General features: G+C 37.6%; 3 protein-coding genes, 1 long non-coding RNA gene and 1 pseudogene across 8 annotated transcripts; 2 read left to right on the top strand and 3 right to left on the bottom strand.

Moving 5' to 3' along the window:
• The first annotated feature begins 23,332 nt into the window (after window positions 1-23,332).
• HYCC1 (hyccin PI4KA lipid kinase complex subunit 1) lies at window positions 23,333-64,043 on the top strand. Of its 4 annotated transcripts, XM_087712782.1 has the most exons (12): window positions 23,333-23,529; window positions 37,679-37,755; window positions 38,061-38,162; window positions 38,696-38,875; window positions 40,604-40,684; window positions 43,575-43,690; window positions 43,902-43,997; window positions 47,052-47,168; window positions 49,185-49,276; window positions 53,415-53,570; window positions 59,428-59,722; window positions 60,511-60,647. In XM_087712782.1, exons 2-11 carry the CDS (start codon window positions 37,705-37,707, stop codon window positions 59,691-59,693), a joined length of 1,257 nt encoding a protein of 418 aa, XP_087568908.1. In that variant the 5' UTR covers window positions 23,333-23,529; window positions 37,679-37,704; the 3' UTR covers window positions 59,694-59,722; window positions 60,511-60,647. The 4 variants fall into 4 exon arrangements, with proteins under 4 accessions (XP_087568908.1, XP_013910528.1, XP_087568905.1 ...); XM_014055053.2 differs by lacking the exon at window positions 59,428-59,722 and having other exon boundaries at window positions 49,185-49,272; window positions 53,411-53,570; window positions 60,511-64,043; XM_087712779.1 differs by lacking the exon at window positions 59,428-59,722 and having other exon boundaries at window positions 60,511-64,043.
• Window positions 64,044-75,713: 11,670 nt separating this feature from the next.
• Window positions 75,714-78,489, bottom strand: LOC148045814 (uncharacterized; annotated as a pseudogene).
• Window positions 78,490-83,821: 5,332 nt separating this feature from the next.
• Window positions 83,822-93,405, bottom strand: LOC148045813 (uncharacterized). Its single transcript, XR_015696342.1, has 3 exons — window positions 93,275-93,405; window positions 86,343-86,395; window positions 83,822-84,036 (listed from the first exon to the last, which is right to left on the bottom strand). It is a non-coding gene; the product is annotated as an uncharacterized LOC148045813 (long non-coding RNA).
• A 43-nt stretch (window positions 93,406-93,448) lies between these two features.
• On the top strand, window positions 93,449-106,078 carry TOMM7 (translocase of outer mitochondrial membrane 7). 2 transcript variants are annotated; one of them, XR_001312850.2, is made up of 4 exons: window positions 93,449-93,634; window positions 96,389-96,437; window positions 98,299-98,422; window positions 102,867-106,078. XR_001312850.2 is itself a non-coding variant. In XM_014055091.2 (3 exons), the coding sequence occupies exons 1-3, from the start codon at window positions 93,532-93,534 to the stop codon at window positions 98,312-98,314; spliced, it is 168 nt and encodes a 55-aa protein (XP_013910566.1). In that variant the 5' UTR covers window positions 93,449-93,531; the 3' UTR covers window positions 98,315-98,504. The 2 variants fall into 2 exon arrangements, 1 of the variants encoding a protein (XP_013910566.1); XM_014055091.2 differs by lacking the exon at window positions 102,867-106,078 and having other exon boundaries at window positions 98,299-98,504.
• On the bottom strand, window positions 100,424-104,714 carry IL6 (interleukin 6; the record flags this gene model as incomplete). The annotated part of the gene is made up of 4 exons (XM_087714373.1): window positions 100,424-100,837; window positions 101,789-101,923; window positions 102,324-102,437; window positions 104,466-104,714. Coding segments are annotated over 4 exons (666 nt in total), but the record flags the coding sequence as incomplete, so codon positions are not given.
• Window positions 106,079-114,566: the final 8,488 nt, after the last annotated feature.

Here is a 114,566-nt window from a genome sequence, read left to right as displayed (position 1 = left end):
GCCTCAAAGTAACACCAGTAATTTAAAGTCAACTAGATATGGGCTTAAAAACTGCTGTGAAAGCTCTTAAAACCAACAGCAGCAACAAAGTTTAATCCTTGGTTTAAAGTTGTATAATCAACATATCAGCATATAATAGTGACAAAGATTTATATCCAGTTTCCTAAAGTGAAATAATGTTTTATAAAACAGATATAGCAATGTGGTTCTTTCTCTTCTCTTATCAAGTTATTTCAGTAATGTATCAAGAGGTGATGCATGAGTTATTTTCCACAAAAAACCAATTGCAACACATCTCTTGGAAAAAAAACCTGTATACAGAACAGCAAAAATAGAATTGAAAACAAAATTATGCTTATAATAACATTGCCCAAGGTACCTCAGATATTATTTTTCATGCTGTTGTGAACAAGATAAGTTAGTGTATATTAATTTTTTTAATTAAAGTATTTTTAATTTTGTCCTGTATTTCAGAAATAGAGACAAATATAGACTTTAGAATTATCCCCAAAATGATTAGTCATTAGGGAATAAAAAATGGTTTATTGTTTTAAAAGATGCAGACCTGAATTTCTTTCACGATTATACTAATCTTTGATTATAGAAATTATTCCCACAGTAAACTATCTTGAACTTTGATTTAGATTCTATTAATATTTAGACAAGTAGACATTGTTTTAATGGATTTCATGAATAATTTATTGAATTTTGTTTCCACTTAAATCAATAGAACAAAGTAATTGTGATCTTGGTTTAATTGAAATCAATGAAAATTAAGATAGAGCTTCAATATTATGCAAGATAATAAGCTGTTCCAATATTTTAATTGTGTAAGAATGCATAGAATTTGATTGTTAGTTCAATTAATGATCCCTCCAACTAATTGAATCTGGAGTTTTAACAAAGAGAAACCTGTTAAAATGAACATAGCGTTTTGCTTCTTACTGGTTCTGTGTTTGCTATAGCTAATATTCTATTTTGATGAGATACATGATAAGTATCATTCTGATCATACAACTTCGTGATTTTGGTAACTGGTGACCTATATACATGCCACCTGTTGCTCATTTTTTTCCCCCTGGAATATTTTCTGTATCTCATTGGTTCCCAAAATGTGATTTGGGGATCCCTAGTGATCTTTGACACCTTTTCAGGACATCTGCAAAGTCAAATAAATATCTTAAAATTGCCCACTTTTAATATATAATGCAGTAAATATTATTTTACCAAAGCTCTCTGAGATCTTCAAATTATTTTTTTAAATGCAAGGGAGTCTAAGACCAAATATTTGAGAATTTATTTTCTAATTTAGAAAAGAATTATACATACATAACTTTATATAAGAAATATTTATTTGGAGATGTGAAGAAATAACCAAGATTTTTATGACTACAAAGACTTTATGCTTTGTTATACTTTAATATAGCAAGATTAAAAATTGCAGAAGTAAATAGATAATACAAAATGTCTTAGGGTACATGCCTTCCTCGAAGCCTTCCCATTTATTACTGTAGGAAGCTATCACCCAGCCCTCTCCCAGAAAAAAAATAAATATTCTAGGAAATATTGAAAAGGCAGAATATTACATTTCCCTGGATGTGAAAAGGAAGAAATATGTTTTAAAGAGAGAATAGCTTCCTGCAGCTTCCTGCCCCAACCCACTTTGTCAATGGGCCATTAGGAAGGCCAACCCAATCCCTTTACATAATAAAGAGTTCTCCCCTTCGGCTCCAGGAGATGGGATTAAGGCATGATAATATTTGCCCTTTACCCAACTCACTACATGGCATCTGAGAACTCAACCAAACCTGGATTCAAAACGCAGCCTAGAGAGTTGCCCCTGCATGGCCCCATGGGAGTCTGACAACCAATCAGAATACAAGCTCACGATCAAAGGCCAGAGAGGGCATAAAACCAGGGCCTCAGCATCTCAGCCCTTCCTTCTCTTCTTCACCAACATTGAAGCATGTGATCAGCTTTTCTGTTCAGGACTCAAGCCATGTGGTTCTGTCCACCATTAAACCATCTTTCCAAGCAGCCTCCATGTCTCCAGTGTCTTTTTCCCCACTTGGAGCCGAACCCAGAAGGACATTTCTTTCATCATTACTTATTCGAGTCATAAAGGGCACTTAACAGTTGACTCTTATTGCTTTAAAGCTATCACAAATGTTTTCCAAGAGAGACTCCAAATGAATCCTTATTGTAACTAATTCTCTGGACTTTATATAACTATATGTCATCCTTCTCAGGTAGATTAGACAAAAATCAATACCCAATGCATTTATTCTATTTTATTGTAAGGCTACATTAAACCAATCATGTAGATATGTAATAGGGCAACTTCCTTCTTTGTTCATTAAGTAACTGCAGTGATGCCCATTTATCTGATCATTCTCTGCACAGCATTTCTCCCATTCACCTGTCTCATTCCCACATAGCATTACATCAGCCTAATTTTTTTTTTTGCTTCTACTCAGTCAAAATTAGAAAATCTTCTTCAGGTGGTTGATACCAAAGTTCACTTCGGTAAAATATGACTTAGCGTACACTCTTACACTGATCCAATCTTCCATGTTGCAATAGCATCTGTAACTATTGCAGCTCCTTCTCTGCTAACAGAGGTGCTAGTTTATGAAAATGGATTGGGTGAGTGGTAGTAAAACTCAATTCATACTATAGTCTAATAAGCAATATGATTTGATTCATTTTGGCCTACTGTGTTACATAAACGCAGTCACTATAGTTTGAAATCACTGTCCATGTCCTATTGTGTAGATTCAACTGTGTTTTATTCAATATACTATGGTTAACCAGGGAGAAGCAGACCAGAGGTATATCCCAATGTCAAAAAGTTTGGCTTATGTATCTTTGGTGTCATCAGAAAGATATAGAAATAATAGGATTAAAGGAGTATCAGTCCTGAAGGACTGTATAATTCTACTGATAAAAGGTTTTTTTTCTTAAACATTCAGGAACTGCTTTTACCAGTAGATGTCATTACAGCAATGGTAATATACAGATAACAGATTAAGCAGATACAGATATAAAGTAAGTCTAGCAAAATCACAAGCCAAGTATATTTTATACGTACTTTCTTTAAAATGCACTTTATACTACTTAGCAACTTTTTAGTAAAGCTTTTAATAACATATTGGACTCCATTGTGTTTCTATTAAAAAGGACTTCTGAAGCAACACTTTGTGAGATGTAATAAGGATAGTGCTTGTTTAAAACATGTTTTTAAAATGTCCCATACTTACTAAGTTTGGAGAGAAAGGTGGGACCATATAAATGTGATCTTGTGACAAAAACTAAAATTCCCAGAGAATAATATTCCCTTGAATTACATATCTTATAACATGGATTTTAAGAACTGGACAACACAAATAGATTCTGCATGCCCTGTACTGTACTGTACTGAAAAAAAACTAAAAAGATACTGCAGTATTGGAAAGGTAAGCAAGTTCAAAACTGTGTTTTCCTTCATCCATTTTATGGAGTCACACAAGATTAAGTATGTATAATATACCTTAATTTAGAGAGGGAGCTTCTTTGGCTGCAGTCGAATGCATATTTCATATGTAGATATAAATCCCACTGAATGGTGTGATTTACTTCTGAATAAATGTAAGATTTCATTGCATGTCATTTTCCCTGCTCCTTCTCACTTGTTTTGTAGTTTTGTGTTGTTTCCCAAGATGTCCTATTTTCATTTATCCTAACAAAGCTTTTTACTACTTTTTACTACTTTTTTTTACAAGCCACCTGCTTCACTTCCTATTTGAATATTTATTATTACAGGATATGTTTCACTATGATTATTAAATGTTAGAGGTATCTTTGGCATTGTACATACATTTAGTCATAATTTCAAGGTGAAAATTGAAAATATTCGAATGGGTGGAGCTACAACATGTTGAACCACTTTCTGAAGCTTAAGCCATCATGGTTACTTGGAGGCACCCTAGAAACACTGCTTCAGCAATACTTGGGTTGCCATACAGTACGCTCCTCAAGCAGGTCAGAAGAGATGCTGGTTAATTTTACTTTTGTGTACATATATAAGAATGGCCACTTAACAAAATTACTGCCAAATAAACTATTGCTATCTGACTGTTAGACAGAAAAGGAATGGATAGCTTCAGTTCCAAATACAGATTAGCACTGGAAATGACATAATTTACTGTTTATGCTGAATTTCCTCAGAAGGTCCTGATCCAGATACTTCTATGTTTTAATATCTATGGTTTTGTTTAATGTTATTCTGATAAATCTTAGAAAACCCTTTCAATAAATTTTGGTTAATCTTAGAAATAAGATTAGAAATTTTTGCCAATTTATTTTAAAGGTACAAATATACTTGCCCATATTAGTATCCTAGTGTAAAGGTATGCAATTTCACTATATTCCAAGGAACTTACTTCTAAATTAGTATTCACATGAGTGTAACTTCAACTACAGGTTACACCTGTTCTTCACAATATACATTAACATATATCTATTGTGTATTTTAGAATTAAAATATTCTAAAAACAAATGCTCCAAAATGAATCTTTATTGAAATATAGATAATAATACACACGGGCACATAACCAACAATGGATAATTAGATTAATTTCATATTTTCTGCAGAGACAATCAAATGATCTTATTAGTTGGCAGCTCTGTATTTCCAAAAGTCTCTTGGCTTGGTTTGGTTTAAAACTGGTTGCGTAGGTCTTCACACATTTTCAAACTCTTAAGAAGCAAATATTTTTCAAGCTAAAAATAGCAAAGGAGAAAAAGGTTGGGCAAGGTCCTCTCCCTGAGTAAATGTGCAGTAATACTGTGGAAGGGAGAAAGCAATAGTTATATCAAAGCAATCAGAGTTTAGAAGGATTGAGAAAACAGCTAAATATGAATGTTTTATATTTCACAATATAAAATTGTGTTTATTCTGCAAACATATATGGAGTCTATCATAAGATAAACAGTTGAAAAGACTATAAATATAATGTAAAGTACCAAAAATAACCACAACCAATAAAATGAAAAACTTTGTCGGAGCACTTCAGGGGTGGGTTCCTGCAAGTTCTAACCTCTTCTATAGAAGAGGTTCCACAAATCTACCGTTCCATTTAGAATTGGTTCCAGCTCCCTCCCCTGTTTTTTTTCCTAAAGGGTTAGGGGTGGAAGGGTCTTGTAACTTGACAGCTTTAAGACTTGCATGCTTCAAATGCCAGTTTTTGAGCCAACATTTTGGTTGCTAAGCAAGAGCGTTGTTAAGTTTCACCACATTTTACAAGTTGGCCAGGCCCACCCAGTCACATGTCTGTCAAGCCACTCCCACTCAGTCACATGGCTGGCAAGCCACTCCCACAAAGCAGGCCTCACCTACAGAAGAAGTTCTAAAAAAATTTGAAACCCACCACTGGAGCACTTGTATAATAACAATAAAAACAAAATAAGATAAAGGTTCCCCTCGCACAAATGTGCTAGTCATTCTTGACTCTAGGGGGCGGTGCTCATCTCCATTTCAAAGCTGAAGAGCCAGCACTGTCCAAAGATGTCTCCATGGTCATGTGGCCGGCATTACTATACATGAAGGTGCACGGTATGCTGTTATCTTCCCACTAAAGATGGTTCCTATTTTTCTACTTGCAATTTTACATACTTTCGAACTGCGATAGCTGTGGTGTAGCTAGCTGCCCCTCTCCCACTATCCCACTTGCCTTCCTACTCCTTTCCACATAATGTGCAGCCCATCATGCTTCCCTGCCTTCCTCGAAGCCTTCCCAGCTGCCGCTGTGGCCTGGCCCACGTGTGAAGGCCTCCCCTACTCCCTTCCCTGCTGCCCATGGTCCCACCATGCTTACCTATCTTTCACATGGCCTCTTCAGCGGTCCCTATGGCTAGGTCTGCTTTCCTTCTCCTCCACCTCAGGTCCCACATCCAGCTCATGATGGGCACGCTCACATTTGCAAACCGGTAGCAAAGGTAAGTGAATCCAACCACTGATATACTTGCAATCTTAACACATTCTGGAAAGACAATTTATAAGACTAGAGGTTAAATAAGAAAGCATATATAAGATATATCTGCAGACTTGGATGAACTCAGAGATACCGTAACATCATGTGTCAGTTTTTGTGAAGACCTATGTGTGCCAACCAAAAACCAAAAACAGTAACAATAAACCTTGGTTCACAGCTAAACTTAATCAGCTACCTCCTACCAAAGAGGAAGCCTATAGAAAAGGCAATAGAATGTTGCACAATCCGGCCAGAAATGCATTAACAAAGGAGATCAGAGCAGCAAAAAGAAGCTACTCTGAAAAGCTATAGAATCAGTTCTCAACAAATAAATCAGCAAACATGTAGAAAACTCTTTAAAATATCACAGGTTACAGCAAACACCTTCCAATGCTGAAGGAAATCAACAACTGGCAGACAGGGGTGAGTTCTGGCAGGCACTACTGCTGGTTCACTTGTGTGTGCGCGCATTTGATGCTGCGTGTGCATGCGCTGTGCAATAAAAATTGTTCTGCACATGCACAGATGCAAAAAATAAATTGGCAGTGCCTACGGTGCTGCACGGAGAACTGGTTCTGGGCATGGCAGGCCCAGTTCCAGCAACCCAGGCTGACCTAGATATTAAATAGAAGAAACTAAACACATGCTTATTTTGGAGTGAAATTATATTTTTAATGAAAATGGACATCAAGCCCGACAAATGCAATCCATGTTTTAAAGCTTTTCAATGCATTGACATCACAGCCTTATGCATTTTCGCCCTTATCTACCACCGCTGAGTGAGAAAATATAAAATGATTTGGAGAGAGAATAGGAGAGAGATGTGAATACCTGAGAGATAGGGGAAAGAATAAAAACACTGATTCCTTAGAAGATGAAATATTCCTAAAATAAAGGGTTAACTTGGAACTTTAAATCATGATTTGGAATTAGTCTATTCTGGCTCATTACAATGAACCCATTTCAAAAGGAAGTAATTGTTAGGGAGCAAATCTTTCCTTCCTCTCCAAGCCAAAATTGGTTCCCTTATTATCTGATTGGGGGAGCACCATAGATCTTAAGGAAGGTATGCTAATAGATGTATGTAGTTCACTTTGGTTGTGTAATCATGTGCTAGAAGTTCTGAATTTTTTTGTACTTCCAGTTCAAAAAGAATTGCCTAATAACTGATTAGTATCATCGGTCAAACCTTTTTATTTAAATCAGAGTTAACCAAATGATAGCTTGCAAATTCCATTTCACTGCATATTCACTCTCCAACAAATTGAATGTGAAATGCTACTTTTCATTTTTATAAACCAGTAATTTTAAATTTCCTTGCAAATATAAAAAGCCACGATTGATGAGCCTTACAAAACATTTCCCATTCGAGGATAATTTATAGTTCTTCCTTCAATAAGTGAGAGGGGATAATGAACAGACTAGGATGTTGTTTTAGCTCTTATATGTAGAATTTAGTTTTCTGAGAACAAGCTTTGGCTTAATCAAGTAGTAGGTGTTATATGAATGGTATATTCATATATGCATTAAGCTGTACATTTAAAACATCTCATTTCAACAAACCTCAACTTAAAAAAGTAATGAGGACTGTCCTTCAAGTTTGTAAGCCATGATGGTTATAAAATTGGATAGTCATGTAACTCAGTGTTTTTCAACCTTTTTTGTGCAAAGGCACACTTTTTTTCATGAAAAAAATCACGAGGCACACCACCATTAGAAAATGTTAAAAAAATTTAACTCTGTGCCTATATTGACTATATATAAAGTAATTTTCCCACGGCACACCTTATACTATGTCACGGCACACTAGTGTGCCGCGGCACAGTGGTTGAAAAACACTGATGTAACTAACCTGATTATGTGACCTTTTTTGAAGCAATTGTTAATCAAACATGATAGTCATTAAGTGAACACTTTGATTGTTCATCAAATCCATTGTTCGTTATGGGTGCAGTTTTGCTGAAAACAAGAAGGGATGGGTTTTTGGAAAACTGTCATAAAATGTGGTAAAAAGTCCCTGGGACACTCCAAACAGCACCTGAAGTTCAGTTATATAGCTTCAAATCCAGGTTATAATTAGTCTCAAAGTAAGTCCATTTTGAACTTACATTGTAAGTAATATTGAATGGTTGTTAAATGATCAGTCATAATTTGAAAATTACCTGTGGATGTTTGGTTAGCATTTGTTTTAGATATATGCTGTAGTTTTGGATGGGTGACTGTTAATGTTTTTTAATGTTGCTGTTTATTATTGATAGCGTTGGCATGAAAGACCAGATTTACTTTTCAACTAACTGTTAGTATCTTGTTGGTGATCTTGAGCTTTCTCCCAGCCTTCGGAAGAAGGCAATATAACAAACCACTTCTGAAAAAAACAAACCCTAACTTTGCCAAGAAAACTGCAGGAACCTTTCCAAAGAAGTTTTTCTCCAAGAATCGAAGATAGTTCAACAGAAAAAGAATTATTAAGAATTGCAGAATTATACTTTTACTAATCATTACCATGGGTTTTAATTTTTAAAAGGACTAGGATCAGTTTTTGGAGTTCGTATTTTCATTAGCAACAAAAGAAATTAGGTCATCCCTGACTACTCAGCATCAATGCTGTTGATTTCAACTGTTGCCCAACTTATCTTCAAATATCTCTCCATGCTATGACAGAACTAGTTAGACAACTTTTTCTTTCATGGAGTATTAACTCAATTTCTCCCTCTCCCTCTATCTATCTATCTATCTATCTATCTATCTATCTATATCTATCTATCTATCTATCTATCTATCTATCTATCTATCTATCTATCTATCTATCTATCTATCTATCTATCTATCTCTATCTATCTATCTATCATCTATCTATCTATCTATCTATCTATCTATCTATCTATCTATCTATCTATCTATCTATCTATCTATCTATCTATCTATCTATCTATCTATCTATCTATCTATGGTCTTGTTGTATTCAGGTCTTTTCCCTTGTAAGATTGAGATTGTCTTGGCAATGTTTTGGAGAGATCTAACTCGCCATTTTCAGGCTTGTGTTTTCAGCTTAAAGCATGGTCGAGCTGCTGTCTTTCTATAAATCTTTTGGGGGTGTGTGGAGTGCTGGCTTTGTTTCAGTAAGTGGATTGGTTGGCTGTGTGGTTGTATCATGATTGGTAGATTGGTGCCGGTTGGTGCTGGCTGTGGGTCTGTTGTTGTTTTGTGTTGTAACGGCCTGGGTGGTGGGTGGGGCTCGTTTGTTGACTAGGGCTGGTTTCCAGATGTCTGGTAGGTGGGAGATATCATCACGTTTATTCATGTTGTGGGGGTGTTTCTCTATTTCGATAGCTTCCATAATTATTCTCTTGTTGAAGTGTTCAGTTTTGGAGATTAATTTGGTTCCTTCAAAGTTAATTTCATGTCCTGTAGCTTTAAGGTGCTGAAAAGGGAGGAAGTTTTTTCTTTTTTTCTTATTGCGTTCTTGTGTTCTGCAACACGTGCAGGACAATGGCATCACCCTCCTCCATTACATCAAAGACACCAGAGATAAAATCAGCAAAATTATCCACAAACACAATATCAAGACAGCCTTCAACACTGAACAAAAAATAGCCAACATCTTAAGAAACCCCAAAGACAAAATCTAGCTAGAAAACCAAGGAGTCTACAAAATACCATGCAAAATCTGCCCTGCAACATACATAGGACAAACGAACAGGAGAATAAATGCACGCATTGGAGAAAACAAGAATGCAGTAAGAAAAAAAGAAAAACCGTCCTCCCTTTTGTAGCACCTTAAAGCTACAGGACATGAAATTAATTTTGAAGGAACCAAATTAATCTCCAAACTGAACACTTCAACAAGAGAATAATTATAGAAGCTATCGAAATAGAGAAACAATTGGATCATGTGGGAATACTCAAGTTTATTGTCTGTTTTCTGTGCTTCGAGCAAGTGTTCATAATAATTACAAGAAACTGTTCTCAGACGCTATAGGTAAAAATCTTCTATAAATCCAAGTACAGAATATTTCTACTGGATTGCGCTATCCACTTATTGACATTGGGTTGAATTCTGAAGAGGCTAAGGCTCCATCTTTATCTCTAGTGGTTCATTAAATGCATTTCATCCTCAGCTATTAAGGAAAGATAACCAGTATTTCTTGTTTGTTGTAACATAATTTATTATGTTACTCTTTGGACATATTATATCTCTTCTAATATGAACAAAATACTGATGAAGGCAAGCACACTGCAAGGGCAAGTGGATATTTCCTTCTAGTGCAAATGCTTCATCTCACAGAACACACATAAATAGAACCTTTCAGAAAAAAGCATTCAGGAGAATGCGGAGATGAGGAGATGAAGATGGGATTTTCCACAGTATGATAGTTTACAAATAATTGTCCAATTTTATTTAGCAATATGTTTTATGTACTTGATAAATCTATTTGGTATGCTTCCACCAATGTAGTGGAGACAGATAATAAAATCAACTAGACCAGCGTTTTCAAACTTGTATGAACTCTCAGATTTCCCCAGCTGGCATGGTGAACCAGACTATAATTTCATTATTGTACTAATAGCCCACCCCAATTCAAAAATCTCTAGAAATAGTCCTCAATTTTTCCAGGGGTGGGCTGCTGGGGATTTGCATGGGTTCGGGTGATCCTCTAGCTAGGATTCTGGCAAGTTTGGCAAACCCCCAAATGCCACCCCTGGCTGGCTACGCCCACACCTCTCCTCCCAGGAGTCTCCACATGGCCCGTTCATCATGCCAGGTAAGTGCAGGGCCCGCACGGAAGCTCGAGGAGGAGGAGGGAGACAGGCCTTTCAGAGGTTCCAGAGGTTCAGAAACAGGCCTGTTTCTGTCCTCTGGAGGACCTCCGGAGCCCAGGGAAGAAGTTTTTGCCCTCCCAGAGGTTTGAGAAAAGCCTCCGGAGCCTGGGGAGGTTGAAAAATGCGGCCCCCTCTATGATGCAGGAGGTAGACTAGGCCATGCCCATCATGGCCACGCCCACCCAGCAAAGGCAACGAACCCATTGCTGAATTTTTTGTAGCCCATCCCTGCTTACACCATTTACTTAGTGATCATTCAAACATTTAGCAGCACTGAAAAAAGTGTCTTATAGCCATTTTTCAAGCTTGTAACCATTGCAGACCCCCGGGGTCATGTGATTAAAATTCAGATGTTTGGCAACTGGCATGTATTTATGATGGTTGCAATGCTCCAGGATCATGTGATCACCCTTAGAGACTTCTAACAAGCAAAATCAATAGAAAAGCCAAATTCACTTAACTAACTTAACAACTGCAACTTCATAAGTGTGGCAAGAAATATTGTAAAATAGGAGCAAAACTGACTTAACAATTATCTTGCTTAGCAACAGAAATCTTGTACTCCATTTTCATTGTATTGGATTTCAGACTTCTAGTATGGTGGCTGATTAAAGATATAAATTTAAAGGAACAGAAAACTAAGAACAATGCTGGTCGCAGTTTCAAGAGGATGTGGTCTTAGCAACTAAGGTCACAGTTGCAAGAAGATGTGGTCTTGGAACAAAGGAACAATAGCAAGTATTAAAGCTCAAAATATCCAAAACATCAGCAGGTATTATGTTCTGCAAGATTTGGGGAAACGCCTCAAGACCCCCTCCCCTGACCTAGAAAATCAGTCCCGTGATCTAGAAAATCTCATTAGCATCCTAAAATACACTCCCTCATATGAGGTAATTCCATCCCTTAAGGTGGGGAATTGAAACAGTAGGGAAATCACCTCAGACATTGTGGGATGGAATTAATTAAGTATACCTGTGCATTAAGGAGAAACCAATGGCCACACTTTGCTTGTTTGCTGTGATAAACTACCAAAAGCCATGTATGACTTGAATGGGGTTCCTCATTGATCTGGAGGCATCCCTTTACTGTTGTGCATTGATAAAGTGTTTTAGCATAGAATTTCACATATTTGATAAACTTAATTAGGCGTCGTCTCAGGGCAATGGACCATGGTCCAATCACCTGGGTTTACAGATATGACAAGTTACATATTGTTTTGGGAGAAATTTAATATTTGACATTTAAATATCCATTCAGTGAATATTATTTAGGTTCTGGTAACTTGTCCATTTTAATTAGTAAACATCTAGCATTTATTTAGCAGATAATAGTATGTTAACATTCAGTTCTTTGTTCCAGAAAGGTCAGCAGACATTGTGGAAATATAAATAGCAGCCTGGCAAAAGATGGTCCCAAATAGACAACAGTAGTGGCATACCCAGTCAGTGTCACTGGGGGTTGAACAGCATACAGATTTGATAAATAAAGAGCAGATGACCTGAAAGTGGCTAGAGAATGCTGTATTTTCCTTTCACATCAGAATCTAAGACCAATTTATTCCTGGACACAATAATGGAAAGGAGAAAAAAAATTAAAATTATTGTGGTTGTTTGGATATACATATTCATACTTATAGAATGTATAAATGATCCTTCCTAGCTTAATTATATTAAATATAACACTGCACTCCTTGGTCTTGACTGTTTCTAAAATTACTCTCTTTATCTTTATTTAGAGGGGCTCTGAAATTGGAATTTTGAATCAAGGATTAAAAGGACTCATCTTTCAAAGCTGGAAGAGCTTAAATAAGTGATTTATAATTATATGATGATGCATACCCCCCAAAAAAGGAACAACAGCTAAGATGAAGATTATGGGAGTGGCAGTCGAAATGCTCAGAAGAGACTAAATTATCTAGCCTGAATTTATATACTGATTTGTATTTTAAAAAATATATTGCCACATGAAATCCTCAGTTACAAAAATATTATGTGAGCAATATTTTATTAGCGCCACCAACTTGTTTTAAAATAATGAGATTTTGAATTCTCAAAATGTATGAATATGTTATATTTCTTTACAGATTAAAAATCCATGAAAGACATTTTAAAATTATAACTTTCAGAATAGGAAAATCTTTAAAAGGTACAAACATAATTAATCTGTAATAATTAATTGAGATTAAATGTAGCTGCTTGACATTTTTGAGCAGTTGATTAAACAGTATGTTCCTGATCTGCTGGATAGACATGCTACACATCAAGAGTGTTTGTGAATGGTTTCATTTCTGATTGGAGGGAAGTATTAGGTTTATTGCCAACCTTCTGGAACCCTTCAACACTTTTTAAAATCAAAGTCGGTTGATGGAAGTGAGGGACAGTTATAAAGCTTGTAGGTAACACAAACCAGGAGGGGTGGCTATAATTGAAAAAAAGATTTTTAAATATGTTAGATAAGTCTAAGCACTGGGCTCAATGAAATGGGATGAAAATGGGGAAAAATATAAATTTCCCCATTTCTGCAGCCAGGTAGGAAAGTCGAAACACAAATATAGGTTGAGGGCAACCTGTCTTGACAATGGAACATGTGAATAGTTATGGGTGTCATCATTGATCACATCTTTAACATGACCCAATAGGGCAAATGGTACTAAATGGAGCAAAAACCTAAAGAAAATTATCAAAATGGTGAATGGTCTGGTGTATATTCTACCAAAAGGAGTGTAAATGAACTAGCCCCCATTTTAATGAGTGAAAAAGAGAGAGAAGAATGAACTCCAGTTCAGATCAATCCTAATCAAGTTTCAGAATACTAGCTATGGACATTTATTTCTTCATTTATTTATTATTAAATTTACAGATCTCACTGTTGAAGTGACTCTGAGTGGACAAGCTGAATTGTTCCACTTTTGTACTGTGTATTAAAATGCACAAATGATTCATCCTATCATTATAATCCTCAAAACTCAGTGAGAGAATAATGAAAAAAATTAATGCACAAGCTTTTAAAACTCTGTAATATTTATTGTAAAAGTAATGTGTGTAACAATAACAATGTACATTCATGAAAATATTATATTTTAGAAATATAAGTGAAAATAAGAATCTCAATCTCTTTTTATGCAAAACTACCTACTACTACTACTGCTACTGCTACTACTGTATATTAGAGAAATCAAGTAAACCCATAGTGGGAGACACAGATGTTTTCTCTTAGTAAATTTAAAATTCTTTTTAAAGAAGAAATTGTATATTGCCAATTGTAAGTACTTGTGATATAGATTTTTTTTGTAGAAACGAAGTTCTGTATTCAAAATTCTAGAAGGAAATATAATAATATAATTGACCTATTGACCTTGATAGAAAAAAATATCTGTCAAAATTAAGACTATTAACAATTCGATAAAATTGTTTCACGTAGTGATTACATAACAATATTTTGTCTTTCATGGATTTTGATTAATTTTAAGTTTTTTACTTTAAATTTTGACTTAATTACTAAGCAGATACTATGGTTGTAATTCTCAAAATGAAAGAATAGCTTTTATAAGAAATGTACCAGTTAGTGATTCCTTTCAGATTTCTACCAGATTTCTACATATTATATATGTATTTATATGTACTAAGTACAAGTGAAGCTTTACATAGAAGATACGCCGTTACTTATTTTAATTGATGCTTTGGTACCATGGGAAACAACCTTGTGTTCTGATATGATCATTTTTCAAGGTCTTATTAGGAAGACTAGTAATCCTTCTATTTATTTCCTGTCTGTTTCCAAAGCTGGAAGGAGAATTTCATCTCTCTCCTCATCTTCCCAACAAGCTGTGTATTCAGAGGTCGATGGAGATGTCACCTGTTAAACTAAAAGCTGGATTAAAAAAAATACTAATTTATATTTTTTCTTGCCATGTACATTTATACATCTGAACTAGATTGTGTTGTTTCTCTGTGTCTTATAATACATGTATACGTGGACATATGCATAAATATTTATTTATATTTTTGTCATGTTTATATAGTATATATTGGTGATGGTGAGATATTTGAGAGCTGTATGCAATGAAATTTCATTTTAATATATGCCAATTAGTGTATATTTAGTAACAATAAAGTTATTCTATTTTAAGTCTAAGACAGGGGTGTCAAACTGGATTTCACTGAGGCCTGCATCAGGGTTGTGAGTGACCTTGGAGGGCCAGGATGGGTATGGCCAGCTCATCACTTGTGTCAGGGGTGCTTATGGTGGCCCGAACGCTCTGCCAGCAAAAATGGGCTCTTAAGCTTCTTTGTTGGCTGCAACCGTTTGACAGCTCGGGTGGCCCTTTTGAGCTCCGTTTTAGCTGGCTGTGGCACTGCGGACTGGTTTTTGCTGTTTCCAGCGCAGCCCTGAGGGCCAGATCTAAATAGCCCACCAGCCACATCTGGCCTGCGGGCCTTGGGTTTGACACCCATGGTTTAAGTCATTTTGCTAATATGATAGTCTACCCAATTAACTCACTTCATATGTTGAATAAATTATTTAACTATGGTTTAACCAGAGCCAGTTTGATGTAATAGTTAAGGCATCAGGCTAGTAGCTGAGACTTCTAGTTGGCCCTGGGTACAAATGGAGTTTAGTAATCTTGGGCCAGTCATTTTCTTTCAGTTCCAGGAAGGAGGCAATGGGAAACCATTCTGAAAATAATCTTGCCAAGAGAATTGCAGAGATTGTCCAGGCAGTCTCCAAGAATTGGACACAACTGAATGAAAGGAAAAAAAGATTGACTAAGAAGGAATTATGTTTACTTGTACAACATATAAGCTGTGAGGCACAATAAATAAGCTATAATGTCTGGATTTAGGTGTATGCTAAGTCAAATCAAAGAAACCTCATAGTGAGGCATGATGTAAGAACTTAATCCCAAACTCATGTGTCAGACTACATTATAGATGTATTTATGTTAGACATTCCAACATAAATAGTTCAGAAATAGCAATTTACCAAGCTAGACAAGGCTTAGTAAAAAGGCCTGAGTAATTTTCTATACATTTAGGATACTTATAAACACAATATGTTGTGTGAGTCTAACAAACACAAAGAAGTCAACCAAGCCAGAGCGTACTGTGACTTAGTATTATATATGAATGTAGACACTTATGATTTATTCACCAAACAGTGTAATATGTGAGCCTGGACAATTTCCTTAGGGAGGAGAAATAGTGAAGGATATTGTATTAGTTAAAAATTAGGGGAGAACCTCACTGATGATCCAGCAATATATAAGACAAGGCTAATTAGCATAAAAGATGCATGTGAATTATAAGCAGGGGTAGTTTTCACTTACTAGTTCGCAAATGTGTGCTCTATCTTTCTCACTTTGTTTGCATGCTTCATTTGCATGAGCCCCTTGCATGCATGCACTTTGCTCAAAAAACATCCCTAAATAGGACAAAATAGAGCCAAGGCAGGTAGGCGGGTCCACCTGTGATTTGAGCTACCAATTTGGGCGAATTGGTCTGATGATCCCATGGAATACTACTTCTGATTATAAGTATTATTGCATTGAATCACAATGCTGAGGCATAACAATAAAGAAATCTACTTGGAAAAATCAGTGTCATTCTTGGGGGGCGGGGGTTGTGTGTGTGGGCCCTTCAAAATTATAACCACTGCACTATAACTGCTGTCATGATTTGCAATTTGTGCACTTGGCAATGAGCTCACATTTATGACCCACTGCAGTGTCCTGCAGTTATGTGATTATGATTTGCGAACTTCCCAGCTGGTTTATAACAAGCAAACTTAATTAGGAAAATCAGACTTGCTTAACAACTATATGATTCACCTAACATCCACATGATTCACTTTACAATAGCAATAAAATTAGGTTTGGAACAATTGCATCACTTAGCGACCGAAACTCAGATTCTCACTGTGGTTATAATTTGAGGACTGCTTGCATAACAAGTCTACATAGAAAGGGCTCCATTGATAAAATAAAAATCCTTGCATATTCTTATTGTATATAAAGTATAAAGTACTATATAATTAATTTTATATTAAATATAGAACAGCATACAAAAAATCAGTTACCATTCCAGAGGAAGAGTACAGTGCAAATTGTATAGTACAGTACAAATATTTGGAAATCCATTTCAGATAGTTCAACAAAACTTTCTAGGTCAAACAATTTTAATCCTGTACTTTATTTCACTGATATTGGCAGCAATAAATATTATGTTTCTGTTATATGCTGATCTTCTCTAAGATGATCTATTTCCACTAAGCCCTTTAAATATTCCAATGGTGGACTCATTGCCACTGTAATTTAGTCTTTCCATATTTCTGCTAGTTTCCTCTTCTTTTTGTCTACCTTTCCCAGTTTTACAACATCCCATAATATGTCCCAAATATGGGGAGAGTTCTGGATTGATTTGTTCTATGATTCATTTTATTCTTGCCTATCCATAGTATTGTCAAGTGGCTTCTCCAACAACAAATTTTATATAAATTATGCACACCTACACCTAAAGACATATGTATACGCACTGGTCCAGTATATATGTATATACCTCAATGTACTAGCTACCTAATTAGGTAATACATACCCAATTCCCCTGCTTTCTTTCCCCCCCAACAACAATTATGTGATGGGATAGTTGGGTTAAGGGAGAATGATTGGCTGAAAGTCGCCTAGCCAGCTTTCATGCCTAAGGGTGATGATGGTGTGTAGAAATCACACTCTCCTAATATCTAGGCCAGTACCTTAACCAAACTGTCTCTTTTTTCTCTTTGAAATCTTGCCTAAATGCTCTTAATTTTTTTTATCTTACTTTTGCTTTTAGTCTTTCATGTTTTACTTTATCTTGACTGAAGACAACAGGGCAAGCTGCATGGATTGATTTTTAATAGTGAATGCTTTTAAACATTTTGTGTAGAGTGGAAGAAAAGAAGTGAAGTAGATGAACTCAAGAATGACTTTTCCTGACAGCCTCCTAAACAACTGAAAACTACCAATTATTTAGAATGCAAGTATAACCTACTAGTAAATAAATAATAATAGTAATAGAATTTGTTTTGCATGAAGTGACATTGGAATAGGATTTGAAAACTGTTCTTTGATCTCAAAAGATTGCCAAAATAGTTTTACAACATAGTCCTCTTCTGAAGCTGTTGCTGCCTCTCCAGCAACTTTTGCTTTCCCCAGAAGTTACAAGAATCTCAGAACAAGAGTGACTTGGACTTTTTATCTAAGCAATACCAATAGTAATCTCTATTTCTGACCACTTTCCAAGGCATTGTGGATTCTGTAAAAAGTCTCTTGAGGCTTTTACACAACTTTTAGACAACTGTACCTATAGAAGCACAAACTAATGTTTAGAGAGAGCAACCTGCACTTTAAACACTAGCTCAAACACCTATTACAATGCAATGAAAAGAGAAGGGGATTAACTATAACTGGATTCTTCCAACAAACCAGATTGTCCTACATATTTACTATAATAGAGTTAATAAAGGTTTCTTTGTCTTATAAAGAGCTGTTGCTTTGTCTTTAAGCCAGGTTTTCTATTGTCAACTCCATCTGATACACTTACAAGCAGCCAAATGACTATGCAGTGAAAGAGGATGTAAAGAGTTTTGCTGACATTCAAATACGCTCAATCCCTGGCATGCTGCTCAAAACAAGACCTTATCCGGCTGTTTCAAATATTCAAATATTTCCATTATGTGTGGGTGATAAAATACATTCACTTTTCACTCCTCCACACCAGCCAACGGTCTCTCTGTAAGCACTAAGAATAATGAGCTGCCAACTATAAACAACTTTGAAAATTTAGCCTTGACCAAGAGCAGTTCAAATAAACTAGAGATAACTAATAACAAAGATTACAGATAAAGCTCTAGAAGTACAAATGATTCATTCTTTTGGGGCACTGCCAAATCATTATACAGATAAAATATTGAGAAAATTAAGGAAGCAACAGCAGACACTGTTAACAACATGTATAGCAGCAGAACCTCTGATTTACTTAATGGCAATTTCTCCTAATATGCTCCTCTGATTGTATTTTGACCTGAGGTTTCTCAATAGTAAATTAAGAAAGAAAATGATATCTAGCTCTAATAGATGAATTACAGAATACTATTTTCAATATTTTGGATGAACCAACCACTATGAATAGATCAGCAACTTCTTTGTTCTGGCCAAATATTGGGGCTTCTATATTCTCAAGTACACAGAGCTAAGATGGATGATCCAAGTCTGTGGAATGAACTGTCAGGTGAAAATTTATATGGATGCTAACGACAGAATATTAAACAAGAGGAAGTCAACTTAGTGGTATGTTGCATAACCCTAGAAAGCTGTCAGAACCTATAGTGACATCAAGAAAAATCCGGGTGGCTGATCAGTGTGTGTACTTGAATACCTCAGGTTCTTCTTACCTTACAGGGGTGTCAAACTGGCAGCCCATAGGCCAGATGTGTCACATGCAGGCCAGGCCCACTGTAGCTTCATGAATTGAGAAAAATGTCATGAAACATCACATAATGGCAATGTGATGCTGTGAGTTTGACACCTGTGCCTTACAGCTATAAATGAATGACACAATAAGATACTTTAGAAGTTATATCTCTTGTTCCACGCCTTCTGGTCTACAGGTTTGCTAAATAATACAACCATTAAACTATTAACTTGAAAATCTAGGAAGTAAAGATGAATTATATGTCTTATAGGATTTCTATCCAATTTTATTCTAAAGGCAGTACAAAAAACCAACTGTTGAAGATGGACAGAGTTAAAATATTGGATTTAAGTGCTGGCATGGCAAATAGAAGAGAAAGTTTAGGTGAAAGGAGATTGGTCCTGCTGATCAGTGAAATTACCCAGAAAGAGTACAATTTTTTTTTTTTTTAGAATTTTTTTTAGAATTTTATTAGTATTTGTAGGCCGCCCTTTTCCCTGAGGGGACTCAGGGCGGCTCACACAAAACCGGGAAGGGGGAATACAGACATTAAGACAGAAACATATAATAAAATAGTAAGCAACATACATTCATCATTCGGGGGGGGGGTAACTATCCTTATCCCCAGGCCTGACGGGCGAGCCAGTTCTTCAAGGCTATGCGGAAGGCTTGGACGGTGGAGAGGGTACGAATCTCCACGGGGAGCTCGTTCCAAAGGGTCGGGGCTACTGCTGAGAAGGCCCTCCTCCTCGTAGTTGCCAGCCGACACTGGCTGGCCGATGGGATACGGAGGAGGCCTAATCTATGGGATCTTATCGGTCGCAGGGATGTAATTGGCAGAAGGCGGTCTCTCAAGTATCCAGATCCACCGCCATGTAGGGCTTTATGGGTGATTAATAGCACCTTGAAGCGCATCCGGAGATCGACAGGTAGCCAGTGCAGCTCGCGGAGGATAGGTGTTATGCGGGTGAATCGGGGTGCACCCGCAATCACTCGCGCGGCTGCGTTCTGCACTAGCTGAAGTCGCCGGATGCTCCTCAAGGGCAGCCCCATGTAGAGCACATTGCAGTATTCCAGCCTAGAGGTCACAAGGGCCCGAGTGACTGTTGTGAGCGCCTCCCGATTCAGGTAGGGTCACAACTGGCGCACCAGGCGAACCTGGGCGAATGCCCCCCTGGTCACAGCCGTTAAGTGGTGGTCAAATGACAGCTGTGGATCCAGGAGGACTCCCAAGTTGCGTACCCTCTCTGAGGGGTATAAAATTTGACCCCCCAGCCTGAGTGGTGGAATATTAGCCAAATCTTTGGGAGGAAAACACAACAGCCACTCGGTCTTTTCTGGGTTGAGCACAAGCTTGTTAACCCTCATCCAGTCCATAACGGCCTCAAGGCCCCGGCTCATCACGTCTACCGCTTCATTGAGTTGGCACGGGGCGGACAGATACAATTGAGTATCGTCCGCATATTGATGGTATCTAATCCCGTGCCTGCGGATGATCTCTCCCAGCGGTTTCATGTAGATGTTGAATAGTAGGGGGGATAAGACCGAGCCCTGAGGCACCCCATAATTTAGGGGCCTAGGGGACGATCTCTGCCCCCCCACTAACACCGACTGCGACCTGTCCGAGAGGTAGGAGGAGAACCACCGTAGCACGGTGCCTCCCACTCCCACCTCCCGCAGTCGTCGCAGAAGGATACCATGGTCGATGGTATCGAAAGCCGCTGAGAGGTCAAGGAGGACCAGGATGGAGGAATGTCCTTCATCTCTGGCTCTCCAGAGATCATCCATCAATGCGACCAAAGCGGTTTCTGTGCTGTAACCGGGCCTGAAGCCTGACTGGAAGGGGTCTAGATACAAAATTGATGCTGGAGGTTATCACAAAATAACAGACTTGGAAAGGACTTTGGAGGTCTTCTAGTTCAACACCCTGGTCAAAAAGAAAATGCAATACTATCTAATTAGTCTTCTAATCTAATATATGGATAAACACAGAACAAATCTTGATAATCACAAAAATTCAATGGGAGGCTGGGGCCATTTACATAAGATCATATAAATAACAGCAATATTACTGAAGAATTCCATTCCATACAATCTTCATGGTCATTTAGGGACCATAAAATAAATGCTGCTGGTACAGAGTTGTTAAACCAGGTATGCAAAGTGTAATGTGCAAATTGTAAGGGGCCCTAAAAAGTCCCTTTTTCTTTCTGTTTAGGACAGTGTTTCTCAACCTTGGCAACTTGAAGATGTCCGGACTTCAACTCACAGAATTCCCCAGCCAGCATTCGCTGGCTGGGGAATTCTGGGAGTTGAAGTCCGGACATCTTCAAGTTGCCAAGGTTGAGAAACACTGGTTTAGGACACAGTGCTCTAAGGTTCTAATTTATACTAAGGATATTCCACAGTTTATCTCAAAGCCCAGACTGCTGAAAAGGAAAACAAAAAGCAAAACAAATGTATTGAAGAGAACTGTAGCTCTGAAACTTTAAAAGCATGTAAGCCAGACTTCCTTAACCTAATATTGTTCAGATGTGCTGGATTACAGTTTACCCAACTCCTGAGTAGTACTTTTAATAGCAATACTGAATGGAATTACTGTATATACTCAAGTATAAGCCTAGTTTTTCAGCCCACTTTTTGAGCTGAAAAAAGCCGCCTCGGCTTATACTCGAGTCAGTGAAAAATTTGTCCGAAATGGAGGAGAAAAAGGGGCGGGGCCATGCCGCTGGGTGACGCTCGTGAATGGCCCAGCGCCCCTGAGTTTCCCCTCCCTCTGTGTCAGTTTGCCGCGCAGCGTGCACCGCACCATCCCCCTCCTCACGTTCTAATGTAATGCAGGGCTGTCTTACGATTCCCCTTCCTCCCCCTCCTGCCGCTCTGCAACGATGTCCCACCTCCTCCTTGTTATGGCAAGCAGCCACATAGCGATGTCCCACCTCCTCTGGTACAGTGATCCAATGATAGGAATCACTGTGCCGTGTGTCATAGGAGGCGGGACATCATCATCACAGCGGGACATCAGCATCATGAGGTGAGTGAAGTATTTCATTGAATACACCGGTATTGTGTGATAATAATTTGTTATGCAGAGCAAATTTTTACAATGGCTACTGTATATTTAATGGGCACAGGCAGGCTGTATATGTTATTCAATGGGCAATGGCATTATTGGTATCTATTTTTATTTTTGAAATTTATCGGTAGCTGCTGCATTTCCCACCCTAGGCTTATACTCGAGTCAATAACTTTTCCAGTTTTTTGTGGTAAAATTAGGTGCCTCGGCTTATATTCGGGTCGGCCTATACTCGAGTATATACGGTAGTCCATTGGGCAATGATTTTCTAACAGAAATTTAAATCCACCTGGACAAGTAGAAGTTATCAGTTCCTGCCTTAAAAACAGTATCTTTGGAAGATTAAAACTCATTTCTAATAGCTCTAATTATTGTTTTAGTTTTACACATATTTAAGAATCTGAAATACTTATCTTGGAATATTTCCCATTAAATACAAAGTAGCATTTATTTCGAAGTGCACGCTGCACTTTCAAACCTTTCGGTATACAATTGTTATTTTTGTTTTCAAGATGCCAAAACGACTTTGGAATTAAACCTATAGTAATTAGCGGAATGTAATACAGTAATAGGGAACCAGGCTAATCGCAAAACTTGAGGCCACGGAGAGGTAACGATGGGTTTCGCCCCAGCATGCCCTGATTCGCAGAGGCAGGACGAGGGTAATGGAACTTTCATCTATTTTAACCTCCGAACCCAATTGTCAATCAGACGCTGACAGAACAAATAAAATCCCTCCCCTCGAGCACTATCTCCAACGACGCGTCACAATGCAACTCTCTTCACGAAGCGGCGGGATCTACCCACTTTGGGAAACCACACAAAAAAAAGAGAGAGAAAGAAAAAAAGGCGGGCCTCCCTGGAGTTCCCACCTCTCTAACTAATTTCTATTGGTGTCGTAACGGGTTGCGGTATTGCTATTGGCTCTCTTTAATGGCCACTCAAATAGCGGCTCTGCTGGGCGGGGCAGGCATCTGTCGTGCCCCGAGTCTCTCCGTCCATCAGCTCTTCTGTCCTTCTCACACTTTTGTCGGGAGCTGTAAAAGCAAGTCGCGCCGAGATCGGCGACGCCAAAGGGGAGAAGCAGCGGGCCTGGAGAGGCGCCGTCTTGACCCAGAGTGAGACAGAGGAACAGGCGTGCGCTCTGAAGGAACTTTTTTTTCCTGATAAAAGGGTAAAAAAAAGGGGGGGGGACGTCTTTCTTTGTGTGAGCGCTCGTGTGTGTGTGTGTGTGTTGGGTTTTGGGATGGTTGGCTGGAACAGGCTCTGGAATAGCGGTTTTGTCAGCGGCGGGAGTGGGGAGGAACGTCAGCGTGTTTCTTTTCTCCTCACGGCGAGGTCGCAGCTTTGAACCCTCGTCCCCACTCGGAGAATTAGCTCTTTTCGCCGCGTCCCCTCTCCTCTCCCCGCCTTTGTGCTTCCTTCCCCCTCTGAGGAGAGAGGCGGGAGGCGGCGAGGAGCCAAGAAGCGGGGTTCAGGGCGTGCCGGTTACTGTCCTCCAGCCCCGATCTGGAGAGGTGACAAGTTGTGGTGACGACGGAAGGCGGCCAAGCGAGTGACTGGCGTGGCTCGAGCCCCACGCGCCAAAGTGGGACTCGGTTGTGGGCTGTGAGGGAAGGCGGCGAGGGAAGCGAATTGCTAACAGGCGGAGGGGAAAAAAAGGTCCCTGGTGCGAGGCTCGACTCTCGGCTCGTCCACGTCTAAAGGGTCAGGTCGGGATACTTGAAGCTTTTTAGATCCTCCCGCTCAGGCCTCCGAATCTGGGGCGGTCCCATTCCGTTGGTGAGGGAACTCCGGGAACTTAAGTTGGGCCGAGTTCTGAGTCAAACCGGGCGGCGTCGGGAGGTATCAGGTCCCTGTGCAAGTCTATGGTCGCTGCTGCTTTTGCCTGTGCCCGGCGAGTTTCTCTCCGGCTTAGCCAATTGCAGCAAGAATTAAAAGGGGGAGAGAGGGAAGGAGATGATTCTCTGATCCTTCATTATGGAGCGTTTTAAAACTTCCACCATAACTCAAACAACACCTCTCCCCTTGCTAATTTTTAAGAGTGGGTTGACAAAATGATCAAAGGAGCATGAAATCAAAACAGAGCTTTCTAGATTTCGTTTTTTATGTGTGGGCATAATGCACTGTATGATTTGCAGTCCCTCTCCAGGCATTTAACCCTAGTTACTGTTTTAATTTTATATATCCTTTGCTATATATAAACAATTAACAAGCAGTCTTAACATTTCTATAATTTTTATATGGGACCTACATTGAACGCTCACAGAAATCACAGACTACATGCATGCTCCATCAGTCTGCAATGAACTATTTCAAATGATTGAAAGATTTTTGTGCAAGTGGATTGGATATATAGATAGTCCTTGACTTATGGTCACAATTGAGCCCAAGATTTCTGTTAAGTGAGACATTTGTTAAGTGAGTTTTGTCCTATTTTATGACCTTTGTTGCCACAGATGTTAAGTGAATCATTGCAGTTGATAATTTAGTACCATAGTTGTTAAATGAATCTGTCTTCCCATTTTGCTTGTAAAAGGTTGCAAAAGGCGATCACATGACCTTGGAACACTATAACAGTCATAAGTATGAAATGATTGCCAAGCATCTGAATTTTGATCTCTTGATCATAAGGATGCTACAAAGATTGTAAGTGTGAAAAGTAGTTATAAGTCACTTTTTTTAGAGCTACGATACTTTTGAACAGCCACTAAAACTGTTGTAAATTGAGGACTAATTGTACCAAATCTCATTAACTGACATGATTTTTGCAGGGGATCAGGGCTTATAGAGCAATGAGACTAATTATACACCACATCACTACTGATATGTTGCACTGTGATTTTCCAGACCAGTCAACCATTCTAGTATCATTCCAATATTAAACAGATCTGCATGTTTCTACTTCTCACTTGAGCCAAAATTAAAGAGGCGCTGCCTCCTGCTGAAAGATATAAACAGCCCATAGAGTTTTAAACATCAAAACACTCAATGGAAATAGACTTATGTTAGCTGTGGAGATACAATTTTATGTTTAAGATAAGTTCCATCTTTTTAAAGATGTTGTTTTAAAAAAGTAACTATTATGTCATCATGCAAGACCTAATGAATAAGAATAAGAGTACTTCTAACTATTATTGTGCTGACAGATTGCATTGGAAGCAGTTAAGGGAAAACTGGGAAGAATGAACACAACAGCGAGATGGTATGGGAGAAAAAATGATTGTGTTATGTAACTATATGTTGTTGATAACCTTGAGTTACACCCTTGCTTGCTCCTTTTTACTATTGCTCTGATATTGGTTCCATGTGGAAATATGAGGTTCTGAGGTGTAAGTTACTTTTTGATTTCACATGATGTTAGAAAGAAGCCATATAAAATTAAATCATGTATCACACCCATCTGCACAAAACTATCATGATTTTGGCTTTTTTGATGCTGCTAAAATTGGTTTGTTTATGATTGTAATGATTTATTTCTTCCAGATAGATATGTTCTGTGATTTAATGTTGGTTCCATTTGGGATCTAAGGAAAAATAATCTGACTCCATAAATTCTGTAGATCCAAATTTTTGAGCAATACCCAAAAATAGTCCAATTAGTAATTGTGGTTGTTTCATTGAATGCAGATAGGCATGAGAGTGATTTTATATGCAACCTATGTAAAATTTGTGTAGACTCTTGTTTTAGATTTCAATCTGGGTCAATCATTGGGACCAGAGGTTTAGTCTTCCAAGCTTTCGGAGTTGTGCTGGAGCCCATCTTCAGGGATGTTCTCGCTAATGGAACGTTAGATTGGAAGCTTGGAAGACTAAACTTTTCGTCCTAGTGACTGACCCAGATTGGATCCTGCAACATTATCCTGGGATGTGTAGAATTGTGCTCTCGCTTTAGATCACAATTTTATACCATGATGAAAATCTGTAGAAATAGATGGTTGGTGAATTAATTATTTTCTCATAATTATGGATCCTAAGTTATGTAAAAATTGAATTTTAGCCTGATCTTGCAACTGGTTCTAGACAGAAGAAAAGTAGTTACAGCCCAAAGAATTTACTTCATAAAATGCTTGAAGAAGGAAAAATATGGATTTGGATAGCTAGTTGGTTTCAACGTCCTATCCATCATTGAATCAGCGCATTCAGAATATGATGTTTGATGAGGGTTTTGTCAAAGGCACTTAGATTCCTATAGATATATTTTTATAGGCAAAGAAAATTAATTTTCTTCAAGGGAATCTGTGTTCACAAATTAATTTATATGCAACTAGATCTTCTGTCAGAAGAAATATGACTGGAAATGCCAACAAAGGGTTTATCTTTCAGATTATTCATTATTAATAAAGTGAGTAATTGTAAACGTTTGTTATGAAAATAGTTTCTACAGTGATAATGCTAGCATTTAGTTTCTGAAAGATACAAATTAGTCAGTTTATTCTTATTCTTGTCATTAAAAAGTATTTTGGCATGACTGTTCTTGCTGCTTTTACTTGATCATAATGCAATTATGAGTTTTGATCTTTTTGATCTATTTTTCTATGAATCACTACCACAAATTTGAAAAATCTATATCAAGAAGATATTTCTAAAATCATTTTTCCATTATTAAATGCAAAATACAAATTGCCTTTGCTACTTTTCTGTTTATTTCTTTATATGTGTAGTAAAGGTTGTCATTTCAAATTTTTAGATTTGATAGGTAAGCTACATTATATTCCACACATGTAGTTTTATGATTTAAAGATAGCAAATTTCTTAAAGGAATTTACACTATGCATAATAGTTAAACATATATTCTGAATTATAGTCTTTAATTGTTAACTCTTTTGTGCTACAAGGTTTTTTCCCCCTAAATCAAAAGGGTGTGGAGTAAAATTAATATGAATCAACCGGATAGAAACTCATATTTTATGACTCATTAAAAACCTTTGTGACAAATAACACAGTTTAATAGATGCTTATCTTGGCATCAGAGTATGTTTTCATTTGACGTGTGTGTGTGTGTGTGTGTGTGTGTGTATTTAGATAACGCCCGGTATGCCCAAATATGGGAGGAAGATCACTACTTCCATTCTCTGTCCTTCGGCTCGTCACAAGTGACCATCCAGACAGAAACCCAATATTTTTACTGTTGCCTTTTTGTTACATTTGTTGTATTTGTGCTGATAAATAAATAAAGGGAGACTAGTATAGATCTATTTCAAGCTATTTAGTTCTCATCAGCTAGCCATACTCTTACTGGGAATCGAACCTGTGCTGTATTGCATCTTAGGCAGATGTGTTAACCACTAAGCCACAGAGTTCGACTCCTTATCAGCCAAGCCAGGGGGGGTTGTAACTCTAAATAGATACCTTTCACCCATATATATATGGAAATAGAATTTATAATAGCATTTAGAGTTCACTATAATGCTGATTTTCTGCTGAGTAACTGTGTGCCATGGTGATTTCTTTTGCACAAGGATTCTGACAATATTTTAAAGTCAGTAACAAAGTTATAATATTGTATTATTTTCAACTGATAACTAATCAAGCTGTTTTGGAGAAATTCTGCAAAAATTCCAGAATATGCACTTTCTATTCTACTTTTTAAAAATGTTTGAAAATTTATCCAAAATGCAAAATTAGAAATTTGATAATGCAGGTAGTTGGAATTGTATTACACTGACCCAACCATGTGACTTTGCTATTTGTTTATTTCTATGGCCAGTATATTATAATTAATTATGTTTATATACCAACTTCTTCCACCAGTTACTGGCGATATACACATTCTTTCTTTCACATCCTCCCCCCTCTTCCCCAGTTTTGAGCTGGTTATTCCAAATGTATTCCATTAACTTTGTAACGAAATCCGGATTTGAATGCTTTCCTTCTAAATACTAATCTTGTACTTCAGTGGTTGATGTTTTATCATCAAGCTGTTTTTTCTATACTAGGGGCAGAATCAATCAATAATACTTGAGAATCTATGAGGTGGATCATATGAATCATCATAGGAAATAGCAGTTTCCAAATTGACTTAATTTCTGTGTTAAATATAGAAATGGAATCATAGGGCTGGAAGGGACCTCCAGAAATGGAGCACCCACAACTTTGGGAGGCAAGCTGTTGTATTGACTAATTGTTCTCACTATTAAGAAATTTCTCCTTAGTTCCAGGTTGGATCTCTCTCTGATGAGCTTCCACCCATTGCTTCTTATCCTGACCTCAGATGCTTTAGAGAACAATCAACTTCTTCTCTGTGACATCCTTTCAGTTATTGGGAAACGACTATCATGTCACTCTAAGCTTTCTTTTCTTTAGGCTAATCGTGACTAGTTCCCTTAGCTGTTTCTCATATGAAAACTTTTTAATTTTTAGGAGGTGAGGAACTAATATATCAATTAATTCTGTGATTCTTTCTGTCATCAGCTAGCACAACAGATATGCCAGCATAAAATTACTATCAGAAAATTCAAAGCATAGAAATAACTAAAGAAACATGAGACAATCGAGCAACAGTTACAGATGTACCCACAACATCCTTAGAAAGATTTCTGCCACCCACCAATCACATAACTGTGTGACATAGGTGTGAAACATCTCACAATGCTACTAATCCAATCAGTGTATCTTATTTTGGTTTTCTATTAGCCTCAAGTTTAGGATGTAACACAATACAATTGAATTTTAGGAAGACCTTCATAATAATAAGAGCAGTAAATACCAGTACTGTTTGCCAAGAATATGTATTCTCATCAGGGTCATCCATGGTGTGAAACTTAATCCTAGTTGTTCAGTAAAGCAAGTAGTATATCAGGCAACAGTGATACAGAAGGATGTGGAAAAGGATTATCACTGTAGAGACAAAAGCAAAGGCATGTTCTCATACTACGTGAGAAAAAGCAGTGGTAAACCATTCTTGAATTTACTAAGAAAATCATAGGGAAAGATAAGATGAAGTGATTGATAATACTGTGAATAACACTCACCAAGCTATTGTAAAAGAACTGAAGATCTTTTGGAGTATTAACTGGTATTTTCCACAAGGAAAGAACTCAAGAAGACCTCTAATGATAAATATCTCAATGAATCACACCGAGCAGGATTTTACAGTTTCCACATGGAATCAGGAATAGAAGAAAATGAAAAATAGCACAGTTTACAATTGTTTTTCCAATGAAAAATTTATAGCAACTCAAGAAGAGTCAACAAATCAAGAATTGGTAACAACTGAAGTATGTAAATCTAGTAAAATAAATAAACACATAATCCAATCAGTAACTATGGAAGAAAGTTTAAACATCATCTCAGGTCTACTTGAGGTCTAAGGTCTAACTTTCCAGATTCAACTCTTTCTTCTGGGTTGTGGCAGAGTGACAACATTTTAGAATAGCCATTCCAAATAGCCTTGGATTCCAGGCTGCTCTTGGAATACAGATGCGCTTCATTAATTTGTACAGAACACAAGCAGAAAAGAAGTAAGCAGGCACAAATTCTTGGTTGTTGTATCACAGATTTTTATCTATTGTTTTTCAGTCCTTTAGGAAATGATAGTATCCCAGCCATCTTTGTTGGGAGAAATTGTGTAAGATTAGTTTTATCTGACTTATGAACTACCAAAACACAAAAATAGTTGTTTGCCCCAGAAAAGCAAATGTTTTGATCATATTTATTGGACAAATAGCATATAATTGCTGCCATTCTGTACTTTTCTTTCATACTAAGTTTGTAGATCAAAACTTGAATTAGAAAGAGTTTAGTTAACTTTTCTCAGAGCATGCACCAGAGATGAAGAGTGCACTTTCTTTAGAACTGATCAATTTAGCAAATCATCTGATAATGTTAATCCCTGTCTGTTATTTTCTTGGTTATGCTGGTCTTATTTGCGTGGAAGCGCCAGAAGCTTAAAGCACAGGTAAAGAGGGTGGGCGGGTGCCCCCCCCCCCCAGAGCACCGTACCAGGACGTACTGCCTGGAACCCACCACTGGGCTGGGGAATTCAGAGAATTAAATTTGTTTTTAACATATGGCATTATCTGGAGGAAAATAGAAACAATAGATTCAAGGCTGAAAAAACCCTGGACTAATTGAATTCTGTAACCATGTAGTGATCAGGAGTAATCCAGACTTGATGGCTTTTCTGTAAATCCTTGTAATGCTGTTTCCTTCTCTGAGGGAGAAAATGATTGGCTCTTTCTGGATTTAAAATATTTTTTTTTGAATTGGTTTGGTGATATCCATAATAAAACAGGGCAGCAAAGAAAAACAATCCATCTGTCTTATGAAGGAGAATATACATCACACCAAAAACCAAGACATCATTACTCAACATTGAAAAATAACAGTGGCAAAAGACATAGATATCAGCAAAAGAGACTGCATTTTTTTTCTGCTATATATTCTAAAATACATAAAGTGACACAAAATTGACCATACAATTTTTTCTTACTAAATCAGTTATTTAAGAAAGTTTCATAAAAAATACTTTGTCCTCTTCTGAAATGTATGTTAGAATTTGTGAGATTAGTTTATTTTATGAAATAATTGATTTATTTATCATGCCCAGGTATAGAATAGTATGTAGCATGAAATAATGTCCACTGGTATGAAATATGAAATTGCATAGTTTGGAATTGGAACAGATTTTCTGAATTATTCTGCAGGGTTGCTAAATTAAAGAAATATGTAAAAAAAAAACAAATTGACATCCTAGGATCATTGTCCTATGTGAAAGCATTGTCAATCAATCAATCAATCAGAATAAAGCTAGAAGGGACCTTGGAGGTCTTCTAGTCCAATCCCCTACTTAAGCAGAAGATCCTACACCAGCGATGGCAAACCTTTTTTAGCTTGTGTGCCATAAGGGGGGAAGCACAGGGGGGTCGTCCACAGGCGTGCCGCACCCATAATGCAACTTGCAACCCCCCCAGTGTGCATGCGTGCATGAGAGGCGCTCCCCCCATTTTTTGCATGCTTTTTTTGCCCTCCCCAGGCTCCAGAGGTTTTATAGGAGCCTGGGGAGGGCGAAAACAGCCTCTCCCACCCTATTGGAGGCCCTCCAGAGGCTTCAGGGACCTTCAGGAGGCTTCCCTGAAGCCTCCGGAGGGCAAAAAATGACCCTACAAGCAAACCAGAAGTGACTTATGGTTTGCTCATAGGATTGATTTAAGCCCTCCGGAGACTTCAGGGATCTTCAGGAGGCTTCCCTGAAGCCTCTGGAGGGCAAAAAATGACCTTTGAGCAAACCGGAAGTGACTTCTGGTTTGTTTGTAGGCCCGTTTTTAGTTTTCTGGAGGCTTCAGGGATTTTCAGGAGGCTTCCCTGAAGCCTCTGGAGGGCTTAAACCGATCTTACGAGCAAACCAGAAGTCCATTCCCAAACTTCCGGTTTGCCCATAGGGCTGTTTTTTTGCTCTCCGGAGGCTTTAGGGAAGGTTGCTTTTCTCCATATTAAATTTCTTGTTGTAGGATAGGGCCTGTTATTCAGATATGTGAAGAGCCTGGGCTTGTCTTCGGGGATGTTGGCTATACCTGCCAGCTAACTGTCATCTGCAAATTTGAGGAGTACCCCTTCTGTTCCCTCATCTGTCATTTATGAAGATATTGAAGAAGTACTGGGCTTAAGATAGAACATGGGGTACCTCACTGCTTACTTCTCTCCATGTAGCTGTAGTACCATTAAGGATTATTCATTAAATATGGTTTGTCAGGCAATTACAAATCCATCTAGTGGTGATTTTTCTAGTTGACCAAGAAGTAGGTTGTGGTTTACTTTGTTGAATGCCTTGCTGCAGTCTAAGTGTACTATGTCGCTGGTCTTCTAATTTAATCACTTAGATTGGTTTGGCATAACTGGCTACTATAAAGTTATAACTATTTGTTTCTAGATGTTCATAGATCTGTTGTTGTTGTTGTTATTATCATCACAACAACAGAATTGTATCACAGCAACCAGTTGTTTCGCCAGATTTGGCATTGATTACTAGTCGGGCCCCACCCAGGGGCCTAGGACGTCGTAACGTATGCGTGCAGATCCAAGCAGTGCGGCTTTTTGCATTTGACTGATGGTGATTTTGTCAATTTTTAACTGTTTTAAATGTAATTCCAGTGCTTTTGGAATAGCACCCAGTGTGCCAATTACCACTGGAATTACCACTGCTGGTTTGTGCCATAATCGTTGAATTTCGATTTTTAAGTCCTGGTATTTCACGATTTTTTTCATATTCCTTCTCGTTGACCCTGGTATCACCTGGTATTGCGATGTCTATGATTGTAACCTTATTTTTCTCAACTGTATTATGCGCCAATATTTTGTCCGTTTCTATGCGAAAATCCCACAAGATCTTGACTATCTGATTTTCGGTGACTTTTTCAGGCTGATGTTCCCACCAGTTTGTTGCTGTTTTAATATTATAATTTTTTTGTATTCTCCCCTGACAATAGTTTTTACATCTCAATGCTTGATGTTATCCAACTGCAGAATGCCTAAGTATTTGTAGGCTTCATTTTTGTTGCATTTAATTAGTTGGCCATTGGGCATTTCAATTTCCTCACATGTAGTGATTTTGCCCCTTTTTATGGATACAGTGGCGCATTTTTCCATGCCAAACTGCATTGAAATATCAGTAATAAATACTTGGACTATGTTTTTCGGTGATTGGATTTCTATTTCTGACTTTCCATAGAATTTCAAATCATCCATATATAATAAATGCGATTTTTTTTCAGCTTCTTTGGCTGTTTGATATCCTAATTTCATTTTTTTAAAGATTACTGATAGTGGGATCATCGCAATGATGAAGAGAAGAGGTGAAAGTGAATCACCCTAGTAAATTCCTCACTTGATATTAACCATTCCGTAGTTCTCATTCCCTACTGCCAACTCAGTTCTCCATTGTTTCATCGCCTTTTCAGTAAAGGATGTAATATTTTTGCTAATGCCAGTTGTTTTTAAGCATTTTATGATCCAACTATGTGGTAATGAGTCAAATGACTTTTTGTAAATAATCCAGACCATATTCACGTTCGTTTTTTTGTTCTTACAATTTTCTAATATCATTTTATCAATTAGCTGATCTTTTGTGCCCCTGCTTCTTCTTTTGTTGCCTTTTTGTTCTACTGGCAAGATGTTTGTTTCCAAATAATCCATCATGTTATCTGCAATAATGCCTGTGAGTAATTTGAAGGTTGTTGGCAAGCATGTTATTGGTCTGTAGTTTTCAGGTGTTGTTCCTTTAGTTGCATCTTTCTGAATCAAGTATGTTTTTCCAGTTGTCAACCATTCATCAATTTGGCCCTTTTGTAAAATTTCATTCAGTTGCCTGGCCAATATTGCATGTAAACTGGTTAAATATTTGAGCCAGAAACCATGTAATTGGTCCTTTCCAGGTGATGTCCAATTCTTTACATTTTTTACTCGATTTTTGACCATCTCAGTTGTTATTTCTAATACTTTCATTTGTTTGTTGCCAATGCTTTTCTCAAAGTCATGTATCCACTTTGCTTCCTTATTGTAGTCCTTTGCATTTTCCCATAATTCTTTCCAGAATTCAACTGTGGCCGGCTTTTTTAGTTTTTCACTTTTGGTGTCACCATTCACATTAAGACTTTGATAAAAACGCCTTTGGTCTGATCAAAATTGCTGATTTTGTTTATATTGGATGATTCGTGCCTCATATCTTTCAGTTTTTCTAGCTGTTGCTGTTATACAATCTCTACAGCTTCATTGATGTTTCTTGTATCCAGTCTATATCTTCTGATTTTGCTGTTTTTAATCCATTTCTCATGCATTCTTTAAGTTACTAGCATCTGCCCTTAATTTTTTGACTTTTTGTTCTAATCGGATTTTCCACTTTGGTTTTGATGCTTTTTCTGTTGTGTGACTAGGTACTTTGATTTTAATGCCTAGTTCATTAGTGACTATTACAGCTGCACTGTACATTAATTGGTTCGTTTCCAAGATGGATCCCGATTCACTGCATTAACCATTTTCATGATATGGGCCAAAATTTTCTTAGGCACAGTTTTTAGTGATGGTAAATGTTGCCTTTCCTCATTAAGGAGAAAATGCTCCATGATCTTATCCTTCAATTCTTTTTGTTTTTGAGTTAGTTCATCAGTTGGTTCAGTGATAACTGGTTCTAGTGGTAGTGTTGTTATTTCCTTCCCAACAGCTTCTTCTGGGAGTTCTACTGCAATGTCTTTAGTTGTGTCTTGAGTATCAGTTATTTCCGCTTGTGATGTTGTTTTTTTGGTTTTGCAATTTGCCTGAATTTCCTCAAGTTCAACTTCATTAAACACTTTATTCCATATAATAAATCGCCTTTGATCTGCTAGTCATTGTTCACTAACATTTGAATCTGGATATTGTTGTTTCCATAATTCACACATTCGCTTTAAATAACCTCTTTTTTCTGGCTCTGAGTTGTAGTAACAGGCCATTATGGCACGGTTTTCATCTGCACTATATTTTTGTTGTTTTGTTGGCTAGTCCACTTGTAGCCCATTTGTCGACGGATGTCCATGGACCTCAACATCCGCCGCGGCCCTTGTTAACCTGTGCGACGACCGATGCGGTATAGAATTTTTATTCGTTTCTTTCACCATATTATATGGGTTGGCGGGTTTTCTTTATGGGGCCAGGTTGCCAACCTGACCCCAACCCTCCTCCTTTCTCATCCGGGCTTGGGACCGGCAACGGCGGAGTTAATATTGATAATGATAATGAGTCGTTGTCATCATCATCATCATCATCATCATCATCATCATCATCATCATCATCCATGTTCCCAGGTATTGATGTTAGGCTGATTGGTCTGTTTTTCTCCTTTTTTGAAGATGAGAACCACATCAGGTTTTTTCCAATCCTCTGGTAGTTCTCCAGTGCTCCAAGATTTTTTTAAAAAAATATGATACAATGGTTCTGAGATAACGTCTGTCAGCTCCTTCTGAAAACTGGGATATAATCTATCAGGTCCCAGAGATTTATATTTATCAAGATCAGATGGATGTTCTCTTACACTTAACTTAAAATTTAAACCTTAAACCTTAAGCTTTGCTTTTAGTTCTTATTTGGGTAATTCATAAAATAAACTGTATATAGTCTTATGATAATATTTTTTTCTTGCTTGTTAACTTGTGCCTTTGCTTCAAGAAAGAGACTAGTGAATACTCAATAATATTCTAAAGAAATACTCAGGAAGTTTAAATTGTTTCAATTTCCATCAAATAGTTACTTAATAGAAAAGACATTCTAAAGACTACACTATTAAATGTTCTTAAATGAGTCACTTGTTCTTTGTAGTTATAAATACACTCCAGGGGGAAAAAACTCTTCGTTTCTGTACGGTCTTGTCAGCTCAAGATAATGTACCCTGGATTTGTGGAAATAACATGTTATTCTTCCTCGTGATTAGCTGGCGTCCTATTGATAGAAATAGAGAAAAGAAACCTACAAACCTGTTAAGCTCTATGCCTACATCTATCAACATACAGCAGATGCATTTTAGCGTTCATAAAACTTGACCTTCATTTATGAACTTATTAAAAATATTATTTTTAAATTTCTGAAACCTAACTGCAGAAATCTCCCACGATTTGGTAATTTTGATGACGTTTAATGACATTTTGGTATTTTAATGTTATTTAGAAGTGAATTTTTCAGTAATTTATTTTATGTATGGACTATTGCACAAGACTTGTTTTCTCTTTAAAGCATTCTCTGCAAACATGGATTACAGTAATTATGTATGATGACCTGATTACTTCAAATTCAGTGTTTGAGTGTAGTGATAAGCTAATATGTTTTCGTCAAACAACATCATGTTCTCTCTAACCAAAAACTTGTATATATATTTGAACAATGCTTATCTCTCCTGCATTCTGAAAATAATTCTATCAGTTGTATGAATTGTGTAACAGCAGACAATTGCGGAAAATTATAACAGGTGGGCCTTGACTTAGCCCATTTGTTTCCACTATTGTCTGAAACTGTGATGGTCCTAAAAAAAGGATTCACATTCTGTACCCAGGGTTATGGCCACTCTAGTGCCCCCATAGTTACCTGAACAAAATTTGGATGCTTAGCAATCTACCTGCTCTTACAACTGACCACAGGGATGCTGCAGCTGTTTTTACTTGCCTATCTTCCCCACATCCTGTCCTTTTGGGTCCCTTGGGCTACTTCACACCAGGCTGTACCCTACACCCTTGAGCCTCTCCTGCCCCATCATATCTTGCTACACTTACTTCTTCTAAACATTGTGTTTTCCAAGGAGAAGTAGCTGATATACTACACAACCTTCCTATTTAAAAGCCACATAACTGTTAGAAAATTATCTCAGACTTAGGAAACACTGGTCATTAGTTGTGTGTCCTACTTGGCTGTATGATACTGTAGCATCTAAGCTGAGAAAGAAGTTGCATTCACAAACACATATATAGTATGGGATCAGAATGAATGCTTTTATTGCAATACTGTATAGCTACAGTTCAGTTCCTTTGGCTACAATGTTTAAATCTTGAAGGTGGCCTTTAGTGCCCCTTTCTTATTTGCTATTGAGTTGAAAGAGAAAATTACCAGTTCAGTTTCTGTTCTGGTTCTGCTTTCTTTTCTGCATCAATGCAGAGGGCAAGCGTAGTTGAAATCTTGCAGGGGTGGTCCCAGTTTGTAGGAAAAACATATTAGAAAATTGACATTTACTTCTTATGCTTATAATGTAAGGTTGAAGATTAAGAATACATTGAAATATATTGAATGCAAATGGAGATAAGATATATGAATGATAAGTGATTTCTACTACCGTGTTTCCCTGAAAATAAGGCAATTTTGACGCCTGAAATAAGCACTTGGCCTTATTTTTGGGGAGGTCTTATTATTTTTGAGGTTGCAGAAGGCTGCGAATGTGGTCACCTCATGGCTGCTGCTGTGTCGCAATATTTTTGGGGAGGGCTTATTTTGGGGGGAGGCTTACTTTTAGCACCTACACTCAAAAGCCCAATTGGGCTTATTATCCAGGGAGGTCTTATTTTCAGGGAAACAGGGTAATAGATACGAATGAGGAAGAATAGATTCATAACATTGTATCTTCTGACATTTTCATTTGTAGTAGTGTATGGTATAAATTCAGTAGATTTCATTTTCAAAGTGGTAGGAGACAGAGCCTCTTTGCTGGTAATTAATTTTATCTCTGTACTTTGTCAGAAAGTTTGTGTTAAATGAAAAATAATTATACCACTACTAATATTGTATAAAAATGTGAAATCTTGCTGGGGTAATCCCAGTTTGTAGGAAAAACATATTAGAAAATTAACACTTACTTCTTATTCCCTCAATTTAAGGTTGAAGATTAAGAATACATTGAAATATGTTGGATGCGGGATCAGGGATCGTAGAAGAATGGTTATCAGAATTCAAGGTAATCCATGATTCTTGAGTTATAAGAAAATTTGAAACTAAAGATTTATAAAATATTATTTTTTATTAGAGATTACAATATAAAATTTTAGAATTAATACTAATCTACTGTCCAAGAGAGTTAATAGAACATGGCCATTGCCCTCTTGCCAATGGTTGCAAGATTTTTTAATGTACCTGCTTGATTAGTGTTTGATATAGAGGTATATTTAATTGAACAGATTTTTTTAAAAAAATAGAATGGTATATATTAGATGATCTCTTAAATTTATCTTATATCTGTATATCTTAACTGGTTTTTGTTAGACTGTACCAGAAACATCTATAGCAAGTTATGCTAAAAATTTGAAAAACAAGGTTTGCTTGGTTTCATCTATATATAAAGTTATTCAAGATCTACAAAATGAGGTATGTAGATATTAATTAATTTATTAATTAATCGGGGCTAACATTGAATACATTGCATAGTGATATGATGACAAGAAGTAAAAAATAGAATATAAAATTCTGTTTCGTTCCTTAAAATACTCTTTTTAGATTTAAATGTTTTGTTGGTCTTGTTCTATATAGACATGAAAATTAGAAACAATTTCTAAATGATGTTCTTTTTTCTTGAGCTATTGTGAAGTAGAATATAACTATAATGTGCATTGTTTCAAAAAAAGTGAAATCTTCAGGAAGGATTATACTTATTACAATTTTAAGCAATGAGGATTCAGTTTCGTCTCTTGCTGTGTGAAAGACATACAGTAAAAAGGGTTCCTGTTATCTTCTATGCAAAGTTTACATCTGTTAAATAAGCTGAACAAATGAGGCTTACTAAATACTGGGAACCAATATAATACTTAACAAATGGAATCTTTTAAAAATCGTGAGAAAATGCATCTTACAGTAACATATTTAAACATTGCCAAATGTTTAATGCTTGTTTTTCATTTCAGTTGCTGGAACCAGTCTGTCACCAGTTATTTGAATTTTATCGCAGTGGTGAGGAACTTCTTCTGCAGTTCACACTTCAATTTCTTCCACAATTGATATGGTGCTATCTTGCTGTTTCTGCTAGTAAAGACCTACAAAGCAGTGGCTGTATAGAAGCACTTTTACTAGGAGTTTACAATTTGGTTTGTATCTAGACTTAGAATTCATTCATTCAATAATTTATATGTTACTAAATTCCCCCAAAAGGCTTTAATTGTCATTACATTTCATTGCTTGATACATTAGGTTCCTTTAACCACAGCGACTTTCATTCATGTTGACATTGGTATAAGTGACCACTTTTTATGATGAATATTAAACATCTGGAAGAGGAACATATTTTGAATGGTGTTCTCTATGGTGGTAATTGCTTGTAGTTGGATGAAGGAACTAGCTTGAAATAGATGGTAGCAAAAATGTGATTATTAACCATTCTTTTTTTACACAATTATCCGTAAGATTTTTTCGTGATGGTGAGATGGTTCACATGTGAAGTTGTTGAATATGCTTATGAGATGTAAAGTTAGTCCAAGGTCCATGTGAATGTTTGCATAAGAAAATGTGCTACATTCTGGAATTAATGAATTTGAACATAGGTTTGTCTTTTTAAAATTTTTGCAGGCTTTCTTCCCAATCATCAATATTTTGGTCGTGTGAAAAAAAGAGATAAAAGGAAAATTGGATATTTATGGGCACTATAATAGGATGCATGTACATTTTTTTGCTTGCTTTAGAAATAGAGGAGAACTCTCAAGTATATAGAATATGTCTTTTTCTTTCATGTGAGAAACTGAGTATGAATGCATATGGGCATATAAAAATGATAAATGATTTCTATTAATAGATATGAACGAGGAAGAATGGATTCATACCATTGTATCTTCTGATAGTTTCATTTGCTGCAGTATATAGTATAAATTCATTTCATTTTCAAAGTAGTAGGAGACAGCCTCTTTGCTGGTAATTGCTGGCATATATAAAGTTTAATGTGTTATATTTTGATTCTGTAAAAATAAGGAAATTTAAGTGCTGTTTCAAAAGTTTTAGTTGCACTTAGAACAGCATCCTTAGTATTAATGTAAAAGCTATCTTGAAACTTTCTTTGAGCTATATGCTTTCTTAAGCCAGAAGCTATTTTATCAAATTATTATTCTCTCTGTAGTAAATATGTATCTCAAAAAGAAAACAATTTCTCATAAAGTGTAAAGTTTCAAGAGACAATTGCATTAAATGCTAGGCAGTGAGTTTAATTAATAAGTACTGAATAGGCAGAGCAAAATCAATAATGCCATTAAAAAAACCTAAAGAGCATTTTATTAGAATATACTAATAATCTAAACCATTTAAATACTCTTTTAAATGTGTGAATGGTCTCTGCAAAGAACTTACAAAACTAGATGTACTGCTTTCAAAAACATTTTAAAGTAATAATTCCTAATTTTAAGTGATATACCTTATGGCATTTTAATAGTCTTCTCACAAATAAAGAAGTAAAAACATATATTGCAGCTACTCTCACTTTCATATTATTTCATGCAAGATTACCATGTTATGATTTTAACAATCTCTTTCAAAGTGATAAAACACTATGACTCAAAGGGTGCGTGGTAGTTAAATACCCTGAGAGTGAAGAATTAAAATTTCACAATTACTCTGTGAACAAGATGGGAGTTACATAAATGTGATTAAATAAATGTTTAGATTTTGCTACATATAAATTATATATATAATTATAGTCATAATGTATAAATTTCTATCTTTATTTATAATAATAAATATGGCATGATTTGGGAGTTTATGTTCTGCTTTATGTTTGTTGATGTGCATTTTTTATGAAATGCATATGAATAACTTGATTATTTTTCTCACAGGAAATAGTTGACAAACAGGGGAATAGTAGGATCCTAAGCTTTACAATTCCATCTTTATCTAAACCTTCAGTATATCATGAAGTAAGTTTTAAAAGTACTCTTGTTTATAACTTTGTTCTAGTCTCCCTTAAAAGAATATAATCTGACCTTTTGACGTCTAAATTAGTAGGAGGCATTCTTTGGTTGCATTTACATTTTCAGGGAAGAACCAAAACTAAGTTGGCCACATCACATAGGTCATTTTAAAATGTGGCGACTTACACTATAATTTCCATTTCTAGTTGGGTAGGGAGACAAATTCTTTCTGGGGCTAGGTTCTGGAACTTCTGCTGCTAAACAATTCAGTTGTTCAGTGAGTCATCGTGTGACTGCACCTGATTTTATGACCTCTTGTTTTCGTTCCTAAGTGAATCCAACTCCCCCCCAGTGACTTTCTTATTTGAAGCCCCTCGAGGAAGTCAGAAATGGCAATCATGTGATCTCAGGATGCTACAACCATTGTAAATACATGCCAGTTGCCAAGCATCTGAACGATCATCATGTGACCATGGGGATACTGCAAGGTGTAGGTTTTTTGTTATTTTCTCCTGTAAAGATTTATTTGCTTTTCAATCGAATTCTATTGCTTGTATGTTACAGTGCATTCAGAAAGTATTCAGACCCCCTTCACTTTGGTTAATTTTCTTATTCTGCAGCCTGATCTACAGTTGTTGAAATGCATTTTTTCTCATTAATCTACACTCAGTAGCCCATAATGACAAAGTGAAAACAGAATTTTAGAAATGTCTGTAAATTTATATATATAAATGGCTGTGTGTGCTTGTGTATGTTCCAGCATAACTCTGGAACACCTTGAGCAATTTCAACCAAACTTGGTACACAGATGACTTACTCTCTGGAAAGAAATACTATGGAGGTAAGACACCCCTAACACCCCTCGGTGTGTGTGTTCTATTAAGATACAGCCTGTTGTGCTTTAAAATGGCTTCGGCTGTACGGCTGTAAAATGGCTTCTACTGTACAGTGTAGTGGAGTTGCCATGGTAATGGCTTCATAGTACTCCACTAGAGGACTCCCTTTAAGAAAGTGGAAATCCAATCTTAGAAATTGTATTTGGTCTGGACATTTTCCCCCTATCAATAAATACCTCGAAAATGCTGGGTTATCAGCTAGTTACAAATAAACTGAAATATTACATTGGTATTAGACTCTTTAGGGCAGAGATGTCAAACTCAACGCCTGGGGGCCGGATTCAGCCCGCGGGGTGCTTAGATCTGGCCCGCAAGGCCACCTTGGAAACAGCCCATTTTTGCTGGCAGAGCTCTTGGGCCACCACTGGCACCCCTGACACAAGTGGTTTATAGCTGGCCACCCCCACCACACCTCCTGAGGTCAAACATAATGCTGATGCGGCGTTCACTCACTACTTTTTTTAAGCACCTTTGACAGCAATTATATCTACAAATCTTTTTGAGTATGATGCAACAAGCTTTACACACCTAGATTGGGGGATTTTCTGTCATTCTTCCTTGCAAATCCTCTCAAACTCAATGAGGTTGGATGGTGACCGTTGGTGGACAGCCACTTTCAGATCCCTCCGCAGATGTTCAATAGGATTCAAGTCAGGGTTCTGGCTGGGCCACTCTAAGACATTCACAGAATTGTCCCTAAGTCATTCCTCTGTTCTCTTGGCTGTGTGCTTAGGATGGTGGTTATGTTGGAAAGTGAATCTTTGGTCCAGTCTGAGGTGCTGATCTCTGTGGAGCAGATTTCATTGAGGATATTCCTGCACTTTGCTCCATTCAGCTTTCCCTCAACCCTGACCAATCTCTCAGGTCCTGCTGCTGAAAAACACCCCCACAGTCACCACAATTAAATTTCTTGAAGTAAAGAAATGAACTGAATTAAATTTCAAGTTTTGTTGCAAAGAGTCTGAATAATGCCAATGTGATATTTCAGTTTTTTTAAAATAAATTTATAGACATTTCTAAAATTCTGTTTTTACTTTGTCATTATAGAGTACTGAGTATACATAAATAATGAGGAAAAATGAATTTCAACTACTAGAATTTCAGGCTGCAGCATAACAAAATTGACAAAAGTGAAGGGGATCTGAATATTTTCTGAATGCACTATATATTAAAGACAGAAAAAATCCTGAATGATTTATCTTGATCTGATTTTTTTACATCTCAAAAAACCAGGCATTTTAACAGTGATGTATGGACTTTTTATATTCACTGTATTCACTGAAATTAAATATACATTGATAAATTATTATTTACCAAAATTTAAACATTTATATCCACCTTACTTCCCAGGAAAATATTTATACTGTATGGGCAAATATATTCAATTGGGGAATATATAATATAGTTAAAAAGCCAAGGTAAATTTGAATAAAATATTTTTAGAGAACAATTTTGTAGGTATTTGAAAGCTGTTGTTATATTTTCATCACTGATATTTTCACACTTTGAAATATGATCAATTAAAATTAAGATATGCAGTAGTTTTTTTGGAAATCTGTAAACATTGATATAATAAAAATGTACTTTCTTGGGAAAGTAAACAAAGATATAAAAAAAATTACTTGAAAAATTTCCATAAAAATGAATAATTGAATGGGCATTATCCAAAATAGCAATATACACTAATTTAGTTGCAAAAAATGCTAAGAAGTTTCAGTTAATGCAATTTTAGTAGGCTGTATACTATCTATGTGATTATTTATTTATTTATTTATTTATTTTATTTTTCCCTGCCTTTATTTTTTTTATAAATACCTCAGTGTAGCAACATAATACTCCTTCCTCTTTCTATTTTCCCCACAACAACTCTGAAGCAAATTGGGGTGACTGTCTTAAAGTCATTGATAATAAACTGCTTTCTGCTTTCTTTTTCTTTTTGATTTTTTTAAATTACTAATGCCATGTTAAGTGATATATTGAAAAAAAACTATTTTGTTTAGCCTTCCAGTATTGGTTCAATGGCTCTTACTGAGGGTGCTTTATCTCAACATGGCTTATCCAGGGTTGTATATAGTGGACCTCATATGCAAAGAGAAATGTTGACAGCACAAAACAGGTAAAATGTACTATGTTGCTTTCAATTATAGATATTAAAGAAGTAATCTGGGCATATGCAAATTATCCTTTTCTCATAAATTAATATTTAACAAATACAGTATTTTTAAAAAAAGGCTTATATGTATTGTTGATATGACCAACGAAGAGGAAATGTTTTATTTGCATGATTAATGATACTCTTAAAATTAACTATAATTCTTATTTTATAGATTTGAAGTATTGACATTCCTTTTGCTACGGTACAATGCTGCCTTAAGCTATATGCCTGCGGTTTCTCTTCAGTCTTTATGTCAAATCTGTTCAAGGTAATTTTTTCTGAAGATATTGATAATGATAAACTATGGCTGTAATTATATAAGAATACATTTTACTAAAAAACAAAAGCTTATATAGGAGAGGGGAAAAAGGTAATTTTCATGTTCAAAAGTTTTATTTTCTTTTAAAACAAACATTTCATCATTCCTCAATCAGTAAGACATTGGAGTACAATTTTTTTGTGTCAAAATAGTTCTAGTTTACCACCAAATTCTTGTCTAGCCTAATGTATACCTCTCCCTCCCTCCCCCCTCCCCCCAACCCTCCTCCTCCTCCCCCCCCGACTTCCCAGAATTCGTACACGGTATGGATTTTTAACAAACACAGTCTAAAATCTATTGAGAAAAAAGAAATAAAGAAATTAATGACATCTCTACATTGATCTTAGCTTCTTCTTGCTGAGCTAACTTTAAACAATTTAAATCATTTCTGATCTTAAGCATAGGCTAACTGGAATATTTCTTGGTCCCGTATTTATTTTGTATATAGTCAATCCATTTTTTCCAGTCTCGTTTATATCTCTCATTTTGACATAACTGCAGTTTACCAAATCCCTGTTAAATAGAACGTGTCAGAATTCAGATCTTCCCCGAGGCATAAACTCTTTATATCCATATTGTGATTCAATTTAATTTACTATTCTATTCTATACTAGTGTATTAATAAAATGTATTAATTACATTTTATTGCTTCATTAAAATGATTAATACTCAGTGATCTAGGAGTTTGTAATAATTTCTGTAACTCATTGGGAGAGTTGCTTTGGCTTTAGTACTGTTGTTTTTGACAAGTGAAATAGGGCACTGTTTCTCGTCCTCTCTCCCTCCCTCTCTCTCATGTTGGTTTGGATCAAAAGGTCCATATACATGGAGAAACTTATAAATGTGTCACTTTTTTCACAAAATAGCTCATTGAATAAGTAAAGTACAACACAGAATGAGTAAACTTTACCCAACTATATAACAATTATGCAAAATATAATATAAGAAGTGAAGAATTTTTATATATTTTGAAAGCCAATAGATGTTAATTACACTCAGACCTGAAAGCAAAAAAGCATGAAATGTATTTACTGAATTTCCTAAATACACTAATGATATTAATTAACACAACACAACAGAAGTATAGTTGATTGCTGGGTTCATAAATCAATGTCCATGTCAATGTGTAGAGGCTGCATTGTATATTATTCTTAGTAGTTCATAGCTAGGACTTCTATGCAGTAATCTCCCCTAAAAAAAGAAGAAGAATAAACCATAGAGAGTCTTTGATAATTGATGCCTCCATGTTTCTACTTGAGGTGCATGATTAATTAAAGCCGCAATATAATTGTGATGGGACCATATTCCAAGATATAATCTCTCTCCCTCTCTCTCTCTCTCTCTCTCTCTCCCTCTTGAAGGTTCCAACCTAGTTGAAATATGCTTCAAGGCCTTTTGGAAAGCCAAAAGGATGACAGTGAATTTGACCTTTATTATACTTTTACTGTTTTTCCTCCCAGCTTTCCACCATATACACTGTTATTGTGGTTGCTCTATGCTTCTCAGAGCAATTATAGTGTTGGGTGCCTTACAAATTTCTAAAACAAACAAATAAATAAAATATATAGGTCTTTTAAACTTCACTGTGTGACACCCCTATGGAAGACATAGCTGAAATTAGATGTGATACAATAGAGCGATTTACTTATTGTAGAGCGAAAAGTTGAAGATATTTTATTATTGCAATATAAGTCTTTGAAAAGAAAGCTTTCTGGAAAAAAATCAACTATAATTTGTATGTATTTGCTGAAATAATTTATTCAGAATAGAAGCTTATGAGGTTATAATAATTGGTGTACAAAGTTTGATGTCATGTAACTTAGCAAGAGCAATACTGCAGTTCCAGTTACCATTTTAACTCCAGGACTGTGCAGATCATTTAGTAGAAAGATGTGGAAATCCCAGGCAAGCAGGGATGACTGGTAGAGCTATGAGTAAGAGTTAAATCTAAAAATTAAAATTGTAGTTGAAATTGTATTAATATTTAGTCAGTCAGTCAGTGCTATCTATCTTTGGTATAAAATAATTTATACTAATTTATACTATTAATATGAAATTATACTAGTTATCAGTATAAAAACAATTAATACTATACTTATACTGTTTACAAAGGAACCAATTAATAATAATTTTTAAATGTAAATGCTGCCTGGCTCCCACCAATTCTGAGCAGTTTACAAATTGTTAAAACATTAAAAAAAGAAAAAGAAAACTATGGATAGGAACACAGAAAAAGAAGAAAAAGGAATTTCAGTCATGCTCACCAAAGGCCCGGAGAAAGAGACAGTTCTTTGGAAAAGAAATAGGATAGGGTCCATTTGAATCCAGAATCCAACTTCCAGAGAACAAGTGATGCTACAGAGAAGACATGCTTCCGGCATCCTGGCATTGTTTAATTAAAGGAACTCTGAGTTTATAAACACTGACAGATCAGCTAGATTAGGTAAATAGTAATGGGAGACAATACTATTACAGTCCCTCAAGTATGCTGGCATTATATCATGTAGGGCTCTATGGGTAGTGACAAGCACCTTAAATTATACTTGGAAACAAACAGGCAAACAGTTTGCAAAGTAGAATCATTGGATCATTTTGAAGGATAATGAGATAATCAGAGATTACCTACTCGAGAGAATCTAATATTTTGGAAGTGCAGTATTGGGCAATCTACTAATTTTATTTTGGGGTGCAGGATATACTACTATATGTAAAGCATTTTTTCATTTTGGAATATTTTTTTCCCCAACTGTCACGATAGTGATATAAAATATATTTCTAAACTTCATCACTAATCTGTAAAAGATCCTACGTTACACTCCTAAATAGTATGTGCACTTTGCTGACCCACCTATTTGGCCTACAGAAGAATTACTTGTTTCTTGATTGTTTTGGGGGTAGTTCTTTTTCACTTTGAAATCCATAATATTTTAAAGTTGTGTTGGATGGTGCAATATAGCAATTTTAAAATAGTAATGGTAATTTTAATATTGGTATTTCTTTTAGAATCTGTGTTTGTGGGTACCCTCGGCAACAAGTAAGAAAATACAGAGGCATAAACAGCAGAATTCCAGTCTCCTCTGAATTCATGGTGCAAATGTTAACAGGGATTTATTATGCTTTGTAAGTTCAGTAAATCTATGTCTTGTATATACATGTAATAGTGAATTTTAGAGCACGTTATATATAAAATACAAAATGGAATGCTTATTTATATGATAGCAGAGGCAGAATTCAGAACTCTCACAGTTGACATTGTAAAGGTAAGAATTTTTCAACTTTCTTCCTATTGTTTTTATAAACTGTCCAAAGTAACTTCCTGAATGACAATCAGTAGTTGATTCTGGCCCTACAAAATGAAAAAAAAAAATCTGCTTATCACTTCTTTTAAGTAAAACCAAAACAGACATGTAGTTTCATGAGGGAAAAACTGCAAAATCTATAGTAATTGAGATTAGGATCAATCAGATGCTTAAAAAAATATTTTTTAGAATCTGAAAGACTACCCTTTCTCTCCCTAAAATGCTGGTTTCACATGGGGCAGTGGTGGTAATGGAGCTGGCAGAGCCAATTGTTAAACTTTTATCAGCAAACCACATTATATGACAATGATTATCTTATGCCCATAGGCTGGTGATTCTGAAATTACTACAGATAATTCTTATTTAACAACCATTGACCATTTGAAGTTATGGTGGTACTGAGAGGATGGTTCTTTTGTCTGGTCCCTGAAGTAATGGCCCCCATGGTCACATGAACAAAATTTGACTGATTGGCAGCTTGCTCATACTTAGGACCACAACAGTCCTCAACTCCACCCATCCGCCCACAATTCTTAGTCATCATAACTCGACTATTGAAATCAACACTGGGTAAAAGGAAACATGTACATGTTAAATGATAGAAACATATATGTTAAATATGCAAAATCTTGAATTTGTAATCCTATGGAATTTGTGTTGTTTTTAAATGTTCAGATTTCTTTTATAGATAGCATTCTGTTTGAAAATTATCTAATCTAAATTTTTAAGTAGCAATTTTAGCAAATTCCTGATAGTTAACTGATAGTTAAAATGTTGCTATTTTTTTGGTTAGGAAACCATGTTGAGAAAGCAAATTTGCATTCTGGTACAATAATAGTTATGACAGAAACATTGTGATTGAGATACAGCATGTGTTTGTATTTTAAAAGTCACAGACCTTTATTACTGCTTTGAAGTAGTGATGTAGAAGGGATATTAATTTTTTCCTGTGCATAAATTTTATCAATGTATTCTGATCACTAATGCTTCCATGGAAAATATCTGTCTGTCTGATCTATCCCCAATATGTATGCGCATGTGCATGAATATTCATATACAATTAGTCATTTAATTTCATGTCTGCGTGTGTGGGTGCTTTATCACATCTCATTTGATACTTGGTACTACGTGTTTATAAGAAGGATTAATATTTCTTATAGGTGTTAGGATTTACACTGTTTGGCATGTTGTTTGAAAAAGAGTAACTTATAAATCCATTCAATGAATTGAATTCATTGCTACCTTGAAATACAGACTGGAGTGGATGTTAAATGGGTGGAATTTCATCATGCATGTTGCAAGAAATTTTCAAGCTTTCTTCTGGTTTCAACAGTTGCAACATTTTTTCTTTTTTTCTTTTCCTATATTATTATACTTAAGATATGCACTACTTCTCTTTACCGATAATCGCAGGAAACAAAGCTACTGAATTGTAATAGTATGATTACAGAGGTTCTTGGGCATAAAAAATGGTATGGAGCAACAAATCATTGAGATCTGATTTATTTATAAAAAGCTGCCTTTAAGTATAATGAAACATCATATCCTTGTTCTATTATAATGACTGATCCATTTTGAATTCATTGTGGAGATATATATTTCTTACCTAACATTACAGAAGGAAACAAAATAAGATGACATAGACATATTCTATAATCATTGAAATATTTCCCAAATTACTAATTTTTCTTGGATGTATAATTTTTGTATTTATAATATTAGAAACCATTTACTAAATATCTGTTCATGACTAATATGCATGGCTATGATAATGAAAGAATAATCATATTATATTATAGCATGCGGTCAGTTTTCATTTTTTGGCTTAACATTCTAGTTATAATGGAGAATGGGATCTGGCTCGTAAAGCAATGGATGATGTTTTATACAGAGCACAATTGGAGTTATATCCAGAACCACTATTGGTAGGTGTTTTGTGTCCAATGTATTATTCTTCAGGTTTTTAAATTTATTTTGAATATTTTTGTATATTTAACTTACATAATTAAAGTATCTTACAGAAACAAAATGTCATTATATCATCATCATCATCATTATCATCAAATATTTATTCAGTCACAGACCAGCTAAAATGCTTAAAATAATTTAAAACAAAGCAAAGTCTCTGAAAATCATGTTCTCATAGATGTGCAGCAGTTATAGCATTCTATAACAAAAAACAAAAACTAACAAAAACAGTTTATTGAAGGTTGAATAATTTTTGTAATAAATACAGTATTTATGTAGTGGAAAAATACAAGAACTAAATTGATATCCTAAGATTGTGAAGTTTTGTAGCAGACATTACTACCAGACTCTGTTTCTTGACTTGCATTATCACTATCAGAAAAATCTAATGCACTACAATATGTAAAATACTTTTCCTAAAGATTTCAGTTAAATGGCTCTTTGTAGGAGCTTCCAATTATTTAGTAATCCTGATTGTGTGTGTAGGTCAAGCATACCTAACCCCCAGGGGATGAACTGGTATCAATCCATGGCCTGTTAGAAACCAAGCTACACAATTGGAGGTGAGCAGTGGACAAAACTTTTTCTGAATTTTCAGCAGCTCCCCAGTGCTAGCCTCACCACTTCACCTCCACCTCAGATCATCGGGCATTAGATTCTCATACGAGCGCTAACCCTACTGTAAACTACACATGTGAATGATCTAGATTGCGTGTTCTTCTCTCCACCCCCAATGGTCCATGGAAAAATTGTCTTCCGTGAAACTGGTCTTTGGTGCTAAAAGGTTTGGAGACTGCTGTAGTAGGACACCTTAAGGCAATACTCACCATTTTAAAATTGGTCTTGAATTGACTGGAAGGTAACATTGAAAATTTCATATCCTGATTCTGTGCTATACTGATAGTATTTTACTTAAGAGTAGTCACTTAGCGATTGTTCATAATTACATCAGACTTCCTCAGGACCACTTACAACCTGGTTTTGAAATTCTGACGGCTGCCCCTCTCCCACAGTCACATGATTACATTTTCATTAATAAAATTGTTTCTATGGTTTGAAAATTGATTTCATTGCATTGAAAATTGATTAGATCATTCTGTTGGCAAGTTAAATAACAAAGCTCTGTTGGTAGGAATTGTTTTTCACATAATTTCTCCAAATAATGAAATAAAAATTTGTTAGATTACAACACTAGTAAACTCTTTCAGTTCTTTAAGGCAGAAGGATCAGATATCCTATTCATAAAACCCCCTTTTCCGATATTCAGTCATATTTTAATACAGAGGTGGCAACATCCACATCAGAGGTGGGTTCCTACCAGTTCGCACCAGTTCGGTAGAACCGGTTCGTCAAATCTACCGAACCGGTTAGAAGAGGTTCCACTAGTGGACCTGGAAAGCAGGCCACACCTAGAGAAGAGGTTCCAAAATTTTTTGAAACCCACCACTCACACACACACACACACACACACAGAGAGAGAGAGAGAGAGAGAGAGAGAGAGAGAGAGAGAAGGAATAAATAAATAAATAAATAAATAAAAAAGAAAAAAGGAAAGAAAAAGTGAGAGAGATGAAAGGAAAAAGGAAAAAGGGACAGAGAGACAAAAGCAAGGAGAGAGGGGGGGAAGAGAACACATGGCCAGCAAGCCACTCCCACAAAGGAGGCCACACCCACAGAGTAGGTTCGAAAAATTTTTGAAACCCACCACTGATCCACATAGACCCTGCTGAGCATTTTTTGAAGATTCACTCCTGACTTCCACAATCTTAGTTTCTAAGATATAAAAGTTAATATTTATTTTATTTAGATTTAAAAATTCTATCTTTATTATTTTTATAAAAAACTCAAGACGGCAATATTCTTTCTTTCTGCTATTTTGTCCAAAACATCCTTGTAAGGCAGATTGGGCTGAAAGAGAGTCACTGGCCCAAAGTCCCCACCTTTTCATTTTTAAACTGGGACTAGAATTCATAGTCTCTTGGTTTCTAGTGAAGTGTGCCTTAACAATTAAACCAAACTGGCTCTCAATTAGAGCAATAAAATTCTTAATACAGTAGCTTAGGCCTGGTAAGATGCCAATTACTGTCAGAGTTATTTAAGAAAAATATGAGGTGTAAGTTCCATTTTGGGCTTCTGTCTTCATAGACATGGATAAAATGTGATATCCAGTGATTGGGGTTTGAGTGTTATAATTCCTCTTTTTGACAAAGGTACAAGAAATAAGCTTGACAATTATAGTCCAATCAATGTGTTGAACAATACTTGCAAACTCTATGCCAGGCATTTTGATTGGAACTTTCAGAATAGAAAATAAGTCCATTTTAGGTGAAGAGCAAATAGTGTTTAGGGTTTTCCCCAATACATTTATCAAAATTGTGAAAAAAAAACCTAATAAATGAATAGGAGTGTTGGAATCCTCCCTTTGTGATACATTCTTGGATTTTAGAAATGCTGTTGACTCTACAGCTAATTCTCAATTTAGAGTGACAATTGAGCCCAACATTTCTATTACTAAACAAGGCAGTGTTTAAATATTTTTCTCTCCATTTTATGACATTTTTTGTCACAATTGTTAAGTAAATCATTGTAGTTATTAAGTAAAACATGTGGTCTTAAAATGAACCTGGCATCCCCTATTGGCTTTGCTTTCTAGAAGTTGGTTGGAAAAGTCATAAATGGTGTTCACATAATCCCATGACAATGCAACTGTCATAAATATTTGCCAGTTGTCAAGTTGTAAGTGTGAGACTAGTCATGTCACTTTTTTCAATGCTGTTGTAACTTTGAACAGTTACTAAATAAATAGTTCCAGGGTTGCAGACTATTGGTATCTCCAGAGACAAATTCAGGGCAAACTGGTATACTGACATTAATATTTATTTTACCATTTATCAACACATTCCACAATAGCACCTATGTAAGAGTTAGAAGTAATCTGAAAGGGACAGATTATAATGCCTATGAAAAAGTTTGTAAGACAAGATTATATTTTAGCATTTTACTTTTCAGTCTTACTTTTCAATCTTAACTCAAACTCTACCACTTAAAGTAGCTGATTTAAATACTCCAATATTTTTGCGTGCAATTGACAGGATAATGGTTTTGAGCAAGATGTTGCCTTCTGTGATGGATTCTGAGATTGAGTCATTTGCATAGAGAAAACCTGTTTTGTATCTTCTGTTTGACATTATATAAACAAAGGAGAATATGTATGAAATTGATATGCACATTTGATAACATTTTCAGAAACAGTTTGCCATTGCTTTGTTCCTAAGGCTGAGAGAACATAACAGGTTTAAAGCCACCTGGTGGCTTCACTATGCCTAAAACAGGACTGGATTCATACTTTGGAGTGCAATGACCATGAACACAGCAAGTGTCTGCAACTTATATCATTTTTCCCAATGTCTTAAAGACAGTTGTAGATAGATGTTGTCTTTATATCATTGATTTGCATAGTCCAGATCACATTTTTGTCTTCAAAATAGGTGCTTTGTTGCATAGTCCTACTATATATATATATGCAACATTATCTTTATCAGAAATCATAAATATTCCATGCTACAAAGCACAGCAATTTTTAGCAGGATCATTGAGCACTAAAAGGAAGTCTAGTGAGAAAGCAACAATCTGTTTCTACTAGATTGTTCATCAAGTAACTGGCAGAAAAATGCTTTTCTGGAGTGCATTCAGATACATATTTTCATCCTATAGTCCAAAGCACTGCTTCATTATTTTTCTTAGTATGAAAGATTTCAGCTACTGAAAGAATGATTGCACAGAGGAAATAAATTGTCAGGGGAAAAAATGTATACACTATTTAGTGGGTGGCTTAAAAAAAAACAAGATGAGGAAATGTAATCATTAATGGGATTTGGCAGTAGCTTTTAAAGCAAATGTTTTCTGATTGAAGTCTTTAATCATCTGAACCAAAGCGGTAATTGTGAACAGATGGAAGTCAAATTACTACCTCTCTTGATTTTTGTTATATCTGATGCAATTTTTGATGTATGGTAAATATTGTTTCAATTCAAAATCTGATGTTAATGTGACAATCTTACCCACATTTTATTTAATTATTGTTATTTTCTTTAGGTAGCTAATGCAATAAAAGCTTCATTGCCTCAAGGTGCCATAAAATCTAACAAAGAAGGTACTAAATGTATTCAGGTTGAAATTACTCCTACAGCATCGAGGATATCAAGAAATGCTGTGACTAGCATGTCTATTCGGGGCCATAGATGGAAAAGGCATGGTAAGAACTTTGGTTCTGAAAATCTTAATTATACCATAACAAAAAATTAATATTAAAATTAATAAAAACTGGCATACCATGATTATCTAAAAATTGATATTCTTATTTATACTAATAAGAGATCCCATGTATAAAAGGCCAATTAACTTTTATGTTATTTCATTTCTATAATATAAAGAGGTTTTATGTCTGTCTTTTTTGTTTTTATTAGCATAAGAAACCAGGCAATGCTTATTTTACAGTTCATCATACATTATTTGTAGTCAATGTTATACATTATATTAAAATTCTGGTTTAACATATTCATTGCACTTTTGATTTCGTATATCATTGTTTCAAAATAATTATTGACATGATTGATTAATCATGTTATTCTTCTTAATCTAATATAATTTCCCTCATTTTTTTTATTACAGCAGTGTTTATAAGTATGCTCCCATTAATAAAAGTTTTATACTTATTGCACAGTGCTTTTGTTCTTCATGTACTATGTCTTATACATTGCAGATATAGCAAAATATAGAAAAGGTATTTCTATCTTTTGATATACATTCAGCACTAGAGAATGGATTCATAGACCCAATAATGATTTTGTGGCTTTAAGGTTGGATGCAGAATAGTTAGTAATAGTAAGTAAAATTATTAGTGTATTTGAACAACAAAGAAGATATAATTTTATAAATAGAGTTCTTTTCCTATATTTTTGATTAGTGATAGGGTTAGTTGCTGTTTCTCTTTGCTACCCTGTTAAGAGCTTATAATGGAAATACTGATCTATTGCTAAACTCAATAACTAACCTGTAGTTTTGTTTTTGTCTAGCTAATGTAGTTTCCAATATTTTATATAAGTATAAATATATTGGTAGTCCAGAAAAGATATATATTTTTCATTTTTTAGACACTATTTTTACTACTGTTACCTTTCTGCAGGAGTCATGCTTGATGATACAGGTGCTGAAGTTCAAGAGGCAATGGTTAGGACAAGTGTTTGCTGCAGCAGATAACAAAGAATAAGGCAAGAGGCTTGATAGTATTAGTAAAGCAATAAAGATGAACAGTTATTCTATTAAGAAGGATAATTTGCAAGGTATGCAAGCATTGCTGCAGATCCTTAAGCATCCAATATATTGGATGCTATTTCCTTCAGGAAAAGAATTTCATAATGTAACAAAACAAAGAGAAAATAAAGTGCCATTTTGGCTGCTGGTGGAGAATTTGGGGGTTATTTTATAAATAAATTTCCTCTGAACTTACTTTGACTTATTACAAATACATTTAAGAGCTTCTACATACTTCTAAATACTTCTGCTGGAAAGAAGCATGTATCCAACAGTTAGAACCCAGCTTATTAGGAGAACAAGTCTAGAATTTTAGTTTAGTTAAACAAATACTGACTTGTTCTGCTGGCAAAGAAATGTGGAGACATTTTTTTAAAATGTTGATTGATAATTCAGAACAAAGTAACATTTTGCTTCAAGATAAACCATAATTCAAGAGATAAGTACTTTCACTTTTAGATTTGCTTTCCATATTTAGTATAATCATTTATTAGTTTGAAAAGGGGTGGCATCTTCTTGATTTTTCAATATTGCTATCTCAATTTTTGAAGTTGATTGACCCAAGAACTTGGGTTCTTTGGATTACATATCCCTTAAGATCTGGACTAAAAAGATCTGATCCCTATTGCAGTTTAATATGCTATGCAATTCAGGGGTGGGTTCCAGCTTCTTCTATTACTGGTTTGCTCAGGGATGTGCTGTGTGCGGGTACACTTGATGCATACTATGCGCGCATGCGCAGTAGTAAAAAATATGCCCGGTTCAGAGGTGTGGCAGACCGAGTTACTACCTACTTGGCTGAACCAGTATGAACCCACCTCTGTGAGATGTCCTGTGAGACAAAATACCAAGAAGCATCTTTAAGAAAATAATGTGGATAAATTATGTTTTGAGAAAATGAAAGGTTTTGTTTGCTGTTTTCATGCTCTGTGTTATTCAAAAGCACTGGTTTCTACTGATCATTCATCAGTCAGTTGGTTACATATGTATCTATTTCAAAATTAGAAAGAATACTTGATTTGATATTTATTTTTCCTTCTGGATTATAATAGAATCTCTAGGAGGCTTAATTTTTTGTATCTATAGTACAGCATCTGAACATTATTTATAAGATAAATTAATGCACATGCTGGTAATGACAAAATTGAGCAGAACTATTCAATTATCTAAAATTGATGCTTTGCCCTTAAACTATGGTACTGAGTAAAGTTTGCAAGATGTATAAATCAGACAAACTGTACTTAGATCATAAAAGTATAGACTAATGAGGATTTTATGGTAAACAATGGTAATACCAAGTGGAACCATTAATCCCTCTTTAAAATGGTTGATAATTTAGTCTGTATTAATGTTAAAGCAAAGAAACCAAAGTAAATAAAAATAAAAATTGGAATTTCTTTCTTATTATTTAATTCCAGTGGAAACAGAGAATGAATGAATGAGTGAATGTGTGTATATATGCATCATAGGGAGAAAAAGAAAGTTAAATATAAATAGCATCTGTAAGTTAGATGCTATAATTAAAAAAAACAGATAGATAATATTTTCCTTCTGCTATTTGGCATTCATGTGGTTTTTTTTAAATTTCATTTCTATGTGCAGCTTCAGCTATCTTGTAAACTATGGCTTTTGCAGAATGCCTGGATTAGTAGATATACTGTATGTGACCTCACCATTGTTTTAAAGCAATTTTCACTTTGTGTGACATAGTTCAGTTATAGAAGAAGAAAAACATCTTTCCTGTACATTTCATAACATTCTGTGAAAAAGAATTTGCAACAGAATTGAGAATTTGCAACAGAAAACCACAACCCGCCGGTTACAGGTAGACTTCAGATAAACCAGGCGTTAATAGTGGTTGGGGAGTGCAGGGAGGAAAGAGGGCATCAAAAGGAGAAAGACACTCTGTCTCAGGAAGATTTGAAAGATGCTCTTTCCTTGTTCCTTAAAACATCAGGCATTTGGAATGCCATGGAAGTAATGGAAATTCCATGTATCCATGTTTGACCTATACGATAAAAACTGTTGCTGCGCTTCAGGTTCTATCATTATTACATAGTGGGATCTTCTGGAGCATAAGGTCAAGATAGTAACAGCTTTGTTGTTTCTCAAAATAACCTTGAAGACCTGACTTTTTGTTCAGATTTTGGGCTAGGATAATATATACTTGCTATATTTATATAAATAAATGAATGATAAGTAACGGGCAGACAAGCAGCCTGATGTGCTATGCACTATAAATTTTTATTAAAAATAGCAACATTGCTCCCATTTGTGGGCATGCAAGTTTTAGTCAAAACTGCTTAGAAACTTGGTGCAATACAGAATATTCAAAGCACTTTTTATTTTCCAGTGGGCATAGTCTTATTGAAAGGCAATCAGTTACCAAAAGGGGACGTTAATAGAGATATCTGTTCTTATTTAATCAGTTAATTCCAGATTTGTAACATCTTCTGAAAAGATTTTATTCATTTCTGTAAATATGTTAAATCATTATTTTTCCATTTGGTAGTCAAGTGCTTACTTTGTAAAACTGCTTATGATGACTCAATACTTTTCACTTCCCCTTTCCTTTTCCTTTAAAAAGTGGTTTTGACTGTGTTTATATAGTATCTATGCATACTTTTTTAGTTTGGCAGAGCATTTCATTTTTAATAAGATTTATGTTCTTGCTACAACTTTCATTTTATTAGAGCTTGCTTTGTTCCAAACTTTAGCCAAACTCACTGCGGCTGCTCCATTTATTTCTCAATAAAGCTATCCTATATATACAGCCATCTTTTATACTTTTGGGTTGTTTTTACTTTTTTCCCTCTTTCCATGTCCTTTTATTGTATATAATAACTTAGAAATCAATAAATGGAAAGTACAATGAAATGTTCATACATTTGTTAAGGAAACACATTTCATTTTGATCCTTCATATAGAGAAACAAAATCCTTATAAAGTAATCTGGAGGACATTTGTGCAAAAAAAAAAAAAAAAAAGCAATGACTGTGCCGACTACATTTAATTTTTATTTCATGTAAAACTTTTGAGAAGCAGGAAGGAAAGAGTAATAGAGATGTTTCTATTATAAGGAAATCTCTAGTAGCTCTCTGATCACCCTAAATGATTCAGTTTTGAATCCTCCCTAATCTATTAGAATTGGGTGGCTACTAAATCCAAAGGAAGGAAAGGGTGGGAGGAGCGTGAACTTGAATCACATTCTTTTTGTAGTCATCTACTTTGTCTCAAAGCAAAACAAACTATAGGCTTCATTCTAAATCTCTTTAAAGAAGTGAAAGAGTGCCATTTTCCAAAATTCTGTCACTTATAAAATTGGATAGATACCCTTAGTAGTGTCTATAGCTATATATTTTTCTGTGAAGTTTTCCAGGAAGTTAACATAAAGTATGGAGATTTGATGAACTGGCCTATTTTCTAAATTGCCAAATGAGACCAAATCCAAATATGGTCAGTGTCCATCACTTATTCTGAATATTTCATCCAATACATAAGTATACAACTGTGAGGTCATTGTAACTAGTCAAATGTACACTCTAAGTACCAATCATCAAATACTGCAGAATAAGTGATAACTGCATTGTAGATCATATATCCAAAACGCAGTCTTTATGAATTAGAGCAATTGTGATAAAGTAATCTTGCTATTTATATTTCTTTTTCAATAGTACAATATTTCTATAAATCAAACTCAATAACTTAAGAGATTCATAAAGAAAAATGTTTTTAATGTGTAATATGTGTCCAAATGACACAATATTTATACATTTTTATTGATATTTGCATTGGAAATTGTGCTATATTAGTTAAGGTACTGTGCAGTTTTTATAATACAAGGGTATTAAAAATAACTTTAGAATTCATTGAACAAAAAACATAGTATTTTGGAAACTATTATAATATTGATTTGATTAAAGCATTCATTTGTTTAATCTGAATTTTATCTTATTTAATTTTATGCATTTATTTGCTATAGAAATAGAAAGGTAAAAGAGATGTATGATATAAAGTATGCAGGATTCACACTTTAGTCTTAATAAAGCCTTATTTGTCTTCCTTACTTCCCAGCGTATATACAGACAATCCACAAAGAAAGTCTGGAAAATGGGAAGATTGACTGCATTGTCTCCTCTGTGCTGTATGCTACTAGTGATAACAAAATAAATGATATGGACATTGGTCCTTGTGAGGAAGCACCACATTGTGTAGTAGAACGTAGATGGCAAGAAAGAGAGCTTTATCATCTGTTTGAATTCAGAAAGATAGAAATCCTTGAATTTTCAAAATAATATTTTTTTTTATAATTTGAATCTGCACATTTTAGAAAATTGTCCTGGTGTAATAGTGTAAAAATAATTTGAATATGACCAAATCACTGATTTGGTTCTGAGATACTAATGTATATTTAATCAAGTAAAATATACCTTATACTGTTAGTGGATATATTTAAAAAGAACTGTAAAGTAAATGTTAATGTATTAACTAACTTCTTTAGTATGTAGCAGGTACATTTTTTCAGTTAAGCTCGATTCCAAAGAGTTCATTGTTATTTTTTTGATACTACAACCTATATTCCATCCCATTTTCAGAAACATTGTATGGCTTAGTATCTCTAAATATTATGTAAGAACTCCCTTTACTAATGACAGGCCAGGAAATTAAATCTGACTTTAAAACCTTCAGACTATTAGGTTTTCTGTCCAATTCGTGTCTTTTTATTTGTCTCCATGTTTTTTTGGTTCAGCCATCTTTTTTCTTTCTTTCTTTTTTGTTTTATTCATCTTTAATTCTAGAGCAACCAGATAATACTAATGACACTGCTGAATCGGGCAATTTTGTTATACCCGAGATTAGTGTCACAAATGTGGCTGGAGAAAGAACCAGGAATGGGGAAAAAAACAGAATGCCAGGAGAGAGTGATCAACATATTCAGGGTGTACAGGAAATTCCTACAGAACCTAGAGTTGACAGCAAAGGTTTGCCAGAGATCAGGAGGCAAAAATCTGTAAGAAAAATTATGGAGGATGGAATAAGCTCACCTGGCAGAATGCAATTTTAGCAGAACACTTTGTAGCTACATTCAAAAAGGTATCAATTGAAAGGGTCATGGCTGCATGTTTTGAAGATTTTAGTAATCAACAATAGACATTTGCATGTACTTTTAGTCAAACACAACTGCATGCTTTACACATAGAGCTGATCTCTGTGCTCCACATATTGATAGCATGCTGACAACAAATAGATTTATCTTAGCTTGGGAAACCACACTGGGAGATTTCAAATTTCATTAATGTTCAAGTTGGACTTTTCAGTTCTGAGTCATTCCATCATTTTTATTTTATACATTTGAAATAACCCTTTCTTTCAAATGTACATAAAAATATCAATTTATTTTAATGTTTTCCCATTTGTTACATGCTCCAGTGTGTTAAGTTTCCGGAATCATCACCAAATTTAACTCTTTAGTACAGAATGTGGCCATTCAGCCCTTTAAATATGAAACACAACGGGATTTGCTAAAAATGTGAGCAGCTGCAGTTGATGCCCTGTTGGCTATTCAGCTGTTCTGATTATCTATTTCCATGATTATTTTGCTGTCTGTAGTATGTAGATACCTTGCTCATATATGGGTTTATTCCTCTTTCTAGCTGTTGTAGATATAGATCTCATCTCTTCTGAATCTTGCATGAATAACAGGCATTTAAAAAAAAAATCACAATGAGATTGTAAGCATGCTTTCTGTTTCTTTATATTTTGCTATATTACATTGATATAATAGATGAGCTTCTTGTCTGCTCTTAAATCTTTTGCTTTGTGCTTGAATAGAAAGATCTATCAAGAACCAATGAAATATATAGTGTTCTGTCTCCATGCAGGTAACGAATTAGGAATTCCAGAAGAAGAATTAATAGAAGTATCTGAAGTTGATGAAGGTTTTTACTCTAGAGCTACTTCTACAAGTCATTCTATTTCATCAAAAAGTAGCAGTAACACCAGTAATAAAACAATAATGGGCAAGAGTCAACGAAGGCCTGGAGGAAACAAAGTTGGAGGAAAAGAAAAAGATATGAGTGCTGAATCTTACAAAGAACATTTATCTTACAAACAAAGTCAGAGGGCACTGAGTGAAAATCTAGAGCTTCTCTCTTTAAAAAGGCTGACCCTAACTAGCAGCCAATCCTTGCCAAAATCAGGGAGTCATAGCTTAGCTAGAACTAGCACTACTCTTTTTAGTAAATCCTTTGAGCAGGTCTGTGGTGGTATGATCCCAAGTAATCATAATGGCACAGAAACAAATAGGCTTTCAGTGTGCAGTTTGCAAGAAGGGAATCTGATATTTGAAACTGAAAGAATAGACCTTATGGTTCCAAACAAACAATCTAATCAGCAGCGACTACCTACTATCAGCATTACTGTCTCAACAGACCAATAACGTCCTAACTAATGTTGCTGTGTAGAAGAGGGGCCATTCAATGATGGTACCATCTTAGGATCCCTCATGCTCTTATTTTAGTCAACTAAACTGCTTCAAGTTACTTTTATTTTGCAATAAAAACCTAAATTCTTTCAATGACTAAATGTTAAAATGGAATAGTATGGATCATTTGAGTAAATATTTTATAATATTGATGTTTTAACACGTGGGGAGATTTAGGAATTAATTTGCCCAGCAGATAAGTTGTATTGGAGAATGATTGTATGATAGGCCTATCAGATGAAATCTTTAGTATCACTGTGCTATTTCTGGGTGCTATTTCAGTCATTATTAGATGTGGCCTAGAATTAGTTTGCCAGTTCCATACTTAAAAGCAAGAACCTTCTTTCTTAGGCGCCCTGATATAGGTCAGTTAAAGTAGCAGCTGATATTTGAAAAACAATATTCAGATCTGTGTACACAATCTGTTATAAAAAAAATTAACATGTCATTATCGTGCCAGTACTGAACAATGTGAGTTCAAGCCACTATTTCCAAATCGTAACTATGAAAATAACTACAGTATTTCAGTATATGCAAATCTTTTCTGCCCTTAGTAACAGCAGTGAATATTTTACTATATACAGCATGTAACTGTATATATATTATTATTTTCTAATACTATAAAGAGAATTTTTTTTCCTTTCTCATCATCCCAGACAGTTAATGCTTTGGTCTATCTTGATATGATTGATCCAGCTGCTAAAAGTACTTAAACTTAAACTTTGACTAAAATTGGTGCAAGTCATTGTTTGTATTACTTAATGTGTACAGGCAGTAGTGATGTAAAACTGCTTTGGGCTTAGAACATGGGTGTCAAACCTGCAGTGTCATGTCGTCTTGTGATGTATCGTGATCCCCCACTTTGCTAAGGGGTGGGTGTGGCCAGCACGCATCACATCTAGCCCAAGGGCCATGAGTTTGGCACCCCTAGCTTAGAATATACAGTAGGTCTTGGCATAGTGCAGAGTTGGAAGAGGAGAACGTTATTTATCTTCATTTGGAACAGGCTACAGTTCTACTTTTATAGTGGCAGTGAATTCAAAATGATTAGAGTGACTCTTATTTTTTTGGCGTTAAGAATCTGTAAACCAACCCAAGAAACAGTAGTACAATATTTCCTTCTGAAATTGAAAAGATATTAATCTAAAATATTTTAGCATTTTTAAATGGAAGAGTAGTGTGGATTAGAATTATTTTTGATTTTACTCCTCACTTTCAACAAACTGGTTTTAAAATTGCATCACATTTAAATCGTATGCTTTATGTGGGAAATAGGTCATAACAATTAACAGATAATACAATATTTTGGAAGGAAAAGATTTAATTTTATCTTCTTAAAATACAACCTGGCATTTTTATTTTTGCATGGCTATATTGATAATCTTCCCAAATTTGCACAGTTCTTCCCCTCTGGTTTCAGCTAATTAGTTAGTTTATAACAACTTCTGGGGGATTAAAGAATGTACATGAACATTGGCATCACATTCTAGTGCTTCCTACATGTTCATGAATCTTTGAATCCTTGTGCAAGAGTAACATTGCTTATTTTTATTCCTCCCACCCACTGCTTTTTACAGTGTTGCTTTTCAACCAAAATACTTTCTAACAAAGATTTTATACTTCTGTTTTTAAGCAAGAAGCAGCTTGATAGACTGTTTTTATATTAACTGTACCATGTACTGATAATTCTATTTGTATTCAAATAGAGACTTTTCAAATTTCCAGAGACCCAATTTTTTAATAAATAGGTTTTTTTTTGCAATTGTTTGTATTTGACATTTTTGAAAACTCTTTCCATTTTCTGAAATATCTGAACAAAATGGAGAAAATCTAACTAATTTTATGAAATCTCTGGGATGTTTATTATAACAGTATTAATTCATCCTTACACAATTTTCTACATATTTTATGGTTTACTAGTCTTGTATTAAACATTTATTTTGAATAATTAGTTTCTGTGCAGGAATATACAGCCATTGTAGATGAAAGCTATTTGAATTTATCTTACAGTTCATTATTTAAAATTCCACAAGATGGAAATAAAATATTTATAGTACTAAAGTTTTAGGACTCTAGAAAACTACTGTTTGAGTAAAAACAACTTTTTTATACATTCAAATAATTTAGAATTTCTCCAACAGATGATGGAATAAAAAAAAATCTCTGAAATTAAGTTGCTTGAATGTCTTTGAACAAGCACATGTGCAGCCATCTATTAATACATATATAAATATATTGTGCATATGCACAGTTTATTACATTTATGCACAATCAGAATTGAAATAATGAAAACCCAGAAAATGAAATTCATATGTACAGTAGATTGATATTAATAAAATGTTTCTCATCACTTTGGAAAAGCACAATGTATTGAAATATTTTAGCAGAATATTAATGAGGTATTCATATTTTGATTGAGTGCAATATATGAATAATTTTTTGTGATTGACATTCTTGCTTTTCATTATGTTAAACTGAAAATGAAGTAGACTTTTCTGTGGTACAGTAACTGTAGATTTTTTGTAAAGGTCTCTTTCTATTTATTGAATATATTAATTAGTTCTGTGAATTTTTCAACAATTTGCCATTTACAAGGTTGAATACCACTTAATAAACTATTAACAGTATAAAACAACAAAATGTACTATCCACTTTTACAGTATGCACTTGTGACCATATCCTGTTTTAATAACAAACTGTTTTCTGTATTTTAATAAATGAACTGTTGAAGTTTGTATTTCCATGATAAAGCTATCACCTTCAACATTGATTTACTTAGTTTGTAAATATTGTTTTTAGTTACTGAAATAGTTTACATTGATGATGAGATGATGATGTAAGTTCCTGTCACATTGGATTTGAGCAGTATTGGAATTGCAAATTGTGATAGGCTAACCCACTCATAATCCCAATAAAAATCAGTCTTCTGTTTTTGTTTGCTTAATTTATCCATGACTTACAGTTTATTGTTTATTTTTTCCTATCCCTCTTCTGGTGCCAGAACAAAATAATAACTAAAAAGTAAAAACTAAACTATAATCAACAATAAACTAACCACATTTTTAAATATTAGATACAAAAAATTAAAAGTTCATTAAGAAACAAAAACAAGAAATAGGCAAATTGAAATAGTTTTTCCATAAATCCCTGGTTAGGAGATAGCATCAAAAGCTCAATATTAATAATCTTTAATTATGCATGTGCGTGTGTAGTGATGGGTGGTGGAATGGTACTTAAATATAAATTTAATGTAGGAAAAGTAACAACTGTTCCGGAACTTAGAAGACGGTATTATATTGGGGATGGAATGAAGGACAACATAGGTAAAACTTTTAGAAGAATTAGCATCAGGCTAGAATGAATTGTTTTTCAGTTTATCTCAACTAGTGAGAAACAAGGATACCATCTGTGTATAATCTGAATGCCCCAGGATCATGCATTGATAAAGAAATTGCTGCCACATATGTTGTTCTGAAAGAGAACCCTTCCCAGTTTTGGCTCAGTATTTTGCTAGTCGAGATATAAATTTTTACTCCTCACACAGACTATTCCTGGATTCTCTTCATTAGGACAGAAAAAGAAAAAAACCAGAAGAAATTGCTTGACAGTGGACCAATCAGAGTGGAGCCTATACCCAGCCAAATTCCAGGAATTGAGGGAACACTTTGGTCCTCCAGTCCTGGACCTATTTGCCACCCCAGACAACATGGAGCTTCCCAGGTTTTTCTCCAGGTTCCCAGTACCGGGGCCAGAAAGGATCGATGCCCTTCACAACCAATGGCCACAACTTTCTGCCTCTTCCACTGATCCTGGGGGAAATCAAGAAAGAACTGAAGGAGGAGGTGCAGTTGCTGCTTATCGCCCCTCATTGGTGCAGGAGACGGTGGTTCACTGATATGATAGGTCTGTCAGTGGCTTGTCCCTGGCATTTGAGCAGGAAGTCCTGAGTACTGACAACTACTCCAAGGTGATACGGACAATTCATGCCCCTAGGAGGCCTTCCACTGACAGAATATACAATGCTACCTGGACAGCCTTTTGCTGCTGGTGCTCTAACAGAGATTGACCCTTACTCGGTAGCCATCAGTCAAGTCCTGGAATTCTTCCAGAATGGTCTGGACAAGGGATTGACTCAGTGGGGAAATCTAAAAATTTTCCCTACTGATTATGTGGGTGTGGCTTGGTTGTCATGGCTTGGTGGTCATGTGACTGGGTGGGCGTGGCCAAGCCAACATCACTGCTGTGCCCTTATGACCTACAAAAAGAAAATATACCAATTATTTCGTGCATTTAATACTTAAATAAGAATAATGAAGAATACTTATGTAAGAATACTTACATAACAGCAATAAAAGTTTGTTGCCTTTTCATCCTTGCTGGTAAAGGCTGCTACTGCAAAAGCAAGAAAAAGAAGCTTTGTTAGCTGAGCACCAGTGATGGGAGCAATACAAAAGCACACAAAATACAAGCAACCAGTTTTAACACAAAAGCAACACAACTGGCTCACACACTACACAGAAGCAGCTGCACTTCACACAAAAGAGCTCCTGCCACAAGCAGAAAACTCACAGAGCCACAAACAACTCAAAAACCAACTTACATTTTACACAAAAACAACACAACTGACTCACAACATTGCAAAAGCTCACACGCAGTGCAAAAGCAGCTGTATCGCACAGAAATGCCCCTGCAACAGATTTAACAACTTGTGGGCCATCTAGTCCAACCCCCTGACAAAGCAGAATTGCAAAAGCACAGAAAATGGCCCCTGCCACAAGCAGGAAACTCACAGAGCCACAAAAAAATCAAAAAGCAACTTTCACATTTAACAAAAACAATGCCATTCTGCAACTCTCACACAATGTAAAAGCACACAAAGTGTCCCCTGCAACAACAAGCAGGAAACTCACAATCACAGATAACTCACAAAACCAACTATCACAAGCACAAAATGTCACATACAACTTGGTGTGATTTTGTGTGTTTGTGTAGTGAGTGTAAAACACTACAGAAGCACACAAAATTTCAGAAAGCTGTACAAATCTAAAAATATAAAAGCAGCTAAAACTATAAATTTTAAATGGCTATTATTTCCTAAAAAATAAAAAAATCCTAAAAAAAACCCCAAGTAACCTTTTTTAAAAAGTAAAACAAAAAACCACCCAATTAAAGGCACAAAGCAGGCAGGCAGATTCAGTTGCTAGCTGAAGAGATGGATTGCAGACAGAAAGCTGGGAATTTAAAAAGCAGCTGAGCAGCCAAACAGCAAGGCAGACATTCTCCAAACAGCAAGGCAACTCGGGATTTGGTCCAAAGAGCGAAGGTAAGCAAGCTGGATGCTGTGGGGAAAGCTAATAGTTAGCCGGGTGGCTTAGCGAGGCCAGGCAGGGGAGCCTGGGGACAGATAGAAGTCCGCGGACAGGTAGCTGCTCTATCTTCAGTTTTGTTGTATGGAACCCTGGGCTCGCTTTCACAGCATCCCACCGTCTGCAGATTTCTCAGGAAATCTGCAACCATCTTAAAGCCTCTAGTCGTACACAGGTACCCAACCTGGGACCTGTCAAAGGTGTTAAATGCTCTTACTGAGAGCCCCTTCAAACCACTGAGATTGGCCTCTTTGCGCTTCCTCTCCTGCAAGGTAGCATTCTTGGTTGCCATCATGTCAGCCAGAAGGATTTTGGAGCTGGCGGCCCTTTCGGCGAGGGAGGACCTCTGCATATTCCATCCAGACAGAGTGGTATTACGCTTGGATCCCTCCTTTGTTCCCAAGGTGAATTCCTGGTTCCACAGGGCCCAGGAGTTGATTCTGTCAAACTTCTGTCCGGGGCCCACTCACGCCTGGGAAAAGAAATAGCACATCTTGGGCTTTAGGAGGGCTCTCTGTATTTACATTAAGCAGACCTCCTCTTTCTGGAGGACTTTTTGTCTCCTTTCAGCCTTCCTTCTTGGGTACCAGGGTCACCCCGATGAAGGTGGGATGGTGGATTCGGGTGTGCATAGCCTACAAAACCCAGCCCCTTTTGGTGCTTAGGCATATCATGGTCTATTCTACCAGGAGCGTGGCCATGATGACGGCAAGGATCACACAGGCCTCTATAGAGGAGATCTGTAGAGCAGCAACTTGGGCCTCTCCATCCCCCTTTATCCGCAATTACAAATTGGACAAAAAAATGCATCTGAAAATAAGATTATTTATAATTTTAGATAACGTATTATAGTGTCAAACTCCAAAGGTTTTTGATAATTGTCGTCGTCATCATCATCACCACCACCACCATCATCATCTCTCTCTCCTCTCCCCCCCTTAGAGGGACTGTTGTTCCTTGTGGAAAACACAACAAGGAACTTCTCGGCTCCTTGTCCCCCCCCCCCAAATCTCCTTTTTTGTTGTTGGCCACTAGTGGTCACCACTTATGGTCCTCAACGATACACTCTTGCCCGCCACCCAGTGGGTTTCAAAAATTGTTGGAACCTACTCTGTGGGTGTGGCCTCATTTGTGGGAGTGGCTTGCCCCCCATGTGACTGGATGGGAGTGGCTTGCTGCCCATGTGGCCAGATGGGAGTGACTTGCCGCCTGTCAGCCTCTGCTTTGCTGCTGCTTCGGCTGCCATTGAAACGGGGAGGGGGGCATGGTATTTGGGAGGGGATTACTAATTGTGCTGGAGGAAGATTCAGGAGTTCTGCTGCCTGTCTTACTGCGCATGCGGAGGAGGTTTCCCGCCAAGGCCAACAGCACCAACATTCCATCTTGGTGATGCCTTTCGAAGTTATCTCGCACCTGACACTTGGGAGAATTATGATTGGACTGTAACTGGGATGCCAAGGAGTGGGGAATGGGTTATTCTATATATCATTTGCTTTCGCGCCTAAATAATCAGTCTTCGCTTTGCTATGCTTCTGATCATTTATAATTAGTAAAAGTACACTTGATTTCTATCAATGGAGTCTCGTGGTTTTCTTTCCTAATTATTCAATGGAGGAGTGCTGACACTGCCCATGTGATGGAAGGAGTTGCTGTCCCCGCCACCATGATCCTGGGGTATTTTGCTTGCATGCACAAGAAAGAGATGAAAGAGAAAAGGGGAGAAAGAGAGAGAGATAGAGAGAAATGAAAGAGAGCTGGCAGGAGAGAATGGGAGAGAGGGAAAAGAGAGGGAAACAAATTAGAGAGAGAAGAGGGAGAGGGAGAGAAATGAAAGAGCTGGAAGGAGAAAATGGGAGAGAGGGAAAAGAGAGGGAAACAAATTAGAGAGAGAAGAGGGAGAGGGAGAGAGAAATGAAAGAGAGCTGAAGGGAGAAAACGAAAGAGAGAGAAAAGAGAGGGAAACAAATCAGCGCTAAAAGCTATCCACGTCCTCCCTCCTTTCCTGTTCACAACCTTCCCCTGAAAACTTTTTCCCAAATAATACCAGCAGCCATTTCATCTCCACCAAAGTAGATAGATACACACATGCATGCGCGCCACACATACACACACACACACACACACCAAACAATAAAATAAAATAAAAAATGGCAGAAATGGAGAAAGAAGTGAGACTTCCAGAAAATAAAAGAAGTAGGAAGCCGTCTCATCCCGTAAAAAGGGAAACCAATGAAGAGATGAAGGTACATCTCTGTGCTCCCCCTTTATTGTCACTGTATTGCAAGCGAGAAGGGAAGAAAAAGGGAAGAGGGGTAGCGTTGAGTCACAGGAAGAACAAACGCCCTCTACTATGAGGTAGGAGAACTGTGTGCCTCACCTACCTCGGGACTTTTTAAGCTTTTAAACCTCGCTTAACTCTGCCTGAGCGATCATAAACGCCTAAAAAGTCAGACTAGATGAGGCATGCAGTTCTCCTGCCTCATAGTAGAGGGCTCTTTTTTAGAGACTTTTTTAAACAGTTAGGCAGTCATTCATGGTTAGGCAGTCATTCACGGTGAGGCAGCAGCTAGCTAGCCTCACATCAGCACTCGCCTTTTCCCTTTTACATTTTTTTTCTTTTCATGATGAGAGCGGTGAGGCTGTGCCTTACCTGCCTCACCTGACTGCACGTCACTACTATAGCAATGATGGATAAATTAGGCTTTGCTGACCTTTGCACTGGGCCTACATTCATTGTTTTTTCATGCTTGTCAGGTTTTATCCTGAAAGTTGTTCATTTCTTTCCTGCTATCTCATTGAGTAAATCTGTTTTTCCCAAATTAGTGCAAGCTCTGAATTGAATAGGTAGAATCTGCATACTTATGCCAAATTTTAAAGAGCATTGGAGAACATTCTTTGGTAAATATAAAGATTATATAAAAACATATTTGGAATGTTCAAATTTGGAAATTAATCAGGGTTATAGAACAATAAAGAAAAGTTGTGCTAATTGGCTGATATTTATCTAGCAGTTCTCATAAGGAATGCAAGGCTCACTAGCATTCCATAAAAAAACAAATTTAAGAACTAGGGGTCAAACCAGCAGGTTAATTTTGAAAACATGTCAAAATCTTGTTCTTCCTTTTAAAAATATATACTGTATGAACTGTAAAGAGACTATGCAGGAATGAACCAATGTGTTTCAACCAAAAAATTAAATATGCCAGACTTTAGATATGAGAGAAAGAGAGAGAGAGACAGACAGACAGACACATGACAATGGGAATTCTGTGGCACTTATAAGTATTTTTTTTCCAGTGCTACTGCAATTTAACAGTCACTAAATAAATTATTATAAGTTGAGGACTACCTATATTAGGAAGATGATCTTTTAAATAGCTGTGCCTAAATGTTATTTTATCCTGTCAACTATATAATAAATACATAATCCAGTAATTATTTATTACGCAACAGAAAGTTCAAAAGAAAAGTTTGAACTACTAGGTTAATTTACTGGATGCATTTAATACAAAAGAAAATGAAAGAGCCTGTTATGTTGCATAAGGTAATACTTCTAATACTGCTTCTCCTTTTATAAAATCACAGAGGAATAATAAAATTATCCTTCTTATTCCAGTTTATACATGTAATAACTTTCTTGCATTTTTGTAATTTTTATTGACTTTATTGGTTTTTTTAGTAAACTATTTGAACACATATACAAAAACAAACATCTTGAAATTTTATGTAATTATGAATTTATGGAGTTCTTGTTAAAATGAATCAGAGTTTAATTCAAGTCTGCCCTCCAGTGGCCCCCAAATAGTTATTACCTATTGCTTAGTGATATATAGAATTATAATTCTATCAAGAGCAGCTGACCAACATTACATTCTAAATTTAAAATATCTGGTGCATACAGCACTAAGGTTAGGAGATATGTTAAAATGCTTTTCATTTCTCTATCAAGATTTCCAAATACTATAATTTCACTAGCTAAAAGTAACTGATGAACATTCAAAATTCTCACTACAATAGATATAAAACATTTACACACCCGTTAAAATGCCAGGCATTTGAGATGTAAAAACCAGACCAAGATAAATCACTTCAGCCTTTTTCATCTTTCATATGATACATAATCTATACAATTCAATTGAAAAACTAACTGAAATATTCCAGGGGAACAAGATAAAAATAAAAAAACGTATAATAACATGGTTCTGTAAGTATGCACATCTGCTTAGAAATTAACCAATCACATTCAAACTGATGTTTAGCAGTAATACACCCCTGCTATCAATTAGTAACTAAATAAAACCATATAAAGTTCAGTTGTTCTACTAGGATTTTTCTGATATTTACTCAGTTGCCTCTTAGAGCAAAAGCCATGGCCTGCAAAGAGCTTACAAAGCATCAAAGGAATCTCACTGTTGGAAGGTATCCATTAGGAAAAAGGTATAAAATAGTTTCCAAGGCATTGGATATACCATGGAACATAAAACAATCATCAACAAGTGCAGAAAATATGACATAACTGACATTATCAAGAACGGAATGTAAAATGAAACTTGCCCCAAGAAAACTGGTCGAGGGCTGGCAAGACACTTACAGTAACATTAAAGGAATGTTGCGGCGACTGAGGCACTGGATCGGATTGCTCCTTTGAGGCTTCTCCGCAGCAGTGGATCCAGGAGGGCACCTTGGTTTACCGAGGAACTCCGGGAGATGAAGCGCCAAAAGAGACGTGTAGAGCGACGTTGGAGGACTAGTAACTCTGAATCTGATCAAACACTACTAAGAGCCTTTATTAGGACTTACCTAGTGACGATACGGGTGGCAAAATGCACTCATTTTTCTGCTTTTATTGCATCCACGGAATCCTGCCCAGCCGCCCTGTTTTCAGGGTGACCCACTCCCTCCTGAAAGGTGAGGGGGTGGGGGAACCCCTGCAGGGAAGAACTGAGGAATTTGTTCAGTTTCTGTCGGATAAAATCACTCAGTTTCGGACAGACCTTGACTCTGCTTGGGCAATATCAGCCGAGATGCCGAGGGTAAGTCTAAGTCGGATTTCCTGGGATGAGTTCGAATTTGTCACCCCTGAGGAAGTGGACAAGGCCATGGGAACGATGAGCGCCTCCACCTGCTTACTGGACCCGTGCCCCTCCTGGCTGGTCTCGACCAGCAGGGAGGTGACACGAGACTGGCTCCAGGTGATAACCAATGCATCTTTGCAGGAGGGGTCTTTCCCACAACCACTAAAGGAAGCGGTGGTGAAACCCCTCCTCAAGAAGCCTTCCCTGGATCCAGCCATCCTGAAAAACTACCGTCCTGTCTCCAACCTTCCTTTTCTGGGGAAGGTTGTTGAGAAGGCTTGTGGCGCTTCAACTCTGATGGACCTTGAATGAAGCGGATTATCTGGATTCCTTTCAGTCTGGTTTCAGGCCTGGGTACAGCATGGAAACTGCTTTGGTCACACTGATCGATGATCTCTGGCGGGCTAGGGATAGAGGGCATTCTCTATCCTGGTGCTCCTTGACCTCTCAGTGGCTTTCGATACCATTGACCATGGTATCCTTCTGCGATGTCTGGAGGAGGTGGGAGTGAGAGGTACCGTTTTACAGTGGTTCTCCTCTTACCTCTCCGGCAGGTCGCAGTCAGTGTTGGTTGGGGGACAGAGGTCGACCCCTAGGCCCCTCAAATGTGGGGTGCCGCAGGGTTCGGTCCTGTCCCCCCTCCTATTCAACATCTACATGAAGCTGCTGGGTGAGATCATACGATGGCACGGGATAAAGTACCATCAATATGTAGATGATACACAATTGTATCTATCTGCCCCGTGCCAGCTCAGTGTAGTAGCGGACGTGATGTGCCGATGCCTGGAAGCTGTCAGGATCTGGATGGGGATGAACAAATTGGTACTCAATCCCGATAAGACCGAGTGGTATTGGATGTTGCCCCTGAAGGACAGTTCAGACAGTCCGTCATTGATCCTGGGGGGTGAAAACTTATACCCCTCAGAGAGGGCCTGTCAATTTGGGGGTCCTCCTGGATTCACAGCTGACACCGGAACACCATCTGTCGGCTGTGACCGGGGAGGCCTTTGCCTAGGTTCACCTGGTAGACCAACTGCGGCCCTACTTGGACCGGGGGGCTCTTCAAACGGTCACTCATGCCCTTGTCACCTCAAGGCTGGATTATTGCAATGCTCTCTACATGAGGCTACCCTTGAAAAGCATTCAGAGACTATAGCTAGTCCAGAATGCAGCCGCGCAAGCGATATTGGGTGTACCGAGATACACCCATATTACACCTGTCCTCCATGAGCTGCACTGGCTGCCAATTGGTCTCCGGACGCAATTCAAGGTGTTGGTTATTACCTTTAAAGCCCTACATGGCTTAGGACCAGCGTATCTGCGAGACCGCCTACTGCCACACACCTCCCAACGGCCGATAAGATCCCACAGGGTGGGCCTCCTTTGGATGCCATCAGCCGGACAGTGTCGGCTGGCGGGCCCCCGGAGGAGAACCTTCTCTGTGGCTGCTCCGACCCTGTGGAATCAGCTACCCCCAGAGGTCCGGACCTTACCCACTCTCATGTCCTTCAGGAAAGCTGTTAAAACCTGGCTGTTCCGGCAGGCCTGGGGCTGTTGACCTTATTGTCAAGGTCCAGCCCCGATTAGAATGTATGCGTGTTGTGAATTTAAACTATTCTTTTATTTGGCTTTTCTTTTTTCTTCTTCTTTGTAAGCCACCCGGAGTTCTCCAGGATTGGGCGGCCTATAAATTTAACAAATAAATAAAATTAACAAATAAATAAAAGGAATTGCAGGAATTTGTGGCAAGTACTTGTTGTGTATTACATGGGACAATAACCACCTGTGTTCTTCATATATTCAAACCTGGCTACATTTTACAAAAACCTACATCAAGTCTGACAGAAGCATGTGGGAAGATGTGTTATGGTGACACCAAGCTTGAACTTTTTGGCCATAACTCCAAAAAGTATGTTTGATGTAAAAACAACATTGTGCATCATTAAAAATACACCACAACCACAATGAAGTGTGGTGGTGGCAACCTTATGCTTTGGGGGTAGTTTTCTTCAGATGGAACTGGGCTTTAGTCAATATGGGTGGAATTAGGAACAGTTCCAAATTTCAGTCAATTTTGGCACAAAAACTCTAGGCCTTTGTTAAAACATTGAAGATGAAGAGATATTTCACCAACGTGTCCCAAAGCACATCTCCAGATCAACAAAAGAATGACTTCAACATAAGATCAAAGTTTTGGAATGGCCCAGCAAGATTGAAAATTGAATCCAATTGAAAATCTGGAGAGTGAGTTGAAGAGTGTTGTGCATCGGAGATGCCCTTGCAATCTGACAAATCTGGAGCGCATATGCCATGTTGATAGGCTTCCAACAGACCTGTCTCCAATCTTCCTTTTTTGGGGAAGGTTGTTGAAAAGGTGGTTACATGTCGATGTTGGCTCCAGAGGTTTCTGGATGAAATGTATTATATAGACCCCTGTCAGTCATGATTCAGGCCTGGATATGGAACAGAAACAGTATTGGTCATGCTTTTTGATGATCTCTGGTGGGAGTAGGATGGGGATAGTGCATCCATCCTTGCTCTACTTGACCTCTTATTGGCTTTTGATACCATTGATCATGGTATCCTTCTGGAACATCTTCGGGGGACAGGAGTGGACAGCCCTGTGCTAGCCTGGTTCACTTCCTCCTTCTGTGGCCGCCCTCAGTCAGTGTTGATAGGAGGAGATCCAGGCCTCAACCACTGCTTTGCGAGGCCCCACAAGACTTGGTTCTCTCTCTGCTCCTATTCAACATTTACATGAAGCTGCTAAGTTAGATTATCCGTCACCATGAACTGAAATATCATCAATATGCTGATGATACTCAGCTGTATATCAGCCCGTGGTGAGTTAAGTGATGCCATGACCTCCCTCTTGCAGTGTCTGGAGGTTGTTAGGGGCTGGATGGGGAGCAACGGATTGAAACTGAACCCTGGCAAGATTGAGTGGCTCTAGGTTTGGAGTTCTTTGGCCCATGGAGAATTGGTACCTTTGGTCATGGATTGGGTAGCACTGCCACAAACAGAAAGAAGCTAAAACTGCCTCTATCTTTATTCCCTAGATTATAAGTGAGATGGAAAACAGTCAGGCTTTGAAGATTCAGATAAATGCCTGATAAAATCCCACTGTTTCTGTCCAGTGGTCCCCATGGGCCTTTCCTACTCAAAGGATTGACAGACATGTTCCCATAGGGATCTTAATTTTCTTTTTAGGTTTTTTTTTCTTTTACATTAGCTGTTTACTTATGGAATATGCAAATTCTCCTAAAAGAAAAACATTCTGAAAATGCTGACTGGAGGGCTTTCAACAGTCATTTTCTCTTAGCCCAAGTTACTCCACAGAGTGGTTGTTGTAAGGAAAATAGGAGTACTGGGTGTGTTTGCTACCTGTTATAAAATAATAAAGACAGGATATAAACAAACCGAAATTCATGGATATTCAAAATTTGTTAATCACTATTTTAATAAAAGCAGTTCTAATTTTACAGTTGAATAAGATTTTGGGTTCTAAAGTAGGGATTTCCAAACTATGAGGTGAACCTCCTTTGAGGAGGTTCAGAAAAAGTCCGGGGGAGGGATTGGGTATTAGTTGGATATGCCCTTTCTCAGGACGGTGGAGACATCATCCAGACATGGGTTAACTCTGTCAGTATCCAATAGGACTGAGTCTACAAGTTGTGAGGACACGCCCTCCATGGTAGCTCCTCCCAACTTAGATGAAGGCACAACTGTAGACTGCTGTGTCTTAGTAATCAAGAGAAAAGGTGTTATCCCTCCTTGTCAATTAAAAAATATATATACATTAGTCCGAACACTGTAATAGGATGGGGCTGGGTGATGTCTCCACCATCCTGAGAAAGGGCGTATCAGGTAGGAACCAACGCCCATTCTACAGTAGGTGGAGACATTATCCAGACATGGGACATACCAAAGCCAATTCTGTCCCTTCAGGTGAGCTCAGTGTAAGGGCTCAGGCATCCTGAGTGGACCCAACCCATTGTAATACTCGCGTCCAAATGCAGCCTCCGCATTTGCCTCTGCTCAGAAATCTGCCTGGCCGTGGTAATGGCTACAAAAAAACCCACTTTCAACATTAGATCACGTAAGGTGATCGATCGCAGAGGCTCAAAGGGGACCTGTGTTAAGGAGTCCAGAACTTATCCCAAGTTGGGAATCTATGGACTGTAGGAGGCTTGAGGTTGGTAGCACCCTCATAGACATTACGGATGACAAGGCTGCCACCTGGTGATGAAGGGTGTTCGGAGATAATCCCTTGTCCAGTCCCAGCTGAAGGAACTGAAGAACATTGGAAATGGAAGCCTGCAAGGGAACAATACTGCTCTGATGGCACCAGGTGAAGAATTGTGTCCAAGTGGCATCATAAATGCGGTTAGTGGATGAATGCCTTGAGGTCTGAATTGTCTGGATGACCTCGACTGAAAGATTGGTGGCCGTCAGAGCCTCCCGCTCAATCTCCAGGCAGTGAGATGAAGCCAATGAAGGTTGGGATGCCTGAATGACCTTTGCAGAAATAGGGAGCTGATCTGGGGAAGCTGCCACAGAGGAGCCACAGATAGGTTGAGCAAGTCTGCAAATCAGGGTCTGCAAGGCCAGTAAGGAGCTAGAAGGATCAGCTCTGTCTCTTCCATCAACATCTTCCATATTACACGTTGAATCAGAGGGATCAGAGGAAACACGTATAGGAACCCTTAGGGCCAGCTGCCTCAATGCTCTCTGCCCCTGGTGTCGCGCAACGGGTGAAATACCTGGGGAGTTGGTTGTTGTCCTTTGAGGCAAAAAGGTCCATGATCGGTAGGCTGTACTTGTTCGTCAACTGTCTGAAGACTCTTAGATGAAGACTCCACTCCGCCAGGTCGATCTGAATGCTACTGAGACTGTCCACCTGAATGTTGTGAATCCCTGAAATGTGCTCTGTGTGGAGAGATGGGAGATGTCCCTCTGTCTTTGCCACGATAAAGAGACAGGAGTAGAATCCCTGTCCATGTTGGTTGGGAGGCACCTCCTCGATTGCCTGAATTTGGAGAAGACGCCTGATTGCCTTTTCTACCAACCTTCTTTTGAGTGTGTTCTTGGAGACCGGACACATGACAAAGTGCTGTAGGGTGGTGGTGGAGAGAAACTCCAGAGCTAAGCTCAATCTGATTGTTCATCTGACCCAGGTGTTGTTGATGGTGTCGTCCCAACGATCGGCAAAAGCTGACAGACGACCTCCAATGGGGAGTGCCAGCAAGGAGTAACTTCTGCTTCCAGAAGGGACGATTGGAACTCCCTCTGAAGGGCTTCCTGGAAGAGAAGCATTGGGTGTTCCTGCCAGATCTGTCATAGGAGGAAGGTCTCTGCCTGGGGGGAGTCTGATGTTGGGGACAGGGGTAGTTGAAGCCTCTGTCCGTCCCTCAAAAGGGCGCCCTGCAAAAAAAGGAAGAAGGTTTAGAATCAGACTTGCAAGTAGCTGAAGGCAGAATCTTCCTTTTGTCTTTTGACTCTATCAAGAGAGGTTCAAGTGGAGGCTCAAAGAGATGCTCAGCCAAAAAGGAGGAAACAAGTCTCCATTTTGTCCTGGCATCCACCTGCCATTGCTTCAGCCACAAGAGGCATCTGGTGGTCATAGAGGAAGCAATGGCTTTAGAGGCAAAGTGTGTAGCATCCAGAGACGCATCCACAGAATACTTGATGGCCGCCTTAAACTTGTTGATGTCTTGATGAGCCCTGGTATCTGCAGGTGGAAGCCTGTCTTGTAGCTGCTTGAGCCAGTGCAGGGCAGCCCTGTTGAAGAAAGAGGCAGAAGAGACAGCTCGCACTGCCCATGCTGAGGCCTGATGGCCTTTGACCAGTATCTGTTCAAACCTCTTGTCCTCAGGACGGAGGGCATCCTCCGGGGCAGTCAAAGCGGCATTAGGTGATGAGAGGGCCACTACTGAAAGGTCTATGGAAGGGACTTCCAATAACTTAGAGAGTTTGGTCCCTACCAAACTCTCTAAGTTATGTAGTTGCTTATCCAGGGAAGAAGGGAGAGGACCTGCCCCAGGAGAAGCCCACTGATTCTAGTCCACCTCTAGGAAAAGTTTGGGGGAAGGGACCACATCCTTCTTGACAGTTGGACGAGAGAAGAGCGGATCAGTGGTGTCTGATTTGTGTGGGTTTGAACCAGAGGTTGTCTTGGAGGCTGCAATGTCGGAAACCTTCTTTGCCTTGAAAAGGAGAAAATGAAATAAAACAGGTTTAAAGAGTCCCACCAATGCAGAAGGAACAGGTGTCAGGTCCTCACCTTCTGAGAGATCTGAATCCCTGAAAACCTGTTCTTCAGCCTCTCGAGCAGACACCTGGGAGACGGGGTTGGAAGGAGCCCCATCCTTGTTAGAGGGAAGACTTTTATTTTCCTGGGGGACTGGATGCCATTGCCAGGGGCACTAAAGGAGGCTGAAGGGGAACCTCACAATGCCTGGTCTTGGCTTTGGCCTTTTGGGAAACAGTCACTTGGCCCCTGCCTTGCCCCTTGTCTGGCACATTAGAGCCGAGGTGGCGCAGTGGTTAAATGCAGCACTGCAGGCTACTTCAGCTGACTGCAGTTCTGCAGTTCGGCTGTTCAAATCTCACCGGCTCAGGGTTGACTCAGCCTTCCATCCTTCCGAGGTGGGTAAAATGAAGACCCAGATTGTTGTTGGGGACGATATGCTGATTCTGTAAACCACTTAGAGAGGGGCTGAAAGCCCTATGAAGCGGTATATGTCTAACTGCTATTGCTATTGCTACATTACCCTGAGGTAAATTGGGCTTGGAGGCCGCAGGCAAAGATGAAGTCCCATGATCAGAGCCACCCCGCTTCTTTGCCCTGGGTTCCTCAGAACCAGCAGCAGAGATGACGTTAGGAGGGAATTCCTGAGGGGACCCAGGGGTGGTGTTGGAACTGTTGTTGACCATTATTCATGACCTTGTTGGAACAGCCGAAGATGTCATCACAAAATGGCCACTGAATTTTTCCCCCTAAACAAGATGGCCACCGGAGATCGGAGAACCCTGTGAGAGACTGCAGCAGAGAGCCGACATCAGCTAATTCGCCCCAGCCTCCTGGCAGGTTTGTAAGTCACTGTGGCACTCGCGTGATGAGATGAGGCTGCCCAGGCAGCAACATGGCGTAATGGAGGCGGTGTGCCTAATTATGGGGATCGCTGCAGTGGCGGCGGGAACTGAGGCGACTGAGGTGGCAGCAATTGGGATGACTGTGGCGGCCGCTGTGGCTGTAGAATCAGTGGCAATCAGAATGGCGGCGATTAAAGTGGCAGTCTCGCACGCAGCCGCATGGCCTCATAAGCAGCATTAGAACGACAAAAGCGCCAAAACGGCATATGCAGCAGTAGCGGTATGAGAAGCAAGACAGAAGCTGGTGGGATATACCCATGGGCTTCTCATGTTGCCCTATGAGCCAATTAGGCCTGAAGCCCCCACTGCAAAGCTCAGGGAAATCGCAGATTCAATCAATTTAGGAGAATTTGGAATAGAAAAAAGCCAATTAATCAAATTAGGATGATATTTGATACTAAAACTAGTCAATTAGTTAAATCAAGGTAGGAGAGATCAAAAGACACAGCTAGTCCAAGGACAGGACTGAGTCTAAGCTGGGAGGAGCTACCAGAGAGCGTGTCATCACAACTTGTAGACTCAGTCCTATTGGATACTGACAGTTAACCCATGTCTGGACGATGTCTCCACCTACTGGAGAAGATTTTTATTTTTTGTGTCTATTAAAACTTAGTTTCAGTGTTTTGCTTTTGTTGTTCATTTGTATTTATTTTGATGTTTGCAGTTTTAGGGGAGGTATAAATTTAAATTTATGCTTAAGGGATATTTATTCATGTAGAATTTTCACACACACACACACACACACACACACTGCTCATTATGGTGCTGACTTTGATGCCTGTTTGGTAGGCTAGTTTTTTCTGAGAAGTCTGAGGATGTAGATGGTGTGTGGAAATGTTCAGTGTCTCTAGTCAATTTGGTGGGTGGCCAAAAATGTTTGTTCTAATTACCTGGCCAGCAAAGAAACAGAAAAATAGCAGCAATCAAATGAGTTGGAACAGCAGCAGAAGAGGCCATATATATTTCGACTGATGTCTCCCTAAATGGCAAAAGAATGGAACTGCTTCAGGAGGTGGCTTTTCTGTTGGAGAGGCACCTTGTTGAGTGGATGGCAGACAGCAGAGCTCAGAAGTGTTATGGATCAACTGCCTTTGCTCCAGCTGATGGGTGATATGGAATGACTCCAGAGAATATAGCAGGATGGCAGAATGAGTGGTAACAGACTAACACTTAGCCCATATTCTTCATCTGCTATTTTACAGAGAGTATAATGACAAGCTGGGCAGAACAGGATAATACTTTTCCTGGATGTTGGAGACTCCAATGAGTGGAGGGTTCAGATGGCCAGGCAGGTTGTGGCAGTGGGAGCAGGAGCAGAGCAAGGCAGCAGACCTGCTTTGTGTCTTGTAGCTGCCATTCGAATAGCCACATGGTAAAGCAGCCATTTTAGAGGATTCCCTTATCTGTTTGAGAGGACTTGCAATTAAAGTTGCTGGCACATGGATTAAGGCCATTTATATGGAACAGGCATATATATTACATACCTGATGAAGTTATTGTGGTTTCTGAGGAAACTTGAGGTTTTTCACAAGGCTCTAGCACACAATTTGGTTGATCATTTCATTATTCTTTGGAATGAAAATGCAATAGGATGCTGGACCAAATTTTGCCTGTGTGGACTCTGTGCACATGGATCTTGCAAATGCCATGGTTTACTGAACTACTATGAGAGATGAAGTAACACCAGAGAGATACCTAGAGCACTGATGGAGGAAGGCAAAAAATGAAGTTGACTGAGCAACAGAAAGAGCCTATATTGACTTAACTTGTGGCCATAAGGGTGGCAAAATATACTTACTTCTCTACCCTTATTGCATCTGCAGATAGCTATCCAGTGAATCTTGCAGGGCTGCAGTGAGGTATATTCTCAGTAACTGTCAGATAGTCAGAATTCACTCAAAGTTTGACTCTGGCTGGGTAGATCCTTGGAAATGACAGATTTATATCTGAACACCATTATCTGGGAAGAGTTTGAGCCAGATGATCCTAAGAGTTCTCCTGTTCCAGAAAAGGGTTGGCCCATCTTTCAGGAGGATTTAACAAAACATGCAGGGCATAGTTCCAAAACCCAAGTCCCTCTGTTTGGTTAAAGCCTTCTAGGTTCAGACCAGGTATAATACTGAAATGGCATTGTTCATGCTTGCTGAGTACTTATGCAGAACCTGGGATGAGGCGATGCAATTGTGCTGGCTATCCTTGATCTTTTAGCAGCTTTTGATACATCAATCTTAATATCCTTCTGAACTGACTCCAGAAGTTGTGAGTGGAAGACACCATTTTGTGGTGCTTCTCCTTTCTGTGACTGCTTCTAGTTGGTATTGATGAGCAAGGAAAGATTGAACCCTATCTCCCTGCAATGTTGGGTTCCTTAGGACTTTGATATCTCCCCTTAAATATGAAACTGCTGTTTTAAATAATCTAACAGTACAGGGTGTGGTACGTCCAGTACCCTGATTACACCAAGTTAGACATCTCTAACCCTGGCTGGACAAGTAATAATAGTGCAGTATATCTAAGCACCTGGAAGTTATAAGGGTCTGAATAGGGATGACCCGAACTTGGATCAACTTTGGCAAGACAAAGTGGCTCTGGGGTTTTGGTTTTCAGAGCCTGGTGATTTGTCATATTTGATTCTGGACAGGGTTGCCCTCTGCAGGATAAAAGTGGGGTGCAATGTGGGGATTCTTCTGGATTCTCAACTTCTGCTTAATAAACAGTTAGCAGATTTTAGTCACTTTTGTGATTTAGTCAATTTGAATTACTATAATGTGCTTTACAAAGGGTTGAAGACCACTTGGAAGTTACAAGTGACCCAGAATGCAGCAGCATGCACATAAGTGGATCTTCACTGTTTTGCCCATGTTGCACTTCTGTTGTGTGAGTTACACTGACTCCCACTTTTCTTCTGGGTGAATGCATCAGTGACGTGTGGTGAAGTTTATGGCTGGTGAGGCAAATGGGCAAAAGCCACCCTATGTTGGACACAGTGGCAGGGTGTCCAACATAGAGGCATCCCGCATCTATGGTGGACACAGCACCGGGGTGTTCAGACGCCCCGGCGCTGTGTCCGCCATAGACGTGGGACACCTCTATGGCGGACCCAGCGGCGGGGCGTCCCCACCGCTGTGTCCGACATAGAGGCGTCCCACTTCTATGGCGGACACAGTGCTGGGGCATTTGGACCTTCACTTTTCGACTGCTTCTTGCCGCCGCTGCGCTCTGCCGCCTTGCCCCCGCCTCCTCCGATGAACAATCGGTTCCACCACAAAACCGCGGAGTACAAAATCGCGCTCGACGAAAGCGCGCATTTGATGTCATCACAGCGCGACGAAAACATCGCGCTGTGATTGAAAAATGTAAAAATAAAGCGGAAACCTTACCCTAACCCCCCCAAACCTAACCCTAAACCTAACCCTTAACCTAACCCTAAATCTAACCCTAAACCTAACCGTTAACGTAACGCTAAACCTAACGCTAACCCTTAACCTAACGCTAAACGTAACGCTAACACTCTAAACATAACCCTAACCCTTAACCTAACCCTAACCCTAAACCTAACCCTTACCTTTATGTGAATCGGCTTGCTTTAATTTTAATTTTATTTCAATTTTTAATTTTTTTCGTCGCGCTGTGATGACGTCACATGCGTGCTTTTGTCGATCGCGATTTTGTCCTCCGCGGTTTTGATGGGTCACGGAACAATCCTGTTGTTGCGCCTCCGCTTTCTTCAGCTCAGATGGAGCTGGGACAACCAAACTGCTGGCGGTGGCGGGGGCCACCTGAGTGGGCATGATCCCCTCTCCCCAGCCAACCAACCAGCCCACCCAGCCCCCGCCCGACCTACTCCCTGCCTGGCCGGCCAGCTGGCACAAGGCCTCACTGCTCTTCTCCTCCTCCCCCTCCTCTCTGCTCAAGCGGTGGCGGCCTCCACGGGACAACGGGGTCTCATTCCTCCAGTGGGCTGGATGCGGGTGCGAGGGGCCTGGCCCCACAGTGCCTCCTTGCTCAGTTGCAGCAGTGAAGAAAGGGGAGAGGAGGAGAAGGAGGAGGAGGAGGAGGAGGAGGAGGAGGAGGAAAGTGGGAGGGGAACAGGATGGGCTCCCGGTGGGGGGAGAGGAAAAAGGGAAGGGGTGCACAGCGGGCAAAAGAAAGAAAGCGCCAGCCCGCCAGCAGAGGTGGGTAAAAGACCCACCTCTGCTGGCGGGCTGCCCCTCTCTTCTCAAACAAGGCTGCCCCTCTCTTCTCAAACAAACTGCCCTCCCTGCCTCTCCGACTCCTACCCCCCCTCCCTCTCTTCTCAAACTCTCTCTCAAGACAAATTAATTACAATAAAAAATTACTTACAAATTTCATTAATTTTTAATTCCTCCCCCTCCCTCCGACCCACATACCTTTTCCAGCTGTTTCACAATCACAGAGGATTTCAACTCTGCTCTTGCCTGCCATGATGAAAATGTAAAAATGTAAAAGGAAAAAGGCAAGAGCTGCTGACGTCAGGCTGGGCTAGCTGCTGCCAGAGTCCCCAATGGATGACTCTGCTTAACTGTCTAAAAAAAGTGCCCTCTACAGGAGGTGACAGAACCACGTGCCTCATCTACATAAGGAATTTTTCGGATTTTAACCCTTGCTTAACTCTGCTTGAGTGATCATAAAGGTAGACTAAATGAGGCACGTGGTTCTCCCACCTCCTCCTGTAGAGGGCACTTTTTAAAGAGGCTTTAAGCACTAAGCAGAGTCATCCACTGTGACTCTGGCAGCAACTACCTCAGCCTTTTTCCTTTTACATTTTTTTTTCTTTTCATGATGACAGTGAGGCCTTGCCTCCCCTGACTGCTCATCCTTGGAATGCATAGAGGGGAAATTCTTCAGCAGGAACAGAAATCCTGCAGCCCCTTAAAAGTTCCTTCCCCTCTCGGCACACAGAACAAATTCTTCATGGATTTACATTTTATGACAGTTGGAAGTGTTTTATGTGCCATAAAGCACCCTTTCCCAGATTGTTTTAACTTAGAATCTAACTTTGAATGATCAAATGACCAACCAAGGACTAGCTGTAGTCTTGTTAAGTATCATGGGATTTAAAAAAATAAATTATGTATCTGTCTACACATGGAAAATTCAGAGATAATCTTTAGCAGCTCACATTAAACTAATAAGGTTACAGAAATTTGGATAACCACATTCAGATTTTTGTAACTATTGCTTCTGTCTAGATTTTTGCAGTCCAGATGCCTTAGTCTTAATCTAATCTGGCTGAATCTATTTGCTGAAGCTTGTTCAGTTACATGAAATCTTCAGTTATGCTCTCCTGGATTAGCATAAATTGCCCTACAAAAAAGAAAAGGTTTTATTTAGACATTCAGACATTTCAATAGTGGCAAACATCTGTAGCTTGAATATAGGAGAAGGATGAAGGTTCGTTCTCCGAGCTTGTGGGTTGGTTTCCAAACATTTTGTTATCAGGTTAGGTAACACCTTCAAAGGAGTTTAGGGGGTGCCGGTGTCAGTGTTCTTAAGTTTATAAGGATGTGGGTGCATCAAATGAAGGTCTTGTGGTGGGTCTTGTGATGGGTCAGCTGTGAGTTATCAGTGAGTCTTGTGATGGGTCTTTTGATAAGGAGATATCAGATCAGGGTCACTGGGAGGTGAATTGTTGGTGAGGAGGATTGCATGAAGGTTGATGCTGCTTCTGGTTGCCTGTTGATTTGGATTTTGAAGAGTTTGTAGGCAGGTTGTAGATCAATGTGTCTGCTGAGGGAATTGTTTGTGGAATTCAGGTTTCGATGAACTCATGAATGTGGTGGGTGGTAGCATGGTTGATGATTAAGGATTTGGGATCATGGCATTTGATTGCCAGTTGGTGTATTGTGGATCCTGATTACATTGTTACAGAAGGATGAAAGAAACAATATAATCTACAAAATCAACTGTAACCATTGCAACTAATTCATTGGACAAACATGTCAATTAAAAATCAGGATCCATGAACATCAGCTGGCACTCAAATCCTTAATCTCTACCCACATTGACACCAAAGAAAACCAGTTTGATTGGAGCAACATAAAATTCATTGCCCATACTACCATCCGCCATGCTCATGAGTTCATTGAAACCTGGCACTCCACAAGCAATTCCATCAACAGACCCAACCAGCCTACAACCAGCCTACGAATCCCTCAGAATCCAAATCAACAGGCAACCAGAGACAGCAATGACCCTCCACCAACCTACACAACACCAGAACCTCCTAATGACCCTGACCTGATGCAATCTTGTTATCACAAGATCCATCAAAAGACTCACTGATGACTCACAGCTGACCCATCACAAGACCCTCACTTGACACTCCCACACTTTAAACCCTTATAAACAGAAGAACACTGACAATGACATCACCTAAACTCCTCTGAAGATGTTACCTAGCCTGGTAACGAAACGTTTAGAAAACAACCCACAAGCTTGGAGAACGAACGTTCACTCTTACATTCAGAAAATATTCTAAAAACAAATAAGTAGATCATTCTACTGTGACATACTTTCATTTAAGAATAATATTCAAGTGGCCAGTTTTCTGAGCTTTATTTATTTTATCACAAGCAATGAATGAATTTTGCACAAATGAAACATTCTAATAAGCTTTGATATTTAGGATAAAATAATACTGCATATTAATTCTGAAACAAATTACATTTCTTTAATTTAAGAGTGATATCGAACAAATCTACTTCTTACTTTATTCTTTGCAAAATATAGTTCATCAAAAAATAAATAATTTAATTTTTAATGACATGCATTTTTAGATTATAGAGTCAATAGTAAAGATTTGCTTGTAGTTGTCCTATAAATTCTTGGCTAGGGAATTTGTTCTGAGTCAGGGACAACAACTCACTTTTAAACAAGCCAGCAAAAAATAATCTTGTTAGCAATGTTCCCTGAACAAGGCCATTTCTTTTTCCTGGACAATCTGTATAGCTTTTTTTAAAAGATAGAATTATATGTCAAGAATGGATATTTGAAGAAGTAAATTTCCACCTTTCCCATCTTTAACCCACAATCCTATGGCTGTAGAAGTGAAGTCCTTACCTAATGATGGTACACTCCTCATGTAACAATTGCAACCAGGACCACTAGAACTACTATTGCTAAGTGGAGCACCATATGATGTTTTGCCTAATGACCTCTTTGCTGCATAGTAGATATTTTAGTCCAAATTAAAACCATTAAGTGAGGACTTTGTATTGATTTTAATAACTGCTAATAACACTTAACAACAGAATAACTGTTCTTAAAACATAGTATTTTTCAACTGTGGTACTAAATAAACTATGTAGCATATAGGGCATGGTTTTTTAAAAAACTTTTTACCAAAGCTATGCAACTAAAGTTTCTAGAATGCAAATGGTTAACAAATAAGTAAAATAACAATAAACATAGCTGCATATATACATCTACTTCAGCTAACATTCTGGCCTCAGAAAATCCTTTAAGCCATCATATATGGTGCACACTATTCTATAGAAATAGTTATTTCAGTTTACTAATTTCATCTTTGGCCAGATATTCCATTTATAGTAATATATAATACAAATACTTAATATACAGGTATTTCAAATATAAATATTTATGTAATATACCTTTGCCTGGAGTGAGAGATTAAGGGTAAATCTTTTGTTTTCTATTATAGAATCTACAACAAAATAAAACAAACCAAGTTGAAGGTCAACATTTTACAAGAAATCTTAATGCATGATTAGGGTGACCAGACATCCCGCATTTGGCGGGAAAGGCACGATTTTTCATCATTTTTCCCGCGTCCCGCCCGCTTCTCAAAAAACCCCGCTTTATTTTGGCGCTCGCTGGCTCCCCCGCCCATCATCAGCTGCCGCTAGCTCGCTCATTCCGTTCCCCCATCTATTCTATTCTACACTAAAAATCTAAGCCAGCCCAGCCTGCCGCTCACTGATTGGCCTGGACTCCAGCCAATCAGTGAGCTGGCTGGGATGGAAAACGCGGTGTGCTTAAAGTTTTCCATCCCAACCAGCTCACTGATTGGCTGGAGTCCGCTTAGCACGCCGCATGAGTCGCAGGAGTCTCCACTTCATTTTGCCTTCGTGGCCGTTTGCTTTGTTTTGCTGCTTCACTGGTGAGTAAACTGGGAATTAGTAACCTGCGTGGGGTTAGTGAAACAGCCGCCGCCGCCCTCCTCCCCTTCCCTTGTGCAAGAAAGGCGCCCGCTCGCCAGCCCGCACCAGCCCGCTCACCCTTGGGCTCAGGGGGCAGCACCTTCCCAGCTCCGCTGCTGCCGTGCTGCTTCCTTCACGCCCTGCGGAGTTTTCCCTGTGTCTCCCAGGTCGCGCCCATCCTGTGTGCGAGAAACTCCGCAGGGCGCGAAGGAAGGTGCTGGGGAGGTGCTGCCCCCGGAGCCCAAGGGTGGGTGGGCGGACTGGCGAGCGGGCGCCTTCCCTGTGTCCCCCAGGTGTGGTTGGGAGGGAAAAGCGCTTGACGCGAAGGACTTTCTTCCAACCAGCGAAACCCCCAATCTCCAGGGGCATCGGACTCCAAACCCCATCGCAGGAATCCCCACTCGCCAAGATCGTACGACTCCAAGTCCCATCCCCTCCGCCCATCCTCGCCAGCGCCGCCCCTGGCGCAATTGGGCTGCGATCAGCGGGTGTCCCTGCTGCAATCCGCGCCGCCCGCTGCATCAGCCAGAATCTAATTCAAGAGATCTTAATCTTGACAGCGTTGTTGGGATCTGCGGGTGAAATTACTTTAATCAGTGGGGTAAAATTCTTTCTTTCGCTCGCCCGAGCTCTGATGAGGGGGAAAGAGAGGACTTTCCTTACGCCCGCATCAGAGCTGGGGGGGGGGGAAGGACTTCACCCCATTAATTAAAGTAATTTCACCCGCAGATCCCAACAACGCTGTCATGATTAAGATCTCTTAAATTAGATTCCGCGGATGAGGTGGGCGGCGCGGATTATAGCAGGGACAACCACCGATTGCAGCCCGGCTGCGCTGGCGGGGACGGGCGGGTTGGGATGGGACTCCCCACTCGCCAAGATCGTAGGACTCCAAGTCCCATCCCCTCCGCCCGTCCCCGCCAGCGCAGCCCCTGCCACATCAGCCAGATTCCTTGAATCCCCGCACGTGTGCGCAACGCTGTTAGGGGGGGGGAGCTCCGTTTGGGATGCCCTCCATAGCCGGGTTTTTTTCTTTTATTTTTTTAATTTAATATTTTTAAAATATTAAATGAAGCCGCCAAAGCCCAGGATCCCTGCCTGCTCAGCTGAGGTGTGATCCAAGCCGAGGGGGGAGGAGGGGGAGATTTCCTAAACCCCATTGAATCCAGAGGAGGGAAGAGAGAAAGAAAGGAGTGTATGAGGGTGGGAGATTTCCTAAACCCCATTGAATCCAGAGGAGGGAAGAGAGAAAGAAAGAAGGGAGTGTATGAGGGTGGGAGATTTCCTAAACCCCATTGAATCCAGAGGAGGGAAGAGAGAAAGAAAGAGGGGGTGAGTGCACAGGAGTGGGGATTTTCTAAAAATCCCATTGAATCCAGAGGAGGGAAGAGAGAAAGAAAGAGGGAGTGTATGAGGGTGGGAGATTTCCTAAACCCCACTGAATCCAGAGGAGGGAAGAGAGAAAGAAAGAGGGAGTGTATGAGGGTGGGAGATTTCCTAAACCCCATTGAATCCAGAGGAGGGAAGAGAGAAAGAAAGAGGGAGTGTATGAGGGTGGGAGATTTCCTAAACCCCATTGAATCCAGAGGAGGGAAGAGAGAAAGAAAGAGGGAGTGTCTGCACAGGAGTGGGGATTTTCTAAAAATCCCATTGAATCCAGAGGAGGGAAGAGAGAAAGAAAGAGGGAGTGTATGAGGGTGGGAGATTTCCTAAACCCCATTGAATCCAGAGGAGGGAAGAGAGAAAGAAAGAGGGAGTGTACGAGGGTGGGAGATTTCCTAAACCCCATTGAATCCAGAGGAGGGAAGAGAGAAAGAAAGAGGGAGTCTATGAGGGTGGGAGATTTTCTAAACCCCATTGAATCCGGAGGAGGGAAGAGAGAAAGAAAGAGGGAGTGTATGAGGGTGGGAGATTTCCTAAACCCCATTGAATCCAGAGGAGGGAAGAGAGAAAGAAAGAGGGAGTGTACGAGGGTGGGAGATATCCTAAACCCCATTGAATCCAGAGGAGGGAAGAGAGAAAGAAAGAGGGAGTGTATGAGGGTGGGAGATTTCCTAAACCCCATTGAATCCAGAGGAGGGAAGAGAGAAAGAAAGAGGGAGTGTACGAGGGTGGGAGATATCCTAAACCCCATTGAATCCAGAGGAGGGAAGAGAGAAAGAAAGAGGGAGTGTACGAGGGTGGGAGATATCCTAAACCCCATTGAATCCAGAGGAGGGAAGAGAGAAAGAAAGAGGGAGTGTGTAAGGTGGGGGGATTTCCTAAACCCCATTGAATCCAGAGGAGGGAAGAGAGAAAGAAAGAGGGAGTGTGTGCACAGGAGTGGGGATTTTCTAAAAATCCCATTGAATCCAGAGGAGGGAAGAGAGAAAGAAAGAGGGAGTGTATGAGGGTGGGAGATTTCCTAAACCCCATTGAATCCAGAGGAGGGAAGAGAGAAAGAAAGAGGGAGTGTATGAGGGTGGGAGATTTCCTAAACCCCATTGAATCCAGAGGAGGGAAGAGAGAAAGAAAGAGGGAGTGTACGAGGGTGGGAGATTTCCTAAACCCCATTGAATCCAGAGGAGGGAAGAGAGAAAGAAAGAGGGAGTGTGTAAGGTGGGGGGATTTCCTAAACCCCATTGAATCCAGAGGAGGGAAGAGAGAAAGAAAGAGGGAGTGTGTGCACAGGAGTGGGGATTTTCTAAAAATCCCATTGAATCCAGAGGAGGGAAGAGAGAAAGAAAGAGGGAGTGTATGAGGGTGGGAGATTTCCTAAACCCCATTGAATCCAGAGGAGGGAAGAGAGAAAGAAAGAGGGAGTGTATGAGGGTGGGAGATTTCCTAAACCCCATTGAATCCAGAGGAGGGAAGAGAGAAAGAAAGAGGGAGTGTCTGCACAGGAGTGGGGATTTTCTAAAAATCCCATTGAATCCAGAGGAGGGAAGAGAGAAAGAAAGAGGGAGTGTATGAGGGTGGGAGATTTCCTAAACCCCATTGAATCCAGAGGAGGGAAGAGAGAAAGAAAGAGGGAGTGTGTGCACAGGAGTGGGGATTTTCTAAAAATCCCATTGAATCCAGAGGAGGGAGGAGAGAAAGAAAGAGGGAGTGTATGAGGGTGGGAGATTTCCTAAACCCCATTGAATCCAGAGGAGGGAAGAGAGAAAGAAAGAGGGAGTGTGTGAGGTGGGGGGATTTCCTAAACCCCATTGAATCCAGAGGAGGGAAGAGAGAAAGAAAGAGGGAGTGTGTGAGGGTGGGAGATTTCCTAAACCCCATTGAATCCAGAGGAGGGAAGAGAGAAAGAAAGAGGGAGTGTGTGCACAGGAGTGGGGATTTTCTAAAAATCCCATTGAATCCAGAGGAGGGGAGAGAGAAAGAAAGAGGGAGTGTGTGAGGATGGGGGATTTCCTAAACCCCATTGAATCCAGAGGAGGGAAGAGAGAAAGAGGGAGTCTGTGAGGTGGGGGGATTTCCTAAACCCCATTGAATCCAGAGGAGTGTGTGTGTATTTGTGTTTGTGTGTGTGTGTGTGTGAGAGAGAGAGACTATCACTGTGTTGTAGCTTATGATTCTTGATGAATGTATTGTATTTTATTTTATTTATGTATACCGAAGACAAATTCCTTGTGTGTCCAATCACACTTGGGTAATAAACTATTGTACTCTACTCTACTCTACTCATTTCTATTTCAATTCTAATAAGAAGTTTAGCTTCTCTCTCTTGAAAATGTAAGCTAGCATAATGCAAGCTAGCTTTAGCTTTCAAACAGTTCATTTAGTGACCAAAGTTACAACGGCATTGAAAAAAGTGACTGATGGCCATTTTTCACACTTAGCGACCATTTTTCACACTTAGCGACCATTGAAGCATCCTCATGGTCACGTGATCAAAAATTTGATGTTTGGCAACAGATTCATATTTATGATGCTTTCAGTGTCCTGGGGTCATATAATCGCCTTGTGTGACCTTTTGACAAAATATAAAAATTTTAATCAAGCCCCCACCCCCACCCCCCACCCCAGTCAATGGTGTCCCTCTTTACCAATCTGAAAATCTGGTCACCTTATGCATGATGGCAACTTTATGATCCTTTAGAGTTCAATTTCTTAAACTGATCTTTTCTTTAAAAAAAATCAGATTTTTGTGCAAGAATTGATTTCAAGAAACTATTTTACTATTATAGTAAAATTGTATCAGTATTATTATGAATTATACTTTTTTATTCACTTTTACACAAACTTACTTTCCTCTAATTTCTAGGGGAGTTGTTACAGGGATTCTTTCAAATGAAAGTTATGCAAGTACCAGTAGCCCAAAATAGTAAACCAATCATCCTGAAACATACCCTGCTTTTAGCAAATACCAAAAATTAAGCTATGACTACCAGACAGTAAACAACTTGACACTTCTTCATATACATTGTAATGGAACAAGCCAGATTAATACCACTGTCTTTCTTTTCTTTTTTCCTTTCTCTCTTTGGTCTTCAATGCAATTTATACTGCTAACCATTGATGTCATAATGTGTTGAAACTGTGCACAGTTGTGCTGTAAATAATACCTTTCTGATGTAGTTAAATGTTATCCTCCCAGCAAGGCAATTTTTCGGTAGCTTACTTATTCTTTGTGGGTTAGAAATTTTTCTTGGCTACAGCTGTCATGTGGGAGGATGTTTGAAAAGCTTCCAAATTAACCCAGCTCTAGAACTGAATTATACAGCATGCATTAATAGAGAGAATAGTATTGCATATGTGCATGTATGTTTTATATATTTTATGGATCTTTCAATCTTTTAAGATATTTGTTAATTTAAAGATAGTTTAAATGTGAATCACTCTTCCAATCTTGTGTTTAATCGGTATTCAATAGAATGGGCCACCAAGTTATTGGCACAAAATGAATAGCAAGTTACACAGTACCTGATTGTTACCCTATTTCCTAGGTGGCACATGGAGCCATTTGTCAGGGCACGCGAGGTGTTGCCCTGTCAGCTGGGCAACACGGCCTAGGTTTGGCCTTCTTTTGAGGCCATTTTTGACTTCAGCCTTCTTTTGAGGCCATTTTTCGCCCTCCGGAGAGCAAAATACGACCTTACGAGTAAACCAGAAGTGACTTCCGGTTTGCTTGTAGGACCGGTTTTAGCCCACCAGAGCCTTCAGGGAAGCTTCCTGAAGGCCCCTGAATGCTCTGGAGCATGAAAAATGAGCCATATGGACAAACCGGAAGTCACTCTGGTTTGCTCGTAGGGTCATTTTTCGCCCTCCGGAGCCTTCAGGGAAGTCTCTTGAAGGCTCCAGAGGGCTAAAACCAGCCCTACGAGCAAACCAAAAGTCCGTTCTTGAATTTCCAGTTTGCCCGCAGGGCTGGTTTTTCTTGCTTCGGAGGCTTCAGGGAAGCTCCTGAAGCCTCTGGAGGGCCTCTGGAGGGTGCTGTTTTCGTCCTCCCCATGCTCCAGGCGCCTTTGGAGCCTGAAAAAAAACCACGCCAAAATGGGGGGGGGGAGTGCTGGTCATGCATGCAGGTGCGCTGGAGTAATGCGGATAGCATTATGGGTGTGGAATGCCCATGCACGACACCACCACCCCCCACGCTCCCTTATATAAGACCACACTGCTTGCATCTGCAGATATATTATTAGGATATCCAAGGTTCTTAGGAAGAACTCTGTATGAGATTTGTATGAAGGCCAACATCATTTAAAGAATACAATGTGTGTATATAATAATAAGTTAGGAGCATCTAATAAAATTGCAATAATTCCTTTTTCTTAGGGAAAACCGGTGGTAGTTTTCTTTTTAAGCCTGTGGATTTTGTTTTTTTCCAATATATCTACTAAATCAGGCATTACTTTTCTACTACAAGCTGAAATCAGGCAAGTCAGCTGGGTGACTATGGGTGAGTCTGTCTCAGTCCAAACCACCTCACAGGGTGGTTGTTGTAGATTAACAAGGACGAAGGCGTATATTCGCTGCCTTGAATTACTTATAAAATAATAAAAGTGGGATAAAAAATTTATTATAATAATACCCAAAAGTGGGATTAAAAAAAATATGATAGTAAATAACAATACCCAAATTGGCCGGCCTAGAAATGTTCCGATCAACTTTAAAAATGTGTTTAGGTTATCATAAACGTCAGCTGCACGTGTTAAGTCACACACAAAGCAGGAAGGGGATCCATACCCACCGAGCGTGACATCAGGAAATGCTTTGAAGACACTTCCTGTAAAGAAAAAAACGTGAAATCCCGGCAGGCCGTCACGTGGATTGACGGTTGATACGCGGAGGGAGGGCGGAATTTCCATGGCAGCGCGCGACAGTTTGCTGTCAGTTATTGTTAGAGGCAGCTTCACTAATCCCGTAAGAGTACAGAATGACCATATACCAGAAACTCTTTTTACCTATTGTAATGTTCATTCCTGATTCATGACCTCAACCGATATTACCGTCACCTTTCCTCTTCACCTTTATCGGCAAATTCCCCAATTTTCTCCGCCTCGGTGACGCTTTCTCCTCCCGACAGCCTTCAGACCGCCTGAAAGCAAAACTCCGCCTCGAAGGCCGATGCGCATGCGCTACAGGGCCAGCCGAGTTAAGGTTGAGCCTTTCTAACTGCCGCCATCGGGCCTCGGCTGTTTTTTGAGTTGCTGCCGCCGACATGCCGAAGCTGAGCAAGGAAGCTAAGCAGCGACTGCAGCACCTCTTCAAAGGTGGTCAGCTGGCCATCCGCTGGGGCTTCATCCCTGTCGTGCTTTACTTAGGTCAGTGTGGGTAGTCGGTTTTAAAGCGATGAACTGCCAAAAATGACGAGGATTTCCGTTATTCGCCTGAGCCACCTCTGTAGTCCGTGGCGGCTCAGGTGGGCCTCTGTAATCGTCCCTTGCGACACGAGGAATGGGGAGTTGAGGTCCTTCCCCCACCCCCACACCGATGGTTGTTCTTGGTCCCTTCGAATTAAATTTGCAAGATAGGCCCAATCGGTTTCCTTCTAGGCAGCACCCGTTGACAGAGGCTTTTTAAAAGGACACTGACAACGTTGGGTTATGACAGAATAGGAACTAAATGATAACAAGTTCACTTTATTCTCTCTTTGAAATGTAATGGAAACAACCTTAAAGACCAGCCAAAAGATTAACAGAATTCGTGTCCAGAAAAAAAAAAAAATCAGTCCTGATATTACACTTTGTAGGATGTCTCTGTAAAAAGAAAATAAATCAAAGAATGGAAGGATTTACAGCACATCTTTGAAGTATTGACTTTCTGTTGCCAGTAATCAATAGTTTGAGGTAATATTCTGCCTTAACCAAATGTGCCATACCAAGATCCTGTTAGAATAGGTACTTGTGGAATAGATACCTTATTTGAGTTGATGCAGAGAGGGTGGTCTCTTTTGTACATCTGTCTCAACTCTGCACATTTTTGGATTGACTTGAATTATTTTATTTTTACCATATTTGTTTTACTATATATGGAATGCCTATTGATCAAAACTGTGGTGAAATATGCAACCGATATATATGCTAAATATACATAAAATAACATTTTCTACAAAGGTTTTCATCTTGTTTAATATCAAGGCTGTTGAGAAAGCTAGCACATGGAGATAATTCTTTTCATATACAGCTCTGCCCACAATCTTTCAAGGAATTGCTCAACGATGGAATGGGGTACAATTATGAAAAACAGCTAATGGATAAACTAAAGTATGTCTTGCAAATATTCAGCAAGAAAAAAAAATCATACAAATGAACTTTTGCATATTTTTAAACTACAGAGTAAATTCAGAGTTTGAGCTTATTTTCTGGAAAAATAACTGAAAGATAGAGTGGCCTCCTTTGGATCTCATTTTAGATCCTAATTTCTATGATTTATTAGAATATTTTTTCACAAGCTGTGACTGGGTTTATATAATATGCTAAGCTATACCACCATGTAGTTTTGTGAAACAATAGAACATTCAATAAACTGGTCTAGTTTATGAACAAATGTAGCCAAATAAAATATCTGAATGAAAGCCTTGCAAAAATATGAGTGAGAGAGAAGTGGAAGATGGATGATGAATGAATGATGATAAAACGATCAAAAGAGTTGACTTTTCCTGCTGTTGCCCATATATGAAACATAAGTGGAGTACACTATAATGGATACTCATTCACTGATTCACCTAGATAACAGTTACTGAAAAATCAAAGCTTATCTGTGCATGATGGGTTTGCAAATGGTTATAGAACACTACCATTTGCTTCTAACTTAATATTGCTTCCAGTTCTAGCTACAATCCATTCTTGTTATGTGTTCTATGAAATAAGAAGCAGAGGATGAAAATTGGGAGAAATATAGGACTGAGAGTATGAATGCTGAAACAAGACGACAGAGCATTTGGCTAGTTTGACCTTAGCTGGGAACATGCACACTGGGTGAATCAATTTTTTTTTACCACTCTGACCATGTCTGTAAATAACACTTCCTGTAAAGAAAGTGTCATTTACTGTGAAAGCACTGCAAATGTTGATTTGCGGGTTACAAATAATAATGACGATTGATTATAGTGTAACTATTAGTAAGCAATTTTCTGAGTTGACATATTCTATAGAGTCTTTTTTCCCTAATAAATAAACATTCCATTTTTAATGGGAAAACTGAAATACTAATCTGTATTTAGTACTTTACATGTAAATTAATCTTATATCTGCTTCTGTGAGATAATAGTGAGAACCATGAGAAAGAGAAAATTAAAGCAAAAAGCACAGTGAATGAGTATTTGCTCCTAAATGATTGCATAGGTAATTGTACATTTGTATAATACATTTATGATTCATATTTAAACAAATAGTATATTCTGGGTAGCGATTTTACAATTTACTTTAAAATGACTATGTTATTGAATCTGGATGCAGAATTATATTTAGATGAATTTTTATCTAAAATAATCATTTCATTCTCATTTTCATATGTCTTAGCTATATGTCTTTTGTTGTTAATTGTTCATGAAAATTTTTAATACTGGCTTGAGAAAAAAATAATCTCTTTTAGCACATTGTTAGAATATTTAAAGTTTTTAAATGAGAGGATAAAGCAAACAAATTTAATGAATACATATTTTTGTTGGCAGTACATTTTTTTGCAGTCTCACTAAGCAAATAGCTTAACTTGCTAGTACTTAAGACAGCTCTTTTCTGCTTCTGCTCAACAGCAAATAAAATCCTATTAGAAAAATAGAATCTGTTCATGGTTATAGATATAATGCCAAGAAATTGACCAACTAGATATCAGAGGTCTTTTAATATTTTTCCTTCCCATATCGGTATGTATTGGAGGATTTCTAGAATAAGTAAGACACAATATTTGAGTTTGGTCACTTTTAAATGCAGTATGTGAACCTAATCTATGGAAGTTGGGAAAGGTAATGCATTCAATATAATATGTGGTTAATTAATTAACCAACAAATGTATTTTATATTATGTAAGAAGACCAATAATATTTTCATAAAGTTTACAATTTTTATTGTAAATAGGTTTTAAGAGAGGTGCAGATCCTGGAATGCCTGAACCAACTCTTTTGAGGTATGTGGTTATTTTTAAACCACCTGCAGAGTACTGTAGGCAGCAACATACATTACCCATGGATTATTTTATGAAGTTCTGTTATGTTCTGTTAATATAAAATTCTATAAACTTTTATTAATTTCACATTATGTAAAATTCTGTCTCAGCACCTACCCTTAGGAATGACCATGCCCCTGAAATATCAGGGATTTTCATCTTGATGACATTCCAAAGAGCATTAAAGATCTGACTCTTCTGCCATACTCTGGTTAGGATAACTGAAGCCCCTTACTCATTATGTGATAAGTCTTTCTGTATTGTTGACCAGATTAACTATCTTGTTCATTTATAGAATAGTTTTATTTTGTCTTTTTAGCAACTGTTCTTAATACTAAAGCCACTCAGAGCCACTTTAACAACTACATTGGATAAATAAAATAAAAATAAATAAACATCTAAACAGATATAAGATAAATAATCTGCAACTATTAGTTAACTTTACTGGTAAAAACTTTGCTGATTAAAAATTACTGATTTAAAAATAATAATATAAAACATATACTTGTGATTACTAATCCTATGTTATGATTTATTTTAAATGCTAGATTATAGAATTTCAGGAAAAGTATTTCATAACACTACTTCTATAGTTATGATACAAAGGATTACATTGTAAAGCTACTGATGTGAGCTACATTTTCAGCAGTACATAAAAGAATATTCCCTTTGGAATTATAAAACTTAACCAATCAATTTTTGGTTATTTTTATTATTATAAAAATAATTTGCAATTTAGTATGGCTTATGGTCTAATTAATGTTTAAAACTACAGTAATTAAGTTACACTTTATTTCATTTAGCTATTTGAAATAAATGTCCACATGCTAGTCTATTTAGTTTTATATTTCGTCATATGACATTTTAAATATACTGCATATAATCAGTTAAATTTAAAATGACTGTTTCTATAGAACATCAATCTTACCTCAAATGTAAATGATTTAACAGACATCTGGGTTTTTTTCTCTTTAAATTATCAATGACCAAATTGAGTCCTTAATTCAGAAAAAGAAAGCTTCATTTAAATTAATATTAACATACTCATAATTGTTTTCTTTTTAGACCTTAGAATAATTTGTGTAAATTGATTAAATTGTGTATAGAAGCATGAATTCAGCAAGTTTAAAGTATATTTGACATCAGTTTAAAAAATAATGGTTTTCATAAATTAGTTTTTTCTTCTGTTTAATTATGTCCAATTCTTGGAGATTACCAAGAAAAATCTCTGCAGTTTTCTTGTTGAGGTTCTTCAGAAGTGGTTCCTAGAGCCAAAGAAACTTTCAGAAACTTACACAATAGGTCATCATTCATCCAGTCAATTAAAGTGTAGATCAGAAATTAAAAAAAAGTTTTTAAGGTGCAGTTAAAAACAAGGCATGTTTAAATAAAGAAACAGCTGACAGGAAAAGATGGAAGACCCAACCCTCTGATTGCTCCTACCTTTTGCGATCTCTCTTTTCTAAGACTATTCAAGGGTTGTATTGAGGCATTCCTAATTGCTCCCATTCAAATCTGGGGGACGAGCAGCCAAATAGGCAGCTTTGGTGGCATAATCAAATGTTTGTCGGCAGAAAAAAAGAGATTGCCTGCCGCTTAGCACACAATCTTGGGGAAGTTTACATGTTTTATTATGCTCGCTGTCTTAAGAGTAATAAAGGTTTGATAATGTACATTCCCACCATTTTGAAACAAAACCAATTCAGTGTAAGTTAATTAGAAATCACATTATGCTACAGTGATTAAGTTGGTGGAAGTGGTATTTACATATTGTAGCTGTTTCACTCTCACTGACCAAATTTATTATTTTTTTCCCTTCTAGTCTACTTTGGGGTTGAAGGAATGAATCAATGTATTTTGAGAGTATGCTTTTGAAGATGGATACATTCTGGAGACTAGAAGAACTCTTATGCAATGTTACTGTCCAGCGATTTATCTAATAACATGTAAATGACATTTTTATCAGTGTAATGTATTTATCACACTTTGTTATTTCTATTGGAATAAATATCTAGATTTTAAAAATTATATGGAGGCAATTTAGTGTTTTTTACAGAATATAGCATGTTGCGTCTCTTTTACCGGTGTTTCAAGATGGATAGGTTTACTTATTTAATCAACTGTCACATTCACTGATGAATTTGATTGAGTCTTGCCTTTATATTAATTAGAATCTGAAGTGTTAATTTTTTCCTAATATGAGTTGATCAAGATCTTATTTTTAATACCTGAAAGAAAATAATGCAATATATTATACTTTAAATCTGTGCTTCCGAAACTTGGGTAAATTACCTCAAATTGGAGAAAAGTGTTTTTTCTTTAGATAATACAGAAACAAATTATCCCAATTATAACAGGACATTTAAATTGACTTAAACTATTTTACCTATATTGAATAAAGAAACTTCTGATAACCATTACTTGGTAATAAAGGTAAAAGTTTGGGAAGCGCTACTTTAAATTAATATAATTGATTTCAATAATGTTAACAAGTTCACTGAATTCATTTGAGAATCCTAATAGAATCCTTGGCAAAATTATTAACGTCTAAAAGGTCAAAAGAATTTTTTGATTTTCTGGAATACTTATGTGGCATAAGTCTAAATAGTTAAATTGCACAAAAAGCTATTTTTTTCTAATTTTTCCACCTGCGTAGCATTAGTATAGGCCAGGCCTGAACAATTTGATGGAGAGAGGGCCACCCTGAAGAATTAAAAATAATGGCAGGTCATAAAGAAATATCTAGCACATTGATGTCTACATTTAGTTTTGAGCGATGATGCAGTAACACTGGAGTTGACAGCACACCAGAGGCCTGAAGGTCTTTAAACCAGAAACTATTACTACATGGCTAAAGTTACTTGCAGATTATATAAAATTGGATAGGATAGCTGTTAGCCAAGAGATAGAAATATTTGTAGTGAATGCGAAAAGCTTGTAGAAATTGGCTAAAAATAACAAACGGTTAAGTCAGTAGTTGGTTTATGAGCGAGAAATATAATGTGGCTGCAAGAAAGGGTAGTTTTATTCTGTATTAATAGAAATATAATTGTTGGTTGCAAGAAGTAATTATTCCACTTTATTTTGTATTGGACGGAACAGTATCTTATGTTTGTAGTACTGAGTACTACATCCTGAGGCAGATTCAGTCTTGGAACATGTTCTGTGAATGGTAATGGAGCAGGAGATTTGAAATCAAAATCTTATGAAAAAAAGATTATGAGAAATATGGTAGGATGATGGAATATAATAACAGCCTTTAAATATTTGAAAGGATGTCACTAGGAAAAGGTCAGGGCTAGTTTTTCCCCTTCTAAAATACAGTATACAGATTTAAATTATAGGAAGGTAGATTCTGATAGAATGTTATAAGACAAAAAAAGTACAATTTTAAAATGGAAACAATTATCAAGACAGAATTTGTTGCTATCAATCAACTGTCATTCTATGAAATCTGAAATATCTATTTAAATAGCTCCAGGATGGTTGAATGAAAACAAGTATGGCAAAAAATGATTTATCCTAGATTTTTGGTGACTACAAGGTTTTCCTTAAATGTCACTTTTGGAATGATACTGTTGAATGAAGGACTTAATATTTGGAATTTCAAGGTAGAAATGGTATAAGACTGCTATAATATAGTTGCAGTGCATGGAGATGAAGTTTGCTTCCATTATGAGCCAAGGTGGCGCAGTGGTTAAATGCAGCACTGCAGGCTACTTCAGCTGACTGCAGTTCAGCAGTTCGGCTGTTCAAATCCCACCAGACTCAAGGTTGACTCAGCCTTCCATCCTTCCGAGGTGGGTAAAATGAGGACCCAGATTGTTGTTGGGGGCGATATGCTGACTCTGTAAACCGCTTAGAGAGGGCTGAAAGCCCTATGAAGCGGTATATAAGTCTAACGATTGCTAACGATTATAAACTCACAGGATTTTTTTTCTTTTTAAAAATATTTTAATATTACATTGTTTCACAAAAATATAATTGTACATTATTTAGTAAAGTTAAATTAGGCTGAAGTAAAATTATTAAAATATGTAATAAATATATTAAATACCATAAATAAATTATATAATATAAATAAGTATATATCTAAAAAATAAATTCTCTCAGGAGAACAACCATGACATCTGTTTCAGATGTGGATATTTGATATGCCTGATTTAAAGCATTCAGGCATTACAGTTAACTCGTTATAGAAGGCGAATAACTCTTGAAGTGGTCTCCATAAATAAAGTAAAATCTTGAAGAATAAAGTGCTTGATCACTATAATATTCCAAGCTCTCTGTTCTCTTAACTTTGCAGCAAGAGTTTTCTGAGCGTCAGGAGATGGCATGCTCACAGTCTCAGGATTGTTCATCTGTTAAGGGAGGGAAGAAGAAACAAAAGGTTTCTTTTTTATGTGCAAGCATGTTTTACACATTTAATCTATATATTACGCTTATTACAGGCAAGAAATTTCATTTTGGTATTTGGTAATTGTATTTTATCTACATTTATGTTAATCAAGGTATACTCAATATATTCTGTAATTTAAAAAAAGCCAATTAATGTCCCAATGTGATTAGGACACCAAGCTAGAAAGGGGAGATTGTGAATTCAAGTCCTGCCTTAGCCATGAAGGCCAGCTGAATGATTTCAGCCAACCCATGTCACAAGCGTGTTGTGGGGAAAATAGGAAGAGCAAGTTGAATATGTTCACTGCCTAGTCTTATTTGTAAAAATAATAAAGGTGGGATATAAATAAAAAAAAAATTAATCTGTATTGTAACCAATGTAACAGTTATGCCCGTTGTCATGATTAGGCCAGCATTCCTGTGGCAGCCATTTTGAGAGTGATAAAAATCTGCAATCCAAATTTGCTCATTAGGGATTTAGTTAATTATAGCAACCATACAAAGCAGAGGTTAACAATGGATTTAAGAAATTAACAATATCCATAACTTTTTGTAGTCTGATAACATGCATGTTCATCAAAGTGATATATATTTTTCCAGAATTTAAGATTTGTGTATTAGACAATAACATTTCAGTTCCAGGCATTAAGAATGAACCGAAGAAATGTGGCCATGCTGGTTGTGCCAGACATTTATATTTTTCAGTAACAATATCCTGACAGATCACCAGTTGAGGTGAGCCACAGATGCACCATTTATGATTGCTAAGGAGCTCCTGTAGTACTTATTAATGCCATCCGAATGTTGAGGATTGAATTTCAATAAATCACTTAAATAAATAAATCAATAAAAATACAGCTATTACTATTATATATCAGAACAAGTGTGCAAGGTCAAATGTAAATACTGCTTACCATTGACTTCAAAGTTTCTGCCAGGTTCTGTGCGCCTATTGATACAGAAACACTTCTTTGCGTAGTTTCTTCTATATATTCTAAGAATGTTCTGAATGTATAGAGGCCACTTGAAAGTTTTCTTAGACAACTTTCCTAAATGAATGAAAAAAGTTACATTCAATTATATCTAAATGTAATTAACTACATATTAAATGAATAAAATAATAATGTCTCCAAGCTGAGAAGAGAGAAATCAGGTCTTAAAGAAACAAATCTATAGGTATCCTCTTAAGCTGTAAGTAGATAAAGTTGCTTTGGATCTCCATGATTCAAAGGCCCTTTCTCTTCCACAAACATGGGTCTAAAACAGTTGGTGTATCAACTTTCATATATAATTTATTTTTGTATCTTTCATGTCCCTATTCTGCTGGTTGCTGGATGAAACAGTTGTTTGAAATATTTATGAGAGGTTTACTCTGCTTATGTACAAAATGTTTAAAAAGATATTATAAAACCCATAAACCTTTCTGGTGTATACTGATATTCTACTTGCCTTTTGGAATCCAGGCTGGTAGCATCCATCTTCTTTAATTATCTTTGGAAGGTTGAGATTATTTTGTGCCATAATTTCCATTGTACCTTTACAAGCATTTTGCTCCTTGCACAGCTGGTAAAATATAAAGATATAATTGATTGCAGGTGGTCCACTGTAGTTTTATATGACTTTCTGACTCTTTCAATCAGTCCATATTAATCCCCTCAAATCAAACTGTTTTGGAACTATAGTTCCTATAATCCCTAGTCATGGTAACTATAAATGTAAGAAAGGTAAACCTTGCACATTTGGAGGTCTGATGATGGTGCATCTAGTAAGGTAACATGTAACTACATTTTGCAATGTTTAGCAAAGTGTAAAATCTGGAACATTTTACCTACCTTACTTTCCAGCAGTAAGGTTTAAAATTTGAAATGATTTACCATTTGTATTGCTAATGGTTGTGCTAAGTTTTACACTAATTTAAACCTCACTTAAACTGGTTATTTAAGAATTTTAATTAATACGTTTCTTAGTTTTCTTTCTCCTTTTTTCTTACAGGCCATACAAATATGTTTTGCAACGGGAAAAAAAAACATTAGAGATTATGTGCTCTTGCAAATAAATAGTCAGCACTGATTGTGTGAGGAGATGAAAAACCCAATCACCACATCACCTATTTTGAATTTAAAATTGGTTGCTGTATATCCTTATTGAAAATGCTTCTGCTATTTTGCCCATACTACAAATGTCAAGAGCTTGAAAAACTAATGGTATGTTTTGAATAACATTAAGCTACTTCTTGTATATCCGGGACAACTGTTTTGTGCTCAAAATGGGGCATTTCTGGCTGGAACTATTCCAGTTGTGGGACACTAGAGAAAAGAGTACAATGGATGTACAAATCTTCATTTGCACAATGATAATCTGCCTCACAAATATATGTGTAGGCTACATTGTTCACAAATTGTAATTTGCCATTGAGTAGTAATGTTATATCTGTAGCAGTGTGATGAGTATCTTCCTTTTCACAAATACATGGAAATAATTTCAATTTACTGGAACTATTGTAGTGTACAGTCAACTGTCAAAAATATTTTTTCTCTCAGCCACTGAAATCCTGTCTGAAAAAGACTAAAGTGGTCTATAAGGAATTTGCTTAATCCACAAGCAAATACTACCCAAAAAAGAATGGGCATCTGATAACTGAGCAATTTACGAAAAACAACCATGCCTTTAAAAATGAAAGTGAAAACATACACCCTGGAACAAAGTGAACAATGCAGAAGGTAACTTCCTCTTGAATTCCTCTCCCAGAAAATTCCCAGAATTGTCTCTGCTTACTTGAATGTTAAAACTAGTACTTATTCAATTTTATTTTTAATTAGGAAAAAAAGGACACACACCTTTCTTATATGGCCAAATTGGACAATCTTGTAATCACTGCATTGACGTGGATCTAATAACCCAGCAAATGAAAAAGACTGCATAATTTTTGCTTCCAGAAAGGACTGTTTGTTTTGTGCAGCAAAAATAGCAAAGGATTTTGAATCACTTGAAAAACTAACCAAACTTGTTTATATCATATTCTACTGGCTCAGATCCATATTTCTAAGGAAGTAATCCATGAAATCTTATTGAACAATAAACTAATTCTGTTTAAACAACCATACTATTAGCAGATATTTAACCAATCTTTACTATTAGAGGATAATATTTGAATATTCCCAAAAAATATATTAAAGGACTGGCGGTGCCTGTAAAGAACGCTCGAGCAAATTATTGTATCCTACTCAAGGCTTTGCCTTCCTTTTTTTTGCTTGTAATAAATGCTTTTCTTTGGTAACTCACCAGCTTCTTTGGGAAAGATCGGACTCTAATTATTAAGCTACCTGAGTACAAGCCCCATCCCACGCACCAGCAAGCTTCATACCGCAAGGCTCAAGTCATCTAAGCACGGGAATCAAAACGACTCCCGGCCCTTCCAAGAAAAGGTGAAACCAGACACCAGCTCCAAGAAACGGAGCATCCTCCTAAATCGAGGCAGACTTTCCCTTGTTAAAAGTCGCAAAAGCTCAGATCAGAAGATGAGCCACGCTCCTTTTTCGGCTCCCTACAAAGACCAACCTTAAGACTTCCTAACTGTGCGCCCGAACTCACCTCTTGATTCCACGTTGCTGCAGTACCTTGTAGCCAAAGAGCCAACTCTGTCGGAACGTTCAGCTGGACGCGCCCGGCTGCCGAAGTTCTGGAGGAGGGATCCTCTCCAAATTCCTCTTCTCCGGAGGAATCTCCGATAGGGAAAGCGCGAGCTCCAAAGAGCAGCAGGAGGGCAGCAGCAGCCCAGGAACAGCCTGATGAAAGAGACAGAAAAGAGGAAATGCAGTGAGCAGGTCTTTTTCGGCTAAGTTATAGACGCTCCCTTGTCCAATTTGTTTTAAACTTACATCCCGATAGTGCAAGCATTATCTTTAGAATTTAGATCTTTTTTCTTTTTCTTTTTGCAATATGCAAGAAGCTTTGTAGTCTGCGTGGCTGAAGGGCTGAATGAGTGATGCCACATTTCGAACCTACTGTATTTATTGAAAGGCTCTGGGAAAATCCATGGTTAGTTAACGTAGAGCAGGTTTTTTTTAGTTTTTTTTTAATACTACATCGCAGAGGAAGGAAACAGGAATACAGCAAAAGCTCGTAAATCGGAATTCTGTGGGCTTAATTTATGAGATAATTTTTAAAAAACCATAGACATCCATGTTTTTTTATTTGACAGAAAGGCCAAGCTGTTGGGATAATATGGGAAAATTATTTAAAAATCAAGTTTATTTTAATAAATTTTGATCTGTAGTCATGCAATCTATAGTAAGCCTCATGGGAAGTGCAGGGAGTTACTTTTAAAGAGACTTAGAGTGTTGTTTAAAGTAGCTGATGATTTTACATGGGACAGAGTAATTTTATTTTTCCCCCAAATAAAATATAATTAAAAACCAAAGAAGGTATAATGAATACAGTTTGTTTAGTTTCATGAACCCAGACAATTGTGATTTATACTTGAATTTAAAGAATCAACTTCATGAGTGAATAGAATCTTTCGCTAAGTCAGGGTTGGTTTTAAGATTAGTGTTAATGGGGCAGGGAAATAGTTTAGCCCTGTGATTCAATGAAATCCACAAGAGTGTTTTGAATTTCTCTGTTCAGTTAGTGGCTGGCATTAATTACTTTAGGTTAAAAAAGTGTTTTGCAATTGAAAATATTACATTATGAACAAAATCTCTCTAAATTTTGAGCACCTTATCCCATTTAAATCTGTACATCACACTAAATGATATTATAAAGTAATTTATTTGATTTGGCTTAGCACAGGGGTGTCAAACTCGTGTCATCATGGTGTTGTCACTTGATGTATTGTGACTTTTCCCCCTTTGCTAAACTGGGCATGGGCATGGCCAGTGCATGATACATCTGGCCTGTGAGTTTGACAGCCCTGGCTTAGCATCTTATATGGATCCAGATCATTTGTGGATTGTGAATTATAGTATAAGCATTATGTGTTAATCAGACTTGTTTAATGAACTATAGTCAGTTTATCATTCAGCCCAATATACACTGGTAACAATGAAAATAGTTCATGGATAAATTATTGTATTTTGTTTTTGGTATTCATCTCAACTTATTTATTTTGTGGGTTTTTTTTCTTTTTATGTTGTACACCACTCAATATCTTTTGGGATTAGGCTAAGTTATAACTACAATAAAATAAAATAAAATTAATCATCCATTATTTTGAAATCATGACACATTATCATTCCAACCTTTGACTGTTTTCTGTATTTAAAATTTGACTCCAGCTGAAATGGATTTAAGATGATTCAGCATGCTGACTTGATTAGGATCATTTTGCCTATCTGTTCCATTCCAAAATATAAATCTTTGCTGATATATTTTGGACCATGTAGAACAGGGAATATATTCACATATTGTAGTATGTTCTCAAGCATGGATTATGCTTTGCTTCCATTTTTGGAAAGAAGCCTAATGTAAGCAGACAAAATCACCTGGCTAGTATTTTTGAATGGGGAACCCCCCCCCCATTTAGAGTAGGAAGATCCCAGAAGAATATAATGATAAACCAGAATAAAAGCACATTGAATTTAGCTTCAATCTTGCTGACTACAGAGTCAACCCATGTAGTTTTCTTGGCAATAATATTTCAGTGGTTTTCCATTATTTTTTCCCAGGATCTTCCCAGTCTAATTGGAATTTTTCTGGGCAGTCTCCCATCAAAAAATTAGCCAGATCTGATTCTGCTTAACTTTGAAAAATTACATAACATTCGCTAGTTGCCCTCTCAGAAAGACTAGTCCAAGGTTCCTGGTTGGTGGGGACCAGAACTCAATTTTCTGATTTCTAACGGTAACTATTACATCAGATTTGCTCTTCAGATTGCCCTATTTTGTTCAAATGTAAAAAGCCACTCTCCCTCTAAAAAATGTGAGAGATAAAGAGACTCAAGCTTTCATAATCAATTACAACTATTGCAGTGGCTGTGGTAGAATTACTGGTTGAAGAAGAGGAGGTCCCTCTAGGGGGAGTAAAGAGACATTTCAGCCTAGAGTTGGTTAAGGGGAGGACACCTGAAATCAAACCCTTAGGTCTATATCTGCCATTTCCCCATGGAAGGAAGACAGTCTGACATGATTCTTGTAATAAAGATGATCAGCAATAAAGTATCTACTTGGACCTATTCACAAATGGTTACATTAGCCAGGAGACTACAATACTATTATAAAGTAGTTGTTTGGCAGTCAACAATTGCCAGTCAGTCCTGTACATGCTTGCATGCTATCCAGAATATATCACTGGAGGGCAGATTAGCTCCATACTCATAGGACTTGAGGACATTCTGCATCATCATCTGGGACTTTCCCCACCACCAATTACATATTTACATACTGTCATCTATCAATATATCAAGTATGTAGAGCTCATTTACTTGAAAATTATTGTTATGTTCTGGCATTCACGTTGCATACAAACAGAGATTCAGTTTGTTTGGTGAAAAACTTTTATCTCTATCTAAGAAACTATGTGATAACCAGCACTAAATGAAAATGATACATAGGTAATCAAATCCAAGTCAGTTCTAACCAAGTTAACACCATTACATACATAAATACATACATACATACATGCATGCATACATACATACATACATACATACATACATACATAAATACATACATACACCATTACCCCACCCAGCTCCACCCACAACCCCACCCAGCTGACACCCACCCACCATCACCAATCACCATGACCTACACCCTCAGCCACATCCCCACTCAGTGTCATCATAGCCTCTTTCCTGGTTAGCCACATCCGAGCAAAAGAGTTACATTAGAATAAGTTGCACCCGAGTAGAAGAGCCACATGCAGCTACAGGCTCAATCGACATCAGAGAGGCAACATCAACATGGCAGCGTTAGTGGCGTGTAAGCATGGCAGAGCAGGCATGGTGATGGACAGGCTCCCCCTGGATGGCAGCCTGAGGGCTGACAACTATCATATATAGAAGATACTTTGCTGCAGCCTACATAATGGACTAAGGCAGTTTTCCTCAACATAATCACATTCCAGTTGTGTGTGTTCCAGTTCCAGAGGCCCAACAAGAAATACGTTGGCTGGAGTTAAGTCCACATATCTCGGGAGCACCACATTTGGGGAGGTTGCCCTAGAGCATTATTTATTTTAATCATCACTTATTGAACAAGCCTTAAAGCTTAGTTCATACATTCCAAATTACAGTACAATCATAGTTCAGTACTGCAACACACACACACACACACACACACACACACACACACACACACACACACTGTCCCCATGACTTAATGTGATAAAGCAATTTGTTAATCAAATTTCACTCAAAATTGATTCTTTCTGTATGAATTTAGTATTTTAGAATAAACTAACTGATATCAAGAAAATCTTCCATATCTAACATACATAATATTAAATCATACCCAGATTTTTGGCTATATTGCTTTTTAATTTAATAGAATTGACCTCTTAATTGGCTTATGAAAAGTCCTAAAACACATCCTTTTAATCAGGTTTTAACTGTTGTTTTAATTGTTACTTATTGCTTATTTTAATAGAGTGATTTTAAATTTATTTATTGTGAACCACCAAGAAAGTTAGTAGATGATCCTATGATATGTTTAATAAATTCAGTATAAAAATAATACGATGGTCGGATGTCATAAAACTTAAAAAGCCATAATAATATATTTTATTTTGTTTTATTTTTCCTTTGTATTTAATATTTTAAACTTTTATTAACTACCCTGCATCATCTGGTTGGTGAATGATTATATAAATTGAATGATGATACAAATAATGCAGTATGTTTGATTTTGATTAAATTGCTGTGGTTGGTTAACCGTGGTTTATAATTTAGTCTGTTATACGTATTCAACAGATAGGAACCTCCAACACTGCAGAGAGACACTTTAGGTAGGTCTAGTCTTGGGGAATCTCTGCCAATAAAAATCTATCATCAGAGACATTTTGTGGTGTTTCATGGAATTAGGATAACCTATTCTTCCTGGCCATAGTACAAGTAGTCCTGATTTGGATCCTTAAAGTGGACATATCTGGAGAGAGTTGGCATGTCATGTTCAAATAGCCAGTGTTGCCCATTTTGCTTGTACCTACAATAATGCCTAAAAAAATAATTGTTGGGTATGTTTCTGTACATTCATATATTTTAATATGTTGTTTAAAGCATCTGGCTTAACTTGGTATTCTTCGGATATGTGATTTAGGTTAGGATTAGGGTAAATATATTCTAACGTATCTGTAAGGCAGAAAATTAGAGAAAGCTGTTCCAAAACCATGTTTATAGAAGATACTATATTTTTCAGGTTGAGATAAGATTAGATGAAATGAGATACTTCTACATTTCTACATTTACAATGTTGTACTTCATTCCTAATCTCTCAAAAGCCGCTTTAAAATGACCTTCTACACCATGCTAAAAATACTGAAAAAGGAGTAGAAACAAATCATTGTCGTGGAACCAGCCTCTGCACATCCTACAGTAAAAATTTCATCCTTTCTCCATGCAAAAACCCTCTTGACCTGAGTTCCTCAGGGAGGTATGTGAAATTGTCAAGCCTGTATTTCTTTTATGGGAGTTGCTACAAGGCCCAAAGCTCAAGAATTAGGAGGATGTAAACTTTTCTTCTAATGGTGGGAGGAATTCTTTAGAGCTCCAATGTTTCCAAATAAAGCCAGCCTTGGAACAGTTCTTCCTGCACTGCCCCCAACCCAGAAATAAATTGCCTCTATTGCCAGACATAGTAATAACAATTTGTTAATTGTATATCCACAACCCAAAGTGAACATATGAACTTTGTTGATAAAAGACAAGGTTGCAAGCCTAATTCCAAACTTTGGTGCACCTTCTGAACTTGGACTCATATCACAACTGAATTTTCTATCTTTATTTTGGTCTTTCTGATGTAAGAAAATAGGAGTTTTGCTTTTATTGCATGAAACATACTTGGTTCCCCTCTCTCGTCACTCAGTAGAAGAAGAATGGAAATTTGTAAAATGCCCTTTTTCTTCCCCGTTTACTTTCATTTGATTAGATATCTAGTAGATGCTTTACAGCAATATACTACCAATATGCAAATAAATCACACATACAGTGACTTAATGGGGAACTCTCTGGAGGAACTGCAAGGATTTGCTGCATATTGAATTAACCGAATTAAGAGTTGATTTGTATTTTTATCCCCCAAGATGGCAAAACTCTTGAATAATGATACCAAAGCTCTTGAAAGAAAGCTTATGGATGTTGGATTATTATCAGGGTTGGAATCTTTTTTGCCTCTGTCCTAAACAATGTGTTAACACATTTAAAAAAACCTGCCCATGCCTACCTTGAAGTTTCACCAAGAAAAGAAATCCACTGATCCAGGGTTGCGTGTAGGTATTAGTTGTTTAAATTCTATTTTATCCAGAATTGGTCCAATTTCTGTAATGGCAATTTAAAGAAAAAGAACAAAAATTCCTCAATGATACCAGCCCTTTTATTATGCATGGCATTCCATTTTTTTTTTAAATTTTTTTTTGCAGTCTTTATTTGGGTTTCTAATTAAATACCTTAGTGGTTTTATTCTATATTGGATTACATTGTAATACTAAACTGCCAGGCTAGGTGAAATCCACATGTGCTAATTGATCATAAATTAGTCATCAATTTAATGATTAAAATCATATTTAAAAATTATTTTAATTTTAGTAAATAAAAAAAACATTTTTGAAGTTCTACAGGCATTTAAGGAGTCATGCACCATAGACTTCCTTTTTTGCAATTGTATTTATTTCTGATATTGCCATGTTTTTTAAGAAATATGCCTGAAATTTGTTGGTTGCAACAATGCTTAGCCTAAAAATAGATTGTCAGCAATTTTTAGGAGGAAGTTTCCACAGGTTTTTTCTCTTTGCGATAACATTCCAAAAAAGATTTTCCCCAGCAGAACTAGTGATCTATTTTTTTTCAAAAAGAGGACATTAAAAAATGATTATTAACACATTTAATTTCTGCCAAGTTTGTATTAATTAAAAGGAACAAAAAAGTATCAATTTTAATACAAATACTGTTATTCTATATGATCTCAATTAAAAAAATAGGGTTTAAATAAAGTGAGAAAGACTTGTGTGGACTATAAAGCTGTAGTTAAAACAAACTTGATTGATTTACTTGAAATTCTTTTCCTTGTTTGAAATAATCAGTCTTTGAGGAGAAAAAAACAATCATTTGCTTCAGATCTTTAAAAATGGCTTCAGAAGAAATATTTTGGGACACCCAATTTATCTCCTTCAACCACCAAGGATTTATAAAGTTTTCGTCAATTAGGATAATTCATAACATAAATACGTAAGAAATTCTAGAGATAGTATTCACCAGGACTAGCCTTATGTGAAAGCACACAGAATTCATATCATTTTTCATCATTGATACAAACAGAAAGATATTTAACAGTTCACTAGACTGAATTATATTAAAAAGTACATTCATAAAACAGAAAGTTAGATTGAAAGTAGCAACACTGCGGCAAGAAAATCACACACATAGGTATAAATCAGGAGATTACACTGTTTCACACCATGTGGAAGCTGCCTAGGAGTCAGAAATCTGACATGACTACAAAAATTGCTAAGACTTTCATAAATCACATTGTTTCTGCTTTATTTATTGCACCTGGGGCACTATCCCCTAAGGAGAGCATAGGTAGGGTCAACAAAGGTCAACAAAGCAGGATATGAGAATACAAACAAGTCTTATGGTAAAATACTAGTAGGCTTAGCCTATAGAAAAAAATATGGCATTATTTGCATATTTGAACAGCTATAACACAGAACATCACAAAGCCTTGATTGCTTCTGTTTTGACTTGTATGAATATCATATGTGTATGAGTATTCCTTTATAACAGTGATGGCTAACCTTTTTCGGATCATGTGCCAAAAGCAGGGGGAGCGCAGGGTGATCGTGCCTGGGCATACCCACTCCCATAATGCTATGTGCATGCGAACCCCCTGCATGCATGCATGTGCGATCTCCTGTATAAATGCGCATGCACCCCCTGTGTGCATGTGGTCCCCTGTGTGCATGCACGTGTGACCCCCTGTGTGCATGCAATACCCTGCATGCATATGGCCCCTGCATGCATGCGCATGCAAGCCCTTGCGCATATGCACACAAGACCGGAAGTCTGGGTTGTCCATAGGCCTCCCGAAGCCTTCAGAGGGCAAAAAATGGCCCTATGGAAAACCAGAAACCACCATTCCTGAACTTCTGGGTTGCCTGTACAGCTGTTTTTTTCCCTCCAGAGCATTCTGGTTTATGCGTTGGGTGGTTTTTCGCCCTCTGGAGACTTCCCTGAAGGGCAAAAAATGGCTGAAAAAGAAGGCCAAAGACAGCTGGCCAGCGCACACATGCACTGGAGCTGACAGGGCAATGCCTCGTGTGCCTTAACAAATGGCTCCACATGCCACCTGTGGCATGCCATAGGTTCGCCATCACAGCTATATATGTTTTAATTAGAGAAGATAGTTTTTGACTGATTATTGGAAAAAGTATCTTAATACTAGGAGCCAGATCATTTGATGGAAACAATCATCTGGAATAGAGCTGGTATTTCGCTTGCTGGAAATCTTATAAAAAAAAGAATAGCCAATTATCTACTGTTGGTGCTGTAGATATGGATTAATTGGGCAGATATCAGACTTGGAGGATCTATTTTATATTTTTTAAAATTTGAATACTAATATCTACTAATTGGAATAAGTATATAAAACTCCCCCCCCCCACCCTTCGGTTCAATCATATCTACTTCTGGGACACTGTCTGGATAAGTCCCAGTAGTTTTCTTGGCAAAGGTTGCAATTATTTGCCATTGTTTCCTTCGTAGGGCTGAGAGTCAGTAACTGGCCCAAGGCCAACCAGCTGCCTTTACCTCTAAGGCAAGACTAGAACTCACAGTCTCTGATTTCTGACCTGATTCCTTAACTCTCATGCAAAACTGATTCTCAAAAGACATGTACCTAAAATTAAATAATTTAACATCTAAGGATTTCTTCTGACTACCAAATGTGCAGGAATGGGAAGCACTGGCTATGTAGCACAATCTACTTATATGACTAAACTGAACTACAGTTTATTTAATATTCCTAGTTTGCAAGATACAATTAACATAAAATACCAGTTGATCTGTGTTTGCATTATTAAAATGTAACAGCTTTCAAGTGACAGTGTGTTTTTCAAACACAGTAATTTTGTTGCTGTTATTACTAGAAACCTATGAGTTAAAATATTGTTGATTTATAAATCATATGATGCATCTAAATCTGTTTCTCCTCAATAATTTACAAAGCCCTTCCAAGTCTTTTTGTGGGTAAAGGGATACAGTTTTTATCAGTAACAAATGAATAGTTCTATAATTTTCTATTAAGAAGAAGCCACATTAAGTTGTCAATTTTTCACCAGTTTGTTCTGCTTCCTTTTCCTGTTCTTCTGTTATATTATTTTCTGAATGTACAGTATGTAGTTCTATCAATTTACCCTGCAAATTGAGTACTATTAGACCAAGTTTCAGAATTCTCAGCCATGGTAGAGGCTAAATTGGAAAAGAGGCTAAATTGGAATAAGTTCAAGCTATACTAGTTTCAGATAATGGATAAGAAAAGAATAACCTTTTCCATGTTCCCCCACCCCCCAAAAATATCTACTAAATGTCTATTAAAAGATAACTCTTATAGTTTCTTCTTTACAGGTGTTGAAAGAAATGTCCTTCTGGGTTCAGTTCCAAGTGGGGAGAAAGACACTGTAAACATGATGGCTGTTTGGAAAGATGATTTTAATGATGGACATATCTTGAAGATGTTTGGTGAAGAAGAAAAAAAGTGAAGAGATGCTGAGAGTGCCTGAGTTTGATACCCTCTCTGGGCTTTTGAATTTGAGCTTGTATTCTGATTGGTTGACAGACTCCCATGGGGCCATGCAGGGGAAACTCTGTAGGCTGTCCTGAGTCCCATGCTTGGTTGAGCTTGCTGGGTGATGTAATCTTCCCAAGTGCCATGTGGTGAGATGGGTAGAGGGCTAATTCTATCATGTTTTGAGGACCATGTTTTAATCCCATCACCCTGGAGCTGAAGGTGGGGCAGGGAGCTGCAGGGAGCTGTTTTGTCTTTAAAAACATGTTTCTCCTTCTCTCATCCAGGGAAATATAATATTCTGCCTTTTAAATATTTCCCAGAATATTTCATTCTTCTAGGAGGGTGAGTGGGTGCTAACTTCCTACATAGGAAACAGAGCTTTTGCATGTGATTCCACACTGCCCCCCCAAAAAACCATTATTCAAGATTTTATCTCTGTGATAGCTTCTGAGCAACATGCATTGCATAGTTGTTCTATTATACATTTCTTTCCAAGGAAATGGATGATAAGATCATTGGTCATCATTCACTATTTCCACTATTAATATGAATCAAATATTTTCTCTCTCAATCTGGCTGGGTGTTTGTTAATATGATTTATTGGGTTAGGGATTTTCTGTCTTCATTGTGAATTGTGTTGGGATTGTGGTGCACTGAGGGAGTGTAACCAAACTCATTGTACATATGTTGTGCACTGACAATTAAATAATTCAAATAATTCAAATATTTCCAATGATACAATCTTACATTTTTA

The sequence above is a fragment of the Thamnophis sirtalis genome, unplaced genomic scaffold (assembly GCF_051295495.1).
Source record: "Thamnophis sirtalis isolate CommonGarterSnake01/CBP01778 unplaced genomic scaffold, rThaSir2_p1.2 scaffold_4, whole genome shotgun sequence".
In the NCBI taxonomy this organism is placed as follows: Eukaryota; Metazoa; Chordata; class Lepidosauria; order Squamata; family Natricidae; genus Thamnophis; species Thamnophis sirtalis.
This window is presented reverse-complemented; position numbering and strand designations above follow the sequence as displayed.

Bases quoted from the DNA above. Each gene is read 5' to 3' on its own strand.
- HYCC1 (XM_014055053.2), top strand. From the start codon at position 37,705: ATGTTGGATGCGGGATCAGGGATCGTAGAAGAATGGTTATCAGAATTC. The intron at 43,691-43,901 runs GTAAAATGTACT...CTTATTTTATAG, and splicing joins ATGTTGACAGCACAAAACAG to ATTTGAAGTATTGACATTCC. The intron at 53,571-60,510 runs GTAAGAACTTTG...GTCTCCATGCAG, and splicing joins CCATAGATGGAAAAGGCATG to GTAACGAATTAGGAATTCCA.
- TOMM7 (XM_014055091.2), top strand. From the start codon at position 93,532: ATGCCGAAGCTGAGCAAGGAAGCTAAGCAGCGACTGCAGCACCTCTTC. The intron at 93,635-96,388 runs GTCAGTGTGGGT...TATTGTAAATAG, and splicing joins CCCTGTCGTGCTTTACTTAG to GTTTTAAGAGAGGTGCAGAT.